Consider the following 144,179-nt stretch of genomic DNA (forward strand, 5'->3'; position numbering starts at 1 on the left):
GATAATGTTTCCTGCAATCATAAAATAACGGAGCTTTCATATCTCAATCGATATCAACGATACTCTTTGACTGTGGACACCTGGGTTCGAATCCCTAGGGAGTGAAGAACCTTTTAAAGGGTTTTCAACGGAAGGTAAGTAAGTGAGATGATCTCATGCAGAGGAGGAAGGTTCATTAACTCTCGGAAATGATGTTTTTTTTTAAATCCATTATCCATCGAACCATGCATAATACACTAGCTTCATAGCCTTAGTTATTTTAAGTATAATTCAAAACATCCCAACAATTCAGACACAAGTAAATTAGCAATGATTACAACGCTTTGGCTATAAAATATTTCCTTCGGTTCTATTACGTTGTATCTTTTCACAAGTTATTCGGAAAATATAAAAATACCCATGGATAACAAATGTAGAAAAATAAAAATGGAAAAATATCTTGCCCTAAACCATTTCTTGGGTGGGAGCCATATATATATATATATATATATATATATATATATATATATATATATATATATATATATATATATATATATATATATATATATATATATATATATATAATTCAGTTTACTCATTTCCTGAAGATCACTATAAAATTCATTCAAGTCCCTTATTATTCGAGTTATATCCAAGATTTATGAATACAAGTCAAATTCTTTTCTTAAGAGAGCCTTCTAATAAGAGCCTATCCATCTAATCACTGTAATTTTTTCATCATATCAATCCTTTTTCTGTGTTGGACCTCCAAACTTGAACACAGTGCTATAAATTATTTCAAACGTATCCTTTATTACTTAAATTTTCATTATTTTAAGTGTATTTGAAGTGTATTCTCATTCAAATAGTAAGATTCGTTCAATTTGATTTTTCCCCTACCAACTTTATAAACTCTTAAATATTAATTGCCATTTCTCATATTGCTGAGGGGAATATTTAAAGTACAAGAATATATGAAGCAATAACTATGCATTTTGTTGTTAATTGTCCTCCTTACTTTTATGTTGTATGTGGAATTCAATTAAAAGCGAGTCCATCAGTCTCATGAGGAGGTAGAGGGTTTCCCACTGAAAATTGTGGTTTTTTTTTTCCCCTGCAAAAGGAGAAAATATGTCTATTTTTTACGGAATTTGTCATTCAATTACATTTACGTTAATGTAATTGAGCAACTGCGCTATTCAGAAATCTCTTTCTCTAACTAAGAATGTGCTAACCACCAAAGCCATGTGACTCAGGCAACTAAAAAGAAACCAATCTATGATAAATAGTGGCATAGCAACAAGTGTTAATTACTCCCTTAATCGAATACCATAATGTCAAAATTCCGACATCAATCTAATTCGTTAGTTACATTATCACAGTAAGTAATGCAGTTTGATAAATAGAACTTGTCATGCTGCGATTCAATTATAATTTTTTCAGCAGCTAAATACACCTATAAGAAGACTCCATTATTTTACCCTGCCATCTATTATTGAACGTCCAAAGCTATAGTTCCCATTTTTTTATTATCTTTGGCCCTTCTTTATGGAATGAGATAAATTTTCAGTCAACTAGAACTCCTTCCTAAATCTAAGGGTCATCATATTAAAGCTAGCGGGTTGCATTTTCTCTCTCTCTCTCTCTCTCTCTCGCTCACTCGCTTGCTCTCTCTATAATGAGGGTAAATATTTTATTCCATAGAACCTTATTAACTTCCATAGAAGAAAATTCCTTGTAAATGTATTTTTCAGTTATTATAATCGCTCCTTATGTAAGCAGATTATTAGCTTCATTTATTATGCATTTGTTCTTTTTAACGTTAATGGGAAAAAGTTAATTACTTAGCTGTGTTGTTTAGTTCATGAACAATATCGGCGTTGTCTTTTCAAGCGGTGGTTCGTTTCCACTCTAAGGCCTGCAAGCGACTTCTCGAGAGAAATGATAGCGAAACGGGAAAAAAAAATCTTTCGATTTGTATTTTCTGGTTGACAATCATGCCATTTTTCCCTAAACAATGTATTTACGGAGAATGTCGCTCTTAATTTTTAAACATAAATTTTCTTAATTACGGTACTTAGCTAAGCAGTAGACATGAAGAATCTTGATTTGCTATACATGATTTAATCACTCCGCAACACATATTTCTTTGAAACTTATAAATGGAAAATATTATCAAGAATAAACAATATATTTATTGCTATTTTATTAAAAATGATAAGGAACTGGATTTTAAAATGTTGTGTTCTTCAGCCGTTTAAACTTTACTTTTTTTTTTTTTTAAAAAAACAAGATTTGGTAAATAAATGTGCTTTTTTTATTCGACTTGAGAATTCATTACTGAAGCACTTTTATAAATAGAGATCATTGGAGGAAGAGGGGCGGAAGAGAGAGTACACATTTGTCGAGCAGCAGAACATTCCCGGTTACCTTGTCGAACCATGAGATGAACTAACTCCAATAGTGTAACTGATAACAGCACTCTCATACTCTAAATAGCACTAAAATTACATGATTTACGATTAAACGATATATAAAATAACATGGCAGTTACTTAAGTCATAAATATTTAACATCGCAGTTTTTCTTTTGTTTAAAAAAGCTTATTTTCTTGTTGCATTGAGAGAACTTTTCTGTTTCATCCAAATTACGCTCACTCAACTGGAAATGAATCAAGAGAATCATAAAACAGGTTCTTTTGGTGCTAATTGTGATTATTAATCATTCGTTGTTATCGATAAATCCAGAAAAGGTGATAAATGACAGCCAAAATTGCACTAACTAACATTATTAATAAGCCAAAAATTTATAACTCATTTTAATAATCTTGTGTTAAATTATGTGCGTTCAATTTTAATAAAAATTTTCTGCAACCGTAGTTGCCCTTCTTGAGCACTTATTCTGATATTACCCGTTCTGTAAAATTAGTAACGTTAACAAGGTTGACATACGAAGATGATTCTATTTCTATTTCAGTTATTAGAGTTGAACAGTTGAAGGTATTCTTAGGATAATTTATTTCTCTCTTAGAACACGATTTTTATTAAGTGAATTACTTTTACAAAAGATCACAGAACTTATACCACATCATTATCGTGAGTTGGTTAAGGATTTGGTAACTAAGGTACCAAATCTTGCTCTCTCTAGAAACCAAACATTATATTTTTCTTTCAAACTACTTAAGGCTGCAATAAATAAAGTGGTAATCCCACTCTGAACGGACAATCACCTACAACATAAGCGCTCATGGTATGGAATTCGAAACCACTGCGTGTGGGTTTTGTGGTGGTGTGATGATGCTATTTAATCCTTCATTAACTCTGTTCGATATCAGGGCGGCGAGTTCACCGAAATGGATTTAAACATCATAAAATAATATAAATATTCGTGGTGTTTGGTGTAGAAATAAACAACTTGGAGATATGCAGAAATTTAAATGATTTTTGAGTAATTTCTTGGTACTAAATTGATTTGTTCAATTTAAACGAATGCTGAAACTAAATTAGCTCCAGAAATTCCAGTCTGTGTGGTTCTAATAATTTACAGAGAGGGTTAGACGAGAGGTGTTTTTTCAGATTTTTATAAATCCTTCTTAAAGGACATACAGGCACGTCAACGTATGTGGCATGGTGTAAAATGTTTACAACCTAAATTCTACTTAAAGGCATAATTTTCACAAAACTAGGTATATATACTACTGGCCCATTTGTGATGGCACTAGGAGATCATATTCTACCTGCAGATTTAATCAACATTAAGTAACGAATATTTTGAGATTTCTATTCCACATTTTCCACCAAAACAACAGTAAATTCCTGTTGTTAGGTTGAGGAGGGATAGTCTTTCTCTCAGATGGCGTTTAAACACTTCTTAAAGACATTTTATTGGATTAAGATCTGGATTCTGTGCTCGCCAGTCAGATCTTATTCCAAATAAAGTTGCCAAAATAAAGTTCCCCAAATAAAGTTGCCACAGTTATAGCAGTATACAACATGTTGCATTTCATGTTGATACCTAAATGGGCTGTTTCTTTAGAATCCACATGACATAGGTGCAATAGATAATTCCAAAATAACGTCGGAACATCATTTTTCCGATGTTACGACAAGGTGCTTCCATTTAGATCAGTGTTTCTCAACGTGTTTTGGATCATATCCCACCTCAACGTCTCAAAGATTTTGATACCCTCCCCTCTAGCATAATAGTCAGCCAAGTTCTGAAAAAGTATAATATAAATATGTATAAATATGTACATGTACATTTCTAATTGCTCCCCAAAATATTCAAATTGCCCCCCTGTGGGGCGCACGCCCCACTTTGAGAAACACTGATTTAGATTGAGAAGATACACACCACACAACATGACGTCATCGCTATTACATCAAAAGATTGGAAGATGCTTTCAGATAAATAATGAAGTTGGCGTGTTTGGATATGATAGTTACCAGATCTAAACAGAAACACGTCCATTCGATTTGAGGATTGTATGTAGTGATTTGCACTGTATACAAGAATTTTCTAAAGGCTTGATTTTCTGTACTAATACACGAACACTGATTGAGGCATGATGTTTTACCCAATTGTACATTCACGAAAATTGAGGATTTAGACTTAAAGTACGCAGTGTTGTGGCACGCATTTCTATAGCTGTAAACGCACTAAAAGTAAATATCGTCGCCATAAATAAACCCCAACCTTTCTCGGCACTCTCTCCTATCCCCTTTTGATCCATTATGCAGATTCTTCCATCTTTCCGTGAAATCGGCATATTTGATCTCTAACGCTTTGATTGTGAAGCACTTTGACCAGCCTAATATTCACTTTTAGGAATTAAAGTCATTTAGAGGCGGTTTTTAAACATAAATGCAACAATAAAAAAATAGTACATTACTGTGTTTCTACACATATGAAAATAGTTTGGTTCACGACTAGTATAAAGAAAAAGGCAGCGTTGTTTTGAGAATAACTTTACTCACATAAAGGAAGCTAATAACATTTCAAATAATGTACACGCAGAAATGTACATACGTCGTACATGTTTCGTTAGTGCATAATGTAATTTCTGTTCTCTCTTACCCCATGAAGGTATAGACATAGGAAAAACAACGGAAAGCAATTTATCAAGACTATTTCTGCATTAATATATCAAGGAACGTAAGTCAGCACGCAACAATTAATCTGTTGTTCAAGGACATATGAGGTAAGCCAAATCTCTACTGAGTCTGCGTCATTCTTATTTCTACATCGTTATTGGTAATTATATGCTCATGCAGCGGTCCTTTGTGTGGACTTTTTAGTAGTTTGGGAAAGGAGGAACTTGTTTACATTTGATTTAAAAGATTTATATTATACTTGGGAAAAGATTTATATTATACTTGGGAAAAGCATTTCCATGGAAATATTGTTGAATACACATAGTGCAGAGACCGATCGTCTGTGCGAAAGTGGGGGAATGAGTTTGTTAGGATAGGTCATTAATAAGTCTTATTAGCTCCTCTGTATTGAGTCAAGCATTTTTGGAGGTTTTTAGAGCCCCCCCCCCCCATGCGAGAGCAGTATTCAATAGCTAGGCGGATTTGTGATTTTTATAAGGTTAACAGCTGTTCAGCTGTAAAGTAACGTCTTGAGAGAAAGAGAAATCCTAGTGTTTTTAGAAACTTAGGATGCAATGGTTGTGATGTGTTTACGCCAGGAGAGGCTTGATGTCAGGATAATTGCAAAAAAACAAACAAAAAAAAGTTTCCAGGTGGTTACCCTCCCAATTAGGTCTAAGTTTGCTTGACTTCACACATTAAACAAGAACTGGTGTTCTCAACCAGATTTTTTTTTATTATTATTTTTATTTATTTATTTTTTTTTTTTGAGGAAAATAGTTCCGATATTTATTTTCTTTGGGATCTGTGCTACAACAATCTGCATTTACATTCTCAATTGGGTACTCATTCGGCGGTACGATACCTGTTTTTGAGCCCTATAGAAATTGAAGTATCTTTTAATATGTAAGGATTTGTTTCTCGACTCACAAACAGATATTGCTCAAGAGTAATCAGTGGCAATATTGAAATTTGAGATTTGCATGCACAGCATGTTGATGATTTAAAGAGCTAATGGTTATAACGTTTTTATAAAGGTGATGTGTCAGTTTTGTATGACATGATAAGATGTTTTTAAACAGATGATTAAATATTAAGTAAGGAATTTTAGTGACGATTTAAAAATGATTAAATAATAAATTTAAGATATCTTGAAATGTTATGAAATATTAAATTTTTATTGCTTTTAAAAATGTCATTAATTCTGAGTTGCAAAGTATCTAAGCTTCATTGTCACGTATACAAATTGCGTGCGAAATTTCATAGAGAAAGCAATTTCTTTCGTTCTTTCTTTGTCTCTTTTAATAATATATCATTGAGCTACTTAGATTGTCTATAGCTTCTACGTATTGCCTAGGGAAAAAGTTGATAAATTGCCTTTTGGGATTTAATTATCAGAGGAATTTCCACACTGGGATTTTTTGGACGAGATAATAACGTGCCATTAAAGATATCTTTCCTTTCTTCATCTTCAATTTTTACAACGCCAAGTTAAACGAATACTCGTTGTTAGTAAACATATACTACACAGTTTAATTGAAAGAAGAATTCGCGCTTTCTACTACACATAATAAATTTGAATCATCTAATTTCGTGAACATACAGTGACAGTGAAGATATGCCCAGCTTGTTGGTAGCAGAGGAAGTACATTCAATTAATCTTAAAGAAACTAGAAAGGCATATTAGTGAATTTCTGGCAGTACGATATAACGGGGAAAAACACTGGTTCTTCCAACAACCAAGCAAACTATGCTGGAAAATATATCATTTGATATATAAATGTCGCGAAAATACAAACTGCATAAACAACTACATGTTAAAAAAAATATTCCTTGATAAACTAGATAAAGCTGATATTTGAATATATATAAGTAAGGATGATACGTTTCTAAAAAAATATATTATTCAAAAGAATAAAAGATGCAAATTATATAATCATCAAATACCATTTCTTTTTATTTCCATTTTTCCCAAACTGTCTTTTTTTTGTCTTTTTTTTCCCTTTCATTCTTTTCGATTGATTTTGCCCTAGCGATCCTCCGCACTCTGAACACGTAGATGAAGGATTTGTTGATCGCTATTACCGTATATAAAGATTGGAATTGTAGTTTTTTTTACGTGATTTAATAACAGTCGACACAAGGCTGATGTGACCGGGTAAAAAATGATTGATGACGCCAAAATTTTTCGTTACTGGCTGAAGAGGTTAATTCTATGCTTGTAAAGAGAAAGATGAAAGCAATTACATTTTTTTAAAAAAAATTCCTTTATTTTTTTAAATAAATAAATAATGAGATGACTATCATTAAAGTTTTTCTTTGCAAAAGTTTGTAATGATTTTTAGATTCTTTCTGCTCCACTGAACTTGAATTCGTGTAATAACAGTTGATGGCAAGTTAATTTTAACAATGCACAGGAAACATTCATGAAAATATTTATACACATCAGATTCTAGATATTTCTGGTTTCGCTTCCAAGAATACGTTAGTGTACGTAGTACTTGATCAACATCATACGCTGATTAACTATTCGAGTTATTTATAGTTCCTGTGTAGGCAGATTCTAATTGCGTACTTGATAAATAGCCTTTTACAAACAGAGAATATTACGTGATGTTTCCAACGTATTCTCTGAATATAAATCTATAAATATGCAACTCAATTCTAACTTACTTTGAAAATGGACATTTGTTTGTAAACAGCGGAAGGAAGTATATTTGAATAACAGGCAGTTTTTTTTTCTAAGTTGAAAAAAAAACATTTTATGTGAAGTATTAAAATGTATTTAAGATTACCTGAAAAATACTTTAGGACAAGTATCTCTAAGAAGTTTAGCCTAGATATATTCTTTCTAAGTTAATACACATTTTATATCGGAAAGAAAAGGTGGCTTATTCCTTTACTTAAAAAATAGGCTTTAGCTACTTAATCCGAAATTCAAACATTCACAGCCACAACCATTTCTTCCTCCCACTTTGCCTATAAAGGTTTAAAGTATCATTAAAAGTTGTTCGATCTCTAGAACATGATTTTCAGATTTTCTATCTTAAACCATCAATGGTATTAATATATGATAGGTCTAGCGCACCTCACATGCAAATCTATTATATTTCATTGTATTGTTTTCCTAATTGTGTGGAATTATCAAAATTATGCCTATCGACAAAGATTTCACAATCAGTTAGAGAACAACGTTTGGTAAAAATATAGTATAGAAGGTCAATAGATAAAATGTTATGGATTCATTTAAATGATTATCCGATATCTGAAGAGAGTGGTTATTTGATCAAGATCTCTTACTGTGTTGTAAGAGCTAGACCGACCATTAAATTTCTTATGCATCTTCCTCTTATATCATTAACAAATATAAGGACTTAATTGGACTCTTGATAGATGGGTCTCCACGTGGCTGTTTTTCTTTTCCCTTTTTTTTTGTTATGCTATTACCCAAATAATAATAAGAGTTAACGCTATTAAATTTCTCACACAGCTTCTAATTATCATAATTTGAAACAGAGATACGTTTTCTCTGAGCTTAGCGCTCTTGTGTCCGCAATGGGAGACAATGGATTATTGATTTTGTGTTAAATACAGCTGCAATAACTTTGAAGCGTAGGAGCACTATTTAAAACTCTGCAAGTGTTTTGGATATGGAAGACTCGGGTTTTTTTCCTTCAAGTGTTTTGTTATTTTGAAATTAGGAATGAAACACCTATAGAACTAATGCATTATGGCTTTTAAATGCATGCGTGATTCGGTTCAGTTTGTTTTTGTAGGATGAAAATCGCGAATTTCTGGGAGGAAGAACTTTTCCAACTCTGTATGAGACCGACTTACTCACCATTAGTTGACGGGTCTCCCTTATACAGGTTCCTCACATCGTAGGTGGTATTCGAACCTAGGTCTTTTCAACAAAAGGGCATCGACGATATCGGCTGAGCTACGAAGGCTTTCTTCATGCTAATCACCAGTGATATGACCTTCATCAGACGCTCAATTTATCCAAATATATCTGATGCTTTAAACAATTGTGGTTGCAGGCATATTCCAGTACATATATTATGATTATATGTTTGGTCATTCTTAATCGCTACTGGCCGTGATATTAAAATCTAATTTTAAGAAATAAAAACCAGTATGAATTCTCTTGTATTAAAAATAGGGACAAAAGAGTATCATATACACTGTGAAAGAAAAGAGTACTAAATAATTTAAGAATCTTTCCAATGACTGTTTCATCTTTGTGCGAAACTATACAAAAGAAATTTATAGAATTAAAAAAGGATTTGTGCACACTTTCTTGTTTTGTTCTTCCAGTTCTATTGATTCAGCATATTAATAACAGATTTTGTTTTTTCTGTGTCAGTTGTATACAATATTATCATCTTTATTGTAAGATGAACAAACCAAACCAAAAAGCAATCATTCCTTTCATTTTTCTTTTTATACTGTACTTGTTATGAAATAGCGATTTTTTAATTCCTTAATAGACACAATGCCTAAAATTGATTTGAAGTCTCCAATAAACGCAACAGCAAATAATTTTTTTTTTTTTTTTTTTTTAGAGGAAAAAAAACTGTAATTCTTCTAATAGAAATGTTTCTCATAAAATGAAAAATAAATACATGAATGAAGATATATCACTGATTTCTTTAGTTGAATTCTACTGACAAATTATCCTTGGATTATGAATACGGTTATTTATACTATTAGCCAATAAATGCAACTTGGACTAAATTTTGGTAAGAAATTTGGAAAACAACATCACTAGAGGGCGCTTACGACATTGAGGAATTAACATCTTAAACTTCCGTCATGGGTTTCAAACTGCTTCAGAGAAAAATGAAAAGCAGGAATATGAAAACTTGAATTGTAATGTTTATTAAGACGTATTTTTGTTTAGTATTTTATATCGCTTTAAGCATTCTCATTACAATTATGCATGTGTGCCACAGATGCACCACACGTAATATTGACATTTTAGATTCAGCCAGCAAACGTCGTGTGAGCAGAATAAACACGAGCGTGACATTTCGGGAAATATGATTGGATATCTGCGTAGATTGTTATTTGCTAACTTGCATTAATGGACTCACATCTGTCTATGTTTCGAAAAGATTTCACCTTGATTATAATATGGGAAAGATTATAATATGGGAAAGAATGTGTTATTGTCGCATCTTTACGAATGTACATTCAGGTATTACCACGCTTCCATCGCGAAAGCTGGGTTAACATCAAAATATCAACAGACTCTATCAATTTCTACATGTAGGATGGCAAAATTCTGCACGTAGTTTGTGCACCTGTTTTAATAATCGAGAACCAGTCGTTGTGGCGAAAACTCTCATCTTGCCACACACTATAATATGCTAAACAATATCAGCTACGTTTACTTCTTTTTACATGCTTTATTAAAAACGATGTTTTTTGTGCATGTTTCAGGTTGCAATATGTGAATATCTTATTAAAATATGAGTTTTCACCATTAATTTTTCTCTGCATTAATTTTTAATGTGTTGCGTTTCCTCTCCTTTTTTATTGCGCATTCTATAACTGACAACTTAACCTACACAATATTAATCTATAACATTCTATAAATAGAACCTAGAAATTCTTAATTACATAAATATCTATAAAATTCTATAAATAAAAGCTATGAAATCGTGCAAATTTCAAATAGGCTTATAAAATCCTATATAACCTATAATATGATATTTTTGTACGTTTGAATTATCCGCACTCAAATTCTTGATGAAGCAGCTGATTGTTGCCGATAACAACATTATATGTAATCAACGATGGTGCAATTGTTGATGGTGTATGGTCGTTTGGAATTAGCCATTACTGTGATTACTAGCGGGCGACAAATCGCTCATTGTTGGAATAAACTCTACTATGACGTATGTTCATTCGTGATAAGAGACCACATATTCCAATACAAAAGGGAATGTGAGAAACATACAATTTGCAATGTCTGTTATAACGATCTTCTGCTTCAGATGACATTTAAACTTTGTTTCTAGTTCTTCACATCGAGTTGTGGTTATATTTGCTAGTTTACCTTCAGCTGATTCGATAATTTTAATACTTCAGATTTAATGAACTTGTTCAATTTGTAACAGTATTATAAGAACTTCGCTAAAGATATGAGTATCTTTAGCGAAGTATCTATCATATTTAATTTTGTTGTCTGGTTATTATCGTCGAACATTTCACTCTGAATAACTTACCACAAGCCGTTTGCAAAACGAAATGAGGTGAGTCATATTTACTATACTAAAAATAACAATGCTGAAGTGAGTTGCGTTTTTAACAATTAAATAAATAGTGTATCAACTTATACGTAGCCTGAACAACAACCACAACAGGAATCCTTTGTGGAACACTATCGATTTTTTTCTATTTTATTTTATGTTGATCCAATATGCGAGAGGTTGGTTAATTAACCTATAATACGTTAGTACCGTGTATGGATAGTGATTTGGGAAGTATTATTAGTATAGTTCGCCCACCATTTCTAGATCCCTTCTTGGCTTGGTGCCAAGAATAGTCGATTCATGCTGAAGGGGAGAAAGAAATGAAGGATGTACGAATTGGTCGCCAACATGCGAAATCACGTGCTTTCTTGTCTGTCGCTGTCTAGTACTAGCTTGATTTTTGTTGTTCTCTTTTTGCATTATTTTTTTATTATTAATTTGTATGATGGATCCAGTACAGTCAACACGTTTCAGTAGCGCTTGCAAAAGAATATTGAATAATGTGCTGACATTCTGCGAAAAAGAATCGTCAGAAGGCCGTCTTCTTGTTCCCCTTTCTCAAGTCATAAAACGTGCAAGTGCAATTGTGGGCGTATCGGGGTCGACTGTTAAAAGAATTCGTAGGGAATCAAAAGGTGAAGGTAAGCCAAAATTTAAATCTCCTAAAAAAAGCGCCAGAGAAAGAAAACCATCGAAACCGTAGCTTTGAATGATTTCGATGTAGACGCTATAAGAAGAGCTATTCACGAATTTTACGTGGTCGAGAAAAGAGTGCCAACTGTTCCGAAATTGATTCCTGTGCTTAAAGAAAAAATTAATTTTCCTTGGAAAAGAGAAACTTTAAGGAAAATACTTCATGAAATCGGATTTTGTTTTAAAAAGTCCCAGAATAAAAGGAAACTCATGGAGCAAAGTGACATTTTTTATGTAGAACGCAGTATTTGCACGTATTAACACTCTACGTACATTTTTCCAATTGTTATACAAGCAAAATAGTTACACTTTAAAAACAGCAATGTTCGTAAAAGAAAAGCTAAATTTTCCGACATGTAATAATAAATAAACTCAGTTTGTTTATTATTACATCCCAGAAGACAGACTGATTACCCTATTATCGGAATGGATTCTCCTTTTTCTGACATGCGCAGAAGTGTCGAGGGACCTCAAATCGGTGGGCGAACTATAGTAGTATCTTTGGGATAGTAGTAGGGATGAAATAGGAAGAAAAGAGACTTGTTCTGTGGGTTTCAAGGCGCACTGTGAAGGGATGTTGAGCAGAAGCTGCACGTGTTCAAACGAACTTAGTACTAAGGGGGAAATTATCGATGCTTTTTCAGATGAACATTTCCCGTGGAAATATTTGTAGAATATACATATTGCTGAAACCAAACGTCTGTGTGAAACTGGGAGGAGTGAGTTGTTAAGTGATGGTCATTAAGAAGTCTAATTGCTCTTCTCTGTATTGATTCAAGCATTATTATTATTATTATTATTATACAGGCACCTCCATGGAGTTCGAAGACTCATTGATTGGGGGAGACCCAAACTATCCACATAATCTACGTACCTTTCTTTGAACCTTTTAACAGACAAAGCACTCCCAGCTGACTGTGGCAACCTATTACGCTCATTCACCACTCTCTAAGCAAAAAATCTACCCCTTGTATTTTTATTGTATGATATTTCAGATAACTGCGTGTCCTCTATAAACATTTGTTTTACAAGAGAAATCAAAAAGAAAAGAGAGAACAATTCCTGAAAAGGTGAACTTACTGTCTCCATACGAGATCCACCAACTCATTTCATACTAGAAGAAGCACGTATAAATGTCCATGTTTCTGTCAGGATTCGAACCCCAGATCGTTTTGATTGTGCTTTCCCTCTGTAGCCGTCACCCTGTGTCTAGCAAGACCTGCGACAGAATCCCTCGAAGACAATAAAACTTTTTTAAGGTGTTTACTCTCGCACACCAGCCAAACCGGCCAGAGAACACACATAATTAACAAAATGCTTAGAGCGGTCATAATTAACAATAGTTGGAAATTGGATTGTTAAGCACATCTTTCATGCTCATAATGTCATTTTTATAATTACTCAATTTTTTATTACGTCTAATGTCAAATTTATAATGTCATATTCTAGCATTTCTGTTCACTTCCAATAAATCAACTATAACAAGAATCATTCGCCCTCCCATCTGACCATTCTAACAATAAAGCTGCATACAACATTAAATACATAAAACCATGTTCTTGAGTTCTTTATTGAGGACATGCTTCGTATATGGTATAATACATCACCATTAACTGAGAGTTTTAGAGAAGACAACAAAAGAATAATAAAATATTCTGTTTAACTCTCCTAAAAATAAACAAATTTGGTGTCCACGGATGAAATAAACTTTATGATTAATATAAAAATCAAAATAATGGTAATCTCGGTTAATACACTTAAGGGTATGTCATTTTTAATCGCATTGTTCACTGATGTGCAATAGAAAACACTCTCTCTCTCTTTATTACACCAATTTAATCCTCTTTTCTTTGCGTTTTCCACCAGAGATTTGGCTAAATTTAAGGCACACGTTCGATATTTCTATATACAAGTTAAATATTCTTTATTACTATAAGAAAATCAAGCACTTTCGTATTAAATAGAGTATTCCTAATTAACTCTCTTTTTGTTATCTATTTTTAATGACGAAGGAATATATTTTTATTTGTGTAGTGTATTTCTCTTAATGGATTATCCTGAGTTTATCTAAACATTACATTCTCTTCTGAAATATGACGTCACACAACAATGTTCTTCTAGTTCAACATTATGACCCATCTAATGAAATATTCAGTTATAGTCTGATGTATGACGTCATATAACATGCGTTTACTTCAACAATTCCAAAATATTACAGACACGCTTTTAATCAAATATGCTATCTACATTCTCTTCTGATATATGACGTCACACAACAAAGTTCTTCTAGTTCAACATTATGACCCATCTAATGAAATATTCAGTTATAGTCTGATGTATGACGTCATATAATATGCGTTTACTTCAACAATTCCAAAATATTACAGACACGCTTTTAATCAAATATGCAGTGGTTTGAGCTTCGTTAGTATGCAAATAATAAATATAAATAGTTTGACTTATAAGATTGGATTTCAGAGCAGCACTTGATACACATTAATTCGTCACTAATTTAAAACGAATTATTATTCTGAACATAAATTAAGACGCTGCAAGTTTGTCCTAATTTCTTGTTAAATATATATTGCCGCAATTGTGCATGTTAGCCATGATATTTTTGCTAAGAGAACAAATACTGAATTTTTTTAAAAAAATTTACCTAAAGTGGTCCTGCATTTATTGAGTATAAAATTAATATAATATAAAAATGGGTATATATTTACGTTTTATTAAGTTACATTATTTTTATGTTTATTAATAGAATGAGTTGTCTTGAGTAAAAATGAGATTGATTCGGAGACTGTTTATCATCTGTCACACCGGTTATTAATAAGTGGAGTGAACAAGGCCTTGTTTAAATCTGCGGCATAATTTTAGGAACAAGTTCTCTAAAATAAAAATAGATTTCAAAGAGCTTGATGGATGTGCCGTTTATGTGTTAAAACGGCTTGAAAATATCATCTGAATGCTATAAAATTATTTTATAAATTCTTTCAGTTAACATAATCACTATTTATTACAAAATTAATTTTCTTATATTCGATTATTATCATTTGCCCAAAATGGATAAAAAGTCCTCTTTTCCAGTAACAAACATTATAAAATACTAATCCAAACATCATTCTCTCCATTTATTCTGTAAATTCTATAAATTTTGCTATTATTCCAAATAATATTTTCAGTATCACACTTTTCATTCTGGCTTGGTAGCAAACATAATTAAATTCTTATAAATTAAATTTTATTTTTTTACAAAACAATAATTTAAAAATATATTCTTATTCTTCTGCTTTCAATGTCACTTGGCATTTTCATAATAACATTATTGAATTCTTAATAATACAGTTTTCGTAACATTGTAACATACACAGTACATGTTGCTTTCTAAAGATATTTAAACCACAAAATAAAAACAAACGCGGATTTATACAGCTAAGTAATTTAAGGAAAGCTAGAGGATAATGATCTAGACACGGATAGTTGAGGATGGCTATTGAGCACGTGCAAAGCTAAGGTATAATATAACATCCATTGTTATAAACGTAACAAAATGTTGGAATTCCAACCATATCGAAGGAGCAGAATTTTTTTCATTATCATTCTTCACATATTGAGAATCAAATAGATTATTTAGAGAAAATATTCAAGTTCTTATTGAATAAATAGAACAAATACCACAGCGTGATATCAAGCATAATTTGTGGTGAAAAATAAACGAATAAGGAACATTGGTAAAAAGCATTGTAAATTGATGTTTAAAAAAAATTAAACACCATGGATTTAAGAACATCACAAAACGTGTAAGTTATCGCATGACTTCGACTTAAGGCGGCCTTTGCCGAAGAATTTATTGAGAAGACCTCTAGCACGATAGCTCGAACCTAAAGACCCTTTACTACGCCTTTTCACCGGTTTGGTAGGGGAAGCAAATTCTTTCATCTCTGCTTGTTGTTCAATTTTGAGACGTATCTGAGTGACAATTCCAACTAACAGCTCGTCCACTTGATGGTTGATTCCTGCTGAAGTCTCAATAAATTTACATTCGTATGTACAGGCTACGGATTTGCCCTCTGAAAAAGAAATTAAATAAAAAAATATTTTATTATGTAACTGCAAGTAATCCAGAGTAAAAATATTTTAGTTATTATAAACAATCACAATAAAACTATCACTACAGCACAATAATGTGATCTCTAGCCTTTTAAAAACCTAGATAAATATATTTAAAATATCGATTATTATCATTTGCCAGAAACAGTATTCAAATTAAATAAATTTCTAAAATATATATGACTTAGCAAAATTTATACTTCTAAAATATTAAAAAAAATTAAGTCTTTCATGAGAATAGTTAATTTATCAGTGATAGAATCTCTATTTTTTACTGTTTATATATATATATATATATATATGTGTGTGTGTGTGTGTGTGTGTGTGTGTGTGTGTGTGTGTGTGTGTGTGTGTGTGTGTGTGTGTGTGTGTGTGTGTGTGTGTGTGAAATAAAAAATTAAGTTATATACCAATTAAGAAATGTTTAACTTTTGGATTTTATTTGTTATTTTTATATCAAGAGAATTAAATAATACACCTTTATTTTTTATATCATGCAACTAGTACAGCCTGCTCGTTGTATATCAATGAAGAAGAGGGGGGGGTAGGGACTAGTCCTTTATAGGACTTCCAGGGTGACAATGCTGTAGCCAATGAAGTTTTAACTGAGGCTCGGCTATGGCCGTTACCCAGCCATGACTAGAGCTTTTAGCTCAATAACATCTCATCCACACAGATTTTCTTCATTCAGATGACGGGACAAAGAGTCAAGGACTCATTCCATCTCCTAATTCTTTTAAGAACAATGAAGAAGAGAGGGTAATGAATAGCAATGCTGTAGCCAATGAAGCTCTAACTGAGGCTCGGCTATTGCTGTTACCCTCCTGCTATGATCAGAGCTTTAATAGCTCAATAACACCTTATCCCTACACTGTCCTCTACAGATAACGGGAAAGATAAAAAGCATTCTTGCTTCGCCCCTTTAAGCCAGTCCTTATATAAGGACTATCAATAAAGAAGGGATTGACTGATTAATCCAGACCCAGGGAGGGTAATGGATGGCAATGCTGTAGCCAATAAAGTTCTAACTGCGGCTCGGCTATTGCTGTTACCCTCTTGCTATGATCAGAGCTTTATAAGGATCAATATTTAAAGAATTGTTCTATCGCAATTTCAAAGTCGTTCGTTAAACCTATCTATTCGTTCGTCATTTTAGAATTCAGAATGTGAATAGAAATTATAAATGAATACCATTTATTGAAAACCGCATTTAACAATTTACAAGTATATCTTATGTTTAAAACTTTTTATGTTTTTATTTCATGTCTAAGACAATACCAAATATAGTATCTGCACTTGTAAGCCTAACGTGAATAAGCTACTTCAAAACGTGAACTATAAAGATTGAATTAGAATATTAATTATTGTTGGTTCACAAATACATTATCTAATTATGCTATATATAATTAATAAGAGTACATTAATAACTAGCTTAAACTAATTACGTTATTATCGAATGGATACAACGGATTTTACAGCATTATGATAACTTATGTTGTAAATCTTATTAGAAAATTGTTTATTATTATTTATATTATTTGAAGTAATTATCCTCCATATAGCTTTTTATTATACGATAACTTACAAGTAATAAACACTAAGATTCCATTTCCAAAAAAACTTAATTAAAAAAAATTCTGCATCTAATGGATTATCAAACTTAACTATAGAGACATATATTTAAAATACTAGCGAGTATCCAGGAAATCAATTTTATAAATACATATAAAATTAAATAAATTCCACTTAATTAATAGCAACTATCCAAAAGTAACTCAAAAAGATTCACTTTAATAATTTCGTTAATGAATGATATAAATAAATATTATTAGTACCACCTTTCTTATTAATAAATCAACTTCCAAAGATCTAAAAATCTAATAAATGTCTTAACTGCCTTTTTTTTTTTATCTTCGTCATCTATATTACTTCATACTGGTATCTCTGGTCTTAGAGATACCGTACATACTTCCTCTATTACGCTCCCATCCTCGCTTCCCGAATAGTCAGGTTTCTCGAAGCAAAATCCTACAGTAAATCCTAGAGGAAATCCCAAAGAATTGCTATCTGACTAGGTAATGAACGAAGGTGAAAATTCGGGGATTAATCCACTTTCTGAGGAGAAGTAGCTTATATTCAATCGCCGTTAGGCCTTTCCCAGTTTCTGAATGCAAGAACATCAAATTGCATCTTGACTCACGCATCGCACTTCAATTTCCTATCTTTCTTTTTCATATTCCCTCGTGGGAACTAAAGCGCGCGCACGAACGAAAAATGCGAACTTCCTTCCATTTTAACATCTCTAGAATTCTTTTTTTTTTTTTTGTCGACGTACAATACAGTAGTTAGTTTCTAAATTGTGCACATTCTACTACACATTTTCATAACTAAATATGAAGTTATATGAAATGGTTGTTATCGATGTAAAATTTAATTCATAAGCAAATAAAATAACATTTGGCATTTCTCTTTAACATTACTTTATTTTTTTTCTACCTTTATTCATCTCTATGGACAATGCATTCGTCGACAAAAGGCGTTAGTTTAGTTTCGCAATATCTCCGTACATTCTTCTTTCTTCCGTCGTCTGTCTGAAGTAATGGTTGCTATTAAAAACTTCCTTCCTCATCGCCGTCTCGTACTTCGTATGTTACAAAAGCCTTTTCCATAAGAAGCTGCGTGTTTCGCTGTTGTGCTTCGCTAATCCCAGACTCATCACTAATAACCATTAAAAGTGCCACTCTTTGATCTCTTCATTATATTTAGTGAGTCTCTCGAGATACTTTAATCCTTCGGATACCCATTATACCATCTTTGACGATACCAACACCTTCCTTAATGTTCCACATCCTTTCCCACTTCATACATCAATTTATTGTCCTCCCGCAGCATCTATCTATATTTTCTAAGTTTTTTCCCAAGAAATTTTCTCCGATGTATTATTGACAATGTTTCATTCATACAGCTCACTTTATCACTATGGCAACGTCCGGTGATTCTTTGAGTAATATGAGCAACATACATTAATACTTAATTGGTCTATCACCTTAGTTTTGTAATAATACACATCGTTGGCCTGAGGTAGCATTACACGCAATATATTTCTTCCCCTTTGTCTCATGTACTTTAACTTGCAATTTATTTTATTAACATTTTCTTGCGTCTTCACTAGTGGTTGCTCATATTATAATATTGCTTGGCTTTTCAGGAATAACAGATCTCCAAACACAAAACAGTGAAAAAGTTTAATAATGTACGGATTTCAATTTATTAAAGAATGTTGGATATGTTGAAATATTAATAATCTTTTCTTGGTAAATTTTTATAATAAATTTGTATAGCGTTCGGATGATATGTAAAATACTTTCCTGGATGAAGATTTATATGTAATTTGGAATCTTTATTTTTATCATCACTTTATTATTTCATAATGCCAACTTCATTTAATAGCATATGAACCTTTACCATTGATCGAATTTTAGATAGGAAAAGTTCCGTGTATGATGCAATTCCTCAAGCTCTGAAATGGAATGTTGCCGATGTACAATAGAGCCAAGCAAGCATTGGCTGGCTGAGTTATGCTGGATTTCTGTTTTTGCTCTCTGATGATATGAGTTCAGAAATAAATACCAAGCGAGTAAACACCATATTCGGAAGTATTAATGATAGTTGAAGATGAAGAATCCTTGGTGTTTGTATCTTTAAGTAATGCAATACCAAGGCAACTCGTACAGAAAGTCTGCGTTTGCTTAATTGTCAATGTCTTGGAAAATTGTATAGTTTCATAGAGAGAGAGAGAGAGAGAGTTGATGTTTAATAACATAACAGTAATTTTACCTTCTGTGCAAATGGCTCTTGTCCTAACGAGGTCAGATTTGTTTCCTACTAGAATAACAGCTTTAGTCATGGTGTAACCTTTATCTCGCAGGTGAAACAGAATGTCGACAGCTTTTTCAAAAGTGCTTCTTTCCGTAATAGAGTAGACCACTACGTATGCATCTGCTTCGGCATATGCTTCATCCAAAGACTGTAATGGAGAAAATAATAATAATGTCAGTAATTTTAATAAAGAACAAAGATTTGATCATAAAATAATTAAGTAAGGAAACGATTACAGATGTCCTTTAAGAGTGTTTTTCATTATCTCTGTTATCACATTATCTTAAGAACAAAGATAATGAAACACACTCTTAAAGGACATCTGTTGTCGAAAATGTTTGCTGTTGTTGGTTCAAATCTTTTGGAAACAAAAATAGTCCAATTATGATGGATAAAGAAAGTATAACTAAATCATCATCATCATTATTATTATTATTATTATTATTATTATTATTATTTCAAATAGTTTTGCCATTAAAATGAAACTATACCTGAAAAAGTTGAATAATCTTTAATTTAACAATCTAGAAGCTAAAGTAGTGTGGTTTAACCATGAGTTTACTTTACAGCAATGCACTACCAGTACAACGAAATAAACAATAACATTTTTATGCACACTAATAATTATTTACATATAATAAAATTTAAAACTACCAATTGAATTTCGACTGCTGATTATTGATATTTCATTTGCCTGTCTCAAGAAGTATTGTGAAGTATGCGAAAAATTTATGTTCCTCAAGCAATTCTTTCAATAGCGTAACTTTTGTAAATATCTGAAGAATGACTCAAACGTTTACAGCCATTTATGATAATTCTATTTGCATTTGTTTTATTTACTCTATATATATAATTTTATTCTATCCAGTTTTTATACTATAATAAGTCTGAAAATAAAACCGAATCGACTTGGCAAATTTTAGTAGAGAGAAAATTTGTAATTGAATTAAAAGTGCGAAAGCTTTAATATTAGTTCAAAAATATTTGCCCATAAATGATCTAACAGAAACCAAAATTCAGTCACGCGCACATATTTTTGTAAACATTCTAAATCCAAAAAAAAAAAAAAATTTTAACAAATTTCACACAGGAAGAACAAGATTATTGTAATATATCATCTTTATAACATTTGTGCCGCTGTAAATGATCTGACTAAAGCAAAAACTGGGATGACTCAACAAAATTTTGTAAGAAGTTTAAAATACCTAATTTGAATGAAAAATTCCAGAATAAGTCTCTCAAAATAATTTTCTTCTGGAATTTCCAATGGGCTGACTGGCAAAACGAATCTAATTGACGCTTACACATTTTCCGAAATATATCTAAAATGCATTGAAAGCAAAATGAAGCAGACAGCAGTTTGGCATCGTTGACTAGATTCCCGATGACTGTTGGAATTTATCAAGATCAGTAAACCTGAACTCTGTTTGTGAATTGTATAATTTCGTAAATACGCTATAATCATCCTTGAGTCCAATTCGTATAAGAAATTCTTGCTTACAGAGTGCCCTGTATTCATAGTTAAGATTTTCCACTTTTATACCATTTATTGGCCTAAAGACGGCACTAGTTTCATTTGAGCACGATTGTGAGTTTATATTTAATGAATATGGTCATTAATGAACGTGCAATTATTTTTAAAGCAACATTCTTCTTATTACAGGAAAAGATCGAAGTCAAGAAGAAAGAGAACATCAATAAACGATCACAGATAAAAAAAAATTATCAAGGAAATTATCTGTTTGTATCCTTTGATACTATGGAAAATGCTTATATAGAAGGTGATGGAATGATAGAAGATTGGTGAAAAAAGAGGATGGAAGATTCATGATAGAAGGAATTTGTGTGTGTGTGTGTGTGTGTGTGTGTGTGTGTGTGAGAGAGAGAGAGAGAGAGAGAGATTAGCTGAACAAGGAAGTTATAACCCACAAAGTTTTTTTCTTTGTTTCTCAGATTCGACCTAATAACCAGAAAGAAAAACAGCTAGTAAGTCCTGTCATTTGTCAGGAGATCGAACTAATCCTAATTCTCTAGATCGCTAGCATCACAATAAATAAAAGATAATCAATTAATCAGAGTTATTTTGTCAAATTGGATAAATCCACTGGATAAAGCCAATACTTGATTAACCTATTTTTGTGACAGGATTTCCTCTTCTGTAAGAGGATTAGAAGGGAACGAAAGACTCACCAGAACACTAGGATGACGAAACTAGAAGAATGCAAAGCAAGCTTATTTTCTCTAGAGGAAAAAGCTTCCTCTGTAACCTATTTAGAGAAATAAGTTTATTGCCGACTTGATAAAAACATGTTATACCCTTTGGAATTTAGTCTTTCTTCTGATGCCTCGCGACATTATTAAGTCTCCACGAAAGGTAAATTCTGATGATATTCAATTTTTCGCTTCCCCGAGTAACAATACTGAAGCATAAAATTTAATATATGCAATGGTTTTCATGACAACTTCCAATAGTTTGGAGAGAAAAAAGTTCAGTTTGTGTCCATAACAACCTTCGAGTGCATAACTTAAAATTGTTTTCGCAAGAAATTGTTGAATGTTTGCAAATATCCGTTCAATAGATTTACAGAAACTGAGTGGAAAGGAAAAAGAAGAGGGTTGCAGATGAACTATAACATTCTAAGGTAAGGTATTGATCTGAGAGTATTAACGCATACGAGATGCGACCTTGAGTGTATCTTGAGACTAAACTAAAACTCATTTCTATGGCTACATTTGTGATGTTTAAGATATAAATCAAATAAAACGTTCTTAATGTAAAATCCCTGGAGAAATTAGAGTAATACACCTGAGTGTTATTTTTTCAGGATTATTAATTACTTACCGTTATGTCTGCACAAGTTGGATGGTCGATAATCATCAGCTCGTACTCTTCGCCATCTAGCAGCACAGATACAATCTTTTCCATATCTTCCTCTAAAATGAAATTTAAATTACTTCCATTACTCATAGGCTAAATGTTATCCCATTTCCATCACGTAAGGTGACTTTAATTTCATTTTTGTTTCCTAATCATCAATTAGGTAAAATTATTTACAGTAGAACGCCATTTAAGTACGACAGACGAATATGAAAATAATGAATGTGCAATATATGAGTAGATGGTAGAGCAAACTTAAATGCTACAATAAATTGCTCAAAGCAGTCATATAACACATGTTCTTTTATGTGTAAAGAACATGTGTTATACCATACGAAGGCAAGGTGGTTTCTCGTTGCCCTCCTTAGTAGTATATTTTATGACTTTAGCTGTGTGTGTGTTCATGGGTCCGATTTGCCTGTTTTTGAGGGATGAAAAATCTGAGTTACTGGAAGTTAAACCATCCACCTCTGTATGAGACCGGTTAACTCACCTTTAGTCGAAAAAGATCAGATAGACGTTCCTCACGGGAATCAAACCCAGGTATTTCCGGCCAAAAGGCTTCGTCTATACTGACTGAGCTACGGAGGATCCTTAAATAATTTAAGTATTATTTAACTTAATTAGTTTGTCTCAGAACTCTCTAGACTCTAAAGTATAGAGTATACATCTTACTTTTTGTACTGAGAGGGATTCAATTTTGTGACGACAGGGGATGTCTCTTTTTACTTGTGATCCTCAAAGAATGGTTGTTAAAATTAAATACAGTCACTAGACGAGTCTTGTTGGATATTCCTTTTTAATTTACACTTGCTTTCTTCTTGAGATTTCTTTAAGTGTTATTACTAAACTCCGTTATCATTACTTATAAATCTAATTTTAATTGAATAATACATGGATAATTTATGAAATGGTATATTGAAATTCAAAATACGAAAGAGTAATTAAAATTCAAATCTTACATCAATGGAAATAGAATTTGTATCTGTTACGCTAGGCAGCCCGAAGAAAGGCTCTTCTAAGCATTTCTTCGACCGGTTCCCTAGTTAGTCGATCTTTGGCATGAAGCAGTAAGTTTTTCTCCCCCAAAAAATCCGGTTTTTAATTTGGTAAACTCGAGAAAGTTGACTTTTTTTTTTTAATTTCGTATCCAAACACAAGTGGTACAGTAGTAAGTAAGTGGTACAACATTATTTACAACAAATTAGGATACATTACAATGAGATCAGCTTAGATTTGATAGGTGAATTATACAGGGAAATAATAATTAAATATGAAAAAAGGAAACTATACATAACTTATAAACAAAAAATATGGTCAAATGTTCCTTCAGTATCTTGCACAATCAACTGCTCTTTCTGTGCAGGATATAAGGTCCTCTTTTGTGCAAGGTGATGGAAGAAAGGACAAACAAGAAGGTGTTCCATGGACTGGGTTGTCCCACACTCACAATTGTCTGGGCGAGCGAGGTAGCCCCATTTGATTAGGTTTTGTTTGCAGCGTCTTGTCGTTCGCAGTGCATTGAAGCTTTTCCAAGCATTCCAGTCTAAGTGGGCACCACGTGGAAGATGTTCGGGTATTGGAATACCAGTATTGTTCTCCGGGTATAGTGCAAGCCATTGTTGAAGTCTTGTCTGTGGGAGGTTTTTAGGTGGCTCAACAGTTGCCAGGAAGCTATGTCGGGGAAAGTTGACTGCAGAGCTCAAGCTATTTCAACGATATGTGTATAATGTTAGAGTTTGGGAACACGAGATTGCGGCACTTGTCTGCTGTACTCTCCTCCCAAATGCCAATTAGAGTTACTAATAGGCTAGCTATTCTGTGTCTTGCTAAAGATTGAGGCTAGCTGTTCACTAGTCTTGATCCAGAACTCTCTAGAGGACTAATTATTTATGTGACTCATAAAAACATTAAGTTAGGTAATCGACCTCTCCTGCTCCCTTTGAGGAATAAATACGTCAGTGAATTTATTTTATATCTTACACATAAAACCAAAAGAAAAACTGCAATTGCGGCAAAAGCAAGTTTATGTTTGAAACGAAGACTAATAATAATATGTGGTAATATTATATATGAATATGATAACGTGTGATAGTAATGGTATTGTGTATGATTACAGTGTGTGTATTGACTGTGATGATTTTTATGACCTAGCTTTATGTTCCTGTGATCTGCGCCTAAGACATGAATGTTGCAGAAATTTATTTGCGCATTTTGATCAGTTTCATTCGAATTAAGACAACTTACGGTCGATAATCTTACATAATTTTGAGAATGATAAATAGATTATTGTCATTATAAGATAATATAGGGTAATTTGGAGGAAAAACTGATTCTTTATAATAAAAAGTACTTTGTCTTTTTAATTCCCTCTCAAGTATTTTTACAACTGCTCTATGGGGGAACTCTTCAGATTAATACCCACTGCCGTGAATGAAAAAATTGGAGAATGGTAGTCCATAACGAGTTGTGCCCTCAGCAGAAATTAGAATTGCGTTTGTTTTATGGTACATTTCATAAAGTAATCACAATTCATACAAGTCAATTCTGGAACACTCTTCACAAAATATATCTCAGAGATTATATATATCTTAGATATATCTGAAATATATCTAAGATGAGCAAGACATTCTACATTATGTGCTTCTCATACCGTCATATTATTCCGTTCATATTAAACTGAACTCGCTGTAGGGAATTGTACTGATCCAAATATTTATTAGAATTTAATATAATGCTCTTCTGAAGCGCCATTGACCATATTTGCTACAAAAAGTGACATTCTCGTAGTGAAAGAGATCATTACCTATGGCAGATTATATGGTAAATCCTATCCAATCATCTTAAGATGGTTGGATAGGATTTACCGCATTATCGTTGTCTATAAAAAGCTCCCTAGACTATGACACATCTTTATGAAGTCGAATGTCAGAGACGACGTTGCTGATTCGCAGATTTCATGTTATCGCCAATTCTGGCTCTAGGAACATTATTATTATTATTATTATTATTGTTCCGGGCAACTCCAAGGAGTCGACAGACTCATCGAGGGAGGCCCTAACATCATGTCAAGAACAACTATTCGATATTGACACAGTATCTATCATACCTTGCCTTGAATTCATTCATGGTCGTAGCACCCACAACAAACTCTGGAAGCTTATTCCACTCATTCAACACTCTCCACGTAAAAAACCTAGCTCTAACACCCTTGTCAACCACGCTCTTGCCCAGCTTCAATGCATGGCCCCTAGTCCTCCCACCATCAGTCATATTTTCAAAAATATCTTCTGGATCATTCTTATAGAAACCCTTCAGTAATTTGAATGTCTCAATCATATCACCCCTCCTTCGCCTATCGTCCAATCTCTGCAACCCACAAATCTTCAACTTATTCTCATAAGGTTCATTCCACAGACCTGCTGTCATCTTGGTCACTCGTCTCTGGATCCTCTCCACTTCCTCCCCATCACGAAGCAACCCTGGTGCCCATAATTGGCCACAGTAGTCCAGATGGGGTCTTATCATGGCTCGATAGAGAGGAACAACAACTTGTTTGTCTCTGCATGTTAAAGTATTTTTCAGAAGCCAAGTGATTTGATGAGCTGATTTAGTTACTTTTGCAATGTGCCCCCTAAACTTCAATTCCCTATCCACCAACACTCCCAAATCCCTGGCCTCATCAATCTCCTGGAGTACGGTTCCACCAATGCGAAATACTGCTGCTATTCTTTTCACTCCAAAGTGCATAACCTTACACTTTGCCACATTAAATTGACATCCATTTTTCCTAGCCCAGTTCTCCAAACTGTCCAAATCATCCTGTAAAATTTTGACATCCTGTGCACTCACAATTGCTCTACTCAACTTTGCATCATCAGCTTCCTCTCAAATCCTTTCCTATATCATTGATGAACAAATTGAAAAGCAGTGGTCCAAGAACAGAGCCCTGCGGCACTCCACTAGTCACAAGCTGTCTTTTAGAGTCCACTCCTGAATAAACCACTCTCTGGTATCTCTCCTTTAACCACCCTCCTATCCATCTCACCAACCCTATATCTATTCCCATCTGCTCCAGTTTACTGATTAGGGTTCCATGTGGTATCCTGTAAAAGGCCTTGGCAAGGTTCAGTAGTATCACTGTAAACCCATTACCCCTATCCAGTTCAGCCGTCACTGTGTTATAAAACGTGAGCAAGTTACTGAGGCATGATCTACCCTTCACAAAACCATGTTGTCCCCCATACAATATCCCATTTTCATCTATCCAGTCCTGTATTCTTTTCTTGACTAATTTCTCTAAGACCTTGACAATGATTCCTGATATGCGAATCGGTCGGTAATTTACAACAGCAGTCTTGGAACCACCTTTATGCAGTGGAACTATTTTCCCCTCTTTCCACCCCCTCGGGACTAACCCAGACCCGAGACTCAAATTAAACAAAATGGTCAAGGGTACTGATAATTCTTTAGCTGCTTCTCGTACGACACGAGCTGATATACCACGGATGTATTGACATTGAGGTTATGCAATAGACTACTCACCTCCACTTCATTCACCACAATTCCCGTATAATCTACTGGTTTATTCGTTTCTGCAATATCACCACCTGGTATATATACTTGCAAAGTGTTCACTCAGTAACTCAACTATATCAACTGATTCAGTTACCTCCCTACCATCGGCATTCTTTAAAATCATTCTGCCATGTACATTTTTCCTTTTACTTGCCATATCTAAAAAAACTGTTTAGGATTCTCTTTAGGCTGCATGGCCAATGTTCTTTCGTAATCCTTTTATTGCTTTACACTCGTTACCCTTCTGGCCTGCGCTTTATACCGTTCGTGTGCCTGCAGGTCACCTTTCTCCTTAAATTCCCTCCATAGTTGTTTCTTTTTTTGCAGATCAAGCTTAATGGTGTTATTCATCCATTTAACCCCTACTTGATTTATTATTCGGATTCTAGGTATACAGTCAGCCATTGCTTCATGCAAACACTTCTTAACTGCCTCCCATGCACTATCAACTTCTAGTCCTTGCAGTTGTACATGCCATGGCACTGAACCAATCAAACTCCTAAGCTTGTCATACTTTCCAGCCCGATACTTCCACATGTACCCTGTCTTAATTGAAAATTCATACCTTTAGCCACCTCCCAAGTCAAGACCCTATGATCACTCTCACCAATTGGTGGCAATGTGGTTATATTTGTTACAGCCAAATCCTCAGATGTAATTACTAGGTCAAGCACTCTCTGACCCCTAGTATTTTCCATTACATGCTGTCGCAGATAGTTATCCCTTAATAATCGCATAAAATCCAATTCCTTCCTCCCGTGTGTCCTCTCCTCACTCCAATCAATGCGACTATAGTTGAAATCTCCCATAATAATCACCCTCCTTCCACTCATTTCTTCTATTTGCTTGTGCATACTGTCGCCACCATCTTTTCCATCACCTGGTCTATAGCAGCACCCAATTGTATATTTAGTTCTGCTACCCACAATCTCACACCAAATGGCCTCAAATGTGCTCGTTTCTCTATCCTACAATTCAACTTCTATTCTCCTTGGCTGTAGCTCATCAGCTATCATCAACAATACTCCTCACCCCATTTTATTCCTCTGTCATTCCTGAACACACTATATCCATCACATTCAATCCCACTAGCTATATCATCTACAGTCAGCCATGATTCACTAATATCAATAACCTGTGGTCTGGAAGTGCCAACCATGGCCAAAAACTCTTCCTTCTTGTTCCTAATACTCCTAGCATTAGTGTACATGAATTTAAGACCCCCATTTATCCCAACCCTACCTTGATGCTTTATATTAACTATCCCACTCTGATTTGTTGTCCTTATTCGCTCGGGCATATTATATTCATTCATACATTCAACTGCTTCCCTAAGGACTGTATATCTACCCCCCCCCCTTAATACATCTAGTTTCCCTGACTTTGCACATCCACCACATTCAGCAACACTTTCTCAAGTCTCCTTACACCGTAACCATTCAAATGCAAGCCATCCATCTTATATAGATCCTTTCGCCCATCGAACTCACTCCACACATCCACAAATTCCACACCACTCGTCATACATAACCCACGCATAAAGTCATTCGCAATTCTGGCCCTCCTTTTAAACATTTCACTGTCATACCGTGACAAAAGACTAATCATTCTAACTCTCTCACTCTTTTCTTTTGCTACCTCAAACAATTCATTCAGGTCTTCTATCATTTCCATTTTATCTCCTTTCAAATCATTCGTACCTGCCACAATAATCATTTCTTTCACCCTTTCCTTTTGCTCTCTAATAGACTCAGTTACATCCTTTATGGTCGCACCAGGTTGGTACGATTTTGTCAAATCCTCTGCTAACACACCTCGCACTAACGAGTCTCCATACAGCACTCTATCCTTCATTTTGTTCATGTTCACACTCATGCGCCTATTTTTCCTGTCATACTTTTTATTATTGGCTGGTTCGATCAGTCAACTTTTGCTCATATGCTCTAGCTGCTGTTTTGCACTTTCTATCGCACCATTCAACAACGCGATCTCACTCATTGCTATCACAATAACATCGTAGTTATTGTGATTGTATTTTGATTCTTCAGACGAAACGATTTTTTGCCGTTGTTTAGCAGTCGACAATTGCCATTCATCATTCTGGAAAAGTTTCGTTTTTTTGGCATGAGAAAGCAGAATTCATCTTCTTATCTATGTTTTCAGTTATGAAAAATCTATTTTAAAAGTACGAACCGATTGAATGCCTTTTCACTGTTACCAAGTGGACTATTCTCTATTTCTTAACAAAAAGTAACATAAGGACTTTGTTTACTTGAGAAGAAATACCATTTCTGATACGAATTGCTAGAATAAATTACTAACTGACCCTGAAGAAAATTTCTGCAAGAAGCGCATTTTGCTTGAAGTCTGAAGAAAAACCGCACAAGGTTTCAACTTTTATCCAAATCTTTCAGGCAAGTTATTTAGAAACATCGAATAGTTGGTATAAACGTTTAATAGGTATCCACCCAAAAAAGGTTGTTCGTTTTATTTTTAGACCTTCTTGTGAATTTTTTGCGCAGCTACTGTTCCTTCAAAGGCATGGGAAAAAATCCCAGAGAGGAAGATAGTCCGAAGCATAGTAAATTGCTTAAGTAAATTTGGTGGGATGCGGTATTCTTGAGATAGACACAATAAGTCTTGTTTTCAACACAGTTGACAACTTTCTTAATGGAAGGTAGGGAGTTACAAGCACTCGCAACTTGTACTTCGGTAACGATTAATTCATCCCCTCTTTTCATTACAAGGTCAGGCTACTCAGTCATACGTTAGACAATGGAGACTCCCGCTGTTATCCAACCTTTGTTCAATCTATTCTTTGACAAATCTTTTCTCACCCCAAGGTACTAGTACCTTGGGCTGACAAAGGATTTTATAATCCAGAAAATCCGTTAGAGGCACAAAACACGGAAATGTTTTCGAGCCATTTTAGTCAGTGGCTCGAGGGTCTCGCTCAAGGACTCGACCCAGTTGAATTCGAATACAATCGTTGGTTGCAGAGCAGAAACGATAGCCAATCAGATCGTCACAAAATATCAGATATTTCTGTAGATGCAAGTTCAAGGTTGGATTTTATTTTTTCAGTTCTGCACTAGATTGCATATTAATTTCATCAGTGATTTCATAATCGAGTAAAGTTTAATGTAACCTGAACGTGTATGATCCTTTTGGTTTCTTTTTCCATTCGAGAAATATCCGATTTCATGGAGAGTCCTTTTGAAAACAATCTTAAAGCGCCTGTGAGCAATTTTTTTAAAATTTTTCATGTTAATCTTCATATATCCTGACAGCAGTTATTAACCTAGTTTGTAAAAATGGTTTTGATTCACCATTTTTTGCTTAGATAAAGACGAAACTATACAATTATGTACATTTAGGTGAAGATACAAGTTTTAATGAATTTCATGGGCTTAAAATAAATTTAAAAGTGACTTAGAAAGAAAATAAATGAGACCTGGTATTTTTCAGATATTTATTTTTTCATGAGTAATAACAAATCTATAAGAAAATATAAACACGCTAAAAGCTTCTTGCAACAAAATATACAGAACTGACGTATTTCTCAGGATCGTAAGGGAATGTTGGCATGGATTACGCTCTGCCCACATTCCACATTGTATGATGCAAGATGTTAGTCATTGACAAGGCTTATAATAACAAGATAAATGAAACTGATAACAGATGCAACTGCAACAAAAAACATCATTAGGCAACGAAGTAGAGTTTTAAAAGAATGTACAGTTTGCACTAGCCTCACTTAAACTGTCAGACCTCAAAAAATATTTTCTGTAGCAATTTGCTGCGAGCGACACACCTGAATTCTGGCAGCACTCTTTTGGACTCATTTTTGAATGGAAATATCCATGGAAAACAACAAAACTGATTACCATTATCCAGGTCAGCACTGGCTGTCCTAATACAGAAGTTAGTGGAATGTCTCGAGTTTTCTTTTCTTTTCTTTACTGTTGTGTTACGTTTCTTGCTTTGGAAATCTGACAGCTTTCCTTGTTTTTCTGATGTTGTTTGTTTTCTACGGGAACTGATTTTTGCTTTTTTTTTCCCCGCTCAACGTGCTTCGTTGTTCAGCTATACTTACTTCGGTTCTTTACTTTACTTCTTGTGACCCGCTGACTTCGACCTCTTATACAAGGGATAGTATCGATAGCCTCTGAAGATGTGTTTCAAACTTTTTTTTTTTTTCATCACAAAAGTTTGTAGAAGTAGTACACGTCTCGGTAGTTGCTGGATAATTGACAGCACGTCTTTTTTTCTTTTCTTCTTTTTTTTTACACGTTCTCAACTGTTCCCATTTGAAGTGATAGATTGATTGTTGACCGTAAAGGTAAATTCTGAATCTGTTGCAGTTTGGTTCCTTACTATATTTAACAACACCTATCAAATTTCAAGCGTTATTTCACGATGAAGTTTCCTATGGAGCTAGAAGCGTGGTGCTTTCTGATAGAAATGTTTTAAACTACAGATAATGGAGAGTGTGACTCTGAAGATAAGTCGGCATATGAATCGTAATCAGATATTTTCATGTCAGAACAACGAGATCAAATAAGATGGACGAACGCTTGCGAACGGAAGGACTTGTAGAAATATATTTCAGTTTTTTTAGGAATGCATTCGTTAACATATGCAAATACATTGTTTGGAAAGAAGTTAACGGACACCCTCATAGGAAAGGTATATCGTTTCATAACGAGTCACGTGTCTGTAGCCGGTATACATTGATGGCATATGATGCTCCCAAGGCAGTGGAACTGTGTCCGGGTAAAATTGCTGTGATAAGGGAACTGACGAAGTTTTAAAGAGGAGTTGAGTTGTGATAGGATGCCATGTTGCTGGCCCATTTGTTCAGCGAATTGTAGATAAATTGGACCATTCCAGGTCAGCAATCAGTGATACCACCTTGCTGAATTGAAGCGCAGTGAGTCAACTGCAAATGCTATCCACAGTGGATGAGCTATCACACTCATCGAACTTGACGTGACCGTAGGATGCTATGAAAGGTAATATGTAAAAACCTCTATTCGTCGGCAGACACGTTGAATGTGGAACTCTGGAAATAGATGGGAACACGAATATGAACAAAAACATTTGTAGCCGAGGCTCACAAAGCCATGTTGAGGCTCACAACATGGGTTTCCATGGTAGGCCGCAATTTTAACCAAACTAACATTCAGCATCGTCTTCAGTGGCGCAAAGAGAGTGCACAGTGGGATATGAAAGCTTTGAAAGGCTTTAGAACCTTTATTAGGATTTTCAACTAAAGACGAGATGAGAAGAACACGTGCAATTTATAGCAATAATACACTGCCCGCATAACCCTAGATACTTCTTGCTTTGATTGGTTGGTTGTCAAAACGATCAACCAACCAACCAGCATGGAACAAGGCCGAAATTATAGGACTGACATCTTTGCAACTTTTTTTCTTCAATTGGTTCATTTATCACTTCTCAAATCACATCCATTTATTTTGGATGAATTACGATGACGAATTTACTTAGAAATTGCTAATATATCATTGATTTTATATGGACATGTTACGGTATATTATGTGTACATATTTATTTTCATAGTCCTATCTTAAATACCAATTATTGGTCTTTTGTAATGATGGTCCAAGCTGTAACCCAGTATATTATGTCTATAAATTGTGATTTTGTCCCTCAAAATGTACCTGTTTTGATGGACTCCACGCCCACATAAACGTTATAATTAGTATCGTCTACAAATTAATTCGAGAATTTTATCAATTCCCATTATTTTTAAATTAAGTCTAATAACAGCACATTGTCAACAATCTGACATAATGCAAGTTTATTCAAATATGGAATATGAAATAGGTGTATCTGCATGTACTAGAATAATAATTAAGCAGATGTTATGAATAATTTTCATCCATTTATTTGCTGAGTGAAAGAGAAATATGAAGAATAAAAGAGAAATATGCAGAATAACAAATTAATATTTAGACGGAATACACTCCGAACGCATTTCATATGCAGCAATTCGACTTCAAAGTCAATTTAGATATTGAAATCTGAAATACGCTTTGATTTAATAGAATGATAATGCAAGAAACATACAGAACACAGCGAAAGCAAGGAAGAAAGAGCAAAAGATTGTTTACTTTGAAAGCAACACAGATGAGAAAGAAAGCTGGAAGCCTATGAAAAGATATTTAAATTTTCGCTTTTCATTTCTGAGATGTTCGACGAAAGATAAGTTCAGATTTTGTTGAACACCTTAGTTGTTTTTGTTTCTAAAAGAAACGTCTTATCTTGATTGTTTTCGAAATTTCGCCGTCATTTTCCCTGGCGTACAAGTGCATACTAAATATTATGAAGATGAAATACAAGATGCGATAGAGCATGCTATTTTCTTTTAAATCTCCAAGGGATGAATCCTTCGGGAAGAGTTAAGAACACTCAGATCTATTCTTGTGACGTCATTCGTTGTCTAGACAACCGCTGGAGAATAATTTTATTTCTTTTTTCCCACCTTTACTACTATGATATAAAATAAAATAGAAACACGAAAGTTGTTAAAGTGCCAGAATGGAAGAGACGGTAATCACGATCTTCAAGACTATAGAGAAGAGCAGTTTCCATGGAAACGAACTGGCAAATTTTAAAGAGAGAATAGCAAACTAAAGAGCTAATTTTTTATTCTTGGCACCTGCATGATTAGTTTTTTTAATGAACAATGAATGCAATAAGTTCGGGTAGTAAATGGGCTTGTTCATTTTAAGTACAGTCAGCAGTTTCCTAAATAAGATGCAGGCGATAAAGTAAACAGAAAACTTTCATAAGGTTTCATTAATTCTTCGTCCATGTCCGTATTATAAAAGGTTCGATTATTCCTCAATGTGGAATCATTATGGAGCAGTTTTATTCGATGAGGCTTCCGTAGCTCACAGTATAGACGCATGCGTTGTGTCTGGAGAAAGCTTGCATTCGATTCTTTTCTACGCCCCTAAAAACTAAAAATTATTAACCATAAAGTACCATCCTTGTAGTGAAACGGCCATTATATATATATACGAAGGAAGACTTGGTTTTGAGTCTAGTCGGTGACTAGACGAAATTTTTCTAAGCCTATTTTCGACCAGTTCTCGAGTTAGTCGATCTCTGGCACGGGCAAGCAGGTTTTTCCTCCCGGAAACTCGGGTTTTTCGTCCTGTAAACTCAAGAAAATCGACCGTAGAACCCACATTATTTCAGACATTAAAATATATTGTGTTAGGGACCACGAAATGGCGGCACATTTGAGCCGTCTCTCTTCACTGAGTACCGCTTAATTAGTGATAGCCTTGGGCCATCTATCTCTGATTGGTACCAGTGGAGATTGAACTGCCCACTCAGTCTCCAAAAGTTAGATAGGGCTAAATGGCCTCGCCTACTCCCCGTATACGGGAATAAAAAGGCGTTAGCTGATTTATATATATATATATATATATATATATATTTATTTATTTATTTATTTATTTATTTATTGAAAATTGACAGCCTATATTTATACCCACTGCAGGATGAAGGCCTCTCCCATTCAGGGAGGTTTAGGGGTCTACTGCCTCGATGGTGACCAATGGGAATAGTAGACCAATGGTGACCTATGGGGATGGATACGCTAACCACTCGGCCAACCAGGCCGGTATATATACAGGATGGCCATAAAATAACTTTCCCTCTTTGGAAGCATCTGTAGCTAAAACCAATAAACGGAATGAGACAAAATTTTATATTGGAGATGATTTCCGCGAAAAAAAATATTTAGTACCAAAAGTCGCCGATAGGGGAAATTTTAACGCTGGCGGAGCCGAAAACAAGCGGATAATTACATTTTTAGGCAGATAAAATGAAATAATATTTTATAATTATAGTCATTACGGAGTAAGCGACAGCCGCGTCACTCATTCCAGCTGGATATGTGGCGCGTTACAATCATAAGAATAATAATAATTAAACTAAAACAACAACTTGCGAGAGGCACAGAAATTAATGTAGTGATTGAACTCACAGGAAATAATGTTTTATTCATCAGAATCAGGGTCGTCCCCTGGACCACATGCACGATTTTCAATGCGCTGACCTTTCTTGTGTACAACAAATTCCATCCAGTGTGCAACATGCTCCACAGCTGAGCATGTCTTACTGTCTCTTCTGGCACTGCTTTCCGTCCTCTGCCAGGTCTAACTCCTAGTGATCCAGTTTCTTCGAACTTCTTAATCATAGCTCTCAGTGCTACAGCTGACATAGGACAAACGCAGGTTATGAAGCCTTCTAAATTCTCGAAGGGCCGCTACGACATTGCACTGTTTAAGGTAAAACAACTTAACAAGTAAAGCATGCTGAGGCAAGATAGGACGCATATTGAGCACAATTCGTCAGTCATTCGAATAACTGCCTGCATGTTCCCAATCCCTTTTTAAGTGGAATTGGTGGCGCTGCTCTCACGTACTCACAGTAAAATTTGCATAATCCTTTTTACCTGCGTTTACTGCAAATATTTGACTGCTTTCGACTAGGCCAGCGCCAAAATTTTCCCTATATATATACAGGGTGTTCGGGATAAATTTGACAGTTTCGTAAGGAAAAAGAAAATCTTCTTTGTATCTATTAAATTTAATGAATTGACAAAAAAACATTACAGGCAGAGTTAATTACAATACTATCAACAAGATTTACTCAAAATAACCACCATTAGCATCGATCACAGCTTCAATTCTGCTTCGGAACCTCGAATAAGCTGATGCTACAGTCTCCCTGGAAAGGGCCGCAAAAACTGTTTTAATTTTATCCATTAACTGGGCTTTTGTATTACTGGAAGTGCGATTGGTGTCTTTTTCAACTGCGCCCCATACAAAATAATCCATGGGGTTAAGGTCTGGGGAGTTTGGAGGCCAAACATTTGGACTGGTGAAGTCGTAGAAATTTTCAGACAACCATTTTTGACTTTTCCCAGAGGTGTGGCAAGGGGCCGAATCCTGCTGCCATACATACGGCCTACCATTGGCTACCCTTGTTATCCAGGGCTTGACTACAGTTAGCAACTCCACGAACAAAGCCCGAATTCCAATGCCAGGGTTCTTCAACACCTGTTCCTGCAGATTTGCGAGGAATTCTGCTGTACGAACGCAATCAGATCGTCTGTTAGGGATCTTTCTTCTTGCTACATCCTCGTAGTCACCATTGCAAGTCTCTAGTTCATGCCTGATTGTTTTTACTGTATTCAGGGAGCATTGGGCAGCAATCGTAATATCCTTATTTTGATGGCGGGCACGAATCATCATGATACAAGTTATTCTCTTCCATGATTCAGGTGGGTTCCAGCTATCCATCCTTTCTGACATCTTGTATGTGAATGAAGAAGGGTCCAAACTTTTAAATGAAGAGAAGTGTGTGTTAATACATGTAACTTACGGAAAAATATAATTAATTATAAATATGTCAAATTTATCCCGAACACCCTGTATATATATATATCAAGGGTGATATTCATGGTGTGCTAGGTGTGCGGTACACATCCACGAAATAGCGATACAAGCGATATTATATTTTTGAATTTATCTCCGTTAAACACCTCCCCCCCCCCACACACACACCTGTTTCCTGACTTCGCTTGATTCCTAAAATTAAACACAATATACCGCTTCGTGAAGAGGACACTTTTCGACACTTAAACCAATATTGCATCACATTCGCGTTAATAGCCCAGGTGTGCGGTCACAAATACATACACCTTTGAGCCATTTGAACAGAAGTACATATGCTGCAGCTGGTCAAATTCTTAGCATTCCAGTGGTTTTCACCACCACCACCAGAAGGCAAGGCAGGGTGAGCGCTGAGAAACACACCTAAATGCCGTGATTGGTTATGGTGTCAAGCAATCCAATTGAACTTTATCATTTGTCAGTTGCTGTTTTTGTTTTCTGAGTTTCATCTGTTTTACATGTGTGAAATGTGAACTGACGTGTTTAGGACACCGATATAGACAAGTAATTTTGTATGAATAATTTATAACTGTTTCGCCCATATTTACAATGGGAATCAGTGTTGGCGATCTACTCAATGTCCGGTTTACTGCCAGAGCTTTCGCGGATTGTGATTTATTATAGTCGAATGAGGTTGGACTTGTGTATAATAAGTAAGAAAAGTAAAGACTTATTTCAGCCTTTCTTTGGTTCAATCGAGAAAAATAATAATTTTCCAAGTGATTACTTTTTCCGATTTCTGTGCGTATTATATGGCTGTATTTAAAAATCTAATTAAAATTCAAATTATCTCACTATGCATTTGCCAATTATAATCTAATCTCGGCACGAAGCGTACACCTTTTGTGCTTCGCACATAAACGGCGTGCGTGAAGCATAGCTATTGTTCATTTGACCTTTATGCTTTCCATTTTTAAAATTGTATTAATTGATAAACTAAAGATTCAAAGTTATCCTATAATTAATTACATTGAACCAATTAAGATAGCGCTAATGCTCTATGCACTCCTAAAACTTTCGTACATCGATAAAAATACGGTCCAATTGATGAATTTTGTAGCTCGGGTTGCATAAGTCCAAAGAACCACATCCAGTCTAAATAGGCACGCAACTCCACTAATATATATATATATATATATATATATATATATATATATATATATATATATATATATATATATATATATATATATATATATATATATATATATATATATATATATATATATATATATATATATGGAAAGTGTATGGAAATAAGTATGCTTGGTATCACAAGACCGGATCACAAAAGGAATACATGAATAAGAAATCAAACCGAAGTCTTTGACATCATAGGAAGAGTGAAACATCTGAAGTGGGAATGGACTGGGCATATTGCTCGAAGACAGGATCGACGATGGACAAAAGAAGTACTGGATTGGATTTCACGAGAGGAAAAACGATCACAACACTGACCTAAATCACGGTGGATGGAGGATATCATCAGATTTGTAGGAGTGACACGGGAAAGAAGAAACCACGGACAGACAGTTTTGGAGTAATCATGGAAAGACCTTCATCCAGCAGTGGATCGACAATGGCTGATGATGATGATGATGTTACGTTAGCAACTAAATAAATATATATTAACGACTAATTAAAATCTAATTAAAATCTAATTTTTTGTAATAAATGATCAACTAGTAGTGAAAGTGGAGGGTTTTTTCTCCCGGAAACTAGAGTTTTTCGTCCCTCAGAACAAGCAAACTGGCCCCCATGAACACACACACACACACACACACACACACCTAAGACACACCTGGAATAAGAATTAACCATCCTATTTCGAAGGATTTCGGATTCGAAAGCCTCCACGGTGAAGTGTGGGTCTTCGCATGTGCGTAAATCAGAAACTATTGTTAGTGAGAATAAAGCTAATTTCATCAATTACTACTTAAAGCAAGTGTATTCCTTTTGTTTTGAACTTTATTTAGCGATATAGCAGTTTCTGAGCGGTGTATTTTATGCCTAAGATTTCTGATTTTTTGTTTGAATATAAACCTAAAAAAATTAAAATCGAACTTTAAATAATATTTTTTAGTAAATTCGGAAAATCAATATTTATTCCATTCAGTGCTCTGTTTTATGTGTGCAGTAATAAAACAAGCAATATAAAAAATGATATATTACGGCATTATCAACATTAAAATTTATAAAAAAAAAGAAAAATATAAAAAGAGATAGAAAGAGAGGACGAGCTGAACAATATGGAAGATATCATTCGGATCTTTGTTGTTGCAGCTCAGTGACATCTGGTTGAGATGGATCAACAAATTTCTAGGGAATTCAGTCAAGTGAGGGTGTCTGAAAGCAAATGGAAAATTCAGTTTTTCTTCTGTACGCTTAAAGTTTGATAACTGCTGTTGATTCTGCCGTTTGCTAAACATCTCAGGCTCATTTTTGTTCCCCTTTCAGTCTTTTTTCTTTCCTTTAGAAAATATGAAACTGAATGAAAAACCAACTAAATAATAATAATAAACCAACTAAATAAAAAAAATAAAAAATAAAATAAAATAAATAAAATAAAATAATGACTTACATTGCATTTCTTTGCGATTATCAAATAAACCAGTATCTCTCTCTCTTTCTTTCTTTTCCAGGTGTTTCCTTTATACACTTTCTGTTCTATCTGGTCAGAAGTAATTACTTCGCAAGGAACGAGATATGTTATCTAGAACTTGGAGTAGTGTACACAGACAGACAGTCAAAGGAACATTTAGACCAAATTCCGTCACTGGTAGTATTTACGCGAAAACTTCGTTGCTATAAATGTTTGCTGGAATTCATTCCAGGAAATTAATTTCAGGATGAAAAAAAAAAAAAATAAAAAGATGCGAAATGAACGAAGCAATTTCTGCAACGAAGAACAAGATGTTATCCGCATTTCTGTACAATTTATTTCTCTACGCCTATAAAATGTTTGTTGACAGTTCGTTGAAAACTGCAATCATATATAAAGTTTAAAAAATTTATGAACATAATTTATTTCTTCTAACAAATAATAGAACTTACATTTCACTAATAATCATTGTCATTATTTTCTCATTGTCATTGTCATTATTGTCTATATTACCCGATACATACATTTTCTTCTACAGATAACGGGGATTATGATAAGCATTCTTGCCTCACGCATCTAGCCAAAAAAAAAAAAAAAAAAAACTTTTGCAGAACTTCCAGAGGATAACAGATGGCACTGCTGTAGCCAATGAAGTTTTAACTGAGGCTCGGCTATTGCGGTTACCCCGTCATGACCACAGCTTATAGCTCAATAACACCCTATCCATACATTTTCTTGAACAGATAACGGAGAATATGAAAAGTATTCTTGATTTACCTATCTAGCCAAAAAAAAAAAAAAAAAAAAATTGCAACCTGCGTGTGGAAGAAGGTTTGATTCAAAGCACCTTTGATTTTATTAAGGTGATTTACTACACCAAATTATAGAATATTACATATCATACAATTTATGTTAATTTTGTAAATTAAGTTATAGCAATACATAAAGAATGCTTAACAGAAAACTAAAGAGTTTTTTTTTTTTATATCGACAACTGGAATTGACGTTGTAGTTTAGAGTGGTTTCTCCTCTTTCCGTCAGTGTTAGTTTCTTGTCAGCAGGGTAAACACCTGTCGAGTTATTGTGTTTTCAGTAATTGCATGTCGGGTGTGTTCGTTACGAAAATGGATAAGCAATTTCGCTTATCCATTTTTATCCTTGAAAAACGCTGACCGATTAAATTTTGTGTTAGACTTAAAGACATTGTTACTAATATAAAATCGTTCGACAAAATTAAGTAGATGGACAGTGATGGTAATGATTGTTTATCACGTGCTCAAATGTTTTTGGAGGGGGAAAGAAGGCGTGGAAAATGAGCAACATTCAGGGCGGTCTATCGATAGCTATGGCGTGATTCACCAAGCATTTAGTGGACCATGTTGCGAAAATGAATCCGGAGATTGCGAATAACTGGATTATCTCATTCTGCTTTCTCAATCAATAATTGTATTTAGCCAAAAATGCGTTCCAGTGTTGGAACAGTCACAGTAGTTACTACTCACCCCACTGGTTTCTGTGTGACTTTTTTTTTTTCTCGTCTCCAATCTCAAGAACAAGATGAAAGGTATCAATTTTGAGACTGTAGAAAATATCCAAAGAGCCATGACAGAAGCCATAAACGAGATAACAGAAGGGGAATTCCAATCCTGTTATAACGCATGGAAGAAACGTTGGAACTGGAGCGTTTCGTGCGGGAGGAGTGACTTACTTTGAAGGTGATCACGATGCATCAGACGATTAATTGAATACACGATGTTATAAGAATGACGAGTGAAGTGTTTTAAGCTGCTATAAATTGGAGGAATATTACCCTCCCAAGTCATTACAACTGTGTCCGAGTGAAATGGCTTCGAGAATAAAACTGACGGAGTTTGAAAAAGACGTCGTAATAGGATGCCACGTTGCAGGCCTATCTGTTCCGCAAATTGCTGACAAACGGGGCCATCCCAAGGCAACAATCAGTGATACCATACTTAGATGGAAGTGTAGGAATTCAACTGCAATTGCTAGCCGCATTGGACGACCCACCACACTCACCGAACGTGACGGCTTCGAAGGATGATATGTAAAAAGGCCATTTCTCGACCAATACGCCGAATGTGGAGTTCCAGTCAATCAACTAGATCACGAATCTGTACAAAAACACTTGCTAGGACTTCAGTATGCAAGCCCCACATTACCCGAACCAACATTCAGCGTCATCTTCAGTAGTGCAAAGAGTGGAAGCTTGGAAAGCGATATCTAGCATTATGGTCCTGTTTTTCCTGGTTTGGCTTCGGATCTCTGTTTGTGGTGTCACAAATATCAAACTCCGAGAGATATCTGAACATTCTAGACAATGCAATGCTTCCTACTTTGTGGCATTTCTATAGAACTGACCATTATCTCTTTCAGCAAGACAATGGTCTGTCATAAGGTTGCTGCTGTAACTGCGTGGTTTTCGTGGATACAGCTCTGATCTCAACATCTGTGAGATGAACTGGAGCATCGGTTGAGGTCAACACAACATCCAGGACCTCATTACATGCCTGCAGGAAGAATGGTCCAAAATTCCCATTAATCGCTATCGTATGCTTGTGATCCGTAGGATTGCAGCAAAAAAGAGATCCTGCATCTTATGAAGATGGGTACCATGGCTGTTTGTATCTAACATTATAGTGTCCGTTGACTTCTTCCAAGTAGGCAGTGTATATATTATGGATGTATTGTATTAATGAAACATTAAGATGCAGCTGTCAAAGTCGAAAGTATTCTTTAAATGGAGAAAAATCTGAGAAAAAAATCACATCAATATAGTAAATCATCTAAAATCGATTTAAGCTGATTAACAGAAGACAACCATATTAAAGTAGAAGTTTTCCCTCTTTTTAAGAAACAGTCTAAACAGTTTATCTTTTTATCTTTTGCCATCCCTTAAGAAAATGCTTGATCTTTAGTTAAGTAATTAAGAATAATAAACAAAAATTAATAAAAATATGCTTTTCAGTGATATTTCATACCCTCCTCAATTTTGAATGTGTTAACACTGTTTGTTTAGGTTATTTGTTTCGTGTAACATTTTATGCACTTTTACGTTACATTTTTAAAACAATGTACGTATTTTTTAAATAAAGTTTATTTAATGATTTCTGGACTAACGTTCGAACAGAAAGAATCAGTAGCTAAAGTTTTCGCAAACTCATACAACTGCTTCGTCTCTCATTTATTCTTTTTGTCATGCCTTATTTCGAACGTTCTTTCTCTCAGTTCGCCTTCACATTATCTCTAACTGTTCATATGATGGCGGAATTGTTCTAATACTGAAACCATACACCTGGCTATTCAGGCTAATGGATTCCTACGATAAGACAAACCCCTGAAGAGTAAATTATAGTGGTTCTTAAGTAGAGAGGCGCTGGGATAAGATGGCTTAGTGGAAACACTAGAGGAGGCTTTTGTTATTTTCCTGTGCTTATTCAACGATCGAAACACTAAAGTAGTTCTACGGCACTCTAGTTATCCTATGAATGACCATGTGATACTTCCATCAGGTTTCCTCCTTTTATTGCTATATATTTGCGCTTGGTACAACAATGGAAGAGAACGTGCAAGCAAATCTTTTTTTTTTTTTTTTTTTAATTCAATGTTAAATTATGCTGTTATGGCGGATAAAATTTATGTGAGTGAGAATAAAGAGATGCGAAACTGAAAGAATTGTTTAGCGTTTTGTGCTTGGTAGCCAACAGTTTTCTGATATCATCGCCATCTAGTGGTCAGTGTGGACAACATTCTTGATTCTGGATCATTCTAAGGGAAATCATCAAATTAAAAATAAAATTGATTTTTGATTTTTATTGATGCCAGTTGTTTTGTCAGCTATTCTTTGGATGGAAGAAATATTTTTATGATTTTACCTTGCATCCTATTAATTATGACAGCTATTTCTATTCTGCCGATTCACAGAATTCCCCCCCCCCCATTTCGGAAGCTTTTAAAAACAATCTCAGCTTATTTCCAAATCATCCAATTTCTGATTTTTACTGCAGTTTGAAATTTTGGGTTTTTATTCACAAGTTTTCAAACAAATTATTATTTTTTTTTAAATAGCGACCACTTTCTTTACGGATTGCAGAATGCTCTTTTTTTCTAATTTTTCCCCAACCCTGTAGTCCAGAGATTGGATCCAAATCTACTTTTTCTTTGTTTCATTTATACATGCATGTCCGAAATCAGTTTGAAATCTTCTTCTATGAAAAAATAAATTCTCAAACTTTGAGTATTATTAAAAACAGTTTAATTTGAAACCGAGAAACGGTGTGTGCGACCAAAACCGGTTTCTGGGATTGAAAGGAAAGAAACCAATAAGAAGCAAAATAAGTTTAAATAAAGGATCAATTGACAAATCAAGAATTCTAATTATCTTATAATATAAGTCATATTAAAGCAAAAATTTCAAAATATAAAATGTATAAAATTAACCAAAATTTGTAGGCATGATTATTGATGTCTTTAAATCAAACTTAGTACAAACGAATACAAGATTAAAAATATTCTGTATTACAGCTAAAATGGATGTAAAAATCGATTAGATGGAAATGAAATATGGGCATGAAAAAAACAGACCACGGATTTTATAACAACAACAAGAATCAACTTTACAAACAAATGATAATATGGATTCTACAGAAAATATGGATTCTACATGAACTGGATAAGGGAAATGGGTTTACAGTGATACTGCTGGACCTGGCAAAGGCGTTTGACAGGATACCACATGGAATTCTAATCCGTAAACTACAACATATGGGAATGGATATAGGGTTGGTGAGATGGATAGCTGGGTGGTTGATGGAGAGATATCAAAGAGTAGTTTATTCAGGAGTAGAGTCCAAAAAACGGCCTGTGACTAGTGGTGTGCCACAGGGTTCTGTTCTTGGACCACTGCTGTTTAATCTGTTAATTAACGATATAGGGAAGGGTCTAAGTGGGACAGTTCATTTGTTCGCTGATGATGCAAAGTTGGGTAGGGCGATAGTGAATGCAGAAGATGTCAAAGTCTTGCAAGATGACTTAGATAGATTGGAGTTCTGGACTAAGGAGAATGGATGTCAATTTAATGTGACAAAATGTAAGGTTTTGCATTTCGGAGTGAAAAGATTAGCAGCAGTATACCACATTGGTGGAACTGTACTCCAAGAGATTGATGAGGCCAGGGACTTGGGAGTGTTGGTGGATAGGGAGATGAAGTTTAGGGGGCACATTGCGAAAGTAACTAAATCAGCTCATCAACTCACTTGGTTGTTGAAAAATACCTTGACGAGCAGAGAAAAACAAGTTATTGTACCTCTGTACCGAGCCCTGATAAGACCTCATCTCGACTACTGTGCCCAGATTTGGTCACCTCGGTTCCTTCTTGATGGGGAGGAGGTTGAGAGGATCCAGAGGCGAGTGACTAAGATGATAGCAGGTCTATGGAATGAACCATATGAGAACAGGTTGAAGATTTGTGGGTTGCAGAAACTAGTTGATAGGCGGAAAAGGGGAGACATGATTGAGACATTCAAATTGCTAAAAGGATTCTATAGGATTAATTCAGATGATATTTTTGAGATCAGGACTGGTGGTGGGAGAACTAGGGGACACCCATGGAAGCTGGGAAAGAGCGTGGTTAGCAGGGGTGTTAGAGCTGGGTTCTTTACTTTTAGAGTGGTAAATGAGTGGAATAAGCTGCCAGAGTCTGTTGTGGGTGCTATGACAGTGAGCGAGTTCAAGGCAAGGTATGATAGATACTGTGAGAATGTTGAACAGCTGCGTGAACATGATGTTTAGGGCCTCCCTCAATGAGTCTAAGGACTCCTGGAGTAGCCCGTGGTAATAATAATAATAATAGTGACACCAAATTAACTATTACAAAGAATATTAAACTAGGAAGCAAAAGAAAAAAGAAGCAGACAAAGGTAATTAATTAGAGGATCTAAGACCAGAACAGGCTAGTAGGAATAATACTGTGAAAGGAAGAAAAAGAAGAAAGTTACATTAACATCAAATGTCAGTCTAAAAATTTTAAACCTATAAACACTTCGAACTGAAGTGATTTCCTGTTTGCAAATCCTAGCGATAAAAAATTGCATTGCTCGCGTAAGTAAGTAAATGCATTTTAAAAGTTTTTATTCTACTTTTACATTAATATGGGTGATATGTAAGAATTACCAACATGTAATATGCTTTCTTCACAGTATTCAAGATGTTTAAAATTATCAATGAACGTAATAAATACGCTGAAAGATGCAACAAAATTGTGGTTTTCTTCATTTTAAAAAGTCTGTCTAGAAAAAAAAAATTAAAAATTAAAGGAGTGCTATTGTTAATTACTTGAACAATAGCATTCATTATTGTTCCTTATTGATAATGGAATATAACTAAATTTACTTCATGGTCACCCATCAAGAGTATCGCTCACTTTCAACATTTTATTTGGACCTCCATATAGTTTTCTTGAGCTTCAAATTTAACGGTCTTTAAGTTTTTTGCAAATTTAGAGCCAATTTTTTTCATATTAGAAAAAATATGAATTCAAATTAGAAAGGGTGAATCAAGTTAATTTTAGGCATACATATTTTGCTATGTGTATACACAAAGCACAAAAAATCAGCTTATGGATTCATCTTCGGATCGGTAGGGTAGAATACGAAATGGCGGAAAAAGTTACACACGTGCAGAATTAAAGTTATAGTAAAATATCAGAAATTGGACAATCCGGAAATAAGCTGTGATTCATTTTAAAACCCTTTGAAAATAGGAAACTTCTGTGGATCCGCTGAATAAAAATGGCCTAGTTAATAACTAATCACTCCCCCCACCCCCCACTCCCCAAAAAAATCCAATCCATTCATAAGATAGCAGCACAAAATGATTTCCTGAAATAAAAAAGAATACAGTCAAACTCTTCTCCTCATTACACTTGAAATGATCCTTCTGTACTAATATAAACTCCAAGATACTAAACTTAGCACGGTATAATAGGAAATTATACTCCTAAATAAATCTAGAAGAGCTATTTACAGAACTATTTATTTAAATCGAATCAACTGCAACGACGAAAACACATCAACTATATTCTCAAGAGAATGAGCCCATTGAGCAAGATCTCTGCTGCTTCAGGCACATATAAAACAGTTCATTGAAGAACAGAGACCACGGATATGAGCGTTGTGAGAAATATTAGAAAAGTAAACAGATGATATCCGTGACAGAATCATATTAAAATTGAGGCATTAGTAAGAAACTTGACATTGTTAGCATTCAGGTGTGTGTGTGTGTGTGTGTGTGTGTGTGTGTGTGTGTGTGTGTGTGTGTGTGTGTGTGTGTGTGTGTGTGTGTGTGTGTGTGTGTGTGTGTGTGTGTGTGTGTGTGTGTGTGTGTTAGCAGAGATGATCTAAGGTAAGTACGGTCACTCAAACAGAATGGTAGTGACCATACTTGCGTGGTCCTTACTTTTAAGATGACCATTTTTCCTTTATTAAGCTGTCAAAATTCATTTAGGCTGTATTAAAACAATAAGAATGTATTTTTAATAATTTAGGTGAGTTTTGCAAAATGTGTAAGCATCTGTTATGAGATTGTTTTCTTTTGTAGACAAATAAAATGTCACTCTGAGTAAATGGAATTTACTGAAATGTGAACAAAAAATTGCCTTGTCATCTCCGTTTTGGCTTAAATTGCACAGTTTGCAGGAGTTCGAAAGAGGGAAAAGTGATAACTTACTCTGATCAAATTACAATATGAACGGACTTGGGTATTTAAGATTTGTTGAATTCTATAAATTATGATTGTAATTTAAATAAATGAATGACATTCACATGCATGAGAAATTTTAAAATTCTCGTTTTACAATTCTGTAACTTTCGTCTCTCTCTCTCTCTCTCTCTCTGTCTTTCTCTAGGGATCAAAGAAGGAACTTATTCAAAGCCACTTTCTCCAGGCCTTCAGTAACGTTAAGTCTTAGAGCTGGTGAATTTTTGCATCAATTAGCACGACGTCGAAAACTTTTTAATAGAAATGTATAACTATTCTTTATATAAAGGATATGCTTTTGAGATCTTATTTGCAACAATTTTTCTCAAAGAAATCGAATTTTAAATCTCTCTCTCTCTCTCTCTCACACACACACACACACACACACACACACACACACACACACACACACACACACACACACACACACACACACACACACACACACACGGCTAATGGACGCATAACAATAAATTTTATAATATAATGGTTGGTCCTGTAATTAAAACGGACTTTAAAACAATTAAATACTGTAACAGTTGGTTCAACAGCACTGTCTCTAGTAATTTGTTTCTTTCAATGAAACTCTAGAATATATCTGACAAAAAAAAAAAAAAAACTCGATAGTCATGATTAAAGTACGTTTTTTCTTGTTGTTTTTGTTTGAATACTGCTCCGCTAACTGAATTTGATTAAATTGAACAGACTGATGTCCTTCTACAAACGACCTTCATTGAGTTTGGAATTATTTTCCCATGATTCTCAGTGAATTAGAGCGAAAAACAAAAAAAAGGATTAACTTTTCAACTCTTTGGATAAACCCTTTCAGCATTACGATATGTAACATGGGCTTGGATGATAAATTCGCTTGATTTCACTGTTACCCAACGGATTATGAGGGATTTCTTCGTTTCTTTCAACAAACAGAAAATCATCTTTCGTTATAACTGGCTTTGCAATAGAATCAAAAATAATGGGCATATTGATTCTTTTACTTACTTTACCTTGTAAACTTTTTAAGCTAAGTCATACGATTCTGCTGCGATGCAAGTAATCCCTCTATAACTGTTTCCTGTGTCCTGTTGTTTTTGATGAAATTAATGTCAAAAAGAGGAGATATCAGACGATAGATTATGTCATCGTTTCAGTATGCATCCTAATAGATACATTTCCAAATAAAACAAATAAAAATCCCTATATGGAAGGATTATCTTGTAAATTTCTAACTCTATATCATGTTTATTTACATATCTGTTAACACCACACGAGTCCTGGTAATTCATCTTTTAAGCCAAAGGCGATAAGTGTTTCTTACATTCCAGATGGGATTCGAACCCAGATCTTTACAATCAAAATCATCCGGGAGAAATACGTACCGCTAAAGAATTTGATTGGCTAATTTATATTGCAGCTAGAATTATGAATGTCGTTTCGCAATGAAATTCCCATAAACTGCATAAAATATTAGAAAGATGATAGTTTGATGGGCGATCGAACACTGGTTTCTGGACTTATTAGCTAATCTAATACCTCATTTATTCTTACCAAATTGATGTATCTCCACTTCACTCACCACAATGATTCACACAGACTTGGGTCACTTGGTACCTAGTATTATAAGTAGTAAATTCATAATAAACTTGCAAGACCTTCCACATAAGTAGGTTGCAGTATTTCGTAATTAAGCAGTTTCTTATTTTCATGGCTTCTTCGCGTGGGGAGGACAAAATTACAATATTACAAATTAGAATATCATAATATTTATTCTTATGAATGAACCGTGTGCGTTCATTGTCAAGCTTAGTCTAGTATTGAATATTTCAATTCTTGCTACCAGTAGAATTGAATTATATCTGGTTTACTTCCCTTCCCTATATATATATATATATATATATATATATATAGCATATAATAATCTTTAAATTTCTCAGTTAAGATTCTCTTCACACATGTTAATTATATTGGTTTCATTGAATTACTTTTTGCACAAATTTCTTTTGCACAAATCTCTCACCATGACATTGTATTTTAAAAAAAAAACATGGGAAGAAGCTGTAGTTAGCGTTTGTTTAATTTTTTTCGTATATTACTCTCCCCGCTATAACGTTCTCAAGAAAGTTTTCTATTAACTTTCTGCTAATTGTTTTTCCATTTATCCTGTACTTTCTGATGATGTCTTCCTCCTATAGGAAACACAACGAGTTTTTAATTGTTGTTGTCGATTCTTTATATAAAGATCCTCTGTAGATGAATCGTGATAGACAATTATATTTGATTTGAAACACTGGGTTCGAGTCCCGTATACATAACAGCTATTCAACTGAAAGTGAGCTAGCTAATCTCGTATGGAGAAAGCTTTTTTCTCTCAGAAACTTGATTGGTTTTTATTTATAAAACATGAAAACAAGCAATAGAATGCACCCAATTCCGAGAGAGAGAGAGAGAGAGAGAGAGAGAGAGAGAATGCCAATTTTGCACACATAAGATTAGCCTCCGTAATAGATCATTAAACAGATATTTATGATGTTCAGTTACTTAACTGTAACAGGTTGTTGAGCTAACGCGGTTCTTTATACGTCACAGTTACAACATTACATTCAGCATTTTTTTCTGAAAAAAATCAGAAAATACTAAGCATCAAATATTTTTTCAGTCAGCAAAGTAATATCTATCTTTCTCTTCTATTATGTACTCAGAATCTTCTGAGGTTGCCTTTATTTGTTATTTCCTTATTTTAACAACATTTTTTCAAGTAGCAAATTTAGCGAAGTATCTCAAAATTTATTCCTTGAAATCTGATGATTTTTTTAATCTTCCAGAACTTCATTGCTGTTTGTTATACTTTTCACAACAAATAGTAATCACCAGATTTATCGTTTACGTCTAAAAAGATTGAACACTCGACTGTAGTTGATTTGAGAGAATAAACGTTCGATTTGTCTCGTGCCTCTGGAGATCTGATTTTCTTATTATCAGAAAACTGGATGTTTTCGTGGATATGAACATATTAGTAAAGCTCTTTGCAAAGAGCTTTTATAACTAACAGACATTTTTGAAGAATTCTTCTAGTTTTGCCCAGTTATAGAAGGAGGGAGGTAAGCTGCTTAGTGGAAAATAAAAGTATTTTATCTTTCTCTACTTTTCTTGAAATTATGCAGTTTCATCATTCTATAAAATGTAAGAAAAATAAATAAAGTGAATCCATTAATTATTCATTAATATTAAGATATCTCACTCGTATTATTTTATTTTAATTTTCCGATTCACGTCCTCCTACTACTGCTTTCGTATTCTTTAATTAAACCTTCTTTCTCTCAAAAATCTGATTTATTCAGGTACTTCACTTACTCTTGTCAATAAACCTACACTTTGCTCAAGTAAAAGATTTTTAATTTACTTTTTATCTCCAACACTGTTATAATTGCTGCTGAAATGAAACTACACTAGAACATGCCAACTTTACATCTACAGTTAAATGTGAACACTAAACGGAATATAATTAAAACAATTTTTTCTAGTTTAACAGATATAAATAATCGCTTCGTGTTTTAGTATCTAATAACATAATATGGAAGGCTGTGAAAAACATAATACATAATTCTAATACAATGCGTCTCTCGATAACAAAATATTTCCTGAAGCTCATAGACACTTTATTGTAAACATGACAATAAAGAAAACAAAACAAAACGTTCAGACTCCCTTCTTAAACCATCTTAGAGACACTCCAGATCCTGTGAAGATTTCTTATGAGTGACGTCCCCTTATTTTCTTCTCCTTTTTTTTTCCCCAAAACCAAATAAATCATTCAAACACAAAATGGGCAGATTTGCTTTAGGCAAGCGTCGAGTAGAAAGGAGTTAACAAGATGCATCCACTCAAAATTCTAACATTTCCCGACTGTTTTTAAAGATAGTTGGGGGAAACTCTTTGAAATTGACGTGCATATTTATACAATATTGAATTTTTAACTTCGAAATATAAAGTTTGTAGAGGCAACCTCTCTCAATAGCAGCAAAAGAAGCCATTTTCCAGATGTACGCGTGCACGTGTCTCTCTGGTGATTCGAGGGATGCTTCTAAATATTAAATCTTTCAAGCAGAGTTTTGCACCTGTTTCCTGCGTTTATATTTATTCACCTCTGCACATCGGGATTACTTTTGAAGTTTCCAGACAAGTTATTTTCGTTTCTCATCTTTATTGCTTTACTTTTTCTTTACGTATGCTTGTTCATGTTTTAATGTAGTAGAACTTTAACTTATAGAAACGTGTTTAATTCCTTTCACATATCGATTTCCATTAGTTACAGCGACTTGGATAAGCTGAATAGAAAAATTCATGGTACTGTAGAGGAACGCAAGATTTTCCCACATATTATTACTTATATTTTGTTGTATTGCTTATATTATTATTCATGGTTACACCATCAATAATGATAATCGCATTTTGAGAATTATTCTCATCTGATCTACAAAAATATTTTTATGTCTCGCTATAGCGGATTCTCTTCACCGAAAGTGATTGTGTTTATTTTAGTATAAATTACATTGTCCAAAAAATGGTTATTGAAATATAGGCGAAAGGTTAAATAACCATACTGTTCCAGCAGACTGATAAACAGCCAAAGAAGTGATCATCAGGTGAAAGAAAAACTGGGTTTTCATCTCACAAAAGAAATAACATAACTTCATAATATAAGCAATTTTCGTAACTACAATTATGTATGATCCCGCTTAAGTTTTTGTTGTTAAATTACTTTCCAACTAATCCATAGCATCTGACGAATTCTCACGGTTAAGAAACGTAACTGAGTAGAAATTGTTTCCTTAATTCTGAAAAATCTCAAAGTGTTTCCATTTGTTTGGTATTCACGTTAATCTTTAATATAGAAAAAAATCATTATACTGTAATTACGATAAAGAAAACTGCATTGTGATGAAAAGACATTGGCTTTGTTATACATTTTTTATAGTTAAAAACAATGAAAGTTACTAAATATGTGAGGACTACGAAGGGAAATTTAGAACATTATAATGCAAGCTCTTTGGAAGTTTTTTTCGTTAAAGGAGTATTAATTCTTCCGTTTTAAGTTTAAAACTAGTAGGCACTTTTGTAATATGCAAACAAAGGTGATAATATTTAGCAGGAGACATAAAAAGTTTAATAATTTCAATTGAAAAATTAAATTAACGACGGTTTAGTAAAGATTACAAAAATTAGTAATCTAGTAAGGAGATTCTCTATAAGACATTGCTTGCGAAGAGCATAACAACTTTGCTTGAACAGGATAATTTTTTTAACACTTATTCAAAGTTAATTGTATTCCGCTTCCGTTTTCGAGCTAACGTTACTGCATGCGAAATCATTTCAGATGAGTACTCGTGAATGTTCATAACAGAGTTCCGTTCCAAGCCTACCACAAGCGTAGGATGTAAAGTACTATCCTCAGAGGAACCTGAAACTTCTAGAGGGGGCGTCTCTGGACTGCAAGTAGGAGGAATGCCTCTCGGATTGGTGGTAGGAAAGAAATAAATTACCTCATGTGGACCAACAGATAACAAAAGCGTCTAATTCATGGTGGGTGGTTGCATATAACATCTGTTCCCATGTTAGGGAAAACTGAACTAACCATTAAGTTTGATCAGATGAGTGTTGATGGACGGAAGTAAAATCGAAACACGATTGAAAGTTGATGAAATATGAGAGCTCTAATAAAAAAAAAACAACATTCTGTGTAGGATCGATTGGAGTGGATAGCAAGAGACACATCGTCAGTAGAAATATGGAATGTCCGTAATTTATGCGATCCTGGAAAACTGGTCGGAAATATCGACAAGAAATAAAATCCAAAACTGAAAAACAGACGAAAAGTGGTAAATCTTGATGGACACAGAAGAAAAAGGAGAGAGAGAGAGAGAGAGAGGAAATTTACTGCCTAAAAATAAACAAGAGATAGGCACATAAGAATGTATCTAGGTCCAAAAGGGATTAATCGATGAATTGAAGAAAATATCACCACAAAGCATAAAGAAATGAGTATATTAAGGAAAGAGAATGTAAAGGCAGTAAAAGTGTCTGAAAAACCATAAAAGCTCGCGAACGATGGGATAAAATGATGATAGATGATCTATACCGGCTGTGTAACAATGGACAAGATCGGATTTAATACCCATTCGCAAGAAAAAGCAGAATGCATTGCAAAATTACAGAAGAGTGGTCTGAGGAAGTCTTGCAGTTAAAGTATGTTTGATAATATTAACAAAAAGAAAAAGGGAAAAAATAAAGAAAATCTAGAAGCAGATTTTTAGAAAATGTCTAGTCTACTAGAAAATTTCTAGTAGATGCGAAGGTAGAAAATCCTATCTTCACATCTACTTCTAGTAGATGTGAAGGTAGGATTCAGAAGCGACAGTAATACAGTGCACCAAATATCAATAATAAAATTAGTTATTGAGAAAGAGCTATGGAAAAATAAGAAAATTCAGGATTGCTTTGTTGACTTTCAGAAAGCATTCCAAATCATAGATCAGAAATTGGCATGACTGTACTCTAATCCTCTGGAATGGACTGGAACTTGATATATTTATTACAGAATATCAAGGATGGTGACGAGGATGGTGTAAAAAATATGGAAAAACAGGAAAATAATTTCGTGCAACGAGAGGCACGAGACGAGGAGACCCAATATCTCCGAGCGTCTTTATTATACTTTTGGAAAGAGCAATTGATATTATAATGGAGAATGTAAAAGGAATCTCATTTCAAGTTACAAGAATCAATAATATAAGATCTGCAGAATGATGGCAATCGTCATTAAATAAGAACTAGAAAGAAAACAGTGTTTAAGTTAAATTAAGAAGGATCGAGATATGGTTAATAATGAACACTGAAAAAAAAAAAGTAGGGTCTTCGTGGATAAGAAGTTGAAGAAGCGAAAAAACGTAACTGAAAATGAAGTCAAAGAAGTTAAAAGATTCATGTACTTAGGGAGCAACGTGACTCACGATTTAGACTATAAAAAGGAATAAGAACTTGGATAAATTCAAAAGTAGGTTCACACGCAATGGCGCAAAATATGAAAAAGTAAAACAATCAGCCTTGACACAAAGCCGAGAGCGCTGGAAATATGCATATTCGCATGCGCACTGTAACTGAATGGTCACGAATATTGATATTTGATGAACGAATATAAATTTGTGGTGAGAGAAATCTTAAAAATATATTGACCTAATGACATATACTACATCTTAGATATCGAAGTAAATAAATCAGTTAGCGTACCAGAGTTAGTAAAATGAACTTTATTAGCCAAAAAGTCTACTAAATTAGGTTTCTACTTTTAGAATATTTAGAGAAATTTTAACAGACGATATTTTGGTATAAATATACACCGAGATTATTACTGGGCTATTATTTATGAATATTAATAATAACCCGTTACTATTTATGAATATAGTTAATATTTGTCTCACTATTCTTAGCAATTGTGTGTTTCGAATTATACGTAAAAATAATGCTCGTGTCATTTAATGCTTTCCAAAATGTCCAAAAGCGAATCTAAATATTATCTACGTCTGCTATTCGCAGAATGCGAAAATACTTTAATCAGAAATAACAATACTTATAAATGAATCTAACCAGTCTAAAGCGGTGTTTTAATAGACCTTATTATTCGACTTGTTTTCTTTCGTACTTCCATTAGCAAATGAAATGATTCCATGAAGTGACTCATTCCATGAAGATTCCACGTATGTGTATTGAAGTATAGCATTTAATTTTTCTTTCAATCCCCCCTATAAACTGAACAAACAACAACGAAAAGAACTCGCTTCCTAAAGTTATCTCTAATAGTAAAATCTAACTAGCATTTAATTTTTCTTTCAATCCCCCTATAAACTGAACAAACAACAACGAAAAGAACTCGCTTCCTAAAGTTATCTCTAATAGTAAAATCTAACTAGCATTTAATTTTTCTTTCAATCCCCCCTATAAACTGAACAAACAACAACGAAAAGAACTCGCTTCCTAAAGTTATCTCTAATAGTAAAATCTAACTAGCATTTAATTTTTCTTTCAATCCCCCCTATAAACTGAACAAACAACAACGAAAAGAACTCGCTTCCTAAAGTTATCTCTAATAGTAAAATCTAACTAGTGATAGAAAGTTTCCCTCAAGAGACAATGAAAATGAGAAAATCGTGCCGTGTTTATCTCTATTGTATTTTTAAAGATAGATTAAAGGTGATGAAAATGGCCGTCTTTGATAATCCTATGTTGTAATTACATTTCACTCAAGCCTGAAGTTATTAATCTTCTCAAACTGAGAGTTTATTAATATTTTCTAAACCACCTATTTAAATGCTGATAGTTTATTAATAGCTCTGAGCTGTATATATATTATGGAGAGTTTGTTATTATTATTGTTATTATTAGACTACCAGGGAATCAAGGATTCGTCGAGAGAGCTATACATCACTACACACACACACACACACACACACACACACATACTGGCTGTCATATCTTTTCTTAAACGCATTGGCACTAGTTGAAGTGCCCTTAGCACTTCAACAGATAACTGTTCCACTCACTGATGGTTCTGTTAGAGAAACATTTAGCTTTCTCCCCGCTTTCTTAAGCGAACACAAATATAACTTCCACGAATGTCCCCCCATTTTGTCCTCTCCCCACCTTCCATATAATGAAAAATTTGATCGCTGCGTACTCTGCCTATCCTTGTAATCTACATTCCATAATCCCCGATATCGCCTTTATAATTATTCTTTTCAGATTTTCCACAGCTTCTTTATCCCTTTGGAACCCAGGGGATCCACAGTAGTCCAGGTGCGATCATATCAAAGCCTTGTAATGAGGCAAAATGCCTTCCATATTCTTACATGTCAATGTTCGTTTCAACATCACAGTTAACCGCAGATGTATTTGCAATTTTTGCAATGTGGCACTTGAACTTCAAACTTTCTATCCACCATAACTCCAAGATCTTTGGCCTCGTAAGCTACACTGAGCACAATCCCAATAATATAATATGTTGGAATCGGAAGATAATAATAATAATAATAATAATAATAATAATAATAATAATAATAATATTATTATTATTATTATTATTATTATTATCTTCAAATCTTCTTTCAGTTATCTCTCAAGTAAATCACACTCTGTGGAATTTAGTCAGCAATAGGTTCGTAAGCTCTTCAATATCATTATAAGGATATTTTTAGTTGGCAAAATAGTATTATAGTTGCATAAGTGACATCATCATTATTATCATTATAATGGCATTACTGATGTGATGAAATGCAACAGAATGAAACTCAGGGAAAAAAAGAAGAGAAAAAATAACGTGAATCAGAAAGAATTTATTATTATTTTTTTTCGTTTATTAGAAATGTATTAAAAGTATTAATATTAATATTAATATTGTTATTCCATTAAACATTTTAAAGTTTAATATAATTTAATATATAAACATACATACATACATACATACATACATACATATATATATATATATATATATATGTATGTATGTATGTATGTTTATATATTAAATTATATAAACACACATAATTATATGGTATACATTGAATAATCTCATTTTTTTTCTCTTTAAAATCTATTGAAAACCCTTTCTCAGTCTGACAGAAATTAGGCCGCACCAACTCTCTGTGAACGTTCCGAAATTACACTTTCAGAGTAAGAGGATTGTGTATTTTGTTAATTCGGCCCTTGAATCTAGTGCGAAAGTTCATTTCAATGTTACAAAGCTCATTCATATCCGAGATCTCGAAAACTATAGCATCCCGTTGTAACGTACGTTAGAAACGTGTAGCTGTTGACTATTGGCTGTTTTGTGATTTTAAAATTACATAGAGGAAAGTCGAATAACTATTTTTGTTCACTGGAACAACAGCGCCCATGAAAAGTCCTATAGAAAAGGCCTAATATAGAAACCGAACGTATATGAGAAATTGATTGGAGAATTACGTGAGATATGGGTCATCTAAAAAAGGAAACTTCCCTAAAATTTTTGATGCACCACTCCAAATGTGAGAATAGTATTCTAAAGTTAGAAAAATTTACTATTGATATAACGTTAGATATTTTATAGGAGAGATGTCGTGAATGGAAAAGGATACCACGGTTTTTAAAGATCGAAGAAAGTAAGAATGTGTTTGCTAGAAAGGCTAGAAGTGGGCGTCAGGCCAAGTAGAAAAATATCTACTCTTGACTGAAGATAGGGTACACGCGCACGCACGCACGCACGCACGCACGCACGCACACACACACACACACACACACACACACACACACACACACACACACACACACACACACACACACACACACACACACACACACACACACACACACACACACACACACACACACACACACACACGCACGCACGCACACACACACACACACACACACACACACACACACACACACACACACACACACGTGCCAGAATATTATGACCACCCAGCCTAGTGATGACAATATCCATGGAGAGGGATTGTCTTCATGATGGACATCACTGGGTTCTCTTATCTGCAATGAACATTGCTTGGCTGCTAATTCTTCTCTGGATATTCTTTCGGACTCTCGATGGCAATGGTTACAATGTAGCCGAATGGTACTTGACGCTTTCGGCAACACAACATCCCTCGTCACAGCACTCGCATTGTGCAAGCATGGTTTCCAAGAGCGTATCCATGAATTCCGTTTGCTCGCCTGACCACCCAATTCTCTTAATTTCAATTTCATCGAGCATATGTGGGATCATATAAAAAGCACCATCCGCCAGTCGACTCCAGATCGGAGCCTCGCTCGTTCGCTGACCTACTAGGCGTTATTCTATCTAAGTAATCCACAATGCCTCAGGATAATTTCTGTGTCGTATTGGAGTCAATGTTAAATGGGTGCGTGATATTTCGACCCAACTCTGTGAAGCTACTTCTAAACTCTCTGAAGCTACAGTACATTTGTAAAAATTGAACAACTATAATAAAAGGTTTAACGCTTTTTATGACATTCTTCCGGTTTTGGCTTACATAATCTAGATTATTTTAATTTTGCCTAATTTATCCACTTTTATCTTTATCCACTACAAATGATTTTTTGAATAATTTGTAGTGGCTAAAATTGGAGTTTTTCGATACATCTAATATAGGTATATTAAATTTTATCATTTTGTTTAAAATAAAAGACAAACTTTTATTAAATTCTATGTAACCAGAGCGCAGTTATTGCAATACATGATTTCATAAAAAAAATGCTTGTTTGTATCACTGCTAATGGTTTAACTGAAACAAATTTGGAATAACATGACAAAGCTTTGTAAATTCTGTCCATCAAGAGTAAATACCAGATATGTTACCTACCAACCGACGTATAAAACGAATCTAAGAGGAGCGTTAAGGTATTTTGAAAAACGAACCTATAAAACTTCAGCTTTGATTTTAATACCCATCATGAATTAATAAACAGATGCCTTAGCCCACGAAATTTTCTTCTAACTTCTTCACGATGTGAGTAATGCAAGTTGCTAGATATAGATCTTGCGACTGTTAGGCGAACACTTATCTGTATATAGCTCTTCTTGTTGCTCTTTTTTGCTGGAATTATAAAGTCAACGATAAAGCGGAAGCATACTTGCAATCTGGTAGGATCAGAGGAATACTTTAGCACAGGGACTACTAGTGAATATCTGAACTTTAAAAAGCAGGAAACAATACGGTTAGTGGCTTCCGATAGCCGAGTTATCTGCTTTCCGACAACCGGATTGTGAGTGTTCATCATATCCACTCCTTCACTTCCTTTGATGAAATGGAACTTCCTGCTAGAAACATGAACAATAAACGCATTCTACCAACAAAAATGATGAAACAGGAGCCAGCTATTTTCTAAAGAGAGATCGAGAGGTCAGATACCATCAAGATATTTGTATTCGCTCTTCTTGTTCGTTACCGGCGATGTACTCAGAAAAAGGAATTGAGAGAGGTGAACACGATAGCACATATTTTAGATGACAGGAGAGAATACGCTCTCTCTCTCTCTCTCTCTCTCTCTCTCTCTCTCTCTCTCTCTCTCTCTCTCTCTCTCTCTCTCTCTTTCTCTCTCTCTCTCTACTTCTACTCCAGTCCTAAATTGTTTACTCAGAATCTATCAATCTATCAAGCAGCGCGCACACACACACACACACACACACACACACACACACACACACACACACACACACACACACACACACACACACACACACACACACACACGCACGCACGCACGCACGCACGCACGCACGCACAACGCACGCACGCACACACACGCACACGCACGGATGCACGCACGCACACAGTTCTCTTATTCAGACAGCAACCAATAGAATAAAATCGTCAGTCCAATTTTAATGAAATTCAAGGCAACCTAGGTGGCGCTACTTTAACAATATTTAGTGTCTAACAGATATTCTGTTGAATCAGAGAAAATCTCTAACAAAACATAAACTTGGTTACCGGTTTCATGACGTCCATAACAAACACCTGTAATAGTAGCATATTTACTGACTAAGGTGTATTTCTGGATAGCGTTTCTCACCACACTTGTCTTTCTAAGATGCATTTCTTGAAACTCTAATGAAGAGAATTTTCAACTTTATATGAATCACACACGAAGCTTTTCAAATAAATTAAAAAAAAAGTTAACGTTTCACGCGTGTCAAGTGGAGATCACTGCCACGTGGAGCATCGTTAGTTTCCCCTTTGTTTGCGCGTCACCTTGTGTCGTATTGATCTTCGTCCGTTTTATTGTTCACTGCTCCTTCGCGGGGAAAGCAGGAACATCGCATAGCCTCGAGGAAAAGTTCACAGAGGACAAGCAACTTCGTTTGATGGGGTTGACGACCGCTACTGAAATCTAGAAACTTTTAAGGAATACAGAAAATCTGTGAACAGCCCTACTCCGATTCCACCAAAGAGTAAACAAAACTAAAATAAATAAATAATAAAATAAAATAATAAATCAATGAAAATAATCAGTAATAATTTCAAACATCAGTTTGACTGGTTAATGAAGATCTTTGCACAATCTTCTTGATCTCCAAGAGATACAGCTCTGTCCATACGGTACTCAGAAGAGAAAGTATCTTATGGCTAATGATTCATATATTCTATTTACGACTTTCACTTTCTTAAAGTTTTCTGCGATATGCTCTTAAAATATCGCCTGTTCTTTATGGTTGGCGGTTTTCATATTATGTTGCTTTTGCTTCAGAAAGGAAGGATGGAAAACGGAGCTGAAAGTTTCGTTACCTTGGTGATCCATATTCATTTTGTTACCGGCTCGGTTGACAAAGGATTTCATAAATTTTTCTCAAATCAAAGAGAAATTTTGCTGAAGTGGAAAAGTTTCTTACGTAAAATAGCGAAGAGGGAATGATTTATTTTATAACAAAAGTTAGAGAAAGAAATTTAAAATCTTTTTATATATATACAGGCATGACTTCTTATTGCCTCCTACTTGTTATAAGCTAAAATATTAGCAATAAATCGATGATAAAATTTCTTCCAAAATCTTTTTTTTTTTTTTATTGCAACTATTTTTATGAAGTGGAGGGCAGTGATGATTGGCACTCTAGCAATAATTAAACAACATCCAATAGACTGCAGTAAATTAAAAAGTATACGAAGGACAAAAAAACAAACAAACAAGAGATCTTCTATTATGGTTTTCCTACTGATAGAAGAAGTAGGAACATTATTAAATATTATTATCAGTAGAAGTAGCGTGGACGTCCAAAGCGCTAGACAGCCCAAAGGAAGAGCATCAAGTTCTATTTTAGTCACCGACTAGAAGAAATTTAATAAGCCTGTTTTCAAACGGTTCTCGAGTTAATCGATCTCTAGCACGGGCAAGTGGGGTTTTTTCTTCTGGAAACTCGGGTTTTTCGTCCCATAAACTCAAGGAAATCGACCGTAGAACCTACACTCTTTTCAGACAGTAAAACGACTGGTAGGATTAGGAACCACAAGATGGTGGCAATAGTTACGTAGGGTTAAAACGGCCTCGCCTACGTCTTATAGAGGGAAATAAAGGGCAATAGCTGATTTTTTAAACTAGATTATATCAGCAGTAATTTATATTGAATTATTTCAAAAGTTCATTCAGTAAGTGAATTCCTAATTAAAACACGAAGATGGAACTACCCCTATATACCCAATCTGCAGCTGCATCTCCAACGAGCTTTTGCTATTACACATGGGTAGCAAATAACTATAGAGACAAGAAATTATACTTTTGAAATTCAAATAATTCAAATACTATTTTTTTTTCCTGTGGGGAAAATTTCAACCTTAAACTCACGTCTCGAATTTCAACTGTAACATACCATTTATGGTATATTATGACTTACACCAAACTTTATCAAGTCGTGATCTTTATTTTATAGAAACAACATTGTTGACAGCTGAATCATAGTTTAATGAAATTTTTAAATAGTGGATTAAACATCATTTAAAAAATAAAAGAAATCCTGGTATTTAATAGAAAAATCTGATGTTTCGTTTTAAATAAATAGTATTAGATGGAAAAAAAAGTTATGAAAGACATAACAACATAATGCATATTAATCATAATAAAAATCTTCTACTATGAATTGGAATTTGTCAGAACTCACTGACATTCTTAAAGAAATTAAAACATAAAAATATTTTGTGGAAAAGACAACAAATGGTGCTTTTCGTCTTTTACCGTTACGGTCTGATTAAATTTCACAGACCAATTTGCCCCTTTCAGACTAACAAATATGTCCCCGCTGGCAATTTCACAGATCCCAATAAGCCCGTATGATCTTTTAGTATCTTCTTCGCTTGATGCGAAATCAAACAACAACTTTACACCAGATTTAGCATTTCCACGACATAGCCTGCAGCGCTTAACCTCTCAGATAAGGCTTCATGAACGTACAGAATTAAATTCCCATAAACATTTCACTTTCTTTAGTTATCACCATCCATCTTATTCGCAACGTCCTCTCCTTCGAAAACAGCATTTTAGAAACAGACGTTTGTTCGCCCACTTCCTTAGAATTTCTTTCAGTTAGCCGAATTATATTTGGTTCGTTCCCGTTCATAGTTTTAACTTTTCCTACTATCCGGAGTTAGATTTACGGGAGACAACTCAAGCGGCCTTTGTATCGAGAACATTAACGTCAAAAATGTATTATATTAACTATTTATACGATGAATTCAGTCTAAAATCAATTGAATAGAAATTAATAGATCAATAAATTTCTTAAACTGCGTCTTATCCATGCTAGATAAATTTAGAATCTGTTTTCTTTGCTGCATTTATGAAAGAAGCAATGATTGTGTTTAATTTTATATTTTGAGAGCTGAAAACCAAGATTTTCCGGAAGGAAAAAAAAATAGACGCCTCCGTATGAGAATAGCTACCTCCATCTTTATAAGATTTCCTCGTGCCCTTGATGGAATTTGAATCCATGTCTTTCTTTCTGAAAGCAAACTGTGTTTTCCTTGCGACTGTACTACGGAGGCACTAAACTGAGAATTTTCGTGAAAAGTATATATTAAAAATTTCATTCATTTTAACTGAGCAATATGCCTTTGTTTAAAAGTCGATGATTTTTACCTAATTTTGGAATAGCATCCCTTATATGTCTAAATACCAAGATATATTGCATAAAATTCCCATTCAAAATAAATTATCTGTATAGATCATAATTAGAGTGATTAAAATTCTTCTACGTATTTTCCGCTGTCAGGAGCTTATCATATAATATTCAGCTGATAGCGTTAATAAATCCATTGGTTTTGTGTTATTCACTAAAGATCTTGGCAAGTCCGCAATGCGTACATTTGATATGAACTGCCGTGTAATTCAACTGTTATGTACAATAGATGAGCATGTAATATTCAGGAAGTTAATTGATAGTTACCATAAAGCAGCTTCGTAGTGATATCACGTGCTCCTATTAGTGTGTCCTCGCTACGTATTATGTAATACTCTACATTGTTAGGAATTTAGCATGTAGCACTTCTTAGTCCTGGTACTTGCAGTTACAATTTAATTATTAATTTAGATTTATTATTCAGCACTGAGTTTTGTTTAACTGTCTTGTGTTGGAAATGAAAGCGTAAACAACACATAAATGTTCGCTGCATAATAGCGAACAAAATAAATCCGTTAACTATAGTTTGACGAATGTTTTTTCTTCTTATTTTAAACATTTCCTAGTACGAAGTCAAGAAATTTTCGTCGTTTTGGTTTATGAAAAAAAAAATAATAATAATAACAATAAATAAAATTGTAAATGAAAAACATATGCAAGTATATGTAGAAGGTGTTTTATCTTGGATATACTATGCGTTAAAGATACCAAGCAATTTTATAAATTTGGTTTTAATCCTAATTCCCAAGTAAGCAAACAGACAATTTAATAAGGTCAAAGTACTTGTTTAGGTAAAATTTATAAGCTCTGCATCACTTCAACCTTGCCATTTTTATTGAGGTCTCGTGAGAGACCTCAATACAGGTCGAAACCGGTCTGGATAGTGTCCCCTTGCCTTTAATACATCTCCGCAAGGGGATGTGCTTTGCATTAGTGGAAAATACTAAGGAAAGTGATCGGAGCTTACTCTACCTTTACCACGAGTTGTCTCAGACCTAAACTATGTTCAGGCGCAAACTTGACTTACTTGGGAAATAGGATTAAAGCCAAAAGATACCAAGATACATAAAAGATACCAAGCAAGTTTATAAAATTGCTTGGTATCTTTAACATATACAATTATGTGTTTGTCGGAAATGTAAATTTACAATTGCGAAGCTAATTTCGCGTAGCCACAAATGAGCACTCTATTTTGCTTAAACATTTCCCTTAATTCTATATATATATATATATATATATATATATATATACATATGTATATTTAATGGAATATATATATATATATATATATATATATATATATATTCCATTAAATTATTTCACAATAAATTCGACAGTCAATTTGTCGAGTGATTAGAGTGTCCACTTTCCTACCAAAAGGGTGCGCTTTCGAATCCTGCTGTGGGATATGGTTTTTTTTTTTTTTTAACGCAGATTGCATTTTACCGCTCGACATAAGACCACTGCTCCGCTTCTCGGAGGCCTAAAAGAGCTAGAAATAGCTCCATGTGGTTTCCATGGCTCTTTCTAGGAACCACTTTGCAGGGTAAAATTAGGTATAAGTACGCCATATTTATGACAGTATTCCAAATGTATTTTTACTTAAAAGACAATTTATTTAAAATTTTAAATATTGTAGATGGTTATACATAACTACAGTAAGAGGATTAAAAATAGTATGTATACGTCAAACTTTATAGTCGTTTTTTTTAAATCGGTTTTTAAACTGAAGAAATTTATTTTGTTTAAAAATAAAATGATAAAAGTCTATGTAAACGACTAATCTTTAAATAACACGATTGCGTCAATATAGTGAATTTTATTTGTTCATAGAATTCATATGTAAAGTGAATATTTATCTACGCCATGTGATCATTACAAACAATTTAATCAATGCAGCAGTGATACACGAAGGATATCCCAGCAGCACAGGAAAGTTCTGAGGAACTGCCATCTCTCCTTCTAGTTCTCTCTTTAACTGAGTTATCTATCTGATGGTTGCGTACGTTACTAAAACATAATTATACTGTGACGCTCGTATCTCTGTAAGTTTGAATGACTACCAGATAGTAATTGAATTTAAACTTTGAAAGACTCGCTCAGCAAACTATAATTATGTTTTAGTAATGTGTGCATAACTGCCATGAACATCAGCTTCAAAAGATTAGGAGAATTTTCTTTATGGGAGGATACGTGGATTCCGATATGGATAATGGATGAGATCATTCGCTGCTTTTTTTTTTTTTTAAATCGACTAAAAATTTTCAGTTTTGCTTTTCTTTTTCTTTTTCATTTTTTTTAGAATTTTTTTCTACTACTATCTACTTATAGTTTACGATAAGAATTTAATATAATGAATAATTCACTATAGCAATACATGATTCATTGACACCGTTTTCAATTTTTGTTTTTTCATCTTGCACTGCATGAATTAGATCGAGAAAAAATAAGTATATATATAATTTCTGAAAAAACATTGTATTTTCATATTCAGCTAATTTTTGCCATATTTATATCCTTTATTAATTATGAATGCATGTAAATAAATACAGTATTGTAATAAAATTGATTTTATTGATAGTACAATTAATGTTTTATTGTTTTCATAAGCGCTATTATAATATATAATCAGAAATCTGTTAAAATAATAAAATGCCATTTTTATTTCATAATGCAAATTTGAATTATTAATTAGTTGCCCACCGTTGGAATATATTTGTGCTGCGTAAAAAGTAAAATCTGTTTTGATGTTCCTTAATATATGCAGCTTTTGTTCCTAGCTATTAGCATATAACTGATTGAGTCAATATTAAGGTAGAGGGAGCTGCTAGCGCTTCTTTTTTTTTTTCGCATCATCGCAAAATGTGGGGCAAACAATACGCTTAAAAATGAGTCCAGAAGTGCATACAAGCAGTTAAAAATAATTATCCCCCCTCCCCCAAAAAAAGACAATGGGGCTCTTCTAAGCGAAGAGATGATTCTTGTTGAAAGGTAGCCGATGCTTAGAATCCTTAAAAAATTATCAGACAGTGTGGAATTTTGCTTGAAGAATGGATACCTAATAACTCAGTGGAGTGATTGTGCTCTTAAGAATAACGTGCGATCTTTCATTAAGACTGCCTTTATCTGAAGGCTCTAAACAACACTCCGCTTGTTTGCCACCTAAAGTTAAAATCGACGTTAACGGATGGTTCATGCTTACAACTGCCGCTAGATGAGAGCGATATATCTTAGGGTTAATAAGGGAAGCTGTTGGAGTGTCTTAGTTGGCTACATCGTACAACTACCATTAAACTTGATGGCGTCTGAGTGTTTTCAGTTCCGTGCAATAAACGTGTCAGGATCTCGGCAACATTAGTTCTGGAGACTTGTGTTTTTGCTCTTTGGACGAAAGCAACAATGGGTGGCTATTTGAGGATGGTGCTGTCTCATTGTGGAATAGTCATTTGTCTTAAACACTCCTGTTGTCTGGAAGTTTTCGTTCACAAAGTTGATTGTTTTTTGTGTGAATGAAAGATCTTAATAAGATAAAATTTATGAAATTTTCAGTATGCTAAGCTCACTAATAATGATCTTTATTTAGTCCGAATAGTAATGGGCATCATTTTAAATACATTTCGATCAACAACGAACAAAGAAATTTAATGAACTTCGATCAACAATAATTTTGTTGATCGAAGTTTCGATCAACAAAATTTCGATCAACAATAATTCGATCAACAATTCCGTTCAATAATTCCGATCAATAATTCCGTTTCAAATGAATTCACATTGGAAACGGAAATATAACGAAGATAGCGAGAGTCAGAGTGGAGGAATGAGTAAGGTTACACTCTCAATGGAAAGAGAAATATATAGAAGAGAGAGAAAGGGAGAACAAATGCAGTCAAATTAAAAATGAAATCAAGGAGAAACAAAATAAAATAAGCTTCTCATTGAACAACCATTATTGTCCATTAATACACATTTAGATGCGGTGTTTTAAGTGTTAATATTCATTTTATGGATGGCCGTGTTTAGCGGGAAAAATTCGTTGTCTACTCCCTCTCACAAGCAATCGCTTCACCCAGTTAATTTCTCTTAATCATCTCGTCAATGTCTCAGAGGACCAGATGGCGCCTTCCTTTGGGACTGGTGGGTCTGCTAATGAAAATTTTCTCTTTGTTTGTTCATTCCAAATAAAAACTACATCTTTAATGCATCAGTGCGGGGTGTTTTATATAAAAATTCTATCCAGCTGTATTGTGTTGAGGGAATGATGTTAATTAGTTCTGCATTCTCTCTCTCTCTCTCTCTTAATACGCAGAATTCAGCTATGCAGTGAATCCACTTTTTTTTTTTTTTGTTACTGCTGTTGTCTGTTTTTAGCTGCACCCCAAATACGATTCTAATGCTATTCTAGATATCATTTTCATTAGTGACATTTCCCTCTTTGATTAGAAAATAATAGAATATGTCCGGATTTTATTAAAATACGTACATATGCAAGCATTTCGAGTATGAAATCTAGTTACTCATATCTTTGAATGCTGTTTCCTTCGAAATTACATAACGGAAAGGAAATGTTATTATCTGTTATATGGATAATAACATTTTATTATTCGTATTGGATAATAAAATGTTATTATATTTGCTATCGGGACAATAGCAAATGCATCAAGCAACATTCTCAAGTTGTTGATCATTAAATAAATTTACTTAATATCAATACTCTCGGTATTAATCAATAGCTTTAGATTATCGACGTCATCGTTTTAATGAAATAATAGAGATGCAATATAGCATCTGGACTTTTGAAATGTGTATTCTGTCCAGGAAAACTGTTTGCCTCAAAAAGAAGCCGCCGCTAAATTAAATATGTAGCGATTGTTGATATGAATACAAGTTCCATTAAGTTAAAAAAAAATAATTAGTGAATAACTTCATATTAGTAATTTTAGTTGTTTTAACTGGGAGTTATTTTTGACAAGTGGTTATATGGGAAAGAGAACATCTCATAAAAACGGGATATTAGATTGTTTTTTTGGTGGGAGTTTACATTTCCGCAATACGCTGTCTGTAGTTTTGTTTCTTAGGCGTACTTTTGTTCTAGAATTTATCACCTTCCTTAATAGCAGTTATACATAGTACATTTTTTGCTCCTCTAAGGGATTTGTAAATGACTGTAAACTTAAACTGATTTCAAACAGCGCTAGTAAAATTCTTGTTGGAAAACAAGAAAATCAGCAGAAGAACAAATGCAACCGGCAGACACAATTTATCACCTTAGATGCCTCTTCCACGAATTCCATCCTTCCTATTCCAATGACGACTTCTGTAATAAATGGAAGCTACACCTTCTGCCCCTTTCCTTGAGAAAATATTTTAAGTTTCTTTAAAAGTAACATCAGGTGGTGTAAGAGAAATCGTATTCTTGGTTTCAAGTCCTTTTGATGCATAGAAAAAAGTCTAGGTCGTTAAAGTGAAACCTATTTCAATTAATAATAATATCCGAAATTATAATTTTGCTTCTTCAGTATTGAGCTTATTTTCAATTCGGAAATAAATTTTAGTATCGTGATTTTGATCATCTTCGTAGAGTAAAAATCTAAAATTGACAAATTTTGTCATCAGTATATTTTGTTTCGTGTGAAGATATTGTAATATGAATCCCGCCCAAAGAAAGGTTGTAAAACTACCTCAAATATGATAAAAAATGAGCTAGTGATGATGGGCCCTTTAATAAGCCATTTCAAGCCACAAGAGATACCTCACCCCCCCAATGAGCAGATACTGTTCATTCGGCCAAACAGACAGCCAATATCTAGCCGGTCCTAAATATTGAAAATATCTGGAACTTATCAAATATTAATTGCAGTGGCGTCGCGTGCTCATTTCGGTTGGGTGTGCTGTCGTGTGGGTTATGCAATCCGCGCTAATAATTTCACGTCAATTTGACCGTATGCATGGGCGTGAGTCCACAGAAAATTTTCCAGGGGGGGAGCAAAGCTTGGAGAATATAATTACATCAAGGAATATTTATAATTATTGATTTAATTAAATAATTACATCAATAAATGTCTTTTAGCTTTTTTAATGTAATTATTTGTCGATGTAAACTATAAATACATTATTTTCATTTTGCATCGATTTTAATGATCTTTAATTCTTGGGGAAGAAAAAGGTATTCGGAATTAATAGTTTTTAGCATAATTTCATATATAAAAAACTTGACCAGCATGTTTCATTAAAAATCATTTAATTAATTAATCCTAAATTAAATTATTTCAGATTAAAAGCAAAAAAATCATAAAATTAACAAGTAAAATAATATTAAATTACATACACTTACCTTTTAAAAATGTATTTTTCTTATTTGTTTCACTATAAGTTTACAATTCACACTTCACTCAGTGATTCACTAGACACAGAGGGCAAACTAACTGGTCACTGTTCACAAATCAGAAAAAGATGAACCAAAAATAGGAACATTTTTGGTTCATCTTTAACACGTGTTTTATTGCTGCAATAAAACACGTGGTCTATGGCTACCCTACCGTGGGCCGAAACAGGCCAACCCATAGTAAAATTCTAAGACAGACAGACAGAGCATTTTCAGGGTCGAGAGTGTAAGATTACATATCTCAATAAATTTTACGATTATAATTTGTGGACTTTTTTAATCGATTCCTGGGGAGGGGAGTTCTCCCGCGGACTCCCATGACCATGTGATTGCATTTTATCGACGTATGAAAGTTTTGAGAGGGCATAGCGCATCAGCGCTCATCTTAATTGCTCCAATGCAGATAACTTTGAATACTTCTGCATAGAGTGGGGGGGGGAGAACAATCTGTTTTAGGATTGATTAGAAAACAACAATGAGGTAGAATGCTATATTTGGTTGGTATATTTGAAATACTCAAAGATGAAAATATGCGATCATTTATTTCATTTATAAAACATGTGAGAATAGGAAAAAATAAGTGTGAGTAGAAACACTTTCATTAATGTTTATGGAAACGTATATGGTAAACGAATAACTAATAATTATCATTTGCAATATGTGTGTCCTCTAAGTTGCTGGGTAGAGCGAATAGCATGATCCTATAAATTCTAAACATGATGGCATGATTTAAAGAAAAAGTTTATGAAGAGAGAGAGAGAGAGAGAGAGAGTATTGCAGGAATAAATATGGTTTGATGGAGCTTCAAATCATTTTGTAAAATTTGTTGCACATGTTATGTGTATTTCTTTAGTTTATGTATATTTCACTCTGTTTTTGAAGAACTTTATATTGTTTACTGAGACAATATACATAACATCCGATCATTATCGGATGTTATGTATATTGTCTCAGTAAACAATATAATTTAACGGTATATGGAGATATTTTTTACTGTCTGTTGTTTCTGAAGACTAGAATAAAAATGTCTCCATATACCGTTAAAAAACTTTGCAACCTCAACAGATGCTATACTGTACAAGCAAAAGAAAAAGCAATTAGCATTTATCTCCTAACAACCACTTTCAAATTTTCAGTTCCAGAAAATATGCATAACAACTGTTTGTAATATACATCGGATACGAAAAGCGCTCAACTGATGACAAGTGACAACATTCAATTGGATTGGTTGACACAAAACAACCAATCACAGATGCCAGGTGCTGAGTGAGCTCAGACTTTTAGCTCACCCAGCCACGCCTTCTCAGTAGTTTAAAAATACTACAATGCTAAGAATTTGAACCGCTGCTCCTTTTTACATATTTTCAAAGGGCGCAAAGGTGTATGAATTTTGAAAGCACACCCGGGCTATTAATGCGAATGTGACGCATTGTTTATGCAGCAAATCTTCATGAAGCACTAATGCTTTATTACCCTCCTGAAGAGGACAATGAAGCATTAATGTATTCAATTTTAATTCTGCAAACAATTGGGGAGGAGTCTTTAACGGGAATAAATGCAAAAATATAATATGGGTAATAATGATATTTCGTGGTGGGCCCCGCCCACCTAGTACACCCGGAATATTCGCCCCTGATTAATTGGATTATAATCAGGGGCGAATATTCCGTAATTATTATTCCTTGCATAATAATAATTGATTAATTATTATTATGCAAGCATTTACCATGAAATATAATTTTATTATACCTTTTACTTTTAAATCAAAGCATTTTCCATTAAATCTCCGTTATCCTTATAAGTATTAACTAGTTTCTAATGTTTAACATTTTGTTATGTGGTGTTGCTCTAATCTTCTGATTTCAGCTAGCAGAAAGAGGGGGGAAAAGGTATTTGTATTCGTTGGACCTTCCATGTTCGCAGGATAGACTCGTCCGTGAGTTAATTCGAATCTCTCACACTTTCTGATCGAATTTGAAGTCGTAAAATAAAATTTTCATCCTCCAATCGTCAGAATCCTGGTTCTCGCTTTCTTTCTTTTTTCCCCCTTCTTTCGATCCATCATTCTTTCTTTCCTTCTTTACTTATTTGAAAGAGTAGTGTAAGTAACAATCCCAGAAAAGAAGATGAAAGAAATCTAGCTCATGAATAACTGCATCCCGATAACCGTAGCAACGGCATGAAACAGTTATTTCAGTTTTGTTATTCAGTTGATAAACTTCGTTAGTATAATAGGATAGAGAATTTGCAGAAATGTTTACGAAATCTTTCTTTCTAAAGATTTTATACATTTCTGTTTTACGAACATTTGTCAGTAGTTTTTCTTGAAGAAAATGTACTTGAATAAATTGAGAATTGTTTTATTATTACATGGATATTATCCTAATTTCAGAATAAACACAGAGAGATTCGGAGGGATTAACAATCCTGTAAAATACTCAAACCAGAACATACATTATCACATTGAAATTTTCATTATTCTTTAATACTACGACTTCTCGTCAAGGATATTCCACAAATTAGTAAAGATAAATATATTGAAATGATAACAGATAAGGAAATGAATGATTATCTATTTATTAAAAATTGTCTAGAGGGTTACTCAATTTCGTTTCATGCTTTTTCGTAGACCCAAACCTTATCATGCAGCTTTGGAAACCAGATTCGACAGAATACGGTGTTAATTCTTATTTTTGAAGTCTCTGAAGTCTGTATATTGTGTGCATTCTTCTGGTCGGTTTCCTTGTTTTTCGAAGTGAAAACCGAGCTTCCAAGAGAGAGAAAAACTTACCACCTTCGTATAAGACTAGCTAAGTCACTTTTAGTTAAAACGCTCGAATAAGGGATCTTCGCGTTCTAAACTGGATTCGAACCCAGCTCTTTCCAACCTGAAGACATCGTCCAAACCTACCTAAGTAGAGAGCCATAGAGTAATAATAATAATTATTATAATATTAGACGCGATTTTATATGCATGCTTAGAAAAAAGTCAAGGAACATCCCAATGGGCAAGGTCCATCGTGCCAACGAGTCACGTGTTGATAGAGGTGGTATAAATTGGAGGATAATGATGCTCCCAATTCAGGGCAACTGTGTCCATCCCAATTTTCAATTGGGATGACCCAATTGAAAACAGTGTAAACAGTGATACCATACTGAGATAGAAGCACGGAAATTCAACTGCAAATGTTCCCGGAGTGGACGAATCACCATACTCGCCGAATGTGCCTTTAATGTGCTACGAAAAATAATATGTAAAAACCGCCATTTTTTGGGGGGAGACACGTTTAATTCGGAGTTCCGGGCATCGGCTGGAACACGAATCTGTACAAAAACATTCAGAACCGAAGTTCATCCCATGGGTTTCCAGAGTAGGACTGCAAAATGCAAGCTCCACATCACCCAAACAGACGTGAGGCATCGTGTTTAGTGAGACGTGGAAACTGTGTTATGGAGCGACGAATCACGCTACACCATACACCGACCATGCAGACGGGTGTGGGTGTGGCAAATACCGGTGAAAGCTTTTATGAGAATGCATAACACCAACTATGAAATTCGGAGGTGGGCGGTGAAATGGTATGGTACTGTTTTTCCTGGTTTGATGTCGGAACTCTTTTCGGAGTGCCACGAACATTGAACTCCAAGAAGTATCTGAACATCAGATCGATGCAATGCTTCCTATTTTGTCGCATTTCTACTGAACTGTTTCTATCGGCAAGACAATGCACCACGTCATAAAGCTACTGCTGTAACTGCATGGTAAGTGGATACGAACGTCGCCACACTTTACGGGCCTCCCCAGATCACAACCCTAATGAACATCTGTGGGATGAATTGAAGCATCGGGTGAGGTCAAGGGTTGTCCGTCCCACAACAGTCCAGGACCTCATTACGTGCCTACAAGAAGAATAATTCCAAACAAATTCCAAAATTCCCATTGATCGCTATCATACGCATGTGGAAAATGTGCTCCGTGGGATTGCTGCGGTCATTGCAGCGAAAGTAGGTCTTATTAAGGTTGATTTCATGGCTGCTTTTTTCACATACCATGGTATTCGTTGACTTCTTCCAAGCAGAGCACACTGTATTACAATAAGTATATGTAATACGCTTCATATACGTTGTGTAGACCTTGGAGCATTATGACGTAATGTCAGTGCGCGTGTGCGCTCACATAAGTTCACAAGCAATCGCTGGATTTTCAGCTGAAGGCGAGTTAACCGATCTCATACGGAAGCAGTAGGATTTTTCCTACTAGAAATTTGGGTTTCCATCCCGCAATGCAAACTGGCCCCGTGAACACACATAATTTACAGACATAATACTTTGGCCTCATCTCTAAGTTGCTTCGCCCAGAAATCCAATCAAGTAAGTAAACACACACACACGGAGTAAACAGTTCCACCCTAGAGCACATTATGTCCATGAGGTGATCTAGGATGGAACTCTCTTGAATATCAGAAATTGAAGGCATTGTCATTAATAAAAAATTACAGTAAACAAAAAGTCACCGAATACATATATAAATAGCTTAAGAAACGGTACAGTTATGTAGCATTTCAAAAATATTAATTTTTCATTAGGCCCATATTTCTTAGTGCATGGTTTACAATAAACTGAATCTTTACTGACGAATAGATTTAGGAAAATACGATGTTTCATTCATTCTTGGTTCACAATGAGTTCATTCGGCAGACTTGCTCAGCTATCAAAGACCGGTATATATTTATCAAGACAGTGAGTGATACACCATAGCACTAATACGACCCTCTAGAAAAAGTCGAGTCACTGTGCCTGTTTTTCTTGAAAAAAATATTTTTCCAGTAGGAAAACCCTTACATCTCCCTATGAGGTTTGACAGGCTAACTCACCTTCACTCGAAAAGTCCAAAAGATTTTTCTTGGCTTCGAAAGCGGAAAGCTTAAAAGATCATTCAATACCATTGACAAATTACGTTATTGTGTTCAGTTTTTCTAATAGTTACCTGCATATTGCAGACAATTAATAGTAAAACTTAATTTAAAGAAAGTTTTTTTCATTGATAAACTGAGCACAGAGACGTCCTCCTTGAAAGATTTACTGTATTAATTTTTGCAAAATCTATTTGTGTAAACGTAAACAGTAACACAGAAAAATGTAAATGTTTAAATTGCAAGTATTGTTTCACAAGTTCTAATTTTAGGTAAATCGAAAATTAGTATTATACTTCATAAAACACTATGTGTGTGTGTGTGTGTGTGTGTGTGTGTGTGTGTGTGTGTGTGTGTGTGTGTGTGTGTGTGTGTGTGTGTGTGTGTGTGTGTGTGTGTGTGTGTGTGTGTGTGTGTGTGTGTGTGTGTGTGTTAGACGTTTTCTAACATACGTACACATTCATCATAGATAATTTTTTCGTTTCAAGGCAACTACTGCTAACGACTACCAGTGAGACTTAACGCCAAGATAAGTATCTAAATTGGGTTTTTTTGGAAACCATTAAATAGTGTGTTATCAGTCAATCTTATTCAGTTGGAACCTTAATAAAATGACCGAGTGTAAAACTAGCCCCATATGAACCAATTATGTAGTCTTTGTCGTCTGAAATGTTGGTTGTAGAAATGTTCGATTTAGTAACCATAGAAACCGCACGATGTATTGAAAAAAAGAAAAACTTGAATTATAGGGAATATAAAGCAAAAATCTATAGATCATTCAATATAATGCTTCTCAAAATATTGCCTCAATTGTCGAATTACAATCAAATAAGAAAATAATTTTCAACATATCCAGCCAACTGTCAATAAAATAGTTTCACTGTAAAATCTTTCAGGAAAAGAAACTTAAAATTAGTCTTATATAACCACGATAAATATCTCTGAAGAATTTACAAAGCTCATTGGATTCAAACAAGAAATGAACGAATGCTGTTTCCATCGGAAGTATAATGAAAACAGTCCGTGTAAGTACATCATCCAGTTGTTTGTACTCTCTACGAATCTAGTTGTCACTAAAGTGTCAACACTTCTATAGAAACATACTTTAAATAAATAAATAATAAACGATTCACAGGATATATGAATTTGAGATATAACTACAACAATGCATGTTTTGTAGATATTCAGAAAACCAAAAACCAGGCGAGTTATTTATTTTTAATTTTATTTATGAATTTCTCTATTCTATTCCCTCAGCCATACAGCTGGTGGGGGTAGTTATATGCTACTATACTAGGGAGATGATTATGACCTTTAGTCGAAAGAGACAGATAAAGATTCCTCACGTCACTGACGGTATCGAACCCAGGTCTTTACGAACAAAGAGCTTCATCTATAATGACTGAGCTGCGGAGGTTCATTTATGAATTTATTATGCCTTTAATCTACTGTCTTCTTTTCGTGCAGATCTCGATTTCAACTCACAGTTTGTTTGTTTTTAAAAAAGCAATACTTACAGACACGAACTGTTGTGAAGTATTATGTAAAATAACTTAGAAGAATATTTTATGTACTCCCACTCAAGAAAGGTTGTTAGTCTATAGTACATTAGTACAGTGAGTGGGCTAAGGATTTTTTCTATTGTTATTAATCGTTATGTATTTTTATTTATTTTTTACACAATACAGAAACCCTACTCTAGAGAACACCAAACCCGGAGGTTTTCTAGGTCGCTTCAAGCCTCCAATAAGCAGGGCGATGGTCTGATTCCAGGTGATAAAAGAGAGGTCCGCTAACAATTCGATCAACCAGGCTGCTTAATATTAAATAGAGTAAATGTTGATTATGACAGTGCATGATGGACACATGGAGAGGATTAAAGGGATTAGATTGCTTCATTCTTGACTCTTTTACTCTTTTTATTTTCACTTTCGCGTGTCTTTTTAATCTTTGACTCTCGTGTTATTCTGCTCCAGAGCTTTTTCGAGTGTTTATGAAATGAATGGGAATTCATTAATCATTGTGGCTATTTCGCTTTTCTCATATCAACGCATTAGACTGGACAGTTAAACTCTCCTAAAGTAGAATGTTCGTTTTCGAGCTACTTGAGATTGCCTAGTTACGCCCTTTCTCTCCTCTATAACGATATTACAGTATTCCAAAGCTATTTCCGCGTTGCCAAGGACACTTTTCATAGTGGTGCCTATGCATGCACAGACTCGAAACGCATGTAATCAATTCAATTAAGGAAACCTTCCTCTTACAGTTGATGTATCTGAGTAGAGCGTAAACAAGGCTGTGTGTTTTAACAAGATGCACCAGGGAAAGTGTGTCAGTCGAAAGTAGATAATTGCTCGAGTCAGTGGACGGCCAGCTGGTTACAGGAGAACGGAGGATATCGGTGACAGATACGAGATTTCCCAGATAATGGAGAACTTACCCAAAGTAACAAACTGCATTAGAGCGATGATAACGTAAACAGAGGGGGCTGTTAAAGAAGTCTGGAGCATCTCTAAGAATATCAATAAATAGCAGCTGTTGTTCTTAATGTGAAATCATTCCTTACTGACAGAAATATGACAAATTAGTTCTGTAGAAAAAGTCATTTTTCCATGTCAACGACAGTTGTCTTAGTTAAATATGAGACATTAATCAACCGTTTCCTTTTTGCTAATCAAGTTTATCATTTGCAACGTTTCCGGTTTTCGTAAGTGAAATGACAATAAGATACATAAATAATTTCAGATATAATCCCACAGTTCAAAACGGAAGTCCTCATTTGTTTAAGATGTTAAACCAATGCATTTACTACACGCACTAACAATAGAAAATGATCGTTCTAATAATAATATTTGCACTTGTAGGAATTAAAAAATGTACTTTAAGAAAACACGTTCTGTACTTATAGATTAAAGCGATATTTATAACTAACAAATTACTTATTCGAATTAGCTTGAGTGACATCTTAAATCTAATTTCTTTTTTCTGACAAAAAATGATAAAATATAAACGCACGGCTAGATCATTGAATGAATAGAAATCGTTGATTTCCGTTTACTTAATTAATATACATGTACATGTCAATTTCTTAAAAGTTTTCAATAATATTGGATTAGAAATATAAAAAAAATAACATAAATCCTTATAGTCCTTATAAGGACTGGCTTAAAGGGGCGAAGCAAAAATACTTTTTCTTTCCCGTTATCTGTAGAGGACAGTGTAGGGATAAGGTGTTATTGAGCTATTAAAGCTTTGATCATGGCAGGAGGGTAACAGCAATAGCTGAACCTCAGTTAGAACTTCATTGGCTACAGCATTGCCATCCATTACCCTACAAGGGTATTATTAATCACCGCATCTCACAGTCGATTAATCTTCTCTCTTTCTCTCTCTCTCTCTCTCTCTCTCTATATATATATATATATATATATATATATATATATATATATCCTTATAAGTCCTTATAAAGACTGGCTTAAGGGGGCGAAGCAGGTATGCTTTTCATCTTCCCCGTTATCTGTAGAGGACAGTGTAGGGATAAGGTGTTATTAAGCTATTAAAGCTCTGATCATGGCAGGAGGGTAACAGCAATAGCCGAGCCTCAGTTAGAACTTCTTTGGCTACAGCATTGCCATCCATTACCCTCCAAGGGTATTGGATTGAATGAATCCTTCATTTATATAAAAAGAAAATTGGTGAAATATTATTTCATAAAACTTTTAAATAGCATTTTTAAACATATGTTATTACTAATAGAAGTTAGACATATATTTTTTGTGGACATCTTATTACCGACGAAAGAAGATAATATAATTTTACTGAGATGCAATAATAACTGATATTGGCAAATTCCAGCATGACTTACTATGGTATGCACATTATTGTGTCACGTTATTGGATTTCGTAAGTGATCAAATAAATTATATTACTGCGCCTGCGCATGTTATTTCCCGTTCAATACCGTGCTTGTTTAGGATATTTTATACACATTTATTATTTTCGATTTTCCATTTTCTTTCATGTATTTCAAAATAACTATTTTTAACTCGCTAATTCATATAAATTCACCACCTTGTCTTGTTCAATAATCTACTCAAAACGCAATGAAGCTAATGCAACTAAATTGCTGAAAATGCATTTAAGTTTGCGTTTAATGATTCGTTTCCGTGATATAGAAATCGCTAAATGTTCATGCTGGCAACAATTATTATTCAACATACCGGAGATGCTCTAAAAGATAAAGTGAAGTCATCTGTGAACGGGATTCAAGGCGAAAGCGGTACGGTATCAGAAAGGTCACGTCATGTTCATCCAGGCGAATATTTTCCATGCAAGGAGATTTTGCTGATTTATTCAATGATTCTGAATAAATGGTGGAGTAGTTGAGATATCCTTTATTAATATGAATTATTTGCGCTAGAGATGTTTTTTTTTTACTTGAAGAATCAATTGTCCTACAAATAAATTTCATTTATTTAGAGATTAAAAACTACTGTAATTCAGCCCTTATTCTGTTCTAGAGGGCATGAAAACAATAATATTATTATAATTATTATAACTATAATATTATTATACTTCTCGTAATATTTTATTGAATTTTTTCTTCATTTTGACAGATTTATTCCTTTAGGAATAATTAGTATGTCGATAATTACTTAATATATTATTATTAAACTATTATTAGCATTAAGAAAGCTAAACCGCTCGGCACACTTTCTAATAACTGCAATAACCTTAATATTATCTCACTTTTACCGTATCAGGCTCAGTGGCCTGTCACGGCCTGGTAACGTGTATTCATGCGAACCTAATTATGTTCTAGCAGCACCGTTAAGTTCCTGTATAGTCTACTCTTCTTGTAATCAATCGTGTGCACTCAGTTTGCCTATTTTGTCTGATGAAAGACCTCAGTTACAGAAAAGAAAGACCTTACAGTTCTTCGTGTTCTAGAAGGGAATTAAACTCGATATTTCCAACTAAAGGAGATTCTCACGATCCTAATTATGCACCGAGCTACTGATAATAAGGAATATTTAAAAGTTTCTTATATTTTTCAAAATTTTTAAATATTTGATTAGTACAAATTATTCATAAATAAAATATAAGTTAAATTATTATTTTGAATAATTCAAAATTTTGGCGAGTCACTCAGTGACTCTCCAAAGCTATTGGCTAGTGACTGAGTTAGTAATAATTATATCAACTTGGCAGGTTCGAATCCTGCCAAAGGTATGGATGTTTGTGATTGTCCTTCCAATTCTCCGTGGAAAGGACATCTGCGACCCTACAGGGTGCAGTTGTCCCTCTGCCGAAGAGTCGTAAAACTAGTCAAGAAAATGAACAAGAAGTTCAGCAGCATGCACAACAGAGTACTGATTAAGGGGGGGGGGGTCCCCATCCAGGTACCACCTAAGGGATAAAAATATATATCAACTTCTCTCATCTTGGAATGACGTTTTCAAAATTAAGAAATTGGTATTTTTTTATGGAATCTAAAGTTTTAAGGGTTTTTTTAGTTGTTGTTGTTGTTGTTCAATTATTTTCATATATTTCCAGGAATTCCGCTTCCGCTTGAAACTATTATTATCATCAAATCCCTGATACGTAACCCCTCAGGAAGCGTACAGGATACTATGATACTACTAGTACATGAACAATTTATGCTCGCATCAAACATCGGTTTTGCTGACCTTTCCTCCCATTCTGTTTAAGTGATCATATCGTTTGACATTAGTTGTGTTCCCACATCCCTAAATGCCAACAACGCCAAGTTCGTGTCAAATATCCTTATTTTTGAAGACATTTATTCAGTCTCCTAATCTTTCTCATACCTGTAGTCTCTACTGTTTGATCAACTATTTTATTTTTTACCTAAATCTGAGATGCATAACCTAAAATTGGTTTAAACACTGTCTTGTGCATTGTTAGTTTAGTGTTTCGGCTAATGTCTCTCTTATTTCGCATACATTTATTTAGTTGATTCCTACTATATACCCTTTGCTTATTCTGTTATCATTTTTCCATAGCAGTCTTGTCATCTTTACTAAAATTGTTTCTAAATATCTGAAATGCTTCGCTTGTTCTATAGATTTCCCATGCAGGAAGCAGTTCATGCTTTCGCCGTTTCTGCTTATTTTCATGGTCTTTGCCTTTTTACCGCTGACTTTCATACCGATTTTACAGTAGACTTAGATAAGGAATCCTGCAGCCTTGCACTGGATTTATTTAAAGTATAACGTCACATATAAAGGAAAATACTGAGATTAACATTTCCAATTTCCTAGGCCTAATATCACTTTCCTCATAATGTTATCCATACAGATGACGAAAAACGTGGAGATAATGAGCATCCTTATCTCACACCTGATTTAACATCAAACCATCTTCCTATATCTCCTTTCGGTTCTAACTTATTATTACAACTCAAAAATAGACTCTAGTACTGCTTGATATAACGTCCCATTTACACTATAAGTTAGAGCGTTGTGAAAATATTTTCTTTGGGCAACTTGTCATATTCCTTTTCCAGATCTACAGATCTATATACCGAAACTTGTTATATTTCAGTCATTTCTCAGCTATTTGTCTTAAGATGAAAATCTGATCCTGATAATTTCTATTTGACTCCTGAAGTCAGCTTGTCCTTCTCCAATTTTCCCTTCCACAAATTTTATTAGTCTTTTCTCATATATGTTATTATAACCTTACTGGAACGCTCTGAAATTTCATTCAGCTTCATTTTCCCTTTCTTACGCATAGGCATCCTCAGAGCTCTACTCCAATCATTTGGTATTCGACCCCTCTGACCAAGCCTTTTGAATTATGCAGTGCAGCTATTGTAATGTTATACTTCAATATAGGGACATTTCTAAAATATCATCCACCCCAGATGCTTTTTCACATTTCTGGTTTTCGTGGCGTTTTCTACATCAAGTATTGATATGAACTTCTGACTGCATTTCTCTCGAATATTTTTATCATCTTTCTCTCATTTTTGATTGTAGCAATCTTTCAAAGTGATTGCACAAGATATCCAGAATATCTTTAGTTTCAGTTTTCATGTTACCTTCATCATCTCTGATTCCTTTTACGGTAATCCCTATTTTCTAAGTTTCTTTTCAATAGCCTCTAAAACACTTTGACACCTTCGTGATATTTTTATATTCTTGCCAGAGTCTTCTGGTGACATTTGTTTAATTTCTATTCAGAATAAATTTTTATTTCATTTTTCGTCATTTCATGTGAAACTAAAGGTATCGGAAATGAGAAATCCTAATGACCTTCAAAAAATGTTCAAAATAACTGATACCAATGTTAGAAGAACTCAGTTAGCATTTACATAACTGTGATAGGGTTCGAAGAATCTCATAATTAATGAAAATTATTTATCATACTGTTTATTAATTTAAATATCCAGATCACAGATTGTTATGTGTGGAGTCCGTAGAAATCAAATAATTCAAATTCTCTGAAAATCGCTATTGTTTGCAGACTATGGAAAGTAACGATATCTCAGAATTAATACTTATCTCCTTAGGACTGAACCTCGGAAGTTTCAAGTGTGCATTAACTTGTAATAGTTAGAAGTAATGCAATTAATTTTGTATTACATGGTTAGCACTCTACGTGTTTTGCCTTTTAAAAGTTTTCTATTGAATACTTCTTTTATATATGTTTTACTTTTTCCCTTTTCTCTTAAAATGTAAAACACGTACAGTTTTACCTATTAAGAGTTTTATATTCTAGTATATGAATCACTAACTCTGGAGAGTGGGGGGGGGGAGTTCTATTCCAACTTTACAGGAATAACCAAAAACTGCATATGAGTTGATTTATTGTAAACTTTTCATTTTTTAAACTAATTTATTAATTTTTAGATCATAATATTTTCATAATCCATCGCTCTAAAAATCTGTGGCATTGTTCAGATTTAAAACAGCAGTAAGAGATCTCAATAAAGTCATTTTGGGAGAAAACAAAAAGGACACGTCCCCTTTCTGTTTTATGCACTGGGTGTTATTTGACTTTACTTTCATTGATATTTATTTAATAAAGAGGATTTTTAAAAAAAAAGATAATAAAATAAAAGGCAACAAATTAACCTAAAGGGCTTTTAACACATTTGTTGAGAACCTCCATAGCTAAGTCGGATTCGACGAAGTCCTCTGGAGGAAATGCCTAAGTTCGAATCCCGTTTAGGACGGGAATAACCTTTATAAGGGCTGTCAAATGAAGGTGAATTAGCGGGTTATATACAGAGCGAAAGGGCTTTATCTTCCGGAAACCGCATGGCAGGGAATACATACAATTTATATACAACATTATGCATATTTAGGCAAAGGACTAATAACTTTATCCTAATTACGGTTATGAAAGACAATATCGGTAAGTTTTAGCCTTTAAGTACCGAGTATTATTAATATTATTATTATTACACACACGTTAGCTTTTCATTTAATTTGCCTTAAGGGCACAGTCCATCCAGGTATGGAAATCCGCTTTTTGTTGTTGTTGTTGTTGTTGTTGTTTTGGGGTTCCCTACTATAATATAACGGTTTCCTTACAATTAAGGTGTATTTTTCAACTTATTTCATTAAAATAGTATTGCATCTTAACATTAAAATGAAGAGCTAAGAGAAACAAGAAACCGCCTTGATATTAAACGCAATATACAGACCACCCAACTTAAGCACTACAAAATTTCTAGATGAATTAAACAGATGGCTTTCAACCAGGGAAGAAAGCACCTCAGAATACTTGATAATAATAGGCGACATGAATATAAACATTAGGAACATAAATAGCAACACAGAACAATACCTAGACCTCTTATAAGTATATAATATAACCCCCATCCATACAGTCGTATACACGAGAAGACAGTCGGAAATACAACTACCGGATCCTACATTGACCATATAAATATACTGGCCCCTCCAAACAGCCACACAGCAGCCGACATAACGTGCAAACTGGCAGACCATAATTTCGCAGCATTATAGTTACACAGAAAACCAGAATCCATAAAATGCACTGAGACACTAAAACAGTATAATAGCATCCTAAATGAAACAACAGTAAACGACGAAATCGGAAAAACAGACTGGATGCAGATAGCATCTTTAGACTCTGCTGATGCTGTATATAATAATCTTAACTTGCATTTAATAAAATATATAACAAAACATTAACAAAAATAAAAATAATAAAAATACGCTACCAAACTAAACAGAATCCATGGATAACAGACAATATATTAATACACATACAAAGAAAAGATGCCCTTTGGAAACAACTTAAGAAGTCGCCAAACAATATCGTTTTACAAGCTGAATACAAAAGAAAACGGAATCTCCTAACATCACAGATTAGAATGGCAAAACGAAACTACTACAGAAACAAATTAACAACAGCTCAGAACAACATAAAGGAAACTGGCACCTGATTAATTAATGCTGGACAATACACACAGAACTACTGCATCAGAAACAATAAAACTCAGCGTTGCTTGCGACCCCAAATCTCTCAAACAGTTGGCAAACAACTTTAATCAGCACTTCGTGAACTCTGCCCAAAAACTACAAGAAAAAACCTTTCCTCACACAAGAAACATTCTCCACTAGGTCCACGAGCAACCCAGTCGATGTGGTTCCCCACAGTAACAAAAGAACAATCACTTGCAATTCAACAAATTAACCCTAACAAAGAATAAATAGACGGAATCAGACCAAAAGACATCAATGTCCAGATATACAAAAACTTAAATAAAATCTTCGAAACGGGACACATACCTGAAACACTGCATTAATCACACCCATACATAAACATGGAAAAAGAAACATTATAAGTAATTACAGACTCATCGCCATTTTGTCTGTAATCAACGAAATCATGAAGCGCATCGTGCATTGCAAACTCTCCACATACGTTGAAAATTTTCAAATCATACCCACAACACAATATGGTTTTCAAAACAAATAAATGAACAGCAACACTCCTGGAAGATTTCATAGACCTAATAAACGCTGCATTGGATAAAAACAAAATAGCATTAGTCGTTTTCATTGACCTAACAAAAGCATTTGACACACTTACACACAAAACCTTGTTAACGAAACTAATACACATCGGAATCGGAGGTAGCCTACTCCCGTAGTTTAAAGCGTACATGAAAAACAGGAAGCATATCACACGTATAGGATCAGCATACAGAAAAGAGGTACCGGTAACCTGTGAAGTACCTCAAGGAGCTGTCTTATCTCCCCTTCTATTTAACATATACACACACGACATACGCCATCTTCTCCTAAAAAGTAAAATCTTCCAGTACGCAGACGACACTGCCACAGTATCCATTCACAACAACGCAGATATCGCTTACACAAATATGCAACCCGACATCAATCAAATCACTAACTGGCTAACTTTTTAATGAAAACGGCATATATATATAAACCCTGAAAAACAAAGCTAATGGTATTCAAAAATCCCCAAACCCTGCCCATAGAAACTAAATATCTCACTATTCAACATTCATCCTCCTATACACAAAGCGCCGATCCCAAAACCACAACCATCAAGATGAGAACAACACGCTATCTCGGACTTCACTTCGATGCTGATCAAAGTTGGAATAACCATATAAACTACCTACGCAACAAACTCAGGATAATAGCAAGCAAATTATATCGATTGAAAGATATTGCCCTGAAACATACAAAAATACTAATTTATGAAGAATTATGTGAAACATTTTAAGATTACGCAATCACATCATACGCATTCTGCGCAGACTACAAACTTAACAGGTTACAATGGTTGTAAAATAAAATGGTAAAACTGATATTCTGGGAACAACCCACACTTATGCGGGCATCATGAACAGAACACAAAATATTTAAGGTGAACACTTATGCCGCTACACAGTCATGTTAAAACACTACTTCAGTCCAACCTACAGAGTAACCAGAACAACATATCAGATATCAAGACCACAGTCAACAAACTACATAACACATAAGTACAATAATCACTACGGAAAATCCACCCGAAACGTCTACGTACCTGACATGATAAACAAACTGTTTCGTCGACAGAAACCTAGGGACCTATAAAGAGCTGAAACAGGCGCTAAAAAAATATTATAGCGAGAATGAAAGTTATAGAAATATTCCTCTCTCCCTCTCTCTCTCTTAGTCACACACACACACACACACAAACTTATAACAAACCCCTCTCAAAAAAATACCATTACAAGGACGCAAACATACCATACCCAAATCCAACCTCACTTGCAAAAAAGTTAAACCGTGCACAACCAGTAGTAGTCTTCGAAGCACCTACAAAGAGTAAAATCAACACCTGGCTTGGTATAGAAACAAAACCACGAAACCACCGCCATCTATTATCTTCCTCAGATTAGCTCTACAAAGCTTCGAGAACAGAAATGTCACCCAAAGAAACAAGTAAATATTATAATCGATTTAATAAAAAGTAAATCATTGTAAATTTAAGTGGATCATTGTAAATATGTATGTGAAAAAAGATGTAAAACACATTGTTAAAATCATTACCTGTGCAATTTAAATAAGATATTTTCCTAGCATTCTGTACAGAAAAACAAAATTATATAGATAGATAGATAATCGTGTAATCTATCTTAGTAACTGATTGTAAACTATTACAAAAATTGTTATTACTACTAATAACACACAAATTGTTGTACCATATGACTTGCGCACTGTACAAAGTATGAGATAAATTGGAATCTGAATTGAACCACAAGTGAAAAATTGTAGAATTATCTCTTAAATTTTATGTATAATATAAAATTTCATGTATTATATAAATATGTGTTCTTAAAGTTCTTAAAAGAACTGGGTGATGGACTGAGTCCTTGACTCTTTATCCCGTCATCTGAATGAAGTAAATCTGTGTGGATGGAGTGTTATTGGGCTAAAAAGCTCTAGTCATGGCTGGGTAACGGCAATAGCCCAGCCTCAGTTAAAACTTCATTGGCTACAGTATTGCCATTTGTTACCCTGGAAGTCCTAAAAAGGACATTTTTCGATGTGTATGATATGTATTATTCAAATATGTGTATGATATGTATTATTTAAATATGTGTATGATATGTATTACATAAATTGTATGTATAATTAAATTGTATGTATACGTATGTAATTTATTAGACAGATAATAAAGTATTATTTGACATTAAAAAAAAATTACACACACACACGTTAGCTTTTCATTTAATTTGCCTTAAGGGCACAGTCCATCCAGGTATGGAAATCCACATTGCTTTTTTTAGGGGGGGGGGGGTTCTCTACTATAATAGAACGGCTTCCTTACAATTAAGGTGTATTTTTCAACTTATTTCAGTAAAATAGTATTGCATCATAACATTAAAATGAAGCGCTACGAGAGCAGAATATAAACTCAGTTATGAAAGAAGATGGAATTGCGTCATGCCCTAACAGTCATGTTGCATTTTAGTTCAGAGTCTGAACCTTTGTGCGGGCTCTGAACTATACCATACCATTATCATACAAAGATGTTTTACGTCTAAATAAGACCACTAAGTTTTTGGAAAGCCATACTTAGCTTTAGAAGCTACAAAAAGCAAAATCATTAGCTAACATGATTTTATGCAGCTCTAACCTAGAAAGGTTTCATGTAAACCTAGATAAGTATCTCTGTATCCTGTAATTTATCATCCTTACCAAGAGTAGGCTAAGGATTTTTTCTGTTAAGTATAAGTATATTTTTTTTGTATTTGTAACTTATGTTTTATATAGTAAGGAAGTCCTGCTCTAGACACCAAACATGGAACTTTTTCAACCCACTTCAGATCTCCAATAAGCGGTGCGGTGGAAAGCGGATACACTAACCACTTGGCCAACCAGGTAGTCAATTTTTATCGAAAGTTTTCACTTCCTCAACTTTAGTGAACTGCAGTTTTAAAACAAAAGAGCACTCTTGAGTGCATCATGGAACTCTTTGATATTCGTAAACTATTTTATTCCCACTCTTCCATAAGTGAAATTTACATTGAATTGATTTATTTATGAGACATCACAAAGAGGAAAGTTGTAACTTTACTAAATCTCTTTTCACAGCTCTAGCAAAATGTATTACTAGATCGCTGGAAACAGTGATATGCGAAAGATTGTTTTTACCTTCTCCCCGTGCGGCTCATACGAGTTAACAGCAATGGAAAAGATGATCGGTTATTTTGATTGGAAAAAAGCATAAATAATAGCATCCATAGCAACCAGCCTGATATGATGACTCTCAGTGGAAATAAAAACAAACAAAACAAATAAAATTCTTCCGGCAGAATTCCTGTGGGAAAAATAGCTTTCCGTGAAAATGACGAATGAGTATTCCCACTCCTCTTACTTGCTTACTTCCACAATTGCATCAATATTTAATGCTGTAGTAGTATTTAGTTTCGAAATTCCAATTGGACTTGATTTGTGGAATTATTTCCATGGGTAGAGATAATTTCGATGTTGCATTTCCTAATAAAGTAATGAAACAAAGATTGTTTCTGAGCTTTATAGAAAGCTCACTTTCAATGTTACAGTTGCGAAAGTAGACAGAGGTTCAGTGACATGGCTTGATAAACACATGAAAAGAATTAAAGTAAATCAAGATAAGTACTTTTAGGTATACTTTATTTTTCCATTACGTTGCTTAACTTACTCTGACTTAAACGTATATAACTTTTTAGTGCTTTGTTATATTTATCTCTTATTGCTTCTTCAAATGATCTATAGAACTGCAAGATCTATATGTATAAACTTCCCTGAAATTGCATACGTTTCATTATCTTCATCACTAGGAGAACGTGATGAAGTGCGGAGAGAGAGAGAGAGAGAGAGAGAGAGAAGGAAATGACCTTTAGGATGTGCTCTCACTACATTTTTGGAGAGTATTTTAGGGAGTCAGGATCACTGCCCAATTACCCTAATGTTTCGGGGATTGCTTTTTTTCTTTCATATATCTAAAGATTAGCCTTTCTCCATCGAAGATCAGGGGATGGAGAAAGGAAAAAGATGCAGAAAGGCTGAAATTATTCCAAATTTAGAGTGAGAAGTTTAAAAAAAAACTACCTCACCGATTGCATTACTTATTGAAGTGTGTTTGTCCTCATAAATTTCTGAACATTTCAAAAGTTGGTTGATTCATCATAAGTCTGTTTTTCATTTCTACCTTTTTTCAAATTTGTGTGTTAATCTAAAAGGTCATCTTGTTACTGCTTGAACAGAAGAGAATTTCTTTTCCGAATTCCCTTGTAAATCTTCCATTTTGACTTTCATTATGTTTCAATGCCATATTGATACCATTTACATTGTTATTCTGTGAGTATCAGGTAGGAAAGACCTGGGTTCGATCCCGTTGTAATCATTCACATAAACTCATGTTCAAAGAAACTGCATAATCCAGCATAAGTCTAGCTTTTTAGTAGTTAAATTGCCATTTTCATTGGTTTATCGTTATATATTTCGTTGTATTGCATCATCTATCATTCTACGGGTTTCTGTATAATGTCATCATCATCATCTTCTTTATACCATCTTTTACCTTGCGGTGTCGAGGGTCCATTGATCATCGGACCTCAATCCGTTTACAGGATAAGGTGGTCAGCCCTATGCCCCGGTATATCCTATAGCCTGTAGTGTTAAGTTCTCAAGGCCAGTTTGCCTGCTTTGCGGGATGAAAAACCCCAGAATAAACTGGGAAAAAAACCCTGCTGTCCACGCCCAAGACTGGCTATCTTGGCTATGGCTGAGGAAGATCCTTCAGCTCCTCACGTCACCGACGGGAATCGAACCTAGGACACTCCTTCCCCAGGCATATGGTTGCGAAGCGCATAGCCACTAGGCTAACCGCGCGGACATTTCTGTATAATGTAATAAATGGTATTATTGCGTCAGAATGTTTTAGGTTACAAATAGACAGCAAGAGCTAATTTTAGCATTTTCGTGCTGAGATCGCTATGGCTAGTTACGTGCAGTTAACACCTCGCAGAAAAAGTGTGATTCAAGCTTTCAATAGAGAAGACTGTTACTCTAGTGAAATAGTTAAAAGGGGTGTCCTGTAGTCAATCTACTGTGGTACGGCAGCTGTTGAAAATGAAGCAAACCAGATCTGCTGAAAGGAAGAAGGAGACAGAAAGAAGGTCATTTGCCAAAATAGATTCTAAAGTGCCTCCGAAATCGGAGGTACAGCCACAGTCCAGTTTCAGTTCGAAGAACTGAAACTGGACTGGGAAGAACAAACGGGAGTTGTGGCGAGCTGTGTAACTGTCAGGAGAAGTCTCACGACAGGGATTGATAGTTAGGCGTCCTAAATAAGTCCTTATTAGCCAAAAAAAAATTAGATTGGCTCGATTAAATTCCTGCAACGAACATGCCAAATGGACCCTTGATCATTGGAATAGAGTATTTATTTTTATCAGAGCTCCGAGGACAGACAGATAGTTCGAAGAAGATCAGGGGGAAAATTCAACATTGACTGTTTGGTGTCAATAGTAAAATTCTCAACCTGTCAAATGATCTGGGGCTGCATGTCGTATCACGGTGTTGGTCGCTTGCATTTCACAAAAGGGTCAGTGAATGCACAAGCATACCAGAAAATTTTAAAAGAATTGCTGCCTACTGTAAGAAATCACTTTATTGTAACGACGAACTGCATCTTTCAGGACGACTCTGCCCCTTGTCATAGGGCAAAAGTGTAAGTAATGCTATTAAAACCCTAAAATGTACCTTACGAATCGAGTTTAGTACTTAAAAAAAACTTTCGTTTTTGTTGCAAGTCAATAAGTGGCTCAATGAACACACGATTCAGCTACTACCATGGCCAGGAAACTATCCAGATATCAACCTTATTGAGAATTCGTGGTACCAAATGGAGATTAAAATACACAAGAATAAGTCGAAAACATTTCCGGAGCTTAAAGAAGGTCCGCGCGGTTGGCCAAGTGGCTTTGCTATTCGCAACCATATTCCTGGGGAAGGAATGTCCTAAGGTTCGATTCCCGTCTACGACGTGAGGAGCTTAAGGATTTTCCTCAGCCATAGCCAAGTTAGCCGTCTTGTGTGTGGACAGCAGACACAACAGTTTATCTAGGGTTTTTTCATCCCGCAAGCAGGCAAACCGGCCCTGTGAACTGCATACCCTTAGGGGATGCATCAAGGGTTGACGAACCGGCCGAATTAATGTTTCTTCCTGAATCTCTCATTAGGGGACTCTACCCGTCCTAAAACGGGTGGATGAGATCAATCGATCAATAAGCCATTATACGGGTATGGAACCACGAATTGACAGTTGCATCCATCAGGAAATTGAGGTCCCACGAAGTACTAAACAGAAAAAAGTGAATTTTTAGCTTTCAATGTTAGTGAAACTGTGCAGTCGAACTAAATTTTGATACAGGTACTTGTTTTTCCAGTTACAATATCACTGTCCACTCTATTTTTAAATATTTGCAAATTTGTCAAGTTTGTTGTCATTTTCTAATTATGTCACATATTTTACTAAAAAGAACCAAATATTAATCAAAAATAAAAATGTTATATTACCTTCTTCATTATTTGCGACAATTATTGTGTTATTATCCCTTTTTAAATAGGCATTCCAATTTAATTACAAAAAAAAAAAAACATGGTTACAACAGGTGATGCCGTTCCTATGAACATGAGTGCAAATACAAATGGCCATGCTTCTTTAACCACTAACACATACATTGATATACTAAGTCAGTACAAAATAACCATGTACTCTCCAACAACGCAAGAAATACTTAGTATTTCAGTAACACAATCATGCATTGATCATTAACATCTGAGCTTCCATCAATATATACCTCATCGATAATTAACACCAAAATCACCGATTACTACTTTGTCTCAGTTTCGTTTTAATACGACACGTTTCAATACTTCATCCCCCCTCCAACACCACAAAACTCCATCATGGTAAAGAGCATTCTCGACAAGCTTATAAAAATTACAGACTTGAATTGTCTACTCAAAATAAATGACCCTGTAACTTTACGCGAGATATTCCAATGTTCATAGAAATATACAAAAAGAGCAACAAAGTCGACACAAACGAGGCGACAAACGGACAAACATATAAATGAATTGACAACATCGTAAATAGTATTATAGTAAAAGAAAATCTCTCGAAAAGACTAAAAAAAAAAACAGTCACCCAGCAACACTCATTTACGAACATTATACAAAAACGCAAGAAATCAACTAAAAACAAAACTTCATAGGACAAAATGACACTACTACCTTCAAAAATTTACGGAATATAATGACAATATCAAGAAAACATGAACTATACTTAACGAATTACTAACTCGAAAAAAAAAATTTCAGCACAAGATTTTATTGCATAAAGCTTCGGTCAGGATATAAACCAAGAGAACTAGCAGACTCATTCAACCACGCCTTCACGAACAATATCGCACAACTCAAGAAAGATCATACGATCTACAAAATCTTCCAACACAAAGTCAACAGCAAATCATGTATTTTCCACCAGTAACAAAACAGGAACTGAAAGAAACGCTCTTACAGCTGAAACCAAAGACTACCCCAGTAATAGACAAAATAAAACTCACAAACCTTTTAGCACATGTGAAACAAATAAATCCTATACATCTGGTAATCATGAACATGATATTCGACACTGGTATTATTCCACAATAACTAAAAAACTGCAATAATTACGCCAATTTACAAACATGGTAATAGAAACGATACACAGACCAATAGCTAACTTAACAGTCATCTCCAAAAGTCTTGAAAGGATAATGCACAAACGCACACTAGACTTCCAGACTTCCAATACGGCTTCCAGAAAACAAAGAGCACCATCACCTTATTAGAAGATATCTCCGACTCCATAAAGAAAGCTATCGATAAAAATAAGTACGCTGTTCTTATACTACTCGACTTAATCGAAGCTTTTGATACACTTAGACACTACATACTGCTGACCAAACGTTGTCAATCGAAATAAAAGGAATACTGCATGCTTGGTTTAGGAACTATCTCTCAAACATAAGTACCAAATATAGGCACCAAGAAGAGCTGGGATATATAGATAAAACGCAGAATCCCACAAGGCGCCATATTATCACCTACTTTCAACATATGCATTAAAGCCATCCACAGCCTGGCCACACAAAGTCAAATATATCAATACGCAGACGATACTACGCTACTAGTAGTCCACAAAGATATCAACACCGCTTTCTCCAAAGCACCTCAACGAAATAAGAACCTACTTCTACCAAAATTCAATTATAATGTACAGCATCAAAACGCAGATGTTAATTGCACACAGCCCATGCATCATGCGCTTCAAACCACTCGCGCTTACACTGTCCCACATATGCCACTGCATTAATAATGATAATGGCTACCACTGTGCCAAATAACACCACTAACACAAGTGAAATACCTTGGCCTCTACACCACCTAAAATGAACAAATCATGTAGAACCCCTACCGGCTAATCTCTGTATCATTGCAGCAAAACTCTTGCAAGTAAAGACATGATCCCATCTAACGCATAAAAACCTTATATATTCACGATATTTGCGAATCTGTACTCAGGTATGATATAATAGTTTACGAAAACACATCAAATAGTCATCTAACCAAATTAGAAATATTATATAGGAAAATTGTTTCAGTGGTGCTTTGGAGACCTTATATATATATAACAACCAATAAGCGAACTGCTTATGGCGATACACAGAATCCTGAGCATTAAAAATTTGAGACACTTCACAGTGTTACTAAGGAATTACTTCAACATCACCTATCATAATACCAACTGTTTATTATAGTCTTCATCACAGGCTTGATATTCTACTCGTACCATATATAGTCAAGCGCGGGTGAGCAATAGTTTCGATTGACTATGCTGATATTTCTTAAGATGGGTATATAATGGTTGTGCACGCTTAGTGAAATAGTCCTTTTAATCGAATTTAGTTTGCCGATAACCGTTAGGATTAGTCGTATTTTATTTTAATTTAGTAATAAATTTGAAATGTTGCTCGGGATTTCAAGATTTACTTTCCCAGAAAATGCATTTTTTAGATAATAAATTGTAGTTTCTGACAGAGTGGAAATTGCTGCAAGCAGTTGTTAACCTTTTCCAAAAATCGATTTACATTATTAAATATTCATTTATTCTTTATTTCGAGGAGTAACAATTATTCCTAGAAGAAAACGTCTTAAGGAAAACATGGCAATTGATATTGCCGAAAGCATTTGTTACTGTGTGTCATTTTCTACTAATGACAATGGAACAGGCGGTGTTGTTGACACAATAACAAAGATTCCATACAACCGTCTATTTAACGAAGTTTTCAAATAAGACCTTTGATAGAATTAAGCTAAAGAATAGTCTCTGTGGACGTTTTATGAGTTTATTTTAAAGTCGGTTGTTGTTAGCATTTTCTTGGCCGCGTGTTCCTTACCTGGAGGTGATTATATTTTCACTGCCCATTCTGTACTCTCTCAATCGATAAACATATAAACTATTTCTTTATATTTTGCTTCTGTCAATGTTGGGAGGAGTTGTTTAACTAGTTACGTAGATTAATCTGAAATTAAAAGTAAACACAACCTACCTCGATAATGGACCATTGTTTAACAATACAACCGAATACAGAAAAGGAAGTTGCCCAGTGAGGCATTAAAGATTCTTTTGAATACATAAAGCAGAACGAAAATTGACTTAGCTGATTCATAGAAGAAACTCACAGGAGGAATTTACAGGATTACTTTAAAGTACTGTAGATAAAAATACTCCGAATGGATCTCATCTGTAGGTTAACCGGGCTCGTATGGACACGGAGGAATTTCTGAGAGGAAATTCTGACTTGTCCCAGCACAAACAGGCTAACCATCCTAAGAATATTGGAATTGCCAGTTAGTCTACAATATAAGGGCTGAATTGGGAGGAGGACTAACTATGTTCGTGCGTGTGTATCGCACGCGTGTGCGTGTGTGTGTGTGTGTGTAGTCTGAAGAGTTACATAAAGATTGTTCAAGGTAAAATCTTAATAGAGAGGGGGAGGGGGGTACCTCTTCTAAAGGCTGTACACAAATATGCACTAGCGTACTCACGCCTGCACACACACACATAGCATTAGTAGTATTATCTCATCCATTGGATGCCATTATGGCAGCAGGTAACTGGATAAACTCAACCAGTCACTAAAAAATTACGGAGGGCGCAGCATATCTTTTAAACGGCTAAATATATTGTTTCGTTTATAAACTGCAGACATTCAAAAGATTAGTTTTTTTTTTTTTGCGAGTGGAGACACAAACCATTGCGAAATTAGGCAATGCAAGATACACATTTCTGAAAGGAAAACAATGAAGTCGAAATAATAATTTTTTAAAAAATATATATTTGTTATTCCATCCTATACAGCTTTAGTTATCATCGTGGAAGTCGAAATTTCAAATGAAAAAAAAAAACTAGAAAAGGTATTTCTTTTAGATCAAAAGAAAAGAAAACATTCTTGACAGAAAAATCACGCATCGATCATGCAACTGGACCTATTTCTACCATCTGAATTTTTCTCTCAGGAATATAAATGACCTTCAGAACAGAAAAATGCGGTTTGTTTTCCTAACAGAGAAAAAACATTAGTGCTGTCCCATCTTCCTTGCTTTTTCGTCGAGGTTCGTTCGCTTGCGAGAGAGAGAGAGAGAAAGAGAATGAGTTTGCCATGCAACTGCCATAGCAACCCGAGTAAACACTGTTAGAAAAAACTAAGCGGTACGATGAAAGCGCGACTTTTTTGTTGTTGTTGTTGTTATTATTTCTGAACCAAGTCATTGTGGTGTGCTCATTACGCTTGAGAAGATATCATGTGGCACTTCATCTGCGTTACTCTTAGAACAAATACGTGTGATTGTGTCATGTTTTCCTTTCTTTTTTTTTATCTCTATGAGGTTCAAATACTTTCTTGATATCACGCAGAAAATGTGTGACAGATGTTTAGCTGTTAATCCTGCTGAAATAGGAAAACAAATGAACATTTCTAGATAAATGGATGTACAAGTCACTGTGCCAATATTAAATGAAAAATTGCCATCGTTTACATCATTTCTGGTAAACGACATTCGATTACACTTGTAAAAGATCATTAAATAAGGCATTGGCTCTTTACCATTAATAAGAAGTGTTTTATAAAATAAAGCGACTTATTATTTTATCATGCGAGTTAAAACTTTTACTCTTATTCCTGTCTAATGATTATTGAACTCTTGCGTTGGTTAATTGAAATCCGAGTAAAGAAACACGCAACCAAGAACATTCGAACAGAAAAAACGCTAAGAAAATAATTTAAAAAAATCAGTTATTGCTGTGGTAAGTATCACGTTGACTTTCCATCGAGAAAAGGTTCACAAACCACTGGACTAAATCCCTTTTTTTGTTTCTGTCCATTCTGCAAATTGCCTTTCCAGCTTCAAAATATTCAAGCTGGAGTTAAACAAAAAACACTTATGTATAAAATACCTCGAGCGCAGGCACCTAAAATACAACTTATTACTATTTCATTTGACATCTCACTAGCACCAGTCTAGTCGCACAACTGCGATCGAATAAGAGTAGGTTCAAATCCTGCTGCGTCACTGAGTATGTGTGTGGATATTCGGGGTGCGATCAGAAATCCTTTTTATTGGTGTCGTGGTACCACTTGTCGAGTACAGGGGTAATTTTCACTGAAAAGCATATAATTTCAACTACAGAGGCCTACAGAGCTCAGGACCGATGCAGAATCAGCCACCATCATAAAATAAAGTATATGCAATATGCAACATACTGATTACGTAAATGGAGTTTATCTTTCTCTATAAAAGACTTATTAATTTCACACTTATATAATATAATATAATATATAATATATATAATATAATATACCGGTATATATATATATATATATAATAAATTTTTTAACTTGGGGATATTGTATATTGTATATTATGGGAAAATACTGAGAATAGTGATCAGAGCTTTACCCACCTTTACAATGAGTTGCCCTGGCGTTGTACCATCTTTAGACTTGAACTATGTTTCAGGTGCAAACTTAATTGTTTGCATACTTGGGATTAGGATTTAAATAACCAAGCTTATAAAATTACTTGGTAATATATATATATATATATACTACCCATGGCTAGTCCGGTGTTTTGTTCGTAGATCTTGTCTTCGAATCTGAAGGAGCCCAATTCGACATAATGAGTAAGTAAAGCGAAGAACTTCAGATTCGAAGACAAGTTCTACAAACAAAACACCGGACTAGCTATGGGTTGTCCGCTTTCCCCGGTGCTAGCAAACATATTTCTCGAAGACTTGGAAGAAAAAGCAATTTGTTCGGCCACACTGAAACCTAAAATCTGGCTTCGTTATATTGACGATGTTTTTCTTATATGGTAACACGGCCCAGATAACCTCAAAGTTTTCTTGGATCATCTAAATAACTTTCATGACAACATCAAATTCACCTCTGTGCTAGAAGTTAACAATTGTCTTTCTTTTTTAGACAACATAAAGCTAACCAGGAGTACTGATAATATTAAAATTTCAATCTTCAGGGAACCAACACATACAGATAGATACCTTCAGGTGTCCTCCCACCACTACCCCCCAGAGAAATATGACATTATATCTACTCTTACGCATCGGACCAGATCCTCATTTATCAGACGACGAAGAGTTTCAAAATGAACTTAATTTCCTCAAAATGACCTTTATCAATAATGGTTTCGCTCCAAAAAAAACTATTGAGAAACTTCTATTTTACCGTCGTCAACAAACTAATGAAGATTATACTACCTCCAGAGCTTACATCTACTTGCCTTACATCAGTTCCTTCTCCCCCAAACTGGCCAGAATTTTAAAAAAGTTCAACATCAAAACGTGCTTCTCTACTTTACCAAAACACCAATCTATCTTTAGTCAGCCTAAAGAAAAACATCAACATTTTCAGTTCCTAGGAGTATACAGAATTATTTGGGCTTGTGGTAAACCTTACTACGGACAAACTAATAAATCAATCCTTCTCCGTCTTGAAGAGCACAAAAGAGACATCTCTTAGAATAGAATCCGAGCCAGCGCCCTCGCCAGCCACGTCTTGTTCTCTGTAAACCCTGATGAAGGCCGCCAACACCAAATAGACTGGAATCAACCTTCTAATATTCACAAATGTTACGATGAATTTGAAAGACATATCCTGGAGTCAAAATAAATCACTCTTTAACACGAGATTCGCTACCTTGTGTATAATTATTATAATGGTGATCTGTGGTGGTAGTGGTATTTATAGGCCCATAAGTCCCACAACCTACCCAGATCGGTTTTCGTAATTATTATTTTTAAGGGACTTAATGTTATTCCTAAATACATATGATTGTGTATAAATTAAGCATGCTCTTCTGAGTCTTTACCTGCTTGATTAATGAATGTAAAACCAGTTTTTAAAAGGAAACCAATCCTCCTGCACACGAGTCTAGCTAGCTCACTTTGACTTGGAAAGCATAGCCGTTATAGGAAAGATGAATGCTTTAAGTTTTTCGGTGATAGTTATACATTACGTGTTTTATCATTCTACTCTGTGTTTGCTCCACAACCAAAGTAGCCAGAATTCTAAGACTATGAAAGCAAAACATTCATTGTTTATTCTATTGCGATTCTTACTTCACTATGTAAAGCCCAAATTCTGTTGGCTAAAATATTCAGAGATTTATTGCCTTAGTGTATCTGTAATACCCTAAGCTATGGACGGACGGAAAAAGTTACTCAATGAAGAATGAAGATCGTGTTAGACCCATAAAATACCCGAGACTCGAGAAAATAACTTTTTCAGGGCACGTGCTATTTTCAGTCCTATCAAACAGACAATAAACCAGCAGAGAGCCATCAAAAATCTTACATTGTTGACATTACAAGAAAAACATTTTAAATCTCCGGAGATAATATTAAATCCTAGTCATCTTATATTCGAGGTGAGGCCATGATTTAATATTTTTGACTGCTACAAAGATTCATCTCATCATAAGCACGAGCACAAACTCGTCACAACAACAAAAACATACAGTTGCATTCAGTTATGTAGCGTGTTATTTTATGTAATTTATGCAATATCTAATTTGCAATTTATGTACACATCCGCTGATATTTAAATTACTATTTTTTTTCATGAACATTTTCAAAAGGATTAGAGAATTAGTAGAAGAGCTCAAGGAGAAATCTTCGTAATATGAAAAATGAATTGTTTGCTCTTAAAGCGTTGTGGAGTCAGACGGGTGAAGATGTAACTTGGCATTAGCATAAATAAGTTATGGTAAATAATGAATAGCAAGAAATATAAGATATGAAGAGATTCGTTAATGGAGATAGCAGATCGTTAAAATATTTTCATTTACTTTGTTGCGATCTTTTTAATCACATTCACAGAGAAAATACGAAAATACGAAAATACTTTCAGTTACTAAACCTTATCAAATGAAGACCTTTGATTACTTTTCGTACTGAATAGATTAAATAATTTAAATACAATTTATTCTTTGGGATATGTATAGAAATTTATGGAGATGTTCCGGTTTTAGTTAAAATCAGACCATTGGCAGGTAGGGAGGAGTTAGACCGGTAAACGATTTCAAAGGATACAAAGTACTAACTCAGATTTGACTAGATGGAATTTAATAACATTTGAATTTATTTATTTGCATTTTTTTCCTATTTACTGATATTTGCGTTTGGCCAAGAAGTCAAGGTATCTGCTCTTCAACCAAGAGGGGTGCATGTGTCCCGTTGTGGGCGTGCATGTTTATAAAATGTCTTTAGGATGGAGATGAATTGCATTATCTGGTGTGCGACCACTGTCCAGCTTATTGGTGGCCTGAAGTGGCTTGATAAAGTTCTATTTGATCCGTAGAGCATCGTTTCAGGAATAATGCATATAAAATTAATACAAAAAAAAATAGAAAAAATCCTTAGCCTTCAAAAAAGGGCTACTATAGGTTTACAACCTTTTGTGAGTGGCGGTCAAATGAAAAATAAAAAGGATTGTTAATAAGATCAATCATTTCTTCTTTATTTTGGGACAAACTACAACATTTTATTCTCAAAATGATAATGCAAATTATCATAAATAAACTGTCTTTAGCATATACGCCTAAAACTTTGAAATTTGACATGGATAGTGTTTTATAGTACATATTTTTATGCTTAGGAAAATATCATACTTTGTTTTTTTAAGTAATCGTTAATGTATATAATAAATTATGTTGCCGACATGGTGGCCGAGTGGTTAGTGTATCTATTCTCCAGCCAAAAGGATGCGGGTTAAAATCCCGCCGCGAGCATAGATATTTGTGAAACTACTAGTGGATGTGGGTGGTAGATGGTGTTGGTGTTGTTTCGGTGTAGTTGGTGGAGACAGAGAGTTGTAGAGTAAGGAGTCCGTCCTCTTTGGATGAGTCTTTGGACTCACTGGAGGTGTCACGTAATAAAAATAATTTCCAGAAATGGTCTTGACTAAACTTAAAATATCTCATTTTTGAGTAACCCATTATATTAGTTATTGCGGATCCTATTTACGGTACTTTAGAAATAAAAGTTTAAATGGTAATTAATAATATTTATAATGAGCACATTCATAGCGCAACATATTTGTTCCAACACCCCATATTCAAAACAAATACGGTGCAATATTTATTTATTTTTTTCATGTTTTATTGCGATATTTATCACCGCGAAGCTTTACTGACTATGGCATTACTACTTCGACCAAGTATAATGAGCAGATTTAAAATACCGTATGCACTGTACAAATACGTAATGGATTCTGAATATCGTGTGAGCTTTCCGTTTGACGAGGAGGTAAGGTAAGGCTATAGAGATTTTAGTTCTGAAATTCACAGTAGTTTGCATGCATAGTTATGTATGCAAACTACTTCCGTAGATATGGTAAATATCTTTCGGCCGCAATATAATATATATCCAACGATCTCTACTACTTTTCTTTGCCATCATAATAACTCTCTTGAATCCCTACTGACATGAAAAACTTCTTTCGAATATACTTCACGTATCTCATGAGTTGGTGCAGTAATCATTGTCGAACCAAACTATGTCCAATCTTGAGAACTTCGGATCTTATTACTGTTCTGAAGAATAAAATGTATAAACGGAGTATTCAAAGAGAAAGGTATTTTTTGTGTAAATGAGACGTAACTATGGAAAGCTATTCTGTATTCAATGCTCAAAGCACTGATGGTGTTCCTTTAAAATGTGAAGTTCCGTTTCATTTACATACACAGAGCGACCAGTTTAGTGTTGAAATATATGCATTCTCCAGAAAAGATTGTGCAGTTTTGTTAGAATATGTGCTAGTTGTTTTAAGTAATTTTTTGTATTTTAATTTGATTATTTATTCATTCATACCTAAGTTATATGTATTAGCCTTCTTTCTACATCAAACGTGTCTAATGGTTCCAACACCTTTTATATATTAATATATACTTATCTTAATTATAAACTAAATGCCGATAATTTAAATTTAAATCTGGATATAAATCTGGATAGTGTGCGTAATGATAACAGATGGAATTGTTTGATTATACGTAATTTGTAATTTTTTGTCTAGGTAATGTTTCTAAAATAACCTTCGCACTTCTTTTAGATTAATTGAAATATAAAAATTGAAAATTTGAAAAAATATTAGCATTTAGCAAAATATAATTATAATAGATTACTTCTATTAAGTAATCCAAGCCCAGAAAAAACAGTTACATTATGCAACTGTATTTAATCTCTTTACTTAGTCATATTTGTAACTACAAATAATTCAACATAAACACAAAATGCTGGTTACACTGTTTGTTTCACAGAAACAGCTTACCAAGCAGAAAACGCAAATTGCACTTAGCTGAGATGGCAATTTCACGAAGAACAACTCATGCGGATAGTGAAAACAAATGGCAATGAAACTCATGATTTTATTTTGACAAACTATTGGTTATTTTATTAACTTATTTTATTAAAGTAATAAATTAAATTAAAAAAAATCATGATTGAAGATTTTACAAAAGCAAATAACAGCCAAATATGTGAAAATATGTAAAACAATGTATTTGTTGTTTCCTATATTTTATCCTGGTGATTCTTTCTGATGATTACAAGGACATCATCAGAAAGAATAAAAACGGAAACAATCAAATAAATTCAGACTGTCAAAGGTCAGAATCACGCGTATACTACTCAACTCTCATTCACGCAATGCTTAAGTTCGTATCTTAAGATCGTGAGCATAACAACTCACCATGGGAGTTCAAAGCACTTGTGTTAATTAAAGGCATACATTACATATATCGTTAAAAATAAATAAGGAAAATTTTTTTTTATTAAGTTTTCCAGAATTCTGATATAGACACACAAACAACTGTCTATATTGAGTGCCGGAGGTGTCTTAAAATTTCACTTGTTTCCAGGAAGAAACAGTCGAATTTAAAAACAACTCGAGTGTCATAATCGAGTCTATTTCCAGCGATCTCTGGGGTTAGTCTCAGTGGCAATGGAAGCGAAGCCAGTTTTATCTGATTCCAAGTGTGTGATATAATCTTAATGCTCCTGATTTCAAATCTCAGCAGATTGGATGTCTGTCAAAAATAGCATTGCTATTTTCTACATAACAAAGCACTGATATACACCAGGCAAGGATAAGGAAAGTAATTTATCCTTAATATAAAGTAAAAATAGGAGACAGTTTCCGGAAAGTTCCAAGATAATGCGTTGATTAAACTTGTGAGAAACGTGCTATTCAGACGTCCTTTAAACGGCAGGGAACGTAAAGTTTTTAATATATGATTGTGATCTGGTTGTAAGATAACTTCACGTGGAATTCTTTGAAAGTAGGCCGGTTATATTTATTAGCCATCATAGTGAGTTTTATTTATTATCCTTCTAAGAGATCCAGTAGAACAGATGGATTAACCTCAGCGCAAAATAGAGTTGATAATGTTTATCTTCTATGATGGATTATGATGTGGACACGAATCTATTAATCAAACAGACTACATCAAAGGAGATCATTATTTCATTGTAAAGGAAACACGAATCTTTAATTTAATGTCATGTTTGTCTTCGTTTTTAATCTAGTCACTTGCAGAGCGAATTACTACAATTTCGAAAAGAAAGCAAATTCCATGTACAAACGGTATCAAGTTTACCGTTGAACAGTAATAAAAATAACAGACTCCCCTTGTTTGGATATTTTAATAACCCGCACATCAACAGGCAGAACTGAATATTCTGTCTAACAGATAGGCACATCAGTCTATCCTTACACCATCATTCATCATTCATCGTATAAAACAGGCATTATCAATATACCGAGCTCATTCCATCTGTCCTAGTGAATTCCTACCATTGGACTGCTGACGGATATGATCATTCCTTTCAAAGAAAACATGTTTAACTTTAACCGTCAGTCTTATTTGTGAAGGACTCGCAATTAGTTGTCCTTATTTATTTATTTCTTAAAGTATATATGTATGTAATACATGCCCTTAACGAATGCAACTGCTCATTATTTCATCTGAAATCCAGCAGCGAGTTGTTGTTGTGTTCACTTAGCTTAGCATCATGTGACTGAGACTCGAGCAGTAAATTCGTGCTACGTAGCATTTGTCAATTAAGATGTTGTTTTACTGTTGCGTTTTTAATTCCCTCTAACAATGTCCTTGAACGAGCATGAGATGATTGTAATGTATATCATTAAAACTGTTATATGTAGTTTAATTGACAAAAAAGTACAATTAATAGGCTGTTGTTGTCATTGTTATTATTATTATTACCTTTACAATTTACATTTAAACAAGATAAATAATGGCACTAAATTTTGCAAATTCCATTTCACAATGACATTTTCTCTTATTGACATGTAGAAGAGAACGCAGGGCGAAAATATCCAATGATAGTTTTTTTAAATAATGATCATAGCGTTTTTATTTTATGTCCACAGTTGTAAATGATATCTGCAAGAACATAGTACATACCATAACTCTACAAGTCACAAATATAAGTGTAACAGAAAGAGGAGAAACGAAAGGATGAAAAAAAAGCATAGTTAAGTAAAAGCCTAAATGAAATAAAGCAAAATATATAGGGAGAAAGAAGTAATTAAAAGATAATGTAATTTTAAAGTTGACTAAAATAAATAAGACAAAAATCATTATATCATATACAAAGAGTGAAGCATACGTAACGAGGTATCAAATTCGTAACAATTGTAATAAAAAATATAATTTCAGGATTGTAATTATGTATAAGCAAGAACAAGAAACGATGTTATATATGTAATGTAAGTTGATACTGGATGGATGCTATTGCATAGTGTGTCGTTATAATGCCACAGTATTCCATGTTAGACAAATCTCTTTTATGAAAAGACTGGGATTAAGTTTTACATTTAAACAAAGTAAATAATGTCAATACATTATGTCAATATGTCAAGGTAAATAATTTGCAAGTGACATTTCCCAATGACATTTTCTCTGGTTGACGTGCAGCATAGAATGCAGAGCATTGTGTGTGTGTGTGTGTGTGTGTGTGTGTGTGTGTGTGTGTGTGTGTGTGTGTGTGTGTGTGTGTGTGTGTGTGTGTGTGTGTGTGTGTGTGTGTGTGTGTGTGTGTGTGTGTGTGTGTGATATTTCCCCTGTAATATACTGACCTTGTTTCGCTTTTCTCTTTTGTTGGCATGTTGTGCTGAGTCTATTGATACTCCCATAAAGTTTAATAACTTTATGGGAGTATCAATAGACTCCCATATAATAATCTTTAATAACTTAAATATCATTATTAATCATTAACGTTTATTTATTATTAATCATACATGATTATTGTTCATTAAGTACTATATTTTATTTATATTATCAATCATTATTATTAATCATATATTATTTTTATCATTAATTAATAAATATTATTATTTCATTATTAATTATAGAACGGTGATCAACTTAATAATATGCTGACTTTTTAAACAAACACATATTAAGAGATTGAATTTCGAAACACTATGAATAATATATATTTTTATGAATATTTTATTTTTATATTATTACTAATATATATACTTATGATTATTATACTCTTATTTGAAGATTTTTCTTAAATTGGCGAAGAAAAACATATTTGGCAACGGTCTTGATATAACGTACACGTCATTTGCATTATTAATAATAATTCTTATAAATATTATTTTCTTATAATTTTGCTAGGTGAAGATGATTTCTATATATCATACCCGATATACAGAGTTGCGTACCCGATTTTTTTTTTTTTTTGCGAGATGGACTGAGTCCTTGACTCTTTATCCCTTTATCTAATTGAAGAAAACGTGTATTATGGGGTGTTATTGAGCTAAAAGCTCTAGTCTGGTTGGATAACGGCAATAGCCGAGCCTCAGTTAAAACTTCGTTGGCCACAGCATTGCCATCCGTTACCCTGGGTTTCATTCTTCCTCCAAATCGCACTTTCACATACCCGAATTAATTATTAAAATTAAAAGGACTGGGAGATGGACTGAGTCCTATCTTTATCCCATCATCTGAATGAAGAAAATCTGTGTGGATATGGTGTTATTGAGCTAAAAGCTTTAGTCATGGCTGGATAACGGCAATAGCCGAGCTTCAGTTAAAACTTCATTAGCTACAGCATTGCTATCCGTTACCATTATGCATTTTCAGCTACACATACCCGAATCAGCTAAAACAGCGATATTTTAATTATTTTTAATTTTAATTAACATGGTGTTTTGGCTTTTTAATTTTATTAAATTGATTTTGAAAAATATTTAAAATTCTTCAAATTGTATAGTTTTATATAAAAGTTACTTCATGTTATATAACCTTTTTCTTTTGTTTGGAAAATATTAAACAAAAAATTATATATTTTTCTTATTGCTGAAGCAGTAGATGGATTAACACTCGTGAGCATTCACAGTTTGAAAATTCGCGTGCATTATTCGCAATTTTTCTTCTCCGAGTAATAAACAAGAGCATAATTAAATTAACGCTTACTCTCGCTTTCATGTTTGCAGAGTAAGTTCCTTCGTTCATAACTATGTGTAGTAAATGCTGTTAGTGACCATACAGTTTGTTATCATATGTATTCTTAAAAGGAGCTTTACTATCACGTATTTGAAAGAGTTTGTATTGCTCTTACTAGTACTTGTTTTAATCCTAGACTGGATTCCGCTATTGTTCATAGCTTTGGTTCTTTCTGCTGTCAACAACAAAAAAATAACAGTGAACAATGGCAGAATCCAGTCTAGGACGCGAAGAACGTTTATTCTATGATCTCTGGTTTAGTTGCATCTCTGGGATCTTTGTTGCAAAACAACTCAGTAATAGAAAAAAGCATAAGCAAGCTTTAGGCCTTTCCCAGCGAATAAAATCAGTGACGTGTCTTTGGTGATGCTCATGAACATTTCAGGAATGCATGCTATACAGGGGAGATTCAGCTGTTAATTCATAATCAATTTTCTTCCAGGGATTGGGCGGGGGGGGGGACCGCCTTTAAGTGCTTAGCGCACACACCACACACACACACACACACACACACATATATATATATGTATATATATGTAGAAGGTATTTTTACCTTGGGTAGAATAAATGTTAAAAATACCAAGCAATTTTAAACCTGGTTTTACTCCATTTCCCAAGTAAGCAAACAGACAAATAAGTCAAGTTTGCGCCTGCAAGTGATGCAAGTCTAGCTGCTCCTACAGGTAGTGCAAGACCAAGGCAACTCGTGGTAAAGGTGGCATAAGCTCTGATCACTAATCTTAATATTTACCCTTAATGCCAAAACACATCTCCAAGAAGTGGATGCATGATGTTTTGTATTAAAGGCAAGGGGCCACTACCCAGACCGGTTTCGACCTTTATTGAGGTCTCGTCAGTGGGAGCTAGGCTAGAAATACCAAGATTTAGTAATACAGAGCTTATAAGTATTTTACCAGAACAAGTTGCATAAGGTGTTTTAACCTTATTAAATAAAAATCTCTGGAGGAGATATAAATGTAGAAGGTATTTTTACCTTGGGTAGAATAAATGTTAAAAATTTACTTGGTATTTTTTGCTTGGTAAAAATTGCTTGGTATTTTTAACATTTATTCTACCCAAGGTAAAAATACCTTCTACATTTATATCTCCTCCAGAGATTTTTATTTAATAAGGTTAAAACACCTTATGGCAATTTGTTCTGGTAAAATACTTATAAGCTCTGTATTACTAAATATTGGTATTTCTAGCCTAGCTCCCACTGACGAGACCTCAATAAAGGTCGAAACCGGTCTGGGTAGTGGCCCCTTGCCTTTAATACAAAACATCATGCATCCACTTCTTGGAGATGTGTTTTGGCATTAAGGGTAAATATTAAGATTAGTGATCAGAGCTTATGCCACCTTTACCACGAGTTGCCTTGGTCTTGCACTACCTGTAGGATCAGCTAGACTTGCATCACTTGCAGGCGCAAACTTGACTTATTTGTCTGTTTGCTTACTTGGGAAATGGAGTAAAACCAGGTTTAAAATTGCTTGGTATTTTTAACATATATATATATGGGGTTTTTCCTTCCGCAAGCAGACAAATCAATCGTATCTAAAGACATAGGACTAGCCACCTTATCCTCGGGACGGGTAGTACAGCTGAGAAGGTATTGCTCCGTAACAGGCCACTAGGCCTAATACGTAAAGGGAAGAAGAAGAAGAAGAAGAAGAATTAAGCGAGGGTTGAAATAGCACAAGATGTTTTTGGAGGGGTGAGAAAGAATCCAAAACGAAAAACCAGAATTGCCATCTTTTTTCGACAGCCGTGGCATAGTCAACCAAGAATTTGTACCTCCGCGATTGTAAATTAAATTTACAAAAAAAAAAAAAAAACTCTTGTATGGTTGCAAAATCGCGGATTGAAGGTGCGTCCTGATACTGCGAATTATTAGATTTTGCATCACAATAATGAGCGTTCTCATTCTGCACTATCAATTTGTGCATACTTGACCAATACTCGTGAATAAACTAAGCATATTCTATATAAAATATTTTAATTCACTCCACTAAATCGATTAAATCATTTAAAATGCCATTAGTTATCATGAACTATGATTTTGACTGGCATAATAACATCCTTTACAACATAAAAACATGAATCCACACATAAAGAATAACGAAATTCATAAAATAAAATAAAAATAAAAAACCGTACAGGTAAGTTTCATGAATTGATTTATTAGTCCGCAGCTATCCATTCATTTTCAATCCTGTTCCTCAAATTTAACTTCACTAATATTATTAAGTTTGATAAATAAATTTATTAATTAATAAATGAAAACATCTGCTAAACATAATGAGGCAGAGGATTGTTGTTCGGATACTACTGCTTTGATGCACAATATTTAGCTTTAAATGAAAATTTAATTTTGCATTTTATGCAAAAAATCGATGTAGAGAAAATAATAAATATATTATTTTTTTAAAAATATTCTTTCTTAATAAACTGACTCTTACTTATTTAAGTAAGAAGTGTATGTAGACCCCCGATGAAATGACAGTGATATATTGTTTATCGATCAAGTAAATAAATAACATCTATTTTGTTAAAATTAAAATGCTACTTATTTAATATTATCTTATCAAATGAAAGTATTCCATCAATAAGAATAAGAATCGATTTAACTCACTGTTAAAATTAATTTCGCGCAATGCAGTTTGACGGTTGGAGCGAAATTTATTTTCATATGTGAATTCGGAGACTTTTACAATCACAAAATAAGCAAGTAAAACAGCAAAAAGCAATTATTGCATAACGCTGCTACATAAACTGCTGAACCCAAATACCCTAATGCAGCCTGACTTCCCGGCATGCATCATAAAATGCATCGTAAAATACAGACCTGAAGAGAAAGTCCATAGTAATTTTCTCTGCTTCTCCATATTGATATATAGCTTCTGTAATACCAGACGGATTATATATTTGATTTAGTAAGTTTAGTATCTGCATGAACTATAAAATTCAGTGGTAATGACTTTATTGGGGGATACTTCGTTATCAGCTTTGTAATATTGTCTCATTTTCATTCGCTTATCATACTCAACTTAATGAATAAAGGCAATTCTAATTAATGTCCGAAATATTTAAATTTTCTCGGTTAATGACTGATTAGAACTACTTAGAACTACTAAACGATTATTCCCGCTTGTTCAAAACATGAAGGGACACTGACCTGGCTTTATAAAGCCACCAAAGCAATTTGATAACATAATGATCTCCGGGATTATGTTGTTAATAAGAAGAGAAACGAGGGAAGCGTCATGAAGTGAGAATTACATTTTTATCTTTTTGAAAATCTTATCATATGACTTATTAATATTTATACTTGCCATATTACGTGTTTCACGAAATGGGTTTAAATAAAATTTTTATTATAAAAATTAATAGATATTAATATGTTATAAACATTAATCCTTTTCTGTTGGAAACCATATATATATATATATTGTTTACTATAGATCTATAAAAATATGTTTTAATGGAAAAACATATTTGCTTCATTTCTTTAGAATATGCTCATTATACGGTGAATCCTCTCTTCAAGGTCCCATATATCCCTCCAGGATTATACGCAAGCGAAATAGGACATCCAATCACAAAACTCTAGTTAATCGACAGTTACATTGGAAAAGCAATAAAATATGAACTTCAGATTTAAATTTAAATTCCCTTCAGAATTCAAGTCTCTTCTGATCCCATCTGAGGGGTAAACACTCTTTGTTCTGTTTTTCTTAGTATTTCGCTGTTTGCAACAGTAAATTGTGATCAACAAATATCAGCAGTTTTTAGTCAAGCTCTTCTAAGGCGTATTTATTATCTTCTGACAACGCAACTGGTTTTTCAGTCATTTTTTAGAAAGAGAGAGAGAGAGAGAGAGAGAGAGAGAGCATACACAAAAAGTCCACTTTAAACAACATTAATCACAGTCTGCAAAAGACGTATTCCAGTGAATGTCCCAAATAGTAGAAACTTACATTATTTATCATTATTTACACGAGACATGCAGCGCCCTCTTATTTTTTTTTTATTTGGATAACCTGTAAACAGATAACCTGCGTACAGAGAATACTTACGCTACCAATTTAATTAAGTACTATAGAAAAATGGTTAATCTAAACAAATGGTCAGAAATTATAGCATCTTGGAAATATCAATTGTCAGAAAAGCAACTGGAATAAATAAACAAAATACGTAAAAAATATAAAACTTATATATATATATATATATATATATATATATAAGAATGTGTTTTCTATATAACACAAATAAATTTAATGTAAATATTATTTGTTTCAGTTACAACTGTAACAATTCTCATTTTTTTTAATATACTGAATTAAAGTGGTTACCTGTTTTGCTACATTCCACAACACCGAAGGTTTCAATCGACTAGTAGGGTAGCTTAGGAATATCGCTACTTTTCTGTAGCGTGTACCTAAATTACTAAAGTTGCTATAGTAACTTTAGTATCAACTTAAACCTTCAAAGGCTTCCTTCCTAGACAAGAAGCCTTCACTGGTGATTTGTTGATTAAATAAACGCATATATCATCAATATATATTAAACGGCACGGTTATTTAATAATTTTCTTGAGAGAGATAAGAAGCGACTTTTAATTCCTTGTTGATGCGGAACAATTTTACGAAATGTTTGACTAAAGGTAAATTAGTTGGTCTTCTATAGCTAGCAGTTTTTCACATACTGCCCAAATTAAACATTCATTGAATATATCAATCGTATTAACAGTCCAATGATTGACAAAAAAATTATATTTATGATGAGATGGATTAATTGGATTTAACTGGATTAAATACGTATAGGGAAATGGGATGACAGCTCATCCATCATCAGTCACAAGTGACAGATGCAAACCTAGGTTCAGTCCATTCGAATAAGGGAGATAATAGTCAATTCAAACTATCCTCTTATCTGTCTAACTTCTAGGAATAATATAGATAATCAATAGACACCTTCTTTAGCAGATGAGCCAACAATGAATTGACGAATAAACAGTATAGATTATGTTGAGAATAGATTAAGAACGTGGAGCGGAAGGAGATTAGACCCTTGGAGGGTAATGGAATGCTGTAGCCAATGAAGTTCTAACTGAGGCTTGGCTATTGCTGTTACCCTCCTGCCATTATCAGAGCTTTAATAGCTCAATAACACCTTATCGCTACACTGTCCTCTACAAATAACGGGGAAGATGAAAAGCATTCTTGCTTCGCCCCTTTAAGCCAGTCCTTATAAGGACTATAAGGATAGATTATGTTGCAATCAATCCAGATGGGATCGTCTATCTCGCATTATTCGGAGCTGTACATATTGTATGCCATGAAAAGTTTGGAGAAACGAGTTTTTACTCTGGAATTTCCAAGAAGTTTGATATAATTTACGCTAATCCTCTTTTTTATTGTTTAAGTATAATAATCTATTTTTAAAAAATCCATTAATTTTTAATATGGGTCTTGTAATATCGAGTTCATTCCTCTATATATGTTGTCCTTGTCACCTTTAGCATATTGTAATGGCTTTAGAGACAACTATAAAAATAATTCACGAATAGTATACAGACGAAACAGAATTAATAGGTGTTAGTTTTGAAGGAGAACGTTTTAAGTACAATGTTTTATTGTAATCAGACGATATTTAGTACCTATGAAATTCCAGATTTTTAGGATGTATTTTAGCAAAAGATTATGAGAAGCAGACATTTCACAAGATTCTGATGTGTTAGAAAGCGAATCGCACTGGTTGTATGTGCAGTAACTTGAGGAGAAGAATGATTCCAGCGAATTAGCATTGACTTTAGGTGATGTTAAAATTACGCCGTTTGGATATTATCCAGGTGAAAGCAAATGTCGAATTCATTATCCTTAGCTATAACAAAACACTCACACGACAAAAGGAAGAAATCACGAACCATTAACTTTGGCCATTTAAGATAAAAAAAAATAATTGTTTTGTCAACAAACTGAGATTTATTGAAAAGACATGGTTATAGATTTTGGTTAAATGATAGTGTACGTTTATGTTTACATTTAGACAGAGAATGCTGGGGAAGCTGAAGGGAGGTATAGAGGTGATTCTTAAGGTATGAATTGTCGTTGGTTTTGTTTTTAATATTTTGTTCAAATTTGTAATATTTTTATGGATATTTCATATTTTTGTAGGAGAGTTTATGATAAAAGTTACATCAGTTATTTATAACGTTTTGTTTCATGGCTTTGAAAACGAATTAAAATGTGGGGATGTACGGTTTACGTGGAGGTGAGAAGAAGAATGATAGATTTACGAATGTCTCGCATCCAGAGATGAATCTAAACTCCTACGTAGCCATAATACAACCTTGACAGTAACCTCATCATTTCACAAACAACTATAGACGTACTCTCTCCATCAATATTAAGATATTTAACACAGTGAATGTTTCTTTTCATTTTAAATCCAAATTTATTTCATAGCGAGCTATAAATGGTTAAATTATGCATTCTTTGACACAATGTAAAAAGCCATATATGTGCAATGTATCCTAAAATTTCCTCAAGCAAACACAGATTATATAATACATGGAAATGAGTTACGAAAAAAAGTTTTTAAAGTAATGCATATCATAAATATCATGAACATGGAATATCGACCCGTGAAAAATATTAACATCTATTATAAGCACCATTATTCTGCGCACTCAGATCGTACACCGTTCCTTGCATGACCAGAGTGATGAATTGCTCTTTTCAGTTGCTTTGCTATTTTAACTGTTTGTTTGCTTATGTGAACATCAAAATAAAAATAACCTTGAAAGTCTCAGAACAATTGCTTTTTTTTTTCTGGTTATGCCTATTTATTGCTCAGAGAAATAAATTTAAACCTCTCTTCAATTGTAAAAGAGTTTGGATTGCCTTGATGTTTATCTAAAATGAAACAAAATATATCATATGTCTAAATGTAAATAAAGAGTAAAAAGACCTTTAGTACGGACTGTACGGTATTATTTTGATTTTAATCCAAATATAATGTACAGAAATAATCCATTAAAATTACAAAAAAGGTGTGTTTCGTACTATTTTTGTAATGCAGAAATGAAATTGAGGTCAGAAGTGGTTGGATCCATTTTGTATTGTGTACAGAAAATTATTCATCGACAGTTGTGACGTATAGTTTTGTCTTATTTCCGCATTTACCACCAAAACCATTGAACATAAATCAACACACTGCAACATACTAAATGTCACAGAAATAATATTCCAATCAGATGCTTAATTTTTTTTATTAAATGGGTCATTTAAACCGAAACTAAAATTTTAGCAACGGTCTCAAGCACTAAATTTCATTAAAATTCGTCCAGTCAAAGATAATTAATATTATATATATATAAACACACAAAATGAATTAAACTGATCTAAAGAATTTATGAATTTTGAGGATGAGGATATGAAATATGCACTGCTTTAATGCAAACTGTTCAAAGGTTATGAGAGGAACGATTTTTGTACTAACCTTGAGAGCAGTCGTATGCGTTCATATACTCTGAAGACATGAACTGAACCACCAAGGCTGTCTTTCCAACTCCAATAGCCCCCAACATCAGAACTTTTCTGGTGGGCCCTCCATGTGGTCCAGACGAGCACGAAGTGGCTGTTGAAGCACATGATGCTCCGGTTCCGCCAGTGAGACTGGATGCTGTAGAAGCGACACTGTTGTTGCTCCGTGACCTCTGCCTGACTAGGTCACCTCGATTCACGACGCCACCCTTGGAGGTGATGCTAAAGTTTCGTAACATGTAATAATCATCGTTCTCATCTTCTAGATCAAAACATGGTGGCGGCTGTGGGCTTAGACTTCGATCACGATCCCGTAGACTGCCACAGGTCCGCCGTCTAGATCGGTGGTAGTTGTTTTCAGAGGGCATCGTCGATACTCGAGGTCGAAAGTCCTCGTCTGCTTGTATCCGTTGTGGCGAAGGTCGCCTCATGGCCCGGAAGGAGAGGGACCGACTGTGATGCGGACTAACAACTCTCTGCCTCCGACGGCGTGGAGAATAATCGCTTACGGTCAGCGTTTCCGAGAAACGCCTCGACAGCACCTCAGGTGATGGACGATACTTGGCCGATAGCAGTCCGTAATCGGAATCTTGCCATGAAGGAGAAGACGGGCACACCTCTTTGACGGTCAATTCAGGAGCGCTGCGAGGTAAGTGACCTCTGGCCCGTAGATTCTGCGTGTCAACAGAGAGCAGGTTAGTGTGAGCGTATGTCGCGCTGTCATTCATGCACCTAGGACGAACACCCCTTATGGCTTCCGGAGTCACTGGGATGGAGGCTGACCTGTGTCGTCCTTGAGGAGAAGTTTTCAACACAGGTGACTTCTTGTCCGTCATTGCGATGCGATGCTTACTGAGAGACTCAGTTATAACACTCTCTATGGTAGTTCATATGTGTCCGGTGACGATGATCTTGTTCCAGGAATTACATGATGGCGAAAAGCGGCATGTCACAAGACTTGGAATATCCCGCGATACTTTAATATGAACCTTTCTCTCTGCGAAGTGTTTCCGCTCGTTAAAGGACTCGGAATAGATAAATCGCTATTTTCACGGCATAGCAGTCCCTTAAATACTTATGTACGTGTTGACCGTTTTTATCCGATTCTCTGATACCACTTACTTCATCCGTCGCTTCACTACCGTAACGAGAGACAAAGGTGGAATTGATGACCGGCACCCGAACACGGTGGGAATATCCCGAGCACCGATCAGCCGATGGCGAAGAACTGGGACACAGAAAGTAGCTGTCACGACATTTAAACCGTCACGGCTCTACCGAAAGAATGCATCACCGCGAGATGTGCTTTCGGTACCACGGCACTGGACGAGACTACTTCAATACTAGGGATGATGAGATAGGAGGGACAGAGTGAGGAAGAGCGGAGTGAATTCTCCAATCTGGCTGATGTAGGGCTCCATCATCGGAAAAACGCGAGAGAAAGAAAAAAGAATAAAGATTATTAACAGTGACCTACAAAGTCTGTCTTTTTACACTTATCTGATTGCTCACATTCATCCGGAATTAAAAACATACTGCAGAAGTAGATGATACGATAAAGCAATCGATTGAAGACGTTATTAGGACAGCAGAAAGATTATTGCAACACGTTACTCTCCAAATGATTCCGTAGGTTAGTAGGACAATTGATTTTTGAAATAGAAAAATAAAAAATGTATCCTCCCATGAGTGTGTAATACATCGAGCACTTGTTAAATGTCAATAGTGACCGTTTCGAGGGATAGCGAGTGTTGTTCAGAATTTACTTACTTCGGTATATTACACTAATGGGTTCCGTTAATATTTTTTCCACTCGAATAAGAGATATAGAAATGTTAAGGTGCGCGCGCGAAATTAAAAGAATATTTGGCGTCATAATTTAATATATTTTAATAGACATTAAAAATTTAGCTACTTTCCTTATTTAACATAACACCTCTAACATCTCTTTCTCTTTCATATTTCTTACTAAATAAGTTGAAGGAAAAAACCGATTTTTTCATAGAAGTCACAAAGCACGAATATCCCACCAATTGACTACCGGAAATATAATTTGGTACACTTTTTTTGTATAATAATATTAACTGTATTAAGATTTTTCAGCTGTTTAAATTAATGGAATATCTCCCGGAGATTAACACTCATAATGGAATTAAATTACTTAAAATACAAAACTTAATACTGCATGCTTAGAGATTAAAAACTGTAAATCAATTACTTGAGTTAACGACTTAACAATTCACAATGCGATTGGTGTTCTATGACTGACGTGTAAGCTGATATAGTTTTTCTATATTTGTAGTATACATCTGATACTGGAATTATTAGTTGTCATTTCAATTTCTAATGAACAATCATCCCGCGCATCTATGTACATTATCTAATAATATATATTTCGATCGGATCGTTCCTTCTTTTCTTTTTTTACCAATATCGACCCTTCTATTATGTTTACAATCCATTTATTTTGTCTTCATATGTGTCCCAAATAAATTTCATTTTCTATCTTATGATTGCCTACTTCAGTACTCGTTTCTCCTTTATTTTACTTAACACTTCTTCGTTGTTTTTTTTCTCTCATTCTCGACTATTTATCACTAGTAATACTCTCCAATAGCGCTTTTCAAATGTTTCAATTCTCAAGTGTATTATGGATAAAATTAAATTTTTATTGATTTATAGTCAATTTTGCAAGCGGTTTCATTGCCGATTATTTTTGCAGTATAAATATTTCTACAAATTCGCTTCGTGTGCTAAACAACTTGTAGCTTCAAATTCTCATTAGCATCAATCGAGGTTTAACTAAACTTAATAACGAACCAAAAAAGTCGTTTTTGTTTTCCTTTTTACAAAAAAAAAAATTAATTAAAAATTAAAAAGCAATTTCCTCCAGCATTTGTTCATACCCAGAAAAAATATGATGCCCATGTAAATATTTTAATTTTTATTTATTTTTAATATCACTTAAATGCTCATATACTACTCAGATATACTAGTAATATTTGGGTCCTTTAAATTATATTGAAGAATAAGACGTGCTCTTTGGTTCGAAAGAGAAAAGACCTGGATTCGAATCCGGTCTAAGACACGAAATAAGATAAAGTATTTTCATCTAAAAGTGAATTACAGATCTTGTGCAGAATTCATAAAGTTTTGAACCCAGAAAATTCTCGTTGTTCTACCAGCAGAACAGACAGACAGACACAGACATATCCCGTCTAGGACTCAAAGAACCTTTATAAAGGCTTGCAACCAGTGGTGAGCTATAAGGGGCTCGCGTGAGTCCTTTGTTAAATTTTTCTCAAATTTGCGAGCCCCTTTTTTCTTGTTTAATAATCTTATAGAACTAGAAAATACCACCGTCGAATGTATATATGCTACTATAATTACTACTTTAAATTCATATGCATTTTTGATAACTATATAAAAAATCATTTCATTGCATTTTGTTCTGATGGAGCTAGTGTAATGTTAGGAAACAAATCAGGTGTTGCGATACAACTCCTACAAAAATTTCTCATCGTTCTGATTTGGCATTGCGCTCATCGTTTACAATTAGCATTAGACGATTCGATAAAAAAACATTAAAGAAATAAATCATTTTGAAATATTTATGGATAAATTATCTGATTTTTATCATCGATCACTAAAAAATCAACGAGAATTAAATACGATTGCAAAAGACCTTGGTATCGAAATTTTACAGATCGGCCGTGTGTTTGGACCACGAAGGGCAGCTTTCAGTTTACGAATGGCTCTTGCTTTGTGGAGAAATTACCCAGCTTTATGCAAGCATTTTGCATCGAACGATAAATATAACGGCTTTGTAAAGTGACTTCTCAATTTGGAATTTTTAAAAGGTCTAGCATTAATGATTGATATCCTACAGGAATTATCATATCTATCAGAAGCTCTACAATGTCGCAATATAAGACTAAGTCGCATTATAAGGGGTAAGTTAGGCTTTTTTTTTTTTTTTTTTTTGCTCGACGATGCGAACCCTTTGTTAAAATTTCCATAGCTCACCACTGCAAATTGCAACTAAAGATGAAGCAGCAGCAGGTCTCATGTGGAGGTGGAAGAATTTTTCCTACAGGAAATTGTTTTTTTTTTTTATCCTGTAAAACAAGCAATCCAACCAGAATAATACTTGCAAGTTACAGACAGAATACATTAACGTTATAATTTTAGTTGCCTGGGTAGTAAATCCAAAAAAATGTAACAACAATAACAACACAAACACATTGCTTGATAACCTAATTTTTTTAACGTAATACTAAACCCATCTGATTGATTTTAGTACCAAAACGGAACCATCGCATTGCTATCTCCAGATTTCGTCGTTTCCAAGTGATTTAAAACATTACTGGGCTTTAACGAATGTTAGTCATAAATGTGTCATCTATATCCCACATATGCTATTTTTACCCACCTTAATAGCTATAGCAGGATGCTTCAGTATTAATAAGAAGTCATTTTTATCTCTTATTTCACTCTTATACCAGGCACTGATCATTTAAGTATTAACTTATCATGGCAACCAACTCTGGTTTTATTCTGCAGTATCTTTTATTATTTATTTAATAAAAGTACGTATAACAACTAGCCCATTATTTGTTATATGTACTTTTCGATTTTCTTGTCGACTTTTCTCGTTTTATTTGCATAATGCAGACATAAAGCCAAAATACTACTAAACAAAATGGATTGCTAATGTTACTACAATGCGAAGCTTTTTAAGAATAAAGTCATTATCTGGAGTTAGGTTCTGTTCTGAAGTAATAGATGAGGATAAAGGGAAGCAACATCCAAATAGCCTGATTTAAATCAAAAATTCAAAAAATGCATTATGAAATGCTGACAGAAAACAACATTGGCGAGCAGGTGCTCTTTATCATCAAGACAGTTACATGAAACAAGCCAGACTAGACCATAAAACAGGAGAGGATGGTTTTCTGGTTTTCTGCTAAATTAAAATGAATGATTATGTTATCGAAAATAAATGTGCCACCGAGAGTTTTTAATCCTAGGTAACCTTTATTACTCTTTACAAAGCGCAATTCATGAAATAAACTTTATTTTACAAAATGAGCTCAAATGTAGAAATATCCGAGTGCATTTTAAAGCCATCGATCAGCATCAGTTCTATAGCGTAGCGTATAACATAAATTAGCGGTTACATAGGATGAGGCAGGATTTGCAACTCGGGTGGAAATCGCTACCTTAACTTTGCTGGTGCATATTAATATTTGACCTAATTCTGAATAATGAACTCTCAGATCGGCACTGACGTAAATGTCAACGCAGTTCTCCCAGTTTAGAAAGTGTATTCAAGTGTCACACTTACTTGGACTACAGGGAAACGGTGGTCGTCACAATATCATCCATTGAGATTACTGGGAATGAGGAACTGTTACTGCTCTATTAGCTAATGAACCGCTGACAAATTATGATAACAGAGAAGAGAAAATATGGAACGGATAATCAAATAGCAAATAACATAGAGAGAATTGTCGTGTCAAGCATTGCGATAAGAGTAGGGAGAAAATAGTATAAATCTTAAATTGTTCAGTGATTATAATATTTGAATATCATTAATGTGAAATAAGTAGCATATTTTTATAAGAACATACAAGAAGAAATTTCCGAATTACAAAGAGACACGGGGAGAAACAATACATACACAATATCGATTTTTTGACTGTGTGGCAGATTTATGAGATTAAGAGAGGTACATATCCCACAGAGATTAAGACATTGAAATAAGAAGATAAAAAAAGAAAGTGAGATACATATACAAGGCGAAAACAAAAACAGACAGATCTGATATCGTTAAGAAAACAAACTTGCGGTTAAAATATTGACAGATAGGATGAGTAGATAGCTAAGATGATATGAAGAAACGCAAAGGAAGGTAAAGAAAGGAGAAATACAGATGTGATGTTCGCATGAGTAGTTGCAGAGAAAAGAAAACATTTCTCAGTTATAGCATGAAACAATAGAGTAGATATTAAGTGGAAGGATAGAGAAAATACAAAAGAAACCAAAATAGAAGTGTGAAGGACGAAAGGTGAAATTGCAATGGGAGGATTAATAAGATAAAAAGGGTGAAATTACGGATGATGAAACGAAGGTGAGAGACCAATTTATTTTTCCTGTGTTTGCGACGGCTAACTCGTCTTCAGATGAAAAGTGCTTGTAAAAGTTCTTTGCCTCGCGGATTGAATTCGAACTAGGTCTTTCTAACCTAGGCGCTAATCTCTAAATATAGTGTAACGAATTGACTTGCATCTTGTGCTTTTAGCAAAGAGCAGATGGAGCATTAACTGTGATCTTTCCCACTAAGTGGCCATTTTATTATAGAAATCACTGAACACGAAAGAAACCCACGCTGTTCGAAAGAGTGTCATGTTAATTTAAAATTATATAAAAAGTAGGTAAGAAAATTTTGATGTGTGTGTGTGTGTGTGTGTGTGTGTGTGTGTGTGTGTGTGTGTGTGTGTGTGTGTGTGTGTGTGTGTGTGTGTGTGTGTGTGTGTGTGTGTGTGTGTGTGTGTGTGTGTGTGTGTGTGTGTGTGTGTGTGTGTGTACACAATTAATATATTAATGGGTCGATAGCACAGTCTATGACTTTTAGTGTGGTATGCGGTACTTGCACTTGCATTGGAACGGCAGAGTTTCCTTTGGGGAATATAAGACGATAACGGATTAAATTTTTTAACACATTTCTATATACTCTTTTATTAAATTAGCTAATCCAGTGCTCGGTCTGACGTGCTTCTCTGAGATAACAGTTTCCTGCTTCCAAACGATATATAATCGGAGCATTCCTGATCCCTTCATGAGTCTTCCAGTCATCTTATAAGATCAGTTTAGCAAAACATCTCAGGCTCATACGGTGATTCTTTCCTCTCCCCTGTAAGAAAATAAATACAAATAAAACCAGCCAAAAGTTGAAATTTAAAGTTGACTATTTGTTTTCTTCATCTCCAGACAGGTAGTGGTATTAATTTCGGAATATTAGGGCATGTCCATCGCGTAATTGTCTTGGTGTAATTGTTTGCATCCTTACCCCAGTCAGAAGGCTTAATTATTTATGAGTTTACTGTGCAAGAGCTTCCTTAAATTTCACCATTAAGATCTTTTCATTTCATAGCAGTCAAATTTAATTTGTGTTGTGACAGAATAGATGCCGAGGTTGAAGGTGTATAAAATACTTTATCACACAAAAAATGTTCATTTAGAATATTTTAAACTGCTTTAACAGTAACCACACATCACACAATCGGAGCTAGACAAATTTTACAAACCCTACTCGCCACACGAAAAATTTACTGGACCAAGATCACCCGTTTTTAATTATATGTCCCAGTATTATTAAAAATCTAAACAAAGGGAGTTCCATAAAATGATTAATAGTACTGTACGTGGTTACAGATTTGCTTTTCGTTGTTGTTGTTAAATAAACAAATATATTCTTTTTTGTCCGGTCTGTAGCTACTCGCTAGCTTGCAAATCTACTCACCACGAGCAAATTTATCTGTCGAGTCCTAGCCATAATATCTACTTTTACTAATAATTTTTCTGTCTAGTGGAAGTTGCAGATATGATTATATAAGAATCAGCAATTAAGAATTGCTTGTCATACATTGCGAAACTCAGACTTTATAGATAAATATAATGATTTTAATATGATGTTTCATTATTTTCTAGTTTTAATTTACTTTTCTTTAATTTATTTTTCTATAAACTATTTTTATTACTTTCCTAATATATATATAACACAATTTTCTTCATAATGATTGAAGTGTTAAAAGCAGCAATTGCAACCATTTATAACAATCTCAGCACAAATATCTATACAAGAAGTGTAGTTAGTCAACGCAGCAAAGAAAACCAATATTATCTATTAATCCAAAATCATTCTGATTTTTCTAGATATCACACTGGGGAGGGGATCATAATGCAATTTGATAGGCAGAATATTTTGCCTAAATACCCAATCCTGGTTATTCAGGCCTGTAATGGGATTCGAATAAAATGTTTTTAGTTGCTAGCTGAATTCTATCGACAGCTGTGAGACCACCATCCTACTTATGGGATTCTTGTTAAAGTATCGTGGTTAATCTCCAAGCGGGGAAACGGGATTATTTCACCTTAGCTTAGCGCAGTATTAAATGGACGGTCGTTTTACAAACTCTCTCGTGGGCGTGATTAACATAATCCTGGAAAATGCTGTCGAATTGAACTTTTTCTCGAATAAAGATAAAGTGAAAGCACTTTATCTGATAGTCAGTAATAAGCCATCTGTAAATAAATGAAACAAAAAAAATGAAACTTTCTGTCGATTGGTGACTTTTTTCAACTGAAAAGCCCTGAAGTTCCTCGCACATCACCAGAGCGTTTTATAAATGTGAAGAAAGTTGATCGATCCGTGCTTGTTTTTATGCCAAGGTTTTAAAGGCCGGGTTTAATGAAGAACGAGTAAAATATTGTAAATAGAAAGAATAATCCATGATTCTCTCAGTAAATCTCATTCTTTGTTTTGGTGATTAGAGCCTTCCCTTTTTTTGTTCCAGCACTCTTTCAATTCACAAAGAAGGGTCACAAGAGTATCTAGAGATATATACAGTCTCCTTTATATGCAGATCTCCGTGTCTTTCTTTGGAGAAAGATAATGAGAAAGATAATGGAATGGTTTTTAATCCTTAAAAACTGAATCCTATCTCGAATTTTGCAAACAAAAATCACCTTGAACCTTATTTATATTTTGATAACATCCAAAGTTTCAGTTAAAGTTCAATTACCAGTTTATCTTTTGTCAGTATATCAGTTTATTTTTTATAAATATTACCCAAACTCTTTGAAAAAAGTAAATATGTTGTTTCCATTCCTTGAAGAATGATAACTTCAAACTTCTTTGGTAAAAAAAAAAAAAAAACATGTCACATACTGAGTTTCGGCAACATCCATCCTTTGATCCACTACTCCACCTCCTCTAAACAACTAACTTCCCCCTTCTGCAAATTCCAAATCCATCAGGTTCTGAATGCCCCCCGATCACATTTTGGGAATGGTGCAAATTCCCCAAATACATATGAAACGTGTTCTGAGCATAAACAACAGAGTGCAGTTAAATCAATTAATGTGTATTTTATATCTACCCTCTTTCAGCCGATTGCTCTTATTCTTAGCTGATACACGCCGTTTCTGTTCCTTGCGTTTTCTGTTGCGCTCCTTAAAACATGATAAAATATAAGCATCAATGAATCCATGTCCACTATCAATCCAATTTAAAACACTCACCGCACTAACTATTTTTCTTCTGATATGCGTTTAATTCATTCTGTCTCTATCCTATTGAAATAAACTTTCCTAGTGCATTAATCAGCTCGAAAAAATCTGCATTTATAAAGAAATAATAATCCCTAATAACCTGCTCAGGTTATTAGGGATTATTAACCATAGTTTTAGGATAACGTAATTCTTATTTCTAAATTATTTCTAGGTCTTATTTCTAAATGTATATTTTGTGCATAAATTGCTTGTATTCTCCTGGTCCGTTGGCCTGGTGCACTATAGGCATTGAACCACTAATATACCATATACCGGACATTGAATTAGGAACCTTTATGCAAATGTATACGTAAGCGTCACTTACGCAGAGTATATACAAAATACTTGATCACGTGCTTCACCAAGTCTTTAGGCAACTATTTAACAATGCTGTTGGTCAGTAATCGTCATTAGTGCTTATCACAGTGGGGTAAAAACAAAGGATCTTGTGGAGTTCAAAAAAGAGCTTATTGTGCGTGCCCGTCTAGCTGGAGCTACGATTTTGTAAACAGCAGCGTTGGCTGGTTTCTCAAAAACTGAGATGTTCTGGTTTTAATCGGTGAGAAAATAACTGACATTGCTTGTCTAAATGGCGTGAATGTGGTCCTAAGCCTGACACGAACGAGATCGTCAACATTCGAGAAGGCTTGTACAAACAAACCCTCCTCTGTACAGCAATTGAACGAAGCATTTAATGAAGGCTGTTCCCCATCCATATCTTACCTAACTATGCACCTGGTATTGAAGATAATCGGTGTTGCATGCCTATACGTAAAATAAAAGTTTCTAATTCAGTGATCGGTATATGTACTATTTACCTTTTGTGAGTCATATTTCTCTTTTTAAAAAATTTCTTTCAATACGTGTCTTAATAACACATAATTATCAGCAAATATGTGATAACAAGTAAGGAATAGGCAGTCTCCATACACAAAATATGAAACGGATGGTACTAAAGTCAACAATAACTCTCTTTCACTCTTTCTGAAGCAACAGCTTTATCCTCCATCCCCATTGCAGTCAGAAGAATGATATCCTCTTTAGAATGTAAGAGAAATTAAGGACTTTTCAAATGGAGTTGAGCGAGCTTGTCATTTATGGAAGTGTTATGATGTTTCCCATTACATACAGATCGGGAACACAACTAGTTTTCACCTCACAGCTGTAGTTGCTTCAGCATGATCCTAGATAATAACAAATTTCATCCTGCATTAATAAATGTGCCTCAGAATCATACAATATTCATCATTGCTTGGTGGGATGTGATCCCTGTAATTACTCTAGCAGATTCGCAATCAACAGTAGCGCCTACACCTATTATGGTTAGATGTATCTACTTTTGTTCATTTTGCATCATACTATTAGCGTTATAACGAGTTTTTTTTTTATGTTTCTTTTTTACCTCCTTGTGTTTGCGCAAAGTCTAACTTGTGCCAACACAAATTAGACTTTGTATTTATTATTATGTACTTTATACATAGTTTTTTATTAGTTGTAAAAGTTTTATTATGTATTCCTAGAAACCAAATTCACTTTTGAATATCTTTGCTACACTTTTTTATGATGATCAACTAGAGTAGGAGTCTTGTTCGACACAGATAATGGACTTAGTTCACAACCGAAGGTAATTGAGTTGAAGTCATTTGCCTCTATATATATACAAGTGGCCTAGTTGTTAACATACTTCACATGAAAATTTTGTTTGCTTACGCTTGGATAAAAGATTAAACAAGATATATTTTTGGCATTTTAAATTTAATTTATAATCAAGTCATAAAACTTGCAACACGGAGATGGGGAGTGCCATTTGAGTTGGAAATCAGCACACTTGATCACATCACTTACTATAATAACGGAATACATTTCTTAATTAACTGAAATGTAATACTTAATTTTAATTTTAAAAGGAAAAAAATTGGATAAGTAAACATGTAAACATGGACTTATGTAAAAAAAGGAGAAGTCAGAAGAAATTCTATCTTAAATAATTTTTAAATGTATAAAATATAAAATGGTGTTCTTCAAAACTTTTTCCTCATAAAGTATTCCATACAAGTAATAATATATTTTGATATATACTGATATGTATGATAAATTCACCTTCTTTTAATTTTCTTGTTCGGTTTGTTCTGTGAGACACTTTCGAATCTATTTTGACATATGTACGAAAACGATCGCGTTTCCAGCTTCTTCATAGCCTTCCCCACCCCCCCTCCCACAAGGGCAGGGCTGACAGAGCTCTAGCCTGGGGTCCCGAAATTAGGGGGGGGGGACTCGTCTTGCCGGGTCAGCCAGTTAAGTAGACTAACAAAAGACTAAAAGAAACTTTATAAAATATGAATGAATATGTGCCGAGAGGGACTACTAGCTTTTTCAATAATTTCCAACCCTTTAACGACACACTACCTTACCGGTGCCTACGGTGCATATGCTACGGATGCTGAGAGAATTTTATTTTATTCGTAAAAGAGAAAGATAGTTTTAGTTGGTTAAGTTGATCTCAAGAAACTGAAAATTTTCTACAAAATTCTTTATTTGAGAAGAATTTGTGTTATTTGATTAAAATTTTGCTAGTTAGTAAGTAAAATAAAATATAAAACTTTTTTAGTTATGATTTTTTTGTATGAAACAAACTTAATTATTATTTCTTTTCAGATCATACAAATTTGAGATATTAAAAATATTTAAATAAATTGCTTTCGAGCAAGAAAAGGCGTTCTAGTTAAGATAAATAAAATCCCAATGTCTGATTCAAAGTACAAACATAAGTCTGGAGCTCAGAAGAGGAAACTTAAACCCAAGAGAGAATCGAAAGCATCGTGAGGTCGTCAATTCATAACTAAATTTTTCAAATCTGAAAACGAAAAGGATGTAGTTCCCAGTACCGATCATAGTGAAGGTAGTGATAATGTTTGTGACATTGAAATCCAACCAGAATATCAGTGTCAAATCAAAACTTATAAAGCAGTCGAAAGTCAAGCGACTGTTACATGTGAATCTCTTGCAACTGAAGAAAAGGCCGCAAGTGAAAAACCTGCAGTTGTAGGCCCTGTTGAAAAATATGACACAAAATATGATGACCCTAGCACCAGAGTAATCTCAACCAACATGCGACAAGAAATAGTACAAACTATCAGCCTTTAAGAATTCCAAAAGATTTATAAGTAACCAAGAATGGCTTAATCACCTAGCAATTTTGTGCATCGAAAATAATTTGGCTAAGCAAGTTGATTTTACTGGTATTATTGATACATTTGCGTCGACAAAAGCTAGAAAATATACTTTGAAGTAATTTTGAATATTATTATTAGTTTGTATTATGTAGATGTTTGTACTTTTTTAAATAAATATTACTTTTGTGTTATCATTTAAACTAATTGATCCTAAACCCTGTAGACTGTATAGCAATGCGTTGTCCTTAACATGAGCGACAGGTAGGGCGATCCGCCAAAAATCCTGGCCTGGGGGCCTGCCTCAGGATGTGGGGTACATGAGCTTCTTACAGACCTTGTCAAATGGAAAGGGAAGACTTCGGTATTGTACTGTAGGCATTATATCTTATTTTTACTGTTTGTGTGCTCTTCCTTCAAAAAATATATCTTCACTTTTTTTCCCATTGTAAAGACGAATCATTTAACGTATTGTAGCAAATATTCTTGACTTGGGTAGCAGAGTGGTGTTCATTGAAATAAAAAAGCCTAAAATTCTTATTCTCGTCTGTGAATTTGTGTTAATAAAAGTTCGTCAATCCTCACTTGCAAAAAAAAGTCATTAAAAAGCGTGGAGGGTGTGAAGAAAAAAAAAGTTGTAATATATGAGCAATGTTCCACCATAGTTATTGTCTGTTGCGAGTAAAGTGATACTGTTGTGTACAGCAGGCATTGGAAAGAAATCTCAGCTAGTTGTTGTTGTTCTCTGTAATTTGTACCGAAGCAACTACGGTTATGAGGTCAATGTATTATGTCAGTAAATTGCTATGTTCTTCTGGTGAGTTTGCTTGTTTTGAGAGATGAAAAAACAGAGTTTACAGAAAGAGAAAGCCAACGTTCCGTATCTGAATGAGACTAGCTAACTCATCTTCAGATTAAAAAAAAAAAAAATAACGATTCTTCGCATCCTCTAACGCAGAGCTCCTTAAACTTTTTGCACTCGCGACCCCTTTTCACGCGAGAAATTTTTACGCGACCGCGGGTATATAGGTATATAAAATAGGTGTACGAAAGAAACATTTACTGATAATAAATTATAAAGAAATTTATTTTAAAACGATTATTTGTTATACATATAATTTTACCATTTACATAAAGAATTACAAACAATAGCCTCGAATCTCAATTAATTTTTGGTCGTTGCGAGTTCAGAAAAAACCTTTTACTGTTGCCAAATTTTTCAAAATTTTCAAATTTGTCAAAAAGCGGAACCCCCTTTCCAGTCTTCAAAATTCGAGTCATTAGAATTCAAGGAGAACTGGCCTACCAGTCAGGAGCTCGAGGGGTTGGGTTCCGTAGGCGCCAGGGGGAGGAGCCCCCTAGTATAATATAATATAATATAATATAATAATAGTAATTGATGCTAATAATATTTCTCAGTCTTTAATATGTCTAGATACTTTGGATAGGCTTTGGTTAGGTAATCCGATTTCCTATTGTACTGACCAAACGTATGATACTTTCCATGTTCTCTTTTTATTGCTTACTTGGATATGTTTTATTTCTGTGGCCATTTATCCTCATGAAAAATAAGCACACCCTTGATGAAGTGAACTTGTCAGCACAATAAACTAGTCTAGCAATCCTAGGTCCAATATTTTTTATGCGGTCACTCATAAAATTATCATTATACTGGTTGAATTAAAACTTTCAGGGGATATTCTTGTGATTTTTATGAATTAAAACTATTAATCACTGAGTCAAAGTGCCTGACTTCAGAATCATGTTAAATAGCTTGGCAAATATGTTGATTGATGACTACAACTTTTTATAAAATTCTATTGGTGATCCTTTAAAGTCTGGTGTTTTAATATGTCTTGATCTTTATACTAATGCTTGTGGAATTCCTGATTTACCTATGGTACGACTGTTTAATGTATTTCGTTGTAATGGTTGATATTTCCATAGTAATTGATTATATATGGAGTTGTTTACATCTTGAAAACAAAAAAAAAACAATGATAATTAAAATAAATATATCACGTGCTTGATATTTAAATAAATACTGATACGATTTCTGATACTGCAATTTTTAATTTTATTAATTTTTTGTAGTGATTTTCTTTATAATAAAGATCACATGAAATTAAACACTTTCCCAAGATGGAGTGAGTCACCAAGGGAGAAGTAGATCCAATCCTTCCGCAATGGGAGAAGACCTTTATCCCAGCAGTGGAAAAAAGTTACAGGCCGAAAAAAATAGAAAAAAATATATATATATAAACTGTTAGAATTGAATTTAAAAAAATTTAAAACTGTAATGGTTGAATTCTTCTTCATCCATAAGTATCATCCATAAGCTTTTGTTTTTTACTCGTTATAGTCTTAGTATGTTACATTTGGAAGTATGGCACCAAGTTAGTGAGGCATAAGTAATTATGGGACGCTTGTATTTAGTTTTCTACGTCGGTTAATCATGGGATAAAGTTGAGCGATACTTTCTTACAGATGAGTTTATTGTGACTGTTTACTCGTAGTTCTTTATCTAGTTTTATCCCAAGATATTTAGTATCTGTTTGCCATGGGAGTTTAGCATTAAAGAGTTTAATATTTCATTTTGGGGATGCTAGCCTTCTGGGAAGAGTATGGCTGTGCTTTTTTTTGAGGATTTACTTCAAGCTTCCAATCAGAGAACTATTTTTCTAGCATTGAAATACTGTCTTGATGTTTTATTTTTATTTTTTTTTATTACAAGTTGAGGACGGAAAGATCTTTGTTAATATTGCAGTGTCATCTGCGTACAGAGCTGTGATGGTAGTCGTTGGATTTTGTGGGATATCTGTAATGTAGATTGAGAAAAAGCAGTGCCAGTAAGGAGCCTTGTGGAACTCCAACTAAAATATTTCGTTGGGTAGAGTTTCTGCCACACTGTCACTGAGGTATGATTTAATTAGACGTATAATAAGATTCTGATAATACTCTGATAAGATTGCATAAAAGAGTATGGTGCCTAATTTTGTCAAAAGCCTTTGCAATGCCCAGGAATACAGCACCAGTGTATCGTGTTCAGTTATATCCTGTAGTAATATATTCGACAAGACAAGTCGATGAATTTGCTGTACTGTACTACGGTTTAATCGGGAACCACATTGTTCATTTGGAATGATGCTTAATTTATCTGTTGATTCTTGCGATCTAGATAGGATGATTTTTCTGCAATTTTCTGTAGATTAGATAATAAGATGATAGATCGGTAGTTTTGTAGAAACTGAGGGTCTTGATCAGGTTTACGCATCGGAATGATGTCGGCAATTTTCTATGTTGCAGGAAAATACTGCAATCTTAGTATTGCGTTTATGATGTTGACAAGATGCACTATAGCTTTTCTTGAGAGCAGTTGGATGATTTTGTTTGTGACACTGACCGGAGCAGGTGCTTTTTTGTTGTTGAGATGTTTGATGATATTAATTAATTCTGCTGGAGAAGTATAGTTAATCAGCTTTGAGTTGTTTTGGGGATATCTTAAGGTGAGTCTGACATGTCAGTGAATCTTGTAAACGAGGTTGATATTTATGTTTTCATATGCCGGACTGCACTGCTTTTCCAGACCGCTGACAAGAGCTTCATTTTTCTCTGCTTTTGTATATACAATATTGTGTTCAGCCTGCATTTGGGGGGGGGGGGTGTTTGTTTTTTACGGAGAGTTCTCAGAAATTTCCTTATTGAGTGGTCTTCAGGACTAAGAGATATTAGCTTATTTTCCCATTCTTGATTTCTGTGGTTTCTGAGTGCTTCTCAAACTTGGTTGTTCATTTCGTTAAGGATTTTTCGATCCTTAACAAAATCACCTAGTACAATTCACCTAGTAACTTTTCCTAACTTTGTTCTTTTCTCTGATTAAATTCATCATTTAATCGGGGAGACTGTTCGACTTATAAGGAGTTCCAGTCTTGGTGATTGCTGTTAGAGCTTTGCTAATTTGATTTGTGAAGTTGTATGTTCAGGTTGACAGGCTATGCAGTGTAATTGAATCTCGTATAATTGTTTAATATCCGACCATTTCTATTGATCGATTTACTGTTCTATGCTGGATGTTTGGCATTTAAATCTCCTGTAATATGATGAAATCTTTGGTGCTAGAATGCCGTCTAAATCTCACATCAGTAGAGTTTTACTAGGTGAGTTGTGGGCTGCATAGATTTTAAGTTTTCCAGCATTGTTGCTATAAACTTCTATGCCTGTTATTTCTAAGGTTTTGGTTTGAGGGTTAGTTGTGGCATTATGTTTAAGGTAGTTTTTAATATAAATGGCAGTGCCCCCACCTCTGGAATCAGTTCTGTCGTTTCTATAAGCAGTACATCGTCTTAATTCTGGGTTGTTTGTTGGCCGAAAATGCGTCTTGCTGATTAGATTACTTCTGGGTTGTATCTGACCGCGAATGCCTGCAGTTCAAGAATTTTGTTGGTGAGACCGTTAGCATTCCAAACGGCGATCAGCAGAGAGTTCGGTAGCATTTTGTTTCTATTTATTGCTGAGTGAGTTTAGAATAGAGTGGGTCTCTTGTAGAAATCTTTTTGTAGAAATCAGTGTTGGACTGGATTTTCTAAAATCCTGTAACATGGTAGCTAGTAAAGGTTATGACTGCCGTTAGGTTGGGATTTATTTGTTCGAGGCGTGACGATTTCTTGGCACGTGCCGCATAGGCGTAAGTTTTGTAGCTTTCCTTGTTGATTGTTAGAATTTATTTGAGTTGGTGGATGATCAGCTTGTTTTGGAGAGTGGAAGTTTGGGACGGAGTCTGTATATTTCTCCTTCTCAATCAATTTTTCGGATAGAAACTACATCCTCTTTAATTGGTAGGATGAGGCCCACCGCAATTGGCAGGTATAGTTCTATGCTTGGCATTGAAATTAGTTGGGTAATTTTCACTACATTTCAGAAATTTGTCATCAGTCCTACACAATTTTTGGGAATGACCGAATTTTTGACATCTATGGCATTGCCAGGATGATGCTCTCTTTGGAGGGGGTTCTGGTGTAATTTTCAGACCGCAGATTGAAGTTAACTCATATATTTGTTTCTGAGGTGTTGTTGATCTCCGCTAACACATGTAGAATTGGCTTTTTTGTCAGCTCTGCACATCCGACTCATCTTTATTGACGTCAAACAATGATTAATAGCATCTATAGTGATCTCTTCTGAGGTGATTTCCTCAGTGACCCCTTTCAGGTTTCTTTCGTTAGGGCAAACGTATGGTATTGCGAATTTAAATTATCCATACGTTTAGTTAATTTACGGTAATCGCTGACTATAGTGAGCTGAATTTTTATGCCCTTATTTGCGTTTTTTCCCCTATATTTTCATCCTTGATAATTAGTGTGACTGAAGTCCACTTGTCCTTGTCGCGCAGAACGACTGGAGGAACCTTCTCACTATTGGTGCTTGGAATGTCCGTTATAGGAGTATCATCATCCATGTAATCGTCTTTGTGAACTTTCTCCGTCCTTCGCATTTTTACTAAAATGTTCTTCCTATGTTTCTAACTGATGGAACTCCTTAGGTGGGGAAGACCACTAAACTTATCTTTTCACCTTTAGCGCTTGTATCATTACCTTCTAATCTTGTATTCGTCAAGTGACGAATACAGGATTAGATATTCTGGCCACTCGACCACAAACCTGTTTAGCAGCTTTTTAAAAAGATCGAGCGCCTGTTTTCGATCCAAATTTTTCATTAAATCGTCCGTGACTAGGTTTTCCATGATTGGACAAAATCAAATAAAATTCTTTCCTATTAATCATCTAGTGATGTTCACTAACAGAAGTTCATCACCATAAACAACTTTATGATGCTAAGTTTAGATAGCATTAATATTCATCAAAACCCAATGACTACAAATCAAAATGATCACATGACGCACCAAAATTCAATTCAATTCTTCGTAAAATATTTTTTTTGCATTTTCTTGCGTAATATTCATATCCTTAAAATTCTTATTATAAAGTGGCATATTAACATTTCAAGTGATATATATTTGTATATTTTGGCCATATTTTAAACTTAATTATTTAAAAAAATGTTTAAAATTTGCTTTATTATTTTTTACTTTAAATAAACGTTAATTTCTAAAAGGTTTGTAAGCCAGTGACATTTAGTAACATATATCTAAACAATTTACTAGACTACCAGCTATACATTAAATTAGAGGAGAAACAATTGATATTGCTTCGTACACTTCTTAAAAAATCAAGCTTTAATATATTACTGAATAAATCACAGTTAGTTTGTAAGTTATTTATACACAGTTATTTATATCTGAGTTCCAGTCAATCGTGCTTGGATAGTGTACGTTAGAAGTTAAATATATTTTATATTTTCCATATATTTTGTTTGAAATATTGTCAGTTTGACTCACTTTATTATTCAAATTATTATTGCTTTCAGAATACTGGAAAATATCAGATTTTTCGCTAATATTGGATTTCCTATATCTCTTTAACTTAACTCGTGACGGAAAATAAATATAGTGGAAAAGGAAAGGGAGATTTATCGCCATGTTTACAGTTTATGTTCAGTGCCAGTGCTCTTTTAGCGTTCTCAATATTTTATCGCTGAGTGTGCACTTGAATAAAAATAAGTTTTATGTTCTGTTATTTATTCTGAGAGCTAACTGTTGAGATGAACGAACCAGAGTATGCAAAAAGCCGACCAGACAGATTTCTCTCTCTCTCTCTTTCTCTCTCTCTCTCTCTCTTTCTGTATCCATTAGTGACCTTATTAACTTTCTTTTAGAAACTGCGCAATTAAATGCAAGCCTGTAAAGTTGCGATAAGTCAAGTGCTTTTGGTTTTTCATAAGAGTAAAAAAAAAAAAAGGAAAGAATTTGAAGAATTTTATTATTCGAAAGACATGAAACAACAATGGAAATTGCTAATGAGATATTTGCATTCCTAAGAATAATTTATTAAAATAAAGCATTTTGTAACGAGCTAAAAATAAGAAACGATCAAATTCATCCTGTGATAGATTACCATTCTCTTTCTCTGTTTTCAACCGTTTTGTTGCTTGTTAGCTCGATGAAGCCTGGATGAGTCATGAATCTATTCCATTAATGATATTTATTCAATCTGTTTCTGAATGCGATTCAGAATTGTTTCTCCAAGATTAAGCAAAAAAAAATATTGTAAATAATATTGAATGAAAGAGAGAAAGAGAAAGAAAAATCATTATTTATAAGAGAAAAATTGTTTTTTTTTCCCTCATTCTTTTAAAGGACACAAATTGATGGAATTTACCCATTCAGAAAAAAAAAAAAATCCTTCATTAAACGTTATTTTTCTTTTTCTTTTGGTGATGGGACTTTTCTGAACTTGTCAACCTTTAATAGACAACCACGGACTGCCCGGGAAGCTCGATTATGATTGTGTTTTCTGTTTGTAGCGGATTTCGAAAGAGAGAAAGAAAGGAACACTGGACCATTTGAAGGTAATCACATACGTGGGTAGATCATTAGAGGTCTGCTTTGTTAGCTGTAATCTGAACAGGATCCCTTGTGACATCATTAACTTCCCTTAACGAGAGTCCACTTTCGGGGTCGCGTTACTTTCGCCTTAATTGAGTCGGAGATAGCAACAGACGATTGAGGGAAGCGTGCTGTTAATTGCGACTAAGTGTTGTGTCTGAACGTAGTGCATGCTAGTGGATGAAATTATTTCTTCATACTGTCATTCACCTCTACTAAGTGTTCAGACGCAATCAATCTTGTACCTTACCCCGAACTTTTCTGTAGGAGTTTTGAAAAATGAACTCTCTGACTCTGTATATGTTCTAAGAAAAGCACGTAATGAAATTTAATATTTGCGATTTTCAACTAAAAGTTGTTCAGACATTTCAATTTTAGTTTAAATAATTTTGACTTTAAAGTAGACAAAAAAAAATGAAAATTTGTTAATGGTCGAAATATGAAATATGCATATACGACTTAAAGAGCAATACATAGCACCTATTACTGTTTTTTTTTTTCTTGTGAACATTTCTATGATGCAGGATTTATAGAAGAGAAACATTTTCGATTCAAGTAATTAATTAGTGGATATTTGTAGTTCGTCTAGCACCCAAATGCGGCAATAAAAACATCTACCTACCGATGACTGAGATAAAAAGTTAGGACTAAAAACCTCAACTCTCTTTGAAGTACGAAAAGGCGTTCGAATATTTACTTAATATATTGATCGGATACTCAGTTGACATTTGTCAAATGTCATTCGATTAACTGTTTACCCGACGAATTGCTTTTTCGTCGAACTCGATTGCCATTCGGTAAACTGTCTTTTGATTAACTGTTTCCGATGAATTTTCATGAAACTACTCCGTGGAGTATTAGCACATGGCGAACGGACAATGTTATCTCTAAGAAATGGCTGATTTTCTACCTTTCTGACTTTCTCTTTTCATTAACTATCCGTGCACTGACCACTTCTTCAGACAAAATTTTCTAGTCGTTTACCAATCGCAATAAAAAAAAAATTGGTCAGATTTTGAAGCATTATTTCGTAACCCTTAAATAACTTTGTCATTCATCTCTCATCCTCTCTCTCTACCTACCTACTTTTTTCAAAACCTGTAAATTCAGACGATCACTAGTGCACAGTAGTTTGAAAGGTGAAAGATCAAATTCATATAAAGACGAAGAGCAATAATTTATTTATTTCTCCTCATCAGTTAGCCAGTAAGATATAGCCTGTAATCTGTTTAGTCCAAATTGCAAAATCTTAAAAAATGGAGGGGAGAAGAAAGATTATTCTGAAAACAACTATATGTCATATTTCTAACTATGCACCGTAAACCGTTGATACAAAAATTAACCATAATATGCACATCACTTGGCTACTAATGACGTCATACGTTTGCAGGTTATAACTGGATGCAGTCAATTATTGACAGAGATTATGAAATGAGTGTTTTATAAAAGGTAATACTAAGAATATATTTTTAAAACTACGAAATTACGCTTGAAGATTGTCGCCAAAGAGCCTGTCTATTTTATTGATATAATTTTGAGTTTCCTAACAACATTATCTGAAAATATCCAAGTATGAAGGGGAGGTGAGTAGTCTATTGCATAACCTCAATGTCAATACATCTGTGGGATTGGATGGTATACCAGCTCGTGTTGTACGAGAAGCAGCTAAAGAATTGTCAGTACCCTTGACCATTTTGTTTAATTTGAGTCTCGGGTCTGGGTTAGTCCCGAACGGGTGGAAAGAGGGGAAAATAGTTCCACTGCATAAAGGTGGTTCCAAGACTGCTGTTGTAAATTACCGACCGATTAGCATATCAGGAATCATTGTCAAGGTCTTAGAGAAAATAGTCAAGAGGAAAATACAAGATTGGATAGAAGAAAATGGGATACTGTATCGGGGACAGCATGGTTTTGTGAAGGGTCATGCCTCAGTAACTTGCTCACGTATTATAACACAGTGACGGCTGAACTGGATAAGGATAATGGGTTTACGGTGATTCTACTGGACCTTGCCAAGGCCTTTGACAGGATTCCACATGGAATTCTAATCAGTAAATTGCAGCATATGGGAATGGACATAGGGTTGGTGAGATGGATAGGAGGGTGGTTGACGGAGAGATATCAGAGAGTGGTTTACTCGGGAGTAGAGTCCACAAGATGGCCTGTGACTAGTGGTGTGCCACAAGGATCTGTTCTTGGACCACTGCTGTTTAATTTGTTCATAAATGATATAGGAAATGATCTGAGAGGAACAGTTCATTTGTTTGGGATGATGCGAAGTTGGGTAGGGCAATAGTGAATGCAAATGACGTCAAAATTTTGCAGTATGATTTGGATAGATTGGAGGTCTGGGCTAAGGAGAATGGATGTCAGTTTAATGTGGCAAAATGTAAGGTTATGCATTTTGGGGTGAAAAGATTGGCGGCAGTTTACTGCATTGGTGGAACCGTGCTCCAGGAAATTGATGAGGCACGAGATTTAGGAGTGTTGGTAGATAAGGAATTGAAATTTAGGGGACACATTGCAAAAGTGACCAAAACAGCTCATCAAATCACTTGGTTGCTGAAGAATACGTTGACAAGCAGAGACAAGCAGGTTATTGTTCCTCTGTATCGAGCCTTGATAAGACCCCATCTAGACTACTGTGCTCAGATTTGGTCACCTAGGTTTCTTCTTGATGGGGAGGAGGTGGAGAGGATCCAGAGGCGAGTGACCAAGATGATAGCAGGTCTGTGGAATGAACCATATGAGAACAGGTTGAGGATTTGTGGGTTGCAAAAATTGGTTGATAGGCGGAGGAGGGGAGATATGATTGAGACATTCAAATTACTGAAGGGTTTCTATAAAATTAATTCAGAAGATATTTTTGAGAACAGGGCTGGTTGTGGGAGGACTAGGGGACATCCATGGAAACTGGGCAAAAGTGTGGTTAGTAAAGGTGTTAGAGCTGGGTTCTTTACTTTTAGAGTAGTGAATGAGTGGAATGCGCTCCCTGAGTCTGTGGTGGATGCTGTGACAGTGAATGAGTTTAAGGCGAGGTATGATAGATACTGTATGAATGTCAAATAGTTGTGATGAATATGATTTGGGGCCTCCCTCGATGAGTCCAATGACTCCCTGGAGTTGCCCGTAATAATAGTAATAGTAATAAAAATATCCAAGTAGAATTAAACAGTTTTCCCAGATTAGTTTACCACTGTCTCAGTGGTCAATAAGGTACGCCAGCATCAGTATATCTAAAAGTAAGGGTCGTTTAGCATTGCATCGTTTTAGGGGCGCCATTCCGAGGCTGTGCATTGGTGAGCTAACATGGTCAACGTCACTAGTACTGGCTATTACGTAGACATAGCCTATACGTTCCTTCTTTACAAACTAATTAATTATAAGCTTTTTTATTATTAATTAGTCTTACATAATCTTTGAAAACTAAATGACATAATACAATCCCTTTTAAGGATTTATATTTTAGAAAAAACTAATAAAAATAAATTGATTTTCATCCTGATTATGGATCGGTTGGTTTGTCTACAATATCTTCAAAAGTATTACTATTTACTAATTAACACATCCCCTTATAAAATAATCACAGATCTCGTTGGATACAATCGTAACGTCGATTTATTAGTAACATCGCAGAACAACGTTTTGTAAATACTAAGTAATACTTGCGACACTGAGAATGCATGCAAGTTCAATAGGTGGTCGAATTCTAATGGATTTTCAAATTGTGCGTTGGTTTAGGGCTGTTTTAAGTTACAACACAAAACAGACACTGACTTCATTATGTCTGTAATACTTATTATTTGAGTGTATTCTTCTAGTTGATTTGCTTGTGTTCTTTTCTTTTTGTTGTTGTTGTTGTTTCCAACCGATTTTCCTGTAGGGAAAAAAATTTGCCACCTCTGTATGAAACAGATTAACTCATTGTTCAGTGGAAAAGTCTGTGTAGTGATTCTTTGCGATTTCATAGGGACTTGAACGCAGATCTTTACAACCAAATGGAATCGCATATACAGATTGAGCTATTCAGGATAGTTTCAAGCCATGTAACAACTTTTCAAGTAAAAATAGTTCGGTTGGATTCAATTTTTGATCAGAAAAGAATGATAATGTTGTATTTGAAGTAGATGGCAATAATCCTTGTTTGCATTCCTTGTTTTCCTATTCAGATTGCCACTGTAAACATAAAGAATTCAATTACATCCTACTATTTTTTTTCTTAATTGGAACCATGAAAGTTAAACTGAAAGTCTTTAATTTTGACAATTTTATTTGCTTTCTGATGTTCGAAACATCCATTTAGGTCGGCAGCAAATGTCTTGTAATCAATGCATTGAGAGCAACTTCAGTTTCTCTTCTCCTCTGTTTAGAATGCGTTGACACTTGCGACTAGTTAATGACTTTTCCTTAATGGCTTTAATAATTAAATCTTTTAGTGATTCCTAGTACTCTTTTTTTCTGCGTAAGTTGTTTCGTCATCTTTCAAGTTGGGGTTTTCTTTGGTTGACAAGCATTTACTCATCCTGTTCTAATTAATAATCGTGCAAAGAACAAATTTTGATCATTTGAGAGTGTTGTTGTTATGCTAAGGTGGGCTGTCATATTCACTTTCGATATAAAGATTGCTAGCGATCAATTATTTTTATGATGTGGTGAGTCACGCTTGTAAATGTGACAAAAGCCATCATCAAACGCTGATCAAGATGTCGCGATGATCGCTATTTAACACGGTGGAATGGTGTAATGTAACGACATCGCTCACTTTGATTCAATCAATAAACGGGAAGTATGCGCTTGTCGAAGATTATGTCGATATAATAAGTGAAGAGACTACAATCCATGAAATGGAGACAGTGGTCAACATACCATGATTATATCGATTAAGTTATACTTAGTAATTTTGAGCCTGACACTAATGTTCGGTTGTCGATTAGACTCATGTAGTATGGCTATATTTCGGTTTTAGCCACTCAACTGCGTAGTTAAGTAGAATTTCCATCACTTGATGGATTAAGATCAGTGCAGCTGATTTAAACTTTTCAAGTAACCTATATTGCTAAATTAAATAAAGAACCTCAGAAAAGTAAATTAAACATTGGATTTACTTGGATATTGTTAAGGCGCTTAAAAAAACAGACTTTAACAGGTATAAATATTAAATATGATTGGCCAGTTTAATGTTAAATTATATTTTTATAAGTTTATTCTGTCAGACATTAATGTAAAAGTTATTGTTATTAGGTCAAGTGATGCGCAGACAAGCTTTGTGCACTAAGGGCTAGTGGAGGATCTAAACTAAAGTACAGTAGATTAAGAAAGGACTAAGTATTGAAATAAGACAAATAAACTGAAATCGAAGCACTAGTGATGCATGGCAACATCAGCTGTCTCTTTGGACAGTCGGAAGATTATTGTTGTAGAAGTAAAGTCTAGCTGATTAGTCTGTACATGACTCAACTGTACTAACATACAGTTCCGCATGATGAAATAATCAACTTTAATGATTCTGAAGAAAACAAACAAAAAAAAATTCTTTTTTTTTTTGGTACCATCCGTAATCTAATACTACATCGCAAATGAGACATCAGACTTATACCCATTCATTGTGATGAAAATAAATCACACACACACACACACACACACACACACACACACACACACACACACACACACACACACACACACACACACACAGACCGATAATACAATCTCTAAAAGGGTGGGGATGTCTATATCCATGATACTCAGTAATATTGGACACATCCACCCACTACCAGACACGAGTTCCTGCAAATCTGCATCAACACGATATGCAGATGGCGTTTACTGCGTAATAATGCATTGAAACAAAATTTCTTCAGACGGTCGAAGAATATATCGAAGGAAGTTAAACATACGAGGCATATAAACGCAAAAAGTATTTGTAAGCACGTATTGCCACTGTAGTTTTTCTTAAGCCGTTATAAACACACACACACACACACACACACACACACATGTTTGTTAAAAATATTTTTGTATCATTGTATTAAAAATTCAAATACATTTCAGATATAATTATCAGTATTTTTTTTCTTGTTACAAAACTGAGATTTAATGACAGATACAGCTTGCTCTTAAAATAAAACTAATAGACAATTTTAAAACACATGACATAATCCTGAATGTGATCAGTATGATAATCATTAATTTCAGTTTTTGCAGCGTAAGACCATTAGTTTCTCAGTTATCTTCTTAGTTAAATCTTTACTTGTATTTTTCATGTACGTAAATTAAGAACGATGTGCAATATATCTCATAACTAACAACAAAAAACTGTATTTGAAGAAACGAACGAAAGAGAGAGAGAGAGAGAGAGAGAGAATCCCAATAACCAAGGAAATATCCAATTATGCAAATCACAAGATTTGCATAATGCTATTGAAGAAAGTTCGGCAACATCTAGGGACATTAAAAGATCTCAATGTTGCCGAACTACCTCAAACGTTTCTAAGAGACTTTTTTACTTATTTAAATATCCTGCTAAAATTATCTCCGCACCAATAAACACTCCACTCCGCGAACTTTATTGAGTTTCTTTTTATAGCCTTCAGTTAGCAGTTTTAACGAAGGGATTAAAATAAGTTTTAGGAGACTTTACTCTTCTCTTCATTAAATTAAGACAGTCAAACGCATACATATTAAAGGCGAAATTAACAGTTGATTAATAGAAACCGTTGTTTGTCTACAATCCCTGAAAATGGCAGAATCATTTACAGAGTTTGTAATCAATTTACATCTGCTAGAAAATGTCAAGCAGATGTAAATTGATAATAAGTGGAGACGGATGTGTCATTAAACACAAATTTTTAGTGAGGTGAATACTGGAATGTTAATTAGATAAAGTAGAAAATATTCGCCTTACTGTTCATCATATATTTTAGATTGAATGTCGTTAATTAGTGTAAAGGAATACTCCCAGGATACTGCCTTAAAGTTTACGAAACACCCAATAGTTTTCAAAAGATAATCGCTCTCTCTCTCTCTCTCTCTCTTCATGTGCCAATCTAGACATGACATTCGACATTTACACAGTCTCTCCGTTCCTCTATCTTTCTCTCAGAGGTTCATTTCAAATGCAAAACAACTATGTAAGTGTTGGAAGCTCGCGCTATATCAAACGGAAAGCGATATTCATTAATAAATTCAGCGTCCCTCGCACGTCAATCTTTCTACAAAACCATTGTCGCATTTTGTAATAAAAATGCGTTCTCATTGTATAAAGTTTACTATATGCGAACACCAATGTCACCCGTTTATTGATTATACGATAATTTGCTTTTATCAGTTAATGGAATAGAAGGTTATCCGAGCTTGGCTCCGTGTGATGACACCGTCTGTTTCACAGATATTACCATTAAACGAAGTGCTTGCAAAACAATTCAGGACTTAACGTTACATAAAGAACTTAATTATTGGAAACAGCCATTCATTCCATGTAATCTAAGGGCTTAAAGAGCTTTGTCATCCTGTACAGTCTTTCCGGACTTTGTCACACACTTTCTCTACGTTCTTCATTTTCATTTTTTTTTTGTGTGCGTGTCATATTAGTGAAACTCTTAATAATTGGAAAACGAGACTTACATTGATGGCTCCTCTCAAGCATTCATAATCACCTGCTGATGGCATTACGTGTGAATAGGACGAGAATAAATAATTTCTTAAGCATTTCAAGTAGTGTAAAAGTAAACGAGAAAAGTAGATAGACGAGTAATGGAAAATTAAAGTAGACTGCTGTGAACAAACAGAATAACTTATCGGTTTTTCCTGAATACGAAATAAAAACTCTCTAAGAGACAAGTGTATTTGATTGTTAATCTCACCGTAGTGTAGTTGGTAGCGTCTACCTCCTTTACTTAGAAATGCCTAGGTTTGATTAGAGAACACAACTTACAGATATAATTGATTCGCTCTGTACTAGTAGCACAGTCCGAAAGACATCGCAACATTACCCTTTCCGTTTGTTCAAACATGGACTTAAATCTCGTATACAAGGAGAGAGAGAGAGAGAGAGAGAGAGAGAGAGAGAGAGAGAGAGAGAGAGAGAGAGAGAACCTTTATAATGGCTTTTCAAATCAAGGTAAGTTATCCGATCTCATATGTCAATAATAGAGTTTTCTCCTCCTCCAGAAAAATGGTGTTTATCACCCTTAAAAGCATGGAAAGTTACCCAAAAATGCGCATGGAATTAACAGGCAAAATCGCATATCTTTAGCTGCTTCGGCCATAATTACAATCAACCTCCCGTGTTCGTCTCATAACTTTTGTTTGTTTTGACATAATTTAAATAAGAAGCTCTTGATTGTAATTAAATTATATTTTTATGATTTATAATTTCAATCCAACCAGCGGAAAGCAGATAGCGAATAAATTTATTATGTCTGTCAACTGCATTCAATGGATGTTTTCTCTGCTTTCCCAAAGGAAAGATTCCAATTTCGAGAATACCAAAACTTTACACCGCCGTCCGAGATTTACCAATTCAGATTTGCTGGAAAATGCCTCAGAGAATATTTCCACTCTTGAAGAGATTTCCAGTTCACTCTTTTTCAACCAATAGTATCATGTGATTCTTTCGATTGCGCCCTAGTAGAACTCCATAATAAAGTATTTTGATGTACTAAGAAAAGTAAACGAGAATTTCCTACTAACATGAAGACTGTTGTTACGGCGTTAAGAATAGGAAAGTTTCGAGTACAATTCATCCTTCAATACTTCCCCCTTTCCATCACTTGAATAGCTCCGATATTTTATACTTGGAGATTTTCCACCCTCCCTTACTTACTCTGACATTTTAAGTGCTTTGCCCATCCGTTCCCGCTTCCTATCTAATCTATTCCCTTTGCATCCATCACCTCTATTCTTGCTATCTGTATCCTCGTACATCGTAAATCGAAAAATTCTCTTTATCATCACACTGTCTCTCTCAGTCATTTTTCATCCACGTATTGATTACTCCAGGACATTTATCATATCGTATTCTTATTCATCATTTTTAATGTCATAACCGAGATAGCATTTCTGCTATTAAAAAATTAAGTAATTCTACAAACAACGGCTAAGTTAGGCATTTGTCTTACATAGTAGTTTTTCATATTTTAATATCAATAATTTCTAATCTTTCGATAAGTTATGAAGCCTACATAACCTCATATAACTTCCATGACACTGGATTAACAGAAGAAAGATTTCTAGGTTCGAATCTACACATTATTACAGTAACTTTTACTAGGCCTTTTTCAGGGCAAGTGGTTGCTAATTTTGTCGATCTTTGGTGCATGTAATTTACCGGAAGAAATTTTAGACTTTAGCAGCATTCTATCGAAGAAAAAAAACGCTTGCAGAACGTACGATATGGAAACATACACATCCATCTAATACGTGTTAGAATTAGGAACATAACATGGCGCCGTGCAATATTCTTTGAGTTTCGTTTACTATTGGAAGAATGCTACCGCAGCGCCGCAACAAATGTGGAGAACTGGAAGTCTCCAGATTTTCAAATGTTAATGAAAATTGCAAGACTTTTTTTTTTGTTTCAAATTTGGAATTTTTAATACTCAATATTAAAAGTCGTTTTAATATTTATAATCTACTCAGAACAGGATAGAAAATAAATATACTATCTATTTATGTATCACTCTAGTCATTTACTAGATTAATGCATTTGTTAATCGAGGCAAATCTTAGTTCTTTTGCAGGATCATCGATTTCTGAATTAAGCATTACACGTAGAGAATTAATAAATAAACTTCATTATCATAAGAATGAAGCCTGATACTGACTGTAAGCCTAAGTATGAAGAATGTCATAGACTGCTGTAGTAAGCAATTAGTGATGCATATAAAGCGACCGACATAAATGTAATTTTGGGAATACTAAAACGCTTCAGCTACATTCAATTATAGACAAACATTAAACAAATTTATTTGTTCAGCTATTAAGTCAGTTATATGAAAGGGTTGTTTGGAATACTAATCTTTCCTTTTTGTCTCTTTTTCAATATGTCCCACGAGCAAAAATGTATTATGTCTAAACAGCGGATGGTGTTAAAAGTTTTAATAATTAATTATATATGAACATTTCTGCTTACTGAAAGTTGTTATTTGGTCCTTTTCATTAAAATTGAAACATACTGTTTAATTTTTAAGATCATGGATTTAATAAACATTTATACATAATCGTAAACATTTATACATAATTTCGCTAGCTGTAACTGTTTAGCTTTGTCAAGACGAGAAAGTTTATGCTAGTATTAAATGCAAAAAACAAAAGAATGAAGTAACGGTTTTAAAACAGTTAGACAAATTGGAGAACACGCGTGACATCAAACGCATAAGACGTGAAGACTTAGTTATTGTTATAAAGTCGCGTTTTATAATTTTCCTCGTATTTTAGTCCCGTTAAAACGAAACAAAGACATTATACTAACTAAGGCAGACAAAGGTAACTCCACAGTCATTTTGAATACCAAAGAATATATTACAACGATCGATACTTTACTAGCAGAACAGTCTACATATCAAATCTTAGAGAAAGATCCAACTATGAAAAAACCACAACGAGACTAATATTTTGATTCGCAATATGAATGGTTGGCCTCAGGACTTACAAAGAAAACTAAAATATTTTCATCCAATAACTCCACGCTTTTATGGTGTACCTAAAGTACATAAAAATGAGCTTCCACTCCACCCGATCGTAGATGGCAGATACTCTCACATACCTACTAGCCATACCTACTAACACCTCGCTAACCTATTAAAAGAGAAGATAAGGAAATCAGCAACATACATACATAAGGAATTCTCAACACTTCGTTGAAAAACTTATAAAACATTAACATATCCAACACCGACATATTGGCAAGTCTGGATGTGGTCTCTTTGTTCACAAACATACCAGTTGAAGAAATCATTGAGATTATAAAAAATATTTTCCAAATGATATTACGCAACTATTCTGCCACTGTCTCAAGTTCCACTACTTTAAAGTAAATAACTTAATATACCAACAACTAGAAGGCTTAGCAATGGGCAATTCCCTG

General features: G+C 34.3%; 1 protein-coding gene across 1 annotated transcript; it reads right to left on the reverse strand.

The window, feature by feature from the left end:
• Positions 1–15,817: 15,817 nt before the first annotated feature.
• On the reverse strand, positions 15,818–114,171 carry LOC150110240 (uncharacterized). The gene is made up of 4 exons (XM_090394150.1): positions 113,043–114,171; positions 22,860–22,951; positions 19,976–20,165; positions 15,818–16,098 (listed from the first exon to the last, which is right to left on the reverse strand). Exons 1-4 carry the CDS (start codon positions 113,920–113,922, stop codon positions 15,818–15,820), a joined length of 1,443 nt encoding a protein of 480 aa, XP_090250276.1. The 5' UTR covers positions 113,923–114,171.
• Positions 114,172–144,179: the final 30,008 nt, after the last annotated feature.

Source organism: Typopeltis vanoorti, chromosome 1 (genome assembly GCF_054136105.1).
Source record: "Typopeltis vanoorti isolate ZY-2024b chromosome 1, IOZ_Tvanoo_1.0, whole genome shotgun sequence".
Taxonomy (NCBI): domain Eukaryota; kingdom Metazoa; phylum Arthropoda; class Arachnida; order Uropygi; family Thelyphonidae; genus Typopeltis; species Typopeltis vanoorti.

Bases quoted from the DNA above. Each gene is read 5' to 3' on its own strand.
- LOC150110240 (XM_090394150.1), bottom strand. From the start codon at position 113,922: ATGACGGACAAGAAGTCACCTGTGTTGAAAACTTCTCCTCAAGGACGA. The intron at 22,952-113,042 runs GTTAGTACAAAA...ATTTCATTTTAG, and splicing joins CGCATACGACTGCTCTCAAG to AGGAAGATATGGAAAAGATT. The intron at 16,099-19,975 runs GTAAAATTACTG...TTTCTTTTTCAG, and splicing joins AAGAGCCATTTGCACAGAAG to AGGGCAAATCCGTAGCCTGT.